General features: G+C 48.8%; 1 long non-coding RNA gene across 1 annotated transcript; it reads right to left on the bottom strand.

Annotated features, from left to right (window-relative positions):
* Positions 1-40,234: 40,234 nt before the first annotated feature.
* Positions 40,235-111,827, bottom strand: LOC147082732 (uncharacterized). The gene is made up of 2 exons (XR_015076231.1): positions 111,741-111,827; positions 40,235-40,656 (listed from the first exon to the last, which is right to left on the bottom strand). It is a non-coding gene; the product is annotated as an uncharacterized LOC147082732 (long non-coding RNA).
* Between the last annotated feature and the right edge of the window lie 32,352 nt (positions 111,828-144,179).

Genomic DNA, 144,179 nt, shown 5'->3' with positions numbered 1-144,179 from the left:
TAGATAGACTGAGTGAGTGGGCAGTAAGGTGGTAGATGGAGTATAATGTGGGGAAATGTGGTTATTCACTTTGGTAGGAAGAATAGAAAAACAGAATCTTTTTTAAATGGTGAGAAACTTTCAAATGTTGGTGTTCAGAGAGATTTGGGTGTCCTCGTGCAAGAAACACAGAAAGCTAGCATGCAGGTACAGCAAGCAATAAGGAAGGCAAATGGCATGTTGGCCTTTATTGCAAGGGGGTTGGAGTATAAGAGTAAGGAAGTCTTGCTCCAATTGTACAGGGCCTTGGTGAGACCACACCTGGAGTACTGGGCACAGTTCTGGTCTCCTTATCTAAGGAAGGATATACTTGCCTTGGAGGCGGTGCAACGAAGGTTCACTAGATTGATTCTTGGGATGAGAGAGCTGTCCTATGATGAGAGATTGTGTAGAATGGGCCGATACTCTCTGGAGTTTAGAAGAATGAGAGGTGATCTCATTGAAACATACACGATTCTGAAGGGGATTGACAGGGTAGATGCTGAGAGGTTGTTTCCCCTGGCTGGAGTGTCTAGAACTAGGGGTCACAGTCTCAGGATAAGGGGTCGGCCATTTAAGACCGAGATGAGAAGGAATTTCTTCACTCAGAGGGTGGTGAATCTCTGGAATTCTCTGCCCCAGAGGGCTGTGAGTGCTGAGTCTTTGAGTATATTCAAGGCTGAGATCGATAGATTGTTGGACTCTAGGGGAATCAAGGGATATGGAGATCGGGCGGGAAAGTGGAGTTGAGGTCGATGATCAGCCATGATCTTATTGAATGACGGAGCAGGCTCGAGGGGCCGTATGGCCTACTCCTGCTCCTATTTCTTATATTCTTATGGACTTTCAAAAGGCATTTGATAAAGTACCACACAGGAGACCTACTCGGAAAAGAGAAGCACATGGTATTAAAGGGCTGATGGTAATTTGGGTATATAATTGGCTGAGGGATAGGAGACAGTGAGCAGTGCTGAGGGATGTTTTTCTGACTGGAGGGAAGTATGCAGTGGGGTCCCCCAGGGGTCGGGATTAGGACCATTGCTTTTCTTGTTATATATAACTGACCTGGACTTGGGTATAGGTGAACAAGTTTGAAGTTTACAGATGATACAAAACTTGGCAACGTAGTAAATAGTGAGCATAGTAGTAGCAGACTTCAGAAGGACAGAGACAGACTGTGAAATGAGCAGACACAAGGCAGATGAAATTAAATGAGGATAAGTGTGAAGTGATGCACTTTGGGAGAAACAACAGGGAGAGGCCGTATAATCTAAATGGGACTATTTTGAGGGGGTGCAAGAGCAGAGGGACCTGGGGGTCCATATTCACAAATCTTAGAAAGTGCCGCGGCAAGTTGGTGAGGTGGTTCAGAAAGTGTGTGGGATACTTGGCTTTGTAAATAGGGCCATTGAATACAAAAACAAGGAAGTTACACTAAACCTTTACAGATCACTAGTTAGGCCTCGGCTGGAGTATTGTGTACAGTTCTGGGCACCACACTTTAGGAAGGATGTCAAGGCCTTGGAGAGGGTACAGAGGAGGTTGACCAAGATGGTACCAGGGATGAGGGACTTCAGTTATGTGGAGAGATTGGAGAAGCTGGGATTGTTCTCCTTGGAGCAGAAGGTTAAGAGGAGACCTAATAGAGGTGTTCAAAATTACGAGGGGTTTTGATCGAGCATCATAGGAACAAACTGTTCACTCTGGCAAGTGGGTCGGTAACCAGAGGTCTCAGATTTAAAATAGTTGCAAAAAGAACTAGAGGGGAATGAGGAGAATTGTTTTCACACAGAGGGTCGTTCAGATCTGGAACGCACCATCTGAAAGGATGCTGGAATCAGGTTGCACAGGAACTTTCAAACAGTGATTGGACATGTCCTTGAAGAGGACTAGTTTGCAGAGTTCTGGGGATAAAGCTAGGGTTTGGGACTAAATTGGACAGCTCTTTCAAAGAGCCGGCACAGACAGGATGGGCCGAATCACCTCCTTCTGTGCTGTTAGATTCGATGATCAGTGTGAACACGCTGGTGTCTCTTAAGGCTCGTAGAGCTTTTAAAGCTCTTCCCAGTCAGAACATTTAAAGGGTCTCTCGTCAGTGTGAACTCGCTGGTGTGCCAGCAGGTTGGATGACTGAGTGAATCCCTTCCCACACACGGAGCAGGTGAATGGTCTCTCTCCAGTGTGTAGGTGTTGGTGTCTCTTCAGCTCCCTGGAGCTTTTAAAGATCTTCCCACAGTCAGAACATTTAAAGGGTCTCTCATCAGTGTGAGCTCGCTGGTGTTGCTTCAGATCCCCGGAGCTTTTAAAGCTCTTCCCACAGTCAGAACATTTAAACGGCCTCTCATCAGTGTGAGCTCGCTGGTGTTGCTTCAGATACTGGGGGCTTTTAAAGCTCTTCCCACAGTTAGGACACTGAAATGGTCTCTCATCTTTGTGAACAAACTGGTGTTCCTTCAGTTCCCTGGCACTTTTAAAGCTCTTCCCACAGTCAGAGCATTGACATGGTCTCTCATCAGTGTGAACAAGCTGGTGTGCCTTCAGTTCCCCGGGGCTTTTAAAGCTCTTCCCACAGTCAGAACATTGAAATGGTCTCTCATCAGTGTGAACAAGTTGGTGTCTCTTCAGCTCCCCGGAGCTTTTAAAGCTCTTCCCACAGTCAGAACACTGAAATGGTCTCTCCCCAGTGTGAACTCGCTGGTGTATTTGCAGGTGGGATGAACAAACAAATCCCTTTCCACACACGGAGCAGGTGAACGGACTGTCCCTGGTGCTACTGCGCCGTTGAACTTCCAACATAGACGGGGAACTGAATCCCTTCCCACCGTCCCCACCTTTACCCGGTTTCTCCCCGGTGTGATGGTGTATGTGTCTCGCCAGGTCAGGCGATCGGCTGAATCCGCGTCCACACACCGAACATGTGTGCGGTTTGTCATCGCTGCAATCGCTGCTTTCTCCTTCCATGTGCAAAGGCCGATGATATTCAGGTCCTGATGAATCCAGCGACTCTGTCAGATGTTGACGTAATGTTTGGTCTGAGCTTCCCGCCTGTAACTGCTCCACTTCTATAACCCTGTAAATTGAGATCAGAAAAGGATCAGAGGCAAACTGTTGTTTAATTTTCCCCTTTCCGAACCTAGGGGCAGTGAAGCTGATTTTCAGGCTCCAGCTGCTGCACAGGTTGGTTGAAAATATCAGCAGTAATGGCGGCTGCAATACCCACAAGCTGCAGAAAGCGCTCTGTTGACGCCGAGTCCCGCACATGCGCCTCATGGCCCCCGCGCTCTCCCTCCTGCTCCACAATCGCCCGTCCCAATCGGTCCACAATGCGCATGATCAGCACAAAAAACCCCGCGGTTGGAACATCGGGCACGCATGCGGAGCCGCAACATCTGGTACGCGTGCGCGGCTCAGGTGGGGACGAGTCGATGTTTCGCCTCAGCCGCCAAGGAGGTGCGCATGTGCAGGACGACCCAACATTCCTCCTGTCAGCAGTCACTCCCTCGTTTCTTTAATAAAAACAGAAAATGCTGGAAATACTCAGCAGGTCAGGCAGCATCTGTGGAGAGAGAAACAGAGTTAACATTTCAGGTCAATGACCTTTCGTCAGAACTGCTTGTTCTTTAGTGTCATCCAGTGGCTCAGTGGGTCGCACTCTCGCCTCTGAGGCACAAAGTTGTGGGTTCAAGTCCCACTCCAGAAACTTGAACATTGAATGGCGGAGCAGGCTCGAGGGGCCAAATGGCCTACTCCTGCTCCTATCTTCTGTGTTTCTATGTAAGTTTAGGGACCCTCCATGTTGACTTTGTCCGATCCTGTCACTGTTTTCCAAGTGCTCTGCTATTACATCCTTTAAAATGGACTCTAGCATTTTCCCCACTACCGATGTCAGGCTTACCGGTCTATAATTCCCCATTTTCTCTCTACCACCCTTTTTGAATAGTGGGGTAACATTAGCTACCTGCCAATCCATGGGTACTGTTCCAGAGTCTATCGAATTTTGGAAGATGACCAGCAATGCATCTACTATTTCTAGGGCCACTTCCTTAAGTACCCTAGGATGTAGATTATCAGGCCCTGGGGATTTATCGGCCCTCAATCCCATCAATTTCCCTAACACCATTTCCTTACAGATACTAATTTCATTCAGTTCCTCCCTTTCATTAGACCCTATGTTCCCTGACATCTCTGGGAGGTTATTTGTGTCCTCCTTTGTGAAGACAGAACCAAAATATGTATTTAAGACCAGGACCAGTGCAAGATAGATTAAGGCGATAATTAGTACAACTAAATCAGGAGGTACAAGCAGTAAATAAAGAAGTGAGGAACCAACAACAGTTTAAAGATCTAGAAAGGAAGAATGCTGGACTTAAACCAGACGAGTTGCCCAGAATAGGTCAACAAGTAATGACGCAAGTTATCGGAAGAAAGGGAATGGGGCCCGTTGGATGGGGCCATGTACTGTATTAATGACAAGTGATACGTGTGTTTGTCTACAGGAACCGATGGGTATGCAATGGAAGCAATGGACCCAGGTGAAACCATTTAACACTAAAGACCCCCATTCTACCCGCTCCTCTAGGGGAAAGAGCTCGGAAGACGACCAGACCTCTGTTTAAATTACAGATAAACATGGATCCAGTCGACCCTTTATATCAGAGGGTCCGTCTCGGGGAGAAGAAGCTCTCCCGGTTTACCCTTACACCCGAGAACTCATTTTTAATGTGGAAACAAGTCACCCTCGGTTCCGCCTGAGAAAGAAGAAGATATAATTGGAGTAAGACTTCTTTACTCCTGTACTCAAATCCTCTTGTAATGAAGGCCAGCATACCATTTGCCTTCTTAACTGCCTTTCACGACCACCGGACGTCCCAAAGCGCTTTACAGCCAATGAAGTACTTTAGAAGTGTAGTCACTGTTGTAATATGGGAAACGTGGCAGCTAATTTGCGCACAGCAAGCTCCCACAAACAGCAACGTGATAATGACCAGATAATCTGTTTTTTCATCATGTTGATTGAGGGATAAATATTGGGCTCAAAACACCGGGGATAACTTCTTCAAAATAGCACCACGGGATCTTTTACATCCACCTGAGGGGGCAGACGGGGGCCTCGGTTTAACATCTCATCCGTAGGATGGCACCTCCGACAGTGCGGCGCTCCCTCAGTACTGCCCCTCCGACAATGTGGCACTCCCTCAGTACTGCCCCGCCGACAGTGCGGCGCTCCCTCAGTACTGCGCTCCCTCAGTACTGCCCCTCCGACAGTGCGGCGCTCCCTCAGTACTGCCCATCCGACAGTGCGGCACTCCCTCAGTACTGCCACTCTGACTGTGTGGCGCTCCCTCAGTACTGCCCCCCCGACAGTGCGGCGCTCCCTCAGTACTGCCCCGCCTACAGTGCGGCGCTCCCTCAGTACTGCCCCTCCGACAGTGCGGCGCTCCCTCAGTACTGCCCCTCCGACAGTGCGGCGCTCCCTCAGCACTGCCCCTCCGACAGTGCAGGGCTCCCTCTGTGCTGCCCCTCCGACAGTGCAGCGCTCCCTCAGTACTGACGCTCCGACAGTGCGGCGCTCCCTCAGTACTGCTCCCCCGACAGTGCGGCGCTCCCTCAGTACTGCCCTTCCGACAGTGCGGCGCTCCCTCAGTCCTGCCCCTCCGACAGTGCGGCGCTCCCTCAGTACTGCCCCTCCGACAGTGCGGCGCTCCCTCAGTACTGCCCCTCTGACAGTGCGGCGCTCCCTCAGCACTGCCCCTCCGACAGTGCAGGGCTCCCCCTGTGCTGCCCCTCCGACAGTGCAGCGCTCCCTCAGTCCTGACCCTCCGACAGTGCGGCGCTCCCTCAGTACTGCTCCCCCGACAGTGTGGCGCTCCCTCAGTACTGCCCCTCCGACAGTGTGGCGCTCCCTCAGTACTGCCCCTCCGACAGTGCGGCGCTCCCTCAGTACTGTCCCTCCGACAGTGCGGCGCTCCCTCAGTACTGCCCCTCCGACAGTGCGGCGCTCCTTCAGTACTGTCCCTCCGACAGTGCGGCGCTCCATCGCTAACTGCCCCTCCGACAGTGCGGCGCTCCCTCGGTTCTGCCCCTCCGTCAGTGCGGCGCTCCCTCAGTACTGTCCCTCCGACAGTGCGGCGCTTCCTCAGTACTGCCCCTCCCACAGTGCGGCGCTCCCTCAGTACTGCCCCTCCGACAGTGCGGCGCTCCCTCAGTACTGCCCCTCCCACAGTGCGGCACTCCCTCAGTACTGCCCCTCCGACAGTGCGGCGCTCCCTCAGCACTGCCCCTCCGACAGTGCGGCGCTCCCTCAGTACTGCCCCTCCGACAGTGCTGCGCTCCCTCAGCACTGCCCCTCCCACAGTGCGGCGCTTCCTCAGCACTGCCCCTCCCACAGTGCGGCGCTCCCTCAGCACTGCCCCTCCGACAGTGCGGCGCTCCCTCAGCACTGCCCCTCCGACAGTGCGGCGCTCCCTCAGCACTGCCCCTCCGACAGTGCGGCGCTCCCTCAGCACTGCCCCTCCGACAGTGCGGCGCTCCCGCAGTACTGCACCTCCCACAGTGCCTCGCTTTATGTGCTCACGTCCCTGGAGCGGCCCCTTTTTTGCAGAGTGACCAAGGCTGTCTGTAGGAAACAATTGTGCATTTGAAAGCAGCTTGTATTGTGAAGCTGGTGCCCCTTTGCCAGGCCCGCTGCCTGCGGCCCCTCTCCCAGATTCCAGCCCCAGCTCTGTGCTGACTGAGCTGCTCTCACCTGGGGACAGCGCGTCACAATCGGCCCCAGCGCACCTGAGCTGGAGAGGAGGCCCCGCCCCCTTGCCGCGCCGCCATTGCTTGGAGGACCAGGCCGCCCAGTTCAGTCCTCCCAGCTCAGCCCTCTTCCTATTGGTCAGCGCTCCCGTCAGTCACAATCACATTTGTTCCGGCTTACTCCGCCACCGCGCGCGGTTCAATCGCTCCGTTCGGCGTCCGTGGAGTTCCCGCCCGCCCGACTCTCAGGTTTGTTTTTTCTTGTATTTTACTTTATAATCTCGTTCTCCGCTCCCACCTCACCTCGATTTAAATCGATTCCCCAACACTACTTTACCCCGGCCGCTGATTCCGCCGCTTCCCCAGGCCCGGCCTTCCGTCTGCTCCCCGGAGGCCCCGCGCAGGCGCACTGGCTGGGGAAGGGAGGGTGATTGACAGGTGACGATTGATAGACGCGCCTGCCCGCGCTGTGATTGGTGCAGGGGAAGGCAGGTGGGCGTGTCCGGCCCCCGGGCTTACGTGGGGGGGTCAAAGGCTGGCTGAAGCGCATGCGCAGCCCGCCTCGCACCGTTGGGAAGCTTTTCAAATATTTTTTTTTGCGAAACAAATTGAAAACACTCATTAATTCCCCCAACCTCCTCCCCTCTAAAGTGCGATTATTATTATTTTTGTTTTTCCTCACTTGTGTGGGGTGTCTTTTTTTTACCTTGCGGTGGCGTGCGCCGATCCAACCGACCCCTGGGCGTTGCGTGCTGGCGTCAGCGCGTAATCGGAGGGGGGCTTGATTGACGCGAGGCGCCCGCCAATCAGGAGCGCGGAAAAAGCTGGGAGGACCGGGCGGGCTGACGGTCCTCCAACCAATGGCGGCGCGGGAGGGAGGGGGGCGGGACCTCGGTGGGCCGCAGACCGCTTTCCTGCTTTCATTGTCTGCAGGAGCTGTTAAAGGGAAGGGGAGGAGGGGGTGGGGAAAAAAACCCAGCTTGTGAGTGTTTATTCCTTTGCATTACCTTTATTGCAAGGCTGTTCATCAACTGCACTCATTTAAAAATAAGTGAACCTTTTCTCTTTTTGACTTTTATCCAGAACAAAGAGCCCTGGTGCTGTGAACATTTTGGTGGGCAGCCACTTTTCAAGGGACAAAGACCAGCATTCTTCCTCCTCTCTCTCTCTCCCTCTCTTGTGAGTATTTGTGGTGGCTGAGAGGGTGGTGGGGTGAGTCAAAGGGGACTGCGGCCCCTTTTCAACAAAACAAATTGCTTGGCCATTTAAAGGGGAATGGGTGCCCCCCAGGTATTTAAAGGGGCAGTGCCTCTCTCTTTCTGTATCATGTAAGAGCAGGGAGGTTCTGCTTGAACTGTACAAAAACACCAGTTAGGGCACCGCGTGCAGTTCTGGCCGTCCCCATTGCAGGAAAGATGTGACTGCTCGAGACGGGAGATTTTCGAGGATGTTGCCAGGACTAGAGAATTTCAGCTACAAGGAAAGATTGAATACATGAATACATAGACGATAGGAGCGGGAGTAGGCCATTCGGCCCCTTGAGCCTGTTCCCCCATTCAATGGGATCATGGCTGATCATCCAAATTCAGTGCCCTGTCCCTGCCTCCTCCCCATATCCCTTTAGCCTTAAGAACTATATAAGTACAGGAGTAAAGAAGTCTTACTCCAATTATATAGGGCCTTGGTGAGACCACACCTGGAGTACTGTGTACAATTTTGGTCTCCTTACCTAAGGAAGGATATACTTGCCATAGAGGGAGTGCAATGAAGGTTCACGAGATTGATTCCTGGGATGGCGGGACTGTCGTATGAGAAGAGATGGAGTAAACTAGGCCTGTATTCTCTTGAATTCAGAAGAATGAGAGGGGATCTCATTGAAACTTATAAAATTCTAACAGGTCTGGACAGACTAGATGCAGGAAGGATGTTCCCGATGGTCGGGGAGTCCAGAACCAGGGGTCACAGTCTAAGGATAAGGGGTAAGCCATTTAGGACAGAAATGAGGAGGAATTTCTTCACCCAGAGAGTGGTGAACCTGTGGAATTCTCTACCACAGAAGGCAGTAGAGGCCAATTCATTAAATATATTCAAGAAGGAGTTAGATATATTTCTTAAGGCTAAAGGGATCAAGGGATATGGGGAGAAGGCAGGGACAGGGTACTGAGTTTGGATGATCAGCCATGATCTCATTGAATGGTGGAGCAGGCTCGAGGGGCCGAATGGCCTACTCCTGCTCCTATCTTCTATGTTTCTATGTCTTAAAGGAGGATAGCGAGGCGGAGAGGTTCAGGGAGGGAATTCCAGAGCTTAGGGCCGAGGCAACAGAAGACACGGCCACTGATGGTTGAGCGATTATAATCAGGAATGCTCAAGAGGGCAGAATGGGAGGATCGCAGATGTCTCAGGGTTGGGGGGGGGGGAGGTTGTTTTCTTTGGAACCGAGGAGGCTGAGGGGAGACCTGATTGAGGTGTATAAAATTCTGAGGGGCCTAGATAGGAAAGACCTATTTCCTTGGCAGAGAGGTCCACAATTAGGGGGCAAAAATTTAAAGTAATTGGTCGGAGGTTTGTTGAGGAGAAATGTTTTCACCCAGTGGGTGGTGGGGGTCTGGAACTCCCTGCCTGACAGGGTGGTACAGGCAGAAACTCTCATCACATTTTAAAAAGTACTTGGATGTGCACTTCAAGTGCTGTAACCTACAAGGCCACGGACCAAGTGCTGGAAAGTGGGATTAGTGTGGATAGCACTTAATCGGCCGGCACAGACAAGATGGGCCAAATGGCCTCCTTCCGTGTCATTATTTTTCTGTGATTCTATCGCGGGGGGCGGGTGGTTGTGAGGCTGAAGGGAATAACTAAGATAGGGAGGGGCGAGGCCGTGGAGGGATTTGAAAACAAGGATGAGAATTTTGAAATCGAAGCATTGCTTAACCGGGAGCCAATGTAGGTCAGCGAGCACAGGGGTGATGGGTGAACGGGACTTGACGTTGAGTTACGACACGGGTAGTTTTGGATCACCTCAAGTTTACATAGGGTAGAATGTGGGAGGCCAGCCAGGAGTGCGTTGGAATAGTCGAGTTAAGAGGTAACAAAGGCCCGGGTGAGGGTTTCAGCAGCGGATGAGCTGAGGCAAGGGTGGAGACGGGCGATGTAACCAAGGTGGAAATAGGCGGTCTTTGTTATGCTGTGGATATGCGGTCGGAAGCTCATTTCAGGGTCAGAGATGACACCAAGGTTGTGAACAGTGTGGTTCACCCTCAGAGAGATGTTAGCGAGAGGGATTGAGTCAGTGGCTAGGGAACGGAGTTTGTGGCAGGGACTGAAAACAATTGCTTTAGTCTTCCCAATATTTAATTGGAGAAAGTTTCTGCTCACCCAGAACTGGATTAGAGATCGTGGAGGGGTCGTGAGAAGTGGTGGTGAGGTAGAGCTGGGTGTCGTCAGCGTACATGTGGAAACTGATGCTGTGTTTTCAGATGATGTCACCAAGGGGCAGCATTTAGATGAGAAATAGGAGGGGCCCAAGGATAGATCCTTGGGGGACACCAGAGGTAACGATGTGGGAGCGGGAAGAGAAGCCGTTGCAGGTGATTCTGTGTCTACGATTAGATAGATAAGAATGGAACCAGGCGAGTGCAGTCCCACCCAGCTGGACGACGGTCGAGAGGCGTTGGAGAAGGATGGAGTGGTCAACCGTGTCAAAGGCTGCAGACAAGTCAGGAAGGACGAGGAGGGATAGTTTACCTTTGTCACAGTCACAAAGGATGTCATTTGATGAGACTTTGCTGAGACTTGATTTGACTTCAGGGCCAAGTCAGTGAGGTGGATTGGGCTGTTTCTGGCCCACTGGTTATTGTCGGCACGGCTAGACACCAGTGGGACCGGCTCTACCCTGTTTGTTCTTTGAGGCAAAATAAGCCAAAAAAAAATCCTGCTTCCCCCCTTACCCTTTCTACACTCCTTTTACAGGGTTTTAGAAGTGGAGCATTTACAGACAGGAAGCTCAAACCAAACATCACCTCAAGGTCTGAGGGTTAGACGATTCCTCAGGACCTGATTCAGTCGCTCCTCCAATCTGCTGGCACACCCGTGAGTTCACACTGGGGAGAGAACTTCTAAATGTACTGAAAGAGCTTCAAAATCTACAAATACCTGAAGCATCACCAGTGGCCACACACTGGGGGAAACCCGGGCCCCGTGTGTGGGAAGGGATTCACTCAGCCATCCGCTCCGATGATACACCAGCAAGTTCACACGAGGGAGGGACCTTTACCCTCCATGCTGCTGAGACACCAGCTTGTCAACACCGAAGAGGGACCGTTGACCTGCTCCGTGTTTTTGAAGCAATTCTCTCATTCTGCCACCCTCCTGAGACACCAGCTTGTTCACAGTGATGAGAGACCGATTAAATGTTCTGACTGTGGGAAGAGATTTAAAAGGTCCCAGGATCTGAAGAGACACCAGCTGGAGAGAGCAGGAGGGATTCTGTTCACCTGCTTCCTGTGTGGGAAGAGATTCACTCGGTCCTCGAATCTGCTGGCACACCAGCGAGTTCACACTGGGGAGAGGCCGGTGAAACATTCCGACTGTGGGAAAAGCTTTCAACTGTCCCAGGAGCTGAAGGGACACCAGCTGGAGAGAGCAGGAAAGACGCCGTTCACCTGCTCCGTGTGTGGGAAGGGATTCACTCGACCATCCCACCTGGTGAGACACCAGCAAGTTCACACTGGGGAGAGACCATTCACCTGCTCCGTGTGTGGGAAGGGATTCACTCAGTCATCCGACCTGTTGAGACACCAGCAAGTTCACACTGATGAGAGACCATTTAAATGTTCTGACTGTGGGAAGAGCTTTAAAACCTCTGGGGATCTGAACGGACACCAGCGAGTTCACTCCGATGAGAGACCGTTTACATGTTCTGTCTGTGGGATGAGCTTTAAAAGCTCCAGGAATCTGAACGGACACCAGCGAGTTCACACTGGGGAGAGACCGTTCACCTGCTCCGTGTGTGGGAAGGGATTCACTCGGTCATCCCACCTGCTGAGCCATCAACAAGTTCACACTGATGAGAAACCGTTCACCTGCTCCGTGTGTGGGAAAGGATTCACTCGGTCATCGGACCTACTGAGCCATCAACAAGTTCACACTGATGAGAAACTGTTCACCTGCTCCATGTGTGGGAAAGGATTCACTCGGTCATCGGACCTACTGAGACACCAGCGAGTTCACACTGTTCTGTAGCACAGGGCCCTGGAGACAGCTGGGGTGACATGAACGTGGAATGGATGAATGTTTTATAAATTCTTGTACTGCTGTTTAATCTTTAAGACTGTTGTGCTGATGATTTCCTTGATTTGACTGTTCATGGTGTTCCATAGAATGTACAGCACAGAAACAGGCCATTTGGCCCAACTGGTCCATGCCAGTGTTTATGCCCCACACCCACCCTACTTCAATTAACCCGATCAACATCTCCTCCCATTCCTTTCTCCCTCATGTGGCTTCCCCATAAATCCATCTATGCTGTTCACCTCAACCACTCCCTGTGGTAGCAAGTTCCCCATTCTCACCATTTTGGTAAAAAAGTTTCTCCTGAATTCACTCCTGTATTTATTAGTGACTATTTTAAGTTTGTGGCCTCATAAACATAGAAACATAGAAGATAGGAGCAGGAGTAGGCCATTCTGCCCCTGGGGCCTGCTCCGCCATTCAATGAGATCATGGCTGATCATCCAAATTCAGTACCCTGTCCCTGCCTTCTCCCCATATCCCTTTAGCCTTAATAAATATATCTAACTCCTTCTTGAATATATTTAATGAATTGGCCTCCACTGCCTTCTGTGGTGGAGAATTCCACAGGTTCACCACTCTCTGGGTGAAGAAATTCCTCCTCATCTCTGTCCTAAATGGATTACCCGTTATCTTTAGACTGTGACCCCTGGTTCTGGACTCCCCGACCATCGGGAACATCCTTCCTGCATCCAGTCTGTCCAGTCCTGTTAGAATTTTATAAATTTCAATGAGATCCCCTCTCATTCTTCTAAACTCCAGCGAGTACAAGCCCAATCGTCATTCCTGCCATCCCAGGTATCAGTCTGGTGAATCTTCGCTGCACTCCCTCCACGGCAAGAACATCCTTCCTCAGATAAGGTGACCGAAACTGCACACAATACTCAAGGTGTGGTCTCACCAAGGCCCTGTACAACTGCAGCAATATAAATATGATGAGATTCTGTTAAGCTGACCAGTATTTTGTTGTACTTTGTCTTTTTCTGATGAATTAAACATTACTGAGCCCTTGTACGCGTGTTATGGGATGACTTTTTTTATTTGTTCATGGGATGTGAGCGTCGCTGGCAAGGCCAGCATTTATTGCCCACCCTAATTGCCCTTGAGAAGGTGGTGGTGAGCCGCCGCCTTGAACCGCTGCTGTCCGTGTGGTGAAGGTACTCTTACAGTGCTGTCAGGGAGGGAGTTCCAGGACTTTGACCCAGTGACGATGAAGGAATGGCAATATACTTCCAAGTTAGAATGGTGTTTGACTTGGAGTTGGTGGTCATAGAGTCATAGAGTTATACAGCACAGAAAGAGGCCCTTCGGCCCATCGTGTCCACGCCGGCCATCAAGCCCTGTCTATTCTAATCCCATTTTCCAGCACTTTGTCTGTAGCCTTGTATGCTATGGCGTTTCAAGTGCTCATCTAAATGCTTCTTGAATGCTGTGAGGGTTCCTGCCTCTACCACCCTTTCAGGCAGTGAGTTCCAGATTCCAACCACCCTCTGGGGAAAAAAGTTTTTCCTCAAATCCCCTCTAAACCTCCTGCCCCTTACCTTGAAACTATGCCCCCTGGTTATTGACCCCTCTACTAAGGGGAAAAGTTCCTTTCTATCTACCCTATCTATGCCCCTCATAATTTTGTACACCTCAATCAGGTCGCCCCTCAGCCTTCCCTGCTCTAAGGAAAACAACCCCAGCCTGTCCAGTCTCTCCTCATAGCTGAAGCGCTCCAGCCCAGGTAACATCCTGGTGAATCTCCTGTGCACCCTCTCCAATGCAATCACATCCTTCCTATAGTGTGGCGACCAGAACTGCACACAGTATTCCAGCTGTGGCCTAACTAGCGTTTTGTACAGCTCCATCATAACCTCCCTGCTCTTATATTCTATGCCTCGGCTAATGAAGGCAAGTATCCCATAAGCCTTTTTAACTACCTTTTCTGCCTGTCCTGCTGCCTTCAGGGATCTATGTATTCTATCAGGTGTTCCCATGCGCCTGCTGTCCTTGTCCTTCCAGGTAGAAGAGGTCGTCGGTTTGGGAGGTGCTGCCGAAGAAGCCTTGGCGAGTTGCTGCTGTACATCTTGTAGATGGTACACACTGCAGCCACGGTACACCAGTGGTAGAGGGAGTGAATGTTTAAGGTGGTGGATGGGATGCCATCACACTCCTGAATTGTGCCTTGTAGATGGTGGAAAGTCTTTGGGGAGTCAGGAGGTGAGACACTCGCCGCAGAATACCTAGCCTGTGACCTGCTCTTGTAACCACAGTATTTATGTGGCTGGTCCAGTTAAGTTTCTGGTCAATGGTGACCCCCAGGATGTTGATGGTGGGGGATTCAGTGATGGGAATGCCGTTGAATGTCAAGGGGCGGTGATTAGACGCTCGCTTGTCGGAGATAGTCATTGCCTGGCCCTTGTGTGGTGCGAATGTTACCTGCCACTTATCAGCCCAAGCCTGAATGTTGTCCAGGTCTTGTTGCATGCGGGCATGGACGGTTTCATTATCTGAGGAGTTGCAAATGGAACTGAACACTGTGCAGTCATCAGCGAACATTCCTACTTCTGACCTTATGTTGGAGGGAAGGTCATTGATGAAGCAGTTGAAGATGGTTGGGCCGAGGACACTGCCCTGAGGAACTCCTGCAGCGATGTCCTGGGGCGGTGATGATTGACCTCCAACCACCAAGATCATCTTCCTTTGTGCTCGGTCTGACTCCAGTCAGTGGAGAGTTTCCCCCCGATTCATTAGCATTGAGGTAATAGTGAGAGTAATAGAAATAGAGAAGATAGGAGCAGGAGTTGGTCATTCGGCCCCTCGAGCCTGCTCCACCATTTAATGAGATCATGGCTGATCATCCAAATTCAGAACCCCGTCCCTGCCTTCTCCCCATATCCCTTGATCACTTTAGCCTTAAGAAATATATCTAACTCCTTCTTGAATATATTTAATGAATTGGCCTCCACTGCCTTCTGTAGTAGAGAATTCCACAGGTTCACCACTCTCTGGGTGAAGAAATTCCTCCTCATCTCCGTCCTAAATGGCTTACCCCTAATCCTTAGACTGTGATCCCTGGTTCTGGACTCCCAGCCATCGGGAACATCCTTCCTGCATCTGGTCTGTCTAGTCCTGTTAGAATTTTATAAGTTTCAATGGGACCCCCTCTCATTCTTCTAAACTCCAGCAAGTATAAGCCCAATCGACCCAATCTCTCCCCATACGTCATTCCTGCCATCCCAGGTATCAGTCTGGTGAATCTTCGCTGCACTTCCTCCATGGCAAGAACATCCTTCCTCAGATAAGGTGACCAAAACTGCACACAATGCTCAAGGTGTGGTCTCACCAAGGCCCTGTACAACTGCAGCAAGACATCCCTGCTCCTGTACTCGAATCCTCTCACTACGAAGGCCAACATACCATTTGCCTTCTTAACCGCCTGCTGCACCTGCATGCTTACCTTCAGCGACTGGTGCACAAGGACACCCAGGTCTCGTTGCACTTCCCCTTCTCCCAATCTATTGCCATTCAGATAATAATCTGCCTTCCTGTTTTTGCCACCAAAGTGGATAACCTTGCATTTATCCACATTATACTGCATCTGCCATGCATCTGCCCAATCACCCAACCTGTCCAAATCATGCTGGAGTTTCTCAGCATCCTCCTCACAGCACACACGCCCACCCAGCTTTGTGTCGTCTGCAAACTTGGAGATATTACATCTAGTTCCCTCGTCTAGATCATTAATATATATTGTGAATAGCTGGGGTTCAAGGACCGATCCCTGCGGTACCCCACTAGTCACTGCCTGCCACTCGGAAAAAGATCCGTTTATTCAAACTCTCCCCATATCCCTTGATCCCTTTAATCCCATGGTAGTTTTCTAAGGGCCAATGAATTTTGTCCCGGATTATTGTCTCTAAAAGTTTCCCCACCACCGACGTTAGGCTGACTGGCCTGTAGTTGCCGGGTTTATCCCTCTCCCCTATTTTAAACAGGGCTGTAACATTTGCAATCCTCCAGTCCTCTGGCACCACCCCCATGTCCAAGGAGGATTGGAAGATTGTGGCCGGAGCCTCCGCAATTTTCACCCCTACTTCCCTCAGTAACCGAGGACAAATCCCATCCGGACCGGGCGACTTTTCTACTTTGAGGACTGCCAACCTTTGAAGTCCCTCCTCTTTATCTATTTGTATCCTATCCAGTATCGCTCCGGCCTCCTCCTTTACTGCTACATTGGCAGCATCCTGTTCTCCAGTGAAGACAGATGCAAAGTTCCCATTTAGTCCCTCAGCCCAGCCCTCTGCCTCCACAAGACAATCTCCCTTTAGGTCCCCAATCAGCCCCTCCCTTCCTTTGACTGCCCTTTTACTAGTTAAGTGTTTATAAAAGACTTTTGGGTTCCCTTTTATGTTCGCTGCTAATCTGTTCTCATACTCTCTCTTTGCCCCTCTTATTCCATTGTTTAGATCTCCTCTGTACTTTCTATATTCAGCATGATTCCCCACTGTATTATCAACCTTACATTTGTCATAAACCTCCTTTTTCTCTCTCATTTTAACCTCTATCTTTAGTCATCCAGGGAGCTCTAGCTTTGGATGCCCTTCCTTTCCCCCTCATAGGAATGTGTCTGCTCTGTACCTGATGGGCCTTCAATAACCACAAAACTAGAAGTTATAGACTTAAACAAGATGGCTTTTAATCACTAAGATCAGAGCTAACATCTCAACACGCTGACTGGTTCACAGGAATGAGTCATACAGATCCTGGGATCTTTATGTAAGAGAAGTCAGGGGCGGAGCCAAGAGCCAAGACCTGGAACCTCCCAGGTTAGTCGGGAAAGAGGAAGTGAAACTATACACAGTGGGGGAGGGTAATATACATGAGTGCAAAACGAATACAGGATCAAGACAAACAGATTTCATTACATTCACCCCTTCTATAGATTTAGTCCATCGGGGTGATGTTTCTTAAAAGTTGGTATAAGTGAGTCTGTCAGGAGGTTTTGCAGTTCTCAGTGATCGGCGCAAAGCGGGTTGGGGTGCCTCTAGGGGAGTGGATTCTGGTTCCTCCGCTGCCCGGGCCTCCGCAGTGTCTTCCAGGTTATCTGCAGTGTCCTCCAGGATAAAGTTGGGTATTGATACCTCTGGGCGTCCTGTCTCTTTGTAGTGTAGGACTTCATCGGGTAGTCTCCCATCATTCTCTCCGCTCCCCGAGGGAGCGAGGTCTTTTATGGAAACAGTGTCCTCTCGCCCGTCAGAGTATTCGATATAGGCGTACTGAGGGTTTGCATGGAGGAGCTGTACCTTTTCCACAAGGGGGTCCGTTTTATGGCCTCTCACGTGCTTCCGCAATAGTACTGTCCCCGGAGACGTCAGCCACGCGGGTAGAGATATGCCCGAGGTGGATTTCCGGGGGAAAACGAACATCTTTTCATGAGGGGTAGCGTTAGTGGCAGTACATAACAGAGACCTTATGGAGTGGAGCATGTCTGGGAGGACTTCCTGCCAGCGGGAGGTCGGAAGGCCTTTTGACTTTAAGGCTAACATGACAGCCTTCCAAACAGTAGCATTCTCCCTTTCCACTTGCCTATTACCCCAGGGGTTGTAGCTAGTGGTTCTGCTAGTGGCTATCCCCTTCGAGAGCAAGAACTGGCGCAGCTCGTCACTCATGAATGATGTCCCCCTATCGCTGTGTAAGTAGTTCGGCATGCCAAACATGCAGAATAGATTACAGAGACACTTGATGACCGTGGCACTGGTCATGTCTGGGCAGGGAATGGCGAAGGGGAAGCGGGAATATTCATCAATGATATTGAGGAAGTATACGTTACGGTCGGCAGAGGGAAGGGGTCCCTTGAAGTCCAGACTTAGGCGCTCGAATGGCCGTGTGGCTTTGATAAGGTGTGCACGGTCAGACCTGTAGAAATGAGGCTTGCATTCCGCACAGATGCGGCAGGCTCTGGTCATTGCCCTGACCTCCTCGATGGAGTGGGGCAGATTGCGGGACTTTATAAAATGGTATAGTCGGGTGACCCCTGGGTGACAGAGGTCGTTGTGGAGACCCTGTAATTTGTCCGTATGAATGCTGGCACACATTCCCCGCGATAGGGCGTTTGGGGGTTCATTAAGGGCTCCCGGCCTGTACATAATATCATAGTCGAACGTGGATAGTTCGATCCTCCACCTGAGTATTTTGTCATTCTTGATTTTCCCCCTTTGTTATTAAACATGAAAGCCACCGACCGCTGGTCGGTGAGCAGGGTGAAACGTTTGCCGGCTAGGTAGTGTCTCCAGTGCCGCACTGCCTCCACTATAGCCTGTGCCTCCTTCTCGACAGAAGAGTGCCTGATTTCAGGTCCCTGAAGGGTTCGGGAGAAGAAGGCCACAGGTCTCCCAGCCTGATTGAGGGTCGCAGCTAAGGCAAAGTCTGACGCATCACTTTTGACTTGAAAGGGAATGCATTCGTCCACTGCACACACTGCAGCCCTTTCAATGTCCTGTTTAATACTGGTGAAAGCCTCCCGAGCTTCAGCTGATAGTGGGAAGGACGTCGATTTAATGAGGGGTCGGGCCTTATCAGAGAAATTGGGCACCCATTGGGCATAATACAAAAAAAATCCCAGGCATCTTTTTAAAGCTTTGGGATTGTGTGGCAGGGGCAGTTCCTTTAGGGGGCGTAATCAGTCAGGGTCCGGTCCAATTACCCCATCTTCCACCACACAGCCGAGGATACAGAGACGGGTTGTGTTGAAGACACATTTGTCTTCGTTGTAGGTTAGATTCAGCTTTAGGGCAGTTTTAAAAAATCTCGCAAGATTTAGATCATGGTCTTGCTGGTTGTGCCCGCAGATAGTGACATTGTCCAGATAGGGGTAGGTAGTTTATTCTCATCAACCATGCGGCCCATCTCACGTTGGAAGACCGAGACCCCATTTGTTACTCCGAAGGGCACTCTGAGAAAATGGTAGAGGCGTCTGTTCACCTCGAAGGCGGTGTATGGGCGGTCCTCCGTTCTAACGGGGAGCTGGTGATACGCGGATTTGAGGTCGATAGTCGAGAAGACTCGGTATTGCGCAATCTGGTTGACCATTTCTGATATGCGGGGTAAAGGGTAGGCATCCAGCTGGGTATAAATATTAACAGTCTGGCTGTAGTCAATTACCATCCATTTCTTTTCGCTATTTTTAACTATGACTACTTGGGCACGCCATGGGCTGGTACTGCATTCAATAATGCCTTCCCGCAGGAGTCTGTCCACTTCCGCCTTGATAAAGTGTCTGTCTTCCAGACTGTACCGTCTACTTTTCGTCGCTATGGGCCTACAGTTCGGAGCGAGATTAGCGAATAAAGAGGGCGGGCTGATTTTTAAGGTTGATAGGCCACAGATTGTGAGTGGCGGCTGGGACCCGCCATATGCTAGCGTGACACTTTCGTGGTGGCACTGGAAGTCCAGGCCCAAGATTACATTAACACAGAGTTCTGGCATCACGAGGAGTTTAAAATCCTTGTAGTCCGTGCCTTTTACAGTCAGTGTTACCACACAGTAGCCCAAAATGTCCGAAGTGTGGGGCTTAGCAGCCATAGCAATTCTGCTCCATGTAGGGGTTACCGTTAATGAGTGCCACCGTACCAGGCTAGGGTGGATAAAACTCTTGGTACTCCCACAGTCAATTAAACATTTCGTTAAATTCCCGTTTACCTGTATGTCCATGATGGATTTTGTCAATGGGTATGGCCTGGATTGATCCATCGTGATCGAAGCCACTGTTGGGCCCTGGGCGGCCGTTGAGTTGGGAAAAGATGGCGGATCCCAAGATGGCGGCACGCACGAGGCGGTGACGGCGTTGGAAAACGGATTCCCCCTGCAGACTTTGCTAAAATGCCCCTTTTTCTTACATTTGAAGCATGTAGCGTCCTTCGCTGGGCATCATTGTCCGGGGTGCTTGGCCTGGCCGCAGAAGTAGCATTTCGGGCCTCGAGACATTGCCGCTGTAGTAGGACTCCTGGGTGAACTTCTGTGTGGGGACTCCGGTGGCGTAGAGCTGGTCTGAGACCTGGATGGGGAAGATGGCTGATTCCAAGATGGCGGCCCCCTCGGCGCGCACGAGGCGGTGAGGGCCGCATGGCCGGAAGAATAAGAGTCAGAGTTTTTCTGGGCCACGTCCAGCGATCACGCAGTGGCCACTGCCTTTTTTAAGTTCAGGACCTCCTTCTCCAGCAGTCTCTGCCGGATATAATTCGATTTGAGGCCCGTGATGAAGGAATCGTGGACCAATTCGTCAGAGTACGCGTTGGCCGTCACGGCCTTGCAGTTACAGTCCCGGACCAGGTCCTTTAGGCCCTGTAAGAAATCGTCCATTGATTCCTCTGGTCGCTGCCTGCGTGTAGCCAGCAGATGTCTGGCGTACACTTCGTTTACCGGCCTCTGGTATTGGGCCTTCAGGATAGTGATGGCCTCCGTGTAAGAGGTGGCATCCCGGATGAACGAATAAATCCGATGACTTACGCGAGTAGTCAGTAGACTCAGTTTATCTACCTCGCTAGCGGATGAGGCCCCCGCGAAGAGTTCGAAGCATTTGAGCCAGTGTCCAAATTGATTTGATGCTTCAGCAGAATGTGGAGCCAAGTCCAGACGCTCTGGTTTTAGGAGTCGATCCATCCTAGTATTCTTTAGTGATTAAAATTGATGGGCCTTCAATAACCACAAAACTAGAAGTTATAGACTTAAACAAGTTGGCTTTTAATCACTAAGATCAGAGCTAACATCTCAACACGCCGACTGGTTCACAGGAATGAGTCATACAAATCCTGGGATCTTTATGTAAGAGAAGTCAGGGGCGGAGCCAAGAGCCAAGACCTGGAACCTCCCAGGTTAGTCGGGAAAGAGGAAGTGAAACTATACACAGTGGGGGAGGGTAATATACATGAGTGCAAAACGAATACAGGATCAAGACGAACAGATTTCATTACAGTACCCGAACCAGCTCCTCTTTGAAGGCCTCCCATTGTTCATTTTCTGTTTTGCCTCCCAATTTTTGACTCCAATCCACCTGGGCCAGATCCCTTTTCCTCTCACTGCAGTTAGCCCTCCTCCAGTTAAAATATTTTTACGCTTGATTGTTCCTTGTCCTTTTCTATAACTATTTTAAACCTGATGATATTATGATCACTGTTCCCCTAAATACACTCCCACTGAAACACGCTCCACGCGCCCCACTTCATTCCCCAGAACTAGACCCAGCTCTGCTTCCTTCCTCATTGGGCGGGAAACACACTGATCCAGAAAGTTCTCTTGTACACATTTCAGGGATTCCTCCCCAATTTGCCCTTTACACTGTTACTATCTATATTCACATAATTGAAGTCCCCCATTATCACTACTCTTGGAGACCGATAAATCCCCAGGGCCTGATAATCGATATCCTAGGGTACTTAAGGAAGTGGCCCTAGAAATAGTAGATGCTTTGCTAATCATCTTCCAACATTCGATGGAATCTGGAACAGTTCCAATGGATTGGAGGGTAGCTAATGTAACCCCACTATTCAAAAAAGGTGGTTGAGAGAAAATGGGGAATTACAGACCTGTAAGCCTGACATCGGTCGTGGGGAAAATGCTAGTGTCCATTATAAAAGATGTAATAGCAGAACACTTGGAAAACAGTGACAGGATCAGACAAAGTCAACATGGATTTACAAAAGGTAAATCGTGCTTGACTAATCTACTGGAATTTTTTGAGGATGTAACTGGTAAAATAGATAAGGGAGAACCAGTGGATGTGGTGTATTTGGACTTTCAGAAGGTTTTTGATAAGGTCCCGCATAAGAGATTAGCGTGTAAAGTTAAGGCACGTGGGATTGGGGGCAAGGTATTGACTTGGATAGAGAACTGGTTGGCAGACAGAAGCAAAGATTTGGAATAAACGGGTCTTTTTCCGAGTGGCAGGCAGTGACTAGTGGGGTACCGCAGGGATGGGTCCTTGGACCCCAGCTATTCACAATATATATTAATGATCCAGACAAGGGAACTAGATGTAATATCTCCAAATTTGCAGACGACACAAAGCTGGGTGGGCGTGTGTGTTGTGAGGAGGATGCCGAGAAACTCCAGTATGATTTGGACAGGTTGGGTGATTGGGCAAAAGCATGGCAGATGCAATATAACGTGGATAAATGCGAGGTTATCCACTTTGGTGGCAAAAACAGGAAGGCAGATTATTATCTGAATGGCAATAGATTGGGAGAAGGGGAAGTGCAACGAGACCTGGGTGTCCTTGTGCACCAGTCGCTGAAGGTAAGCATGCAGGTGCAGCAGGCGGTTAAGAAGGGAAATGGTATGTTGACCTTCGTAGCGAGAGGGTTCGAGTACAGGAACAAGGATGTCTTGCTGCAGTTCTACAGGGCCTTGGTGAGACCACATCTTGAGTATTGTGTGCAGTTTTGGTCACCTTATCTGAGGAAGGATGTTCTTGCCATGGAAGGAATTCAGCGAAGATTCACCAGGCTGATACCTGGGATGGCAGGAATGACGTATGAGGAGAGATTGGGACGATTGGGCTTGTACTCGCTGGAGTTTGGAAGAATGAGAGGGGATCTTATTGAAACTTATAAAATTCTGACAGGACTGGACAGACTAGATGCAGGAAGGATGTTCCTGATGGTCGGGGAGTCCAGAAACAGGGGTCACAGTCTAAGGATAAGGGGTAGGCCATTTAGGACAGAAATGAGGAGGAATTTCTTCACCCAGAGAGTCGTGAACCTGTGGAATTCTCTGCCACAGAAGGCAGTAGAGGCCAATTCATTAAATATATTCAAGAAGGAGTTGGATATATTTCTTAAGGCTAAAGGGATCAAGGGGTATGGGGAGAAAGCAGGGACCGGGTACTGAATTTGGATGATCAGCCATGATCGCATTGAATGGCGGAGCAGGCTCGAGGGGCCGAATGGCCTACTCCTGCTCCTATCTTCTATGTTTCTATGTTCTTGCATCTTTCTGTAATTTGCCTGCAAATCTGCTCCTCTATCTCCTCCCCACTATTTGGTGGCCTGTAGTAAACACCCAGCAGTGTAATCGCTCCTCTATCTCCTCCCCACTATTTGGTGGCCTGTAGTAAACACCCAGCAGTGTAATCGCTCCTCTATTGTTCCTGAATTCAAACCAATCTTTGCTCCCTCGAATACATCACCCTCTCCAGCGCTGTAACAGTTTCGTTCATCAATACTGCCACCCCTTCTCTTTTTCGTTCTCTATCTTTCCTGAATACCTAGTAGCGAGGAATATTAAGATCCCAATCCTCCCCTTCTTTGAGTCTGGTCTCCTTTATTGCCCCTATATCAGAGTCCCCTGTGGCACCTTGTGCCTGCAGCTCACCAACCTTATTTACCAGGCTATGTACATTTACACACATGCACTCCAAACACATCTTAGTCTGCCTTGCTTTTGCCCCATCTGATTCCTCCTATTTCTGAACTTTTCTTTACTCTGGTGCTATTTCTCTCTCTTATATATATTATATCTATGACAGCTAGTTCTGGTCCCCCCCGACAAGTAGAAACATTTTCTCCACGTCTACTCTATCAAACCCTTTCATAATCTAATGACCTCTATCTGGTCACCCCTCAGCCTTCTCTTTTCGAGAGAAATGAGCCCCCAGCCTGTTCAGCCTTCCCTGATCGGTATATCCTCCCAGTTCTGGTGTCATTCTTGTGAATCTTTTTTGCACGTACTACTGATGTCAGGCTAACTGGCCCAGGGGTCCTTGTTTTCTCTCACCCTCCTTTCTTGAACGGCGGGGTTACATTTGATACCTTCCGATCCCCAGGGACCATTCTAGAATCTAAGGAATTCTGGAAGATCATAACCAAGACTCGAGGAGTTATTGATAAACTCCTGGAGTCTGTAATATGGGATAAAGTTAATTACAAACTCGCAGAACAAGGAGAATCGCTGTCCCTTTAACCAGCACAAATCCCTGTGTGGAGGAGAGGGGGAGATACAGTCTGTCCCAGGAACTGTCCCACAACAGAATGAGAGATCCTGTCCCTTTGATTCATGAATTTAAAAAGTCTGTATTGCAATCTGAGCCCGTGTGTTGTGAGCCAAAGTGCCTTGTGTCCAATGAGGGGAATAAAGGCCCACAGCCTCCCCTGGCCCCGGGCCCTGAACAAGGGACTGGAGAAACTCGCTGCCCTGCGGATCAGACAATCAGCCGGCGCAAGTCCCGCTCCTCAGGCTCCCCGATTAGCCGCAGGCTCGCTCCTCCAGCCCCGCCCCACTTGCTCCCTATTGGTCGGTAGCTCCCGTCAATCAGGCCCTGGGCCACGTGTCACTGGAGCGCGCTCCACCAAACTGAAGAAGCTCTGCTCGGGGCCCGGATCCGCGGACTCTCAGGTTTGGATTCCCCTTAATTCTCTCCCCTCCTCTGATCTCAATCGGATCTGGGGGAAAACTCACTTTCCCTCACTGATTGCGGCTCTTCACCAACACCAACTTTACAAAGAAAGCCCCGCGCAGCAGCCTGGAGCTCAGGGGCCCAGCGCGCAGGCGCGGGGTAGGATGATTGACAGGGGCCCAGGGTGTGTGATTAGCATGCGCGGTGCAGGCTGGGCGCCTGTGGAGCAGGAGAGGGCGGGGCCATGGGGCGCATGCGCAGGGTCAGCCACAACTCAGCGCGGTGGCCGGAGCGCTTTCTGGAGCGCGGGGGCTTGTGGGGATTGCAGCCGCCATTACTGTTGATTCTTTCAACCAACCTGTGCAGCAACTGGGGCCTGAAAATCAGCTTCTCCATCTCCGCTGTGTCTGTTCTGACGATGCCACCTTCCATACCAGTGCTTCCGCCATGTCTATAATAGCAAAATACTGCGGATGCTGGAAATCTGAAATAACAACAGAAAATGCTGGAAATACTCAGCAGGCCAGGCAGCAAACGTGGAGAGAGAAACAGAGTTAACATTTCAGGTCTGGGACCCTTCATCAGAACTGGAAAAAGCTGGAGATGTAACAGATATTAAGCAGGTGCAGAGACAGGGGGGTGGTGGGGTTAGGAGGGGAGGAAGGAATTGAAAGAACACCCTGTACTTTTGTAAGAGGCAGGAAAGATAAAATGTTGCAAATGTGAATGGCAAAAATCATACTGCATGAAAAATGGGGGCAGGGATAATTACAGCCTGCCGGACTCAACATCACGTTCAACAATTTCAGATAATTATCCCTGCCCCCATTTTTCATGCAGTATGATTTTTGCCATTCCCATTTGCAACATTTTATCTTTCCTGCCTCTTACAAAAGTACAGGATATTCTTTCTACTCCTTCCTCCCCTCCCGACCCCCCCCCTGTCTCTGCACCTGCTTAATATCTGTTACATCTCCAGCTTTTTCCAGTTCTGATGAAGGGTCCCAGACCTGAAACGTTAACTCTGTTTCTCTCTCCACGGATGCTGCCTGGCCTGCTGAGTATTTCCAGCATTTTCTGTTGCCCTCCTGTTCCGTTCTGGGCCCCGCCCCTCAGGAAGGATACACTGGCCTTGGAGGGACGCAGCACAGATTCACCAGAATGATACCGGAGCTGACAGGGTTAAATTATGAGGACAGGTTGCACAGACTGGGCTGGTAATCCCTCGAGTATAGGAGATTAAGGAGTGATCTAATTGTGGTGTTTATGATGACTAAAGGAGTTGATAGGGTCGAAAGAAACTATTTCCTCTGGTGGAGCTGTGGGGAGTCCAGAACAAGGGGGCACAACCTTAAAATTAGAGCTCGACCGTTCAGTGGTGATGTCAAGAAGCACTTCTTCACACACAGGGTAGTGGAAATCTGGATCACACTCCCACAAAAAGCTGTTGAGGCTGGGGGTCAACTGAAAATATCAAAATGGAGATTGATAGAATTTGTTGGTTATGGGTATTGAGGTTTACGGAACCAAAGCGGGTAGATGGAGTGAGATACGGATTAGCCGTGATCTGATTGAATGGTGGAATAGGCTCGAGGGGCTGAATGGCCTCATCCTGTTCCGAGGTTCCTTCTCCACCCTGTGCAGATTGTGAATCTCCATCACCTGTTGTAGAGGTGAGTAAAGGGGATTTAGTCCATCTGTGACCAGACCATAACCACAAGCCCGTCTGGGTATCACACCTATACGGTCCGTGAGGTTATTATTAGATTCACACCCAGACGTTGTGCCTTGACTTGTCGACCTATTCTATGTGATAACATGAACAGTCCACCGGCATGCTCGAGGCCTTCCGCGACCGGTGGGTACCAGAGGGACTGGCGTGCATCATCACCACCGAAAATAGAATTTTAATTTAATTTAAGTTTCCTTTAAACTTTTTTTTATGTTACAGGTTTTATTGGTTGTGCCCCTTTAAAAAGGGGGCACATGGTTGACTATTAATAGGCAATTGCCTGTGATAAGGGAAAAAAAATAACATGAACAGTCAAATCAACAGAATCATCAGCACAACAGTTTGAAAGATTAAACAATAGTACAGGAATTTATAAAACATTCATCCATTCCACGTTCATGTCACCCCAGCTGTCTGCAGGGCCCTGCGCTACAGAACAGTGTGAACTCGCTGGTGTCTCAGCAGGCGATTGGAGTATTTAAAGCTCTTCCCACAGTCAGAACATGTAAAGGTTCTCTCATCAGTGTGAACTCGCTGGTGTCTGGTCAGAACCTTGAAGCTTTTAAAACTCTTCCCACAGTCAGAACATTTAAAGGGTCTCTCCATCAGTGTGAACTCGCTGGTGTATCAGCAAGTTAGATGAATCAGTGAATCCCTTTCCACACACAGAGCAGGTGAACGCCCTCTCCCCGGTGTGAACTCGCTGGTGTCTGGTCAGAACCCTGGACCTTTTAAAACTCTTCCCACAGTCAGAACATGTAAACGGTCTCTCATCGGTGTGAACAAGCTGGTGTTCCTTCAGATCCCTGGAGCTTTCAAAGCTCTTCCCACAGTCAGAACATTGAAACGGTCTCTCATCAGTGTGAACAAGCTGGTGTCTCAGCAGGTTGGATGGATCAGTGAATCGCTTTCCACACACGGAGCAGGTGAACGACCTCTCCCCAGTGTGAATTCGCTGGTGTGGGGTCAGAGCCCAGCGGCTTTTAAAGCTCTTCCCACAGTCGGAACATGTAAACGGTCTCTCATCGGTGTGAACAAGCTGGTGTTCCTTCAGATCCCCGGAGCATTTAAAGCTCTTCCCACAGTTGGAACATTGAAATGCTCTCTCGTCAGTGTGAACTCGCTGGTGTCTGGTCAGAGCCCTGGAGCTTTTCAAGCGCTTCCCACAGTCGGAACATTTAAAGGGTCTCTCCCCAGTGTGGACAAGCTGGTGTCTCAGCAGGTGGGATGTGCAAGTGAATCCCTTCCCACACACGGAGCAGGTGAACGGACTGTCCCCGGGGTGACTGTGCGGATGAACTTCTGACGTAGACGGGCAACTGAATCCATTCCCACCATCCCCACCTTTACCTGGTTTCTCCCCGGTGTGACGGTGCATGTGTCTCGCCAGGTCAGGCGATCGGCTGAAGGCGAGTCCACACACGGAACACGTGTGCGGTTTGTCTGCACTGTGATCACTGCTCTCTCCTTCCATGTGCAAAGGCCGATGATATTCAGGTCCTGATGAATCGAGCGACTCTGTCAGATCCTGACATGATGTTTGGTCTGAACTTCCTGTCTGTAAATGCTCCACTTCTAAAACCCTGTAAAAGGAGTGTAGAAGGGGTAAGAGGGAGAATGTTGCCTCATGCCCCCCTTTCCCAGCCCAGGGGCAGTGAAGCTGATTTTCAGGCCCCAGCTGCTGCACAAGTTGGTTAGTCTACCATCAGTAGTAGGGAAAATGCTGAAGAGTCTATTATAAAGGATGCGATAACAGGACACTTAGAAAATATCAACGGGATTAGACAAAGTCAGCACGGATTTATGAAAGGGAAATCGTGTTTGACAAACCTACTGGAGCCTTTTGAGGATGTAACTGGTAGAATAGATAAGGGAGAACCGGTGGATGTGGTGTATTTGGATTTTCAGAAGGCCTTTGATAAAGTCCCACATAAGAGGTTAGTGTGCAAAATTAAGGCAATGGGATTGGGGGTAATATACTGGCATGGATTGAAAATTGGTTGACAGACAGAAACAGAGAGTAGGAAAAAATGGGTCTTTTTCGGGGTGGCAGGCGGTGACTAATGGGATACCGCAGGGATCAGTGCTTGGGCCCCAGCTATTCACAATATATATATCAATGATTTGGAAGAGGGAACCAAATGTAATATTTCCAAGTTCGCTGATGACACGAAACTAGGTGGGGTTGTGAGGAGGATGCAAAGAGGCTTCAAGGCGATTTAGACAAGTTGAGTGAGTGGGCAAATACATGGCAGATACAGTATAAAGTGGATAAATGTGAAGTTATCCACTTCAGTAGGAAAAACAGAAAGGCAGAGTATTATTTAAATGGTGATAGATTGGGAAATGTTGATGTACAGAGGGACCTGGGTGTCCTTGTACACCAGTCACTGAAAGCACACATGCAGGTGCAGCAAGCAGTTAGGAAGGCAAATGGTATGTTGGCCTTCATTGCAAGAGGATTTGGGTACAGGAGCAAGGATGTCTTACTACAGTTATACAGGACCTTGGTGAGACCACACCTGGAGTACTGTGTGCAGTTTTGGTCTCCTTACCTAAGAAAAGGATATACTTGCCATAGAGGGAGTGCAGCGAAGGCTCACCAGACTGATTCCTGGGATGGCAGGACTGTCGCATGAGGAGAGATTGGGGCGACTAGGCCTGTATTCACTAGAGTTTAGAAGAATGAGAGGGGATCTCATTGAAACGTATAAAATTCTGACAGGGCTAGACAGACTGGATGCAGGGAGGATGTCTCCCCACGCTGGGGATTCTAGAACGAGGGGTCACAGTCTCAGGATACGGGGGTAGGACATTTAGGACTGAGATGCGGAGAAATTTCTTCACTCGGAGGGTGGAGAACCTGTGGAATTCTCTACCGCAGAAGGCTGTGGAGGCCAAGTCACTGAATATATTTAAGAAGGAGATAGATAGATTTCTAGACACAAAAGGCATCAAGGGGTATGGGGAGAGAGCGGGAATATGGTATTGAGATAGAGGAACAGCCATGATCATATTGAATGGCGGAGCAGGCTCGAAGGGCCGAATGGCCTACTCCTGCTACTATTTTTCTATGTTTCTCTGCACTGCATCAAATGCAAGTATATCCTTCCCTAAATATGGAGACCAAAACTGTACGCAGTACTCCAGGTGTAAAGTTGCATCAAAACTTCCCTACTTTTATACTCCATACCCCTTACAATAAAGGCAATTCCATTTGCCTTTCTAATTACTTGCTGTACCTGCATGCTAACTTTCAGAAGTTAGCATGCAGAAGCAACAATAAGGAGGCACATTCATAGGACAGAAACATAGAAACATAGAAGATAGGAGCAGGAGTAGGCCATTCAGCCCCTCGAGCCTGCTCCACCATTCAATGAGACCATGGCTGATCATCCAAATTCAGTACCCTGTCCCTGCTTTCTCCCCATACCCCTTGATCCCTTTAGCCTTAAGAAATATATCTAACTCCTTCTTGAATATATTTAATGAATTGGCCTCTACTGCCTTCTGTGGTAGAGAATTCCACAGGTTCACCACTCCCTAGGGTGAAGAAATTCCTCCTCATCTCTGTCCTAAATGGCTTACCCCTTATCCTTAGACTGTGACCCCCTGGTTCTGGACTCCCTGACCATCGGGAACATCCTTCCTGCATCTAGTCTGTGTAGTCCTGTTAGAATGTTATAAGTTTCAATGAGATCCCTTCTCATTCTTCTAAACTCCAGCAAGTACAAGCCCAATCGACCCAATCTCTCCTCATAAGTCATTCCTGCCATCCCAGGTATCAGCCTGGTGAATCTTCGCTGCACTCCTTCCATGGCAAGAACATCCTTCCTCAGATAAGGCGACCAAAACTGCACACAATACTCAAGATGTGGTCTCACCAAGGCCCTGTACAACTGCAACAAGACATCCTTGTTCCTGTACTCAAACCCTCTCGCTACGAAGGCCAACATACCATTTGCCTTCTGAACCGCCTGCTGCACCTGCATGCTTACCTTCAGCGACTGGTGCACAAGGACACCCAGGTCTCGTTGCACTTCCCCTTCTCCCAATCTATTGCCATTCAGATAATAATCTGCCTTCCTGTTTTTGACACCAAAGTGGATAACCTCACATTTATCCACATTATATTGCATCTGCCATGCTTCTGCCCAATCACCCAACCTGTCCAAATCATACTGGAGTTTCTCGGCATCCTCCTCACAGCACACATGCCCACCCAGCTTTGTGTCGTCTGCAAACTTGGAGATATTACATCTAGTTCCCTCGTTCAGATCATTAATATATATTGTGAATAGCTGGGGTCCAAGGACCGATCCTTGCGGTACCCCACGAGTCACTGCCTGCCACTCGGAAAAAGACCCGTTTATTCCAACTCTTGGCTTTCTGTCTGCCAACCAGTTCTCTATCCAAGTCAATACCTTGCCCCCAATCCCATGTGCCTTAACTTTACACGCTGTCGAACGCCTTTTGGAAATCCATATACACCACGTTAACCGCATTACCCTCATCAACCCTCTCTGTTACCTCATCAAAAAGCTCAATCAGAATCAGAGCGGCCGGGCCCGGCGGACGTGCGGCCAGAGCCCCGGCACCAGGAAACCCAGGGTGCAGTGCCTCCCCCATCCGAGCCGCCGCTGCCCGGTTTCTTCAGCCTGTTCCACCGAGTCCGACTCAGGACAAAGGACAGGAGCCAGGTTCCCAGAATGGCCCACGGCCCCGGGGAGCATGCGCACTCTCAGCGGGGAAATCAGCGTGTTGGATAGAGCGGTTTCTGGGGCGCGGGGAATTGTGGGTGCTGCGGCCACCATTAGTCAGCGGCTGTCGGGAAGAGTTTTATTGCAGGTGACGGAAGTCGGTCCCTGGCCTCCTGTGTAGGTCTTTTTGTTGCAGCAGTTTGAGCTGGAGTGGAGATGGAGGAGAAGCTGCTGGGGTTTTGATGGAATCTGGAACCGTACCCATGGATTGGAGGGTAGCTAATGTTACCCCACTATTCAAAAAAGGTGGTAGAGAGAAAATGGGGAAGCCTGACATCGATAGTGGGGAAAATGCTAGAGTCCATTAAAAATATGTAATAACAGAGCACTTGGGAAACAGTGATAGGATCGGACAAAGTCAACATGGATTTACAGAAGGTAAATCGTGATTGAGTAATCTACTGGAATTTTTTGAGGATGTAACTGGTAAAATACCTGACGAAGGAGCAGCGCTCCGAAAGCTTGTGATTTCAAATAAAGCTGTTGGACCATAACCTGGTGTTGTGTGACTTCTTACATTAGTAATTGGACTTTCAGAAGGCTTTCGATAAGGTCCCACATAAGAGATTAGCGTGTAAAGTTAAGGCACATGGGATTGGGGGGCAAGGTATTGACTTGGATAGAGAACTGGTTGGCAGACAGGAAGCAAAGAGTTGGAATAAACGGGTTGTTTTCCGAGTGGCAGGCAATGACTAGTGGGGTACTGCAGGGATTGGTCCTTGGACCTCAGCTATTCACAATATATATTAATGATGATCTAGACAAGGGAACTAGATGTAACATCTCCAAATTTGCAGACAACACAAAGCTGGGTGGGCGTGTGTGCTGTGAGGAGGATGCCGAGAAACTCCTGTATGATTTGGACAGGTTGGGTGATTGGACAGAAGCATGGCAGATGCAATACAATGTGGATAAATGTGAGGTTATCCATTTTGGTGTCAAAAACAGGAAGGCAGATTATCATCTGAATGGCAATAGATTGGGAGAAGGGGAAGTGCAATGAGACCTGGGTGCCCTTGTGCACCAGTCGCTGAAGGTATGCATTCAGGTGCAGCAGGCGGTTAAGGCAGCAAATGGTATGTTGGCCTTCATAGCGAGAGGGTTTGAGTACAGGAACAAGGATGTCTTTCTGCAGTTGTGCAGGGCCTTGGTGAGACCACATCTTGAGTATTGTGTGCAGTTTTGGTCACCTTATCTGAGGAAGGATGTTCTTGCCATGGAAGGAGTCCAGCCAAGATTCACCAGGCTGATACCTGGGATGGCAGGAATGATGTATGAGGAGAGATTGGGTCGATTGGGCTTGTACTCGCTGGAGTTTAGAAGAATGAGAGGGAATCTCATTGAAACATCCACTGGTTCTCCCTTATCTATTTTACCAGTTACACCCTCAAAAAATTCCAGTAGATTAATCAAGCACGATTTACTTTTTGTAAATCCATGTTGACTTTGTCCGATCCTGTCACTGTTTTCCAAGTGCTCTGCTATTACATCTTTTATAATGGACTCTAGCATTTTCCCCACTACCGACGTCAGGCTTACCGTTCTGTAATTCCCCGTTTTCTCTCTACCACCGTTTTTGAACAGTGAGGTAACATTAGCTACCCTCCAATCCATGGGTACTGTTCCAGAGTCTATCGAATTTTGGAAGATGACCAGCAATGCATCTACTATTTCTTGGGCCACTTCCTTAAGTATTCTAGGATGTAGATTATCTTCTATGTTTCTATGTATTCAATCTTTCCTTGTAGCTGAAGTTCTCCAGTCCTGGCAACATCCTCGTAAATCTCCCATCTCGAGCAGTCACATATTTCCTGCAATGGGGCGAGCAGAACTGCACGCAGCACTCTAGCCCGTGGCCCAACTGCTGTTTTGTACAGTTCAAGCAGAACCTCCCTGCTCTTACATGATACAGAAAGAAAGAGGCACTACCCCTTTAAATACCTGGGGGGCACCCATTCCCCTTTAAATGGCCAAGCAATTGTTTTTGTTGAAAAGGGGCCGCAGTCCCCTTTGACTCACACACCCCCACACCCTCTCACCCACCACAAATACTCACAAGAGAGAGAGAGAGAGGAGGAAGAATGCTGGTCTTTGTCCCTTTAAAAGTGGCTGCTCACCAAAATGTTCACAGCACCAGGGCTCTTTGTTCTGGATAAAAGTCGAAAAGAGAAAAGGTTCACTTATTTTTAAATGAATGCAGTTGATGAATAGCCTTGCAATAAAGGTAATGCAAAGGAATAAACACTCACAAGCTGGATTTTTTCCACCTCCTCCTCCCCTTCCCTTTAACAGCTCCTGCAGACAATGAAAGCAGGAAAGCGGCCTGCAGCCCACCGAGGTCCCGCCCCCCTCCCTCCCGCGCCGCCATTGGCTGGAGGACCGTCAGCCCGCCCGGTCCTCCCAGCGTTTTCCGCGCTCCTGATTGGCGGGCGCCTCGCGTCAATCACCCACCCTCCGCTGACGCCAGCACGCAACGCCCAGGGGTCGGTTGGATCGGCGCACGGCACACAAATGAGGAAAAACAATAATAATAATAATCGCACTTTAGAGGGGAGGAGGGTTGGGGGAATTAATGAGTGTTTTCAATTTGTTTCGGAAATAAATTTTTTTTGAAAAGCTTCCCAACGGTGCGAGGCGGGCTGCGCATGTGCTTCAGCCAGCCTTTGACTCCCCCACGTGGGCCGGACACGCCCACTTCCCTTCCCCTGCACCAATCACAGCGCGGGCAGGCGCAACACGAGGGTGCCAGTGCGCCTGCGCGGGGTCTCCGGGGAGCAGACAGAAGGCCGGGGACCTGGCGGAATCAGCGGCCGGGGTAAAGTAATGTGTTGGGGAATCGATTTAAATCGAGGTGAGGCGGAGAGCGAGATTATAAAGTAAAATACGAGAAAAACCAAACCTGAGAGTCGGGCGGGCGGGACCTCCGCGGACGCCGAACGGACCGGATTGAACCGCGCGGAGTGAGCCGGAGCAATGTGATTCTGACTGACGGGAGCGCGGACCAATAGGAAGAGGGCTGAGCTGGGAGGACTGAACTGGGCGGCCTGGTCCTCCAAACAATGACGGCGCGGCAAGGGGGCGGGGCCTCCTCTCCAGCTCAGGTGCGCTGGGGCCGATTGTGACGCGCTGTCCCCAGGTGAGAGCAGCTCAGTCAGCACAGAGCTGGGGCTGGAATCTGGGAGAGGGGCCGCAGGCAGTGGGCCTGGCAAAGGGGCACAAGCTTCACAATACAAGCTGCTTTCAAATGCACAATTGTTTACTACAGACAGCCTTGGTCACTCTGCAAAAAAAACTGTTTAACAATTCATCATAACTCCCCTGCTTTAGGAGAGGCGTAGAGTGCAAAATCAAGGAAGTTATGATGAAACTGTGTAAAAGACTGGAGTCAGCTGTGGCTCAGTGGATAGCAGAGTCAGAAGGTTGTGGGTTCAAATCCCGCTCCAGGGACTTGAGCACATAAATCGAGGCTTACACTCCAGTGCGGTGCTGAGGGAGCGCCACACTGTCGGAGGGGCAGTACTGAGAGAGCGCCGCACTGTCGGAGGGGCAGTGCTGAGGGAGCGCCGCACTGTCGGAGGGGCAGTACTGAGGGAGCGCCGCACTGTCGGAGCGCCGCACTGTCGGAGGGGCAGTACTGAGGGAGCGCCGCACTGTCGGAAGGGCAGTGCTGAGGGAGCGCCGCACTGTCGGAGGGGCAGTGCTGAGGGAGCGCTGCACTGTCGGAGGGGCAGTACTGAGGGAGCGCCGCATTGTCGGGGGAAGCAATGCTGCGGGAGAGCCGCATTGTCGGAGGGGCAGTAATGAAGGAGCGCTGCAGTGTCGGAGGTGCCGTCCTACGGATGAGACGTTAAACCGAGGCCCCCGTCTGCCCCCTCAGGTGGATGTAAAAGATCCCGTGGTGCTATTTCGAAGAAGTTATCCCCGGTGTTTTGAGCCCAATATTTATCCCTCAATCAACATGACGAAAAAACATTATCTGGTCATTATCACATTGCTGTTTGTGGGAGCTTGCTGTGCGCAAATTGGCTGCCGCGTTTCCCACATTACAACAGTGACTACACTTCAAAAGTACTTAATTGGCTGTAAAGCGCTTTGGGACATCCGGTGGTCGTGAAAGGCAGTTAAGGTGGCAAATGGTATGCTGGCCTTCATTACAAGAGGATTTGAGTACAGGAGTAAAGAAGTATTACTCCAATTATATCTTCTTCTTTCTTCTTAGGCAGTCCCTCGGAACCGAGGATGACTTGCTTCCACATTAAAAATGAGTTCTCAGGTGTAAGGGTAAACCGGGAGAGCTTCTTCTCCCCAAGACGGACCCTCTGATATAAAGGGTCGACTGGATCCATGTTTATCTGTAATTTATACAGAGGTCTGGTCGTCTTCCGAGCTCTTTCCCCTAGAGGAGAGGGTAGAATGGGGGTCTTTAGTGTTAAATGGTTTCACTTGGGTCCATTGCTTCCATCGCATACCCATCGGTTCCTGTAGACAAACACACGTATCACTTGTCATTAATACAGTACATGGCCCCATCCAACGGGCCCCATTCCCTTTCTTCCGATAACTTGCGTCATTACTTGTTGACCTATTCTGGGCAACTCGTCTGGTTTAAGTCCAGCATTCTGCCTTTCTAGATCTTTAATCTGTTGTTGGTTCCTTACTTCTTTATTTAGTGCTTGTACCTCCTGATTTAGTTGTACTAAGTATCGCCTTAATCTATCTTGCACTGGTCCTGGTCTTAAACACATACTTTGGTTCTGTCTTCACAAAGGAGGACACAAATAACCTCCCAGAGATGTCGGGGAACATAGGGTCTGATGAGAGGGAGGAACTGAAAGAAATCAATATTTGTAGGGAAATGGTGTTAGGGAAATTGATGGGATTGAAGGCCGATAAATCCCCAGGGACTGATAATCTACATCCTAGGGTACTTAAGGAAGTGGCCCTAGAAATAGTAGATGCATTGCTGGTCATCTTCCAAAATTCAATGGAATCTGGAACAGTACCCATGGATTGGAGTCCATTATAAAAGATGTAATAGCAGAGCACCTGGAAGAAAGTGACCGGATCGGACAAAGTCAACATGGATTTACAAAGGGTAAATCATGCTTGACTAATCTACTGGAATTTTTTGAGGATGTAACTGGTAAAATAGAAAAGGGAGAACCAGTGGATGTGGTGTATTTGGACTTTCAAAAGGCTTTCAATAAGGTCTTGCACAAGAGATTAGCATGTAAAGTTAACGCACATGGGATTGGGGGCAAGGTATTGACTTGGATAGAGAACTGGTTGGCAGACAGGAAACAAAGAGTTGGAATAAACGGCTCTTTTTCCGAGTGGCAGGCAGTGACTAGTGGGGTACCGCAGGGATCGGACCTTGGACCCCAGCTATTCATTCACAACATATATTAATGATCTGGACGAGGGAACTAGATGTAATATCTCCAAGTTTGCAGACGACACAAAGCTGGGTGGGCGTGTGTGCTGTGAGGAGGATGCCGAGAAACTCCAGTATGATTTGAACAGGTTGGGTGATTGGGCAGAAGCATGGCAGATACAATATAACGTGGATAAATGCGAGGTTATCCACTTTGATGTCAAAAACAGGAAGGCAGATTATTATCTGAATGGCAATAGATTGGGAGAAGGGGAAGTGCAACGAGACCTGGGCGTCCTTGTGCACCAGTTGCTGAAGGTAAGCATGCAGGTGCAGCAGGTGGTTAAGAAGGCAAATGGTATGTTGGCCTTCGTAGCGAGAGGGTTTGAGTACAAGAACAATGATGTCTTGCTGCAGTTGTACAGGGCCTTGGTGAGACCACATCTTGAGTATTGTGTGCAGTTTTGGTCGCCTTATCTGAGGAAAGATGTTCTTGCCATGGAGGGAGTGCAGCGAAGATTCACCAGACTGATACTTGGGATGGCAGGAATGAAGTATGAGGAGAGATTGGGTCGATTGGACTTGTACTCGCTGGAGTTTAGAAGAATGAGAGGGGATCTCATTGAAACTTATAAAATTCTAACAGGACTGGACATACTGGATGCAGGAAGGATGTTCGCGATGGTCGGGGAGTCCAGAACCAGGGGTCACAGTCTAAAGATAAGGGGTAAGCCATTTAGGACAGAAATGAGGAGGATTTTCTTCACCCAGAGAGTGGTGAACCTGTGGAATTCACTACCACAGAGGGCGGTGGAGGCCAGTTCATTAAATATATTCAAGGAGGAGTTGGATATATTTCTTAAGGCTAAAGGGATCAAGGGATATGGGGAGAAGGCAGGGACAGGGTACCGAATTTAGATAAACAGCCATGATCTCATTGAATGGCGGAGCAGGCTCGAGGGGCCGAATGGCCTACTCCTGCTCCTATCTTCTATGTTTCTATGAACCCCAGGACCAGGCCCCTATGGGGAATAGGTATGCAGATCTAGGCGCAAAACTAGCTGCGGAAAAAATGCAACCAGGGGACGCGTTCAAAAACTAAATAAATATGGTCATGATAGTCAGTGGGGTACAGGAAGTGAATATAACGGAGCTACAAGAAAATACTAGTAAAGAGCAAAAGGAGAAATGGAGACAAGCTGGCGCGCAATTACAAGATGGAATTTGGAAATGGGGCCCACGTAACCAGGTGGTGGCACCGGAATGTTGTAGACAACAACTGATGGCGCTATACCATGGTGTAACACATACTGGCAGAAGTAACATGTTGCACCGACTGACACAGTACTGGTGGTGGCCAAAGATGGGTCGGGAAGTAGCGAAATATTGCCACCGCTGTATAATATGCGCAAGAATAATGTAGGACAGATATGTCGAGTTAGAGTAGCAAACCAACCCAGGCCCCAAGGACCCTGGGAAAACTTACAAATTGACTTTACCGGCCCCTTAGTGCAGGACCGGGGGAAGAAATATTGCCTGGTAATAATTGACCAATTTACCAGGTGGGTGGAAGCCTTTGCCACCCGAGACTGCTCTGCAAAAACAGCTGCACTAATATTGGCTACCGAGGTTATACCCCGTTGGGGAGTGCCTCTGCAAATTGACTCAGACAACGGCACTCATTTCACCAGCAAAATAATGAAAGAAATCTGTAAGCTGCTACATGTGACACAAAAATATCACATACCTTATCACCCCCAGAGCTCGGGGATGGTAGAAAGAATGAATAGGACACTGAAAAGCATGCTGACAAAAGCCATCCAAGAAACAGGGAAGGGATGGTCGGAATTATTACCCAGCATACTAATGAGGCTGCGAGCCACCCCAGGACGAACGACCGGACTGACCCCCTATGAATTAATGACAGGACGAGCTATGAGACTACCAGAGGATTTGGCTGGAGGGGTGGGAGAACCAGGACCAGTACAAGATAGATTAAGGCGATACTTAGTACAACTAAATCAGGAGGCACAAGCAGTAAATAAAGAAGTAAGGAACCAACAACAGATTAAAGATCTAGAAAGGCAGAATGCTGGACTTAAACCAGACGAGTTGCCCAGAATAGGTCAACAAGTAATGACGCAAGTTATCGGAAGAAAGGGAATGGGGCCCGTTGGATGGGGCCATGTACTGTATTAATGACAAGTGATACGTGTGTTTGTCTACAGGAACCGATGGGTATGCGATGGAAGCAATGGACCCAGGTGAAACCATTTAACACTAAAGACCCCCATTCTACCCTCTCCTCTAGGGGAAAGAGCTCGGAACACGACCAGACCTCTGTTTAAATTACAGATAAACATGGGTCCAGTCGACCCTGACCCTTTATATCAGAGGGTCTGTCTCGGGGAGAAGAAGCTCTCCCAGTTTGCCCTTACACCTGAGAACTCATTTTTAATGTGGAAGCAAGTCATCCTCGGTTCCGAGGGACTGCCTAAGAAGAAGAAGAAGATATAATTGGAGTAAGACTTCTTTACTCCTGTACTCAAATCCTCTTGTAATGAAGGCCAGCATACCATGTGCCTTCTTAACTGCCTTTCACGATCATCAGACGTCCCAAAGTGCTTTACAGCCAATGAAGTACTTTTGAAGTGTATTCACTGTTGTAATGTGGGAAATGTGGCAGCCAATTTGTGCACAGCAAGCTCCCACAAACAGCAATGTGATAATGACCAGATAATGTTTTTTCGTCATGTTGATTGAGGGATAAATATTGGGCTCAAAACACCGGGGATAACTTCTTTGAAATAGCACCACGGGATCTTTTACATCCACCTGAGGGGGCAGACAGGGGCCTCGGTTTAACGTCTCATCTGTAGGACGGCACCTCCGACAGTGCAGCGCTCCTTCATTACTGCCCCTCCGACAGTGCGGCGCTCCCTCAGTACTGCCCCTCCGATGGAGCGTCGCTCCTTCATTACTGCCCCTCCGACGGTGCGGCGGTCCCTCAGTACTGGCCCTCCAACAGTGCGGCGCTCCCTCAGTACTGCCCCTCCGACAGTGCGGTGCTCCATCAGTACTGACCCTCCGACAGTGCAACACTCCCTCAGCACCGCACTGGAGTGTCAGCCTCGCTTTATATGCTCAAGTCCCTGGAGCGGGATTTGAACCCACAACCTTCTGACTCTGCTATCCACTGAGCCACAGCTGACTCCAGTCTTTTACACAGTTTCATCATAACTTCCTTGCTTTTGCACTCTACGCCTCTCCTAAAGCAGGGGAGTTATGATGAATTGTTACAGTTTTTTTTGCAGAGTGACCCAGGCTGTGTAGGAAACAATTGTGCATTTGAAAGCAGCTTGTATTGTGAAGCTTGAGCCCCTTTGCCAGGCCCGCTGCCTGCGGCCCCTCTCCCAGACTCCAGCCCCAGCTCTGTGCTGACTGAGCTGCTCTCACCTGGGGACAGCGCGTCACAATCGGCCCCAGCTCACCGGAGCTGGAGAGGAGGCCCCGCCCCCTTGCCGCGCTGCCATTGGTTGGAGGACCAGGCCGCCCAGTTCAGTCCTCCCAGCTCAACCCTCTTCCTATTGTAGCCATGGTGTGGAGATGCCGGAGTTGGACTGGGGTGGACAAATGTAAAAGGTCACACAACACCAGGTAATAGTCCAACAGCTTTATTTGAAATCACAAGCTTTCGGAGTGCTGCTCCTTCTTCAGGTGAAGTGGAGAAATGCATAAAGACACAGCTTATATAGTCAGAGAATCATGTCAGATGTTTACAGGTAACCTTTCCAACTGCCATTAATCACACCTCGGCAGAGAGATAATCACAGCAGTCAAAGGTGTGAATGGTGTCCAAACAGGTCAGTCAGGGAAACATTACATCAAAGAACAATGAGGTGGGGTCACAAGGGGTCAAATATTGCAGATGCTGGGGTCTGTATGAAAAACAAAAAAACAGACAAAAAACATTTTTTTTTTTTTTTTTTTTTTGGCTGGAAATCACAGCAGGTCCGGCCGCATCCGTGTAGAGAGAACAAGCCAATGTCGACTCGAGTCTGGATGACCCTGCATCAGGTGGGGTTACATGTAGCGTGACATGAACCCAAGATCTCGGTTAAGGCCGTCCTCATGGGTGCGGAACTTGGCTATCAGTTTCTGCTCGACGATTTTGCGTTGTCGTGTGTCTCGAAGGCCACCTTGGAGAATGCTTACCCGAAGATCGGAGGCTGAATGTCCTTGACTGCTGAAGTGTTCCCCGACTGGGAGGGAACACTCCTGCCTGGTGATTGTTGCGCGGTGTCCGTTCATCCGTTGTCGCAGTGTCTGCATGGTCTCGCCGATGTACCATGCTCCGGGGCATCCTTTCCTGCAACGTATGAGGTAGACAACGTTGGCCGAGTCACATGAATATGTACCATGTACCTGGTGGGTGGTGTCCTCACGTGTGATGATGGTATCTGTGTTGATGATCTGGCATGTCTTGCAGAGGTTGCTGTGGCAGGGTTGTGTGGTGTCGTGGTCGCTGTTCTCCTGAAAGCTGGGTAATTTGCTGCGAACGATGGTCTGTTTGAGGTTAGGCGGCTGTTTGAAAGCGAGTACTGGAGGCGTGGGGATGGCCTTAGTGAGGTGTTCGTCGTCATCGATGACATGTTGAAGGCTGCGAAGAACATGGCGTAGTTTCTCCGCTCCGGGGAAGTACTGGACGACGAAGGGTACTCTGTTGGTTGTGTCCCGTGTTTGTCTTCTGAGGAGGTCTATGCGATTTTTCGCTGTGGCCCGTCGGAGCTGTCGATCGACGAGTCGAGCGTCATATCCCGTTCTTACAAGGGCGTCTTTCAGTGTCTGTAGGTGTCCATCGCGTTCCTCCTCGTCTGAGCAGATCCTGTGTATTCGCAGGGCTTGTCCATAGGGGATGGCTTCTTTAACGTGGTTAGGGTGGAAGCTGGAGAAGTGAAGCATCGTGAGGTTGTCCGTGGGCTTGCGGTAGAGTGAAGTGCTGAGGTGTCCGTCTTTGATGGAGATTCGTGTGTCCAGGAATGAGATTGATTCTGAGGAGTAGTCCATGGTGAGTTTGATGGTGGGATGGAACTTGTTGATGTTATCGTGTAGTCTTTTCAGTGATTCTTCGCCGTGGGTCCATAGGAAGAAAATGTACAGACACTGAAAGACGCCCTTGTAAGAACGGGATATGACGCTCGACTCGTCGATCGACAGTTCCGACGGGCCACAGCGAAAAATCGCATAGACCTCCTCAGAAGACAAACACGGGACACAACCAACAGAGTACCCTTCGTCGTCCAGTACTTCCCCGGAGCGGAGCAACTACGCCATGTTCTTCGCAGCCTTCAACATGTCATCGATGACGACGAACACCTCGCTAAGGCCATCCCCACGCCTCCAGTACTCGCTTTCAAACAGCCGCCTAACCTCAAACAGACCATCGTTCGCAGCAAATTACCCAGCTTTCAGGAGAACAGCGACCACGACACCACACAACCCTGCCACAGCAACCTCTGCAAGACATGCCAGATCATCAACACAGATACCATCATCACACGTGAGGACACCACCCACCAGGTACATGGTACATACTCATGTGACTCGGCCAACGTTGTCTACCTCATACGTTGCAGGAAAGGATGCCCCGGAGCATGGTACATCGGCGAGACCATGCAGACACTGCGACAACGGATGAACGGACACCGCACAACAATCACCAGGCAGGAGTGTTCCCTCCCAGTCGGGGAACACTTCAGCAGTCAAGGACATTCAGCCTCCGATCTTCGGGTAAGCATTCTCCAAGGCGGCCTTCGAGACACACGACAACGCAAAATCGTCGAGCAGAAACTGATAGCCAAGTTCCGCACCCATGAGGACGGCCTCAACCGAGATCTTGGGTTTATGTCACGCTACATGTAACCCCACCTGACGCAGGGTCATCCAGACTCGAGTCGACATTGGCTTGTTCTCTCTACACAGATGCGGCCGGACCTGCTGTGATTTCCAGCCAAAAAAAATGTTTTTTGTCTGTTTTTTTGTTTTTCATACAGACCCCAGCATCTGCAATATTTGACCCCTTGTGACCCCACCTCATTGTTCTTTGATGTAATGTTTCCCTGACTGACCTGTTTGGACACCATTCACACCTTTGACTGCTGTGATTATCTCTCTGCCGAGGTGTGATAAATGGCAGTTGGAAAGGTTACCTGTAAACATCTGACATGATTCTCTGACTATATAAGCTGTGTCTTTATGCATTTCTCCACTTCACCTGAAGAAGGAGTAGCGCTCCGAAAGCTTGTGATTTCAAATAAAGCTGTTGGACTATAACCTGGTGTTGTGTGACTTCTTACATTTGTCCACCCCAGTCCAACTCCGGCATCTCCACACCATGGCTACTATCGACACCACAAACTGCCGGCTCAAAGTGGAGAGGATCTCCAAGAAGATCGCGCATATTGACACAGACATCAAGTTTCTACAGAGATGCAAGAAAGCAGACAAGATCCCGAAAGGACTACAGATCATTAACCCACTCAAGTCGACCTACAACACACACTACGCTGAGAGACTCTGCCGTCGTATCTCTCGCACACTCCTCAACCATCTCGTACACCAGCTCTACAGCAGACGCCGCAACCTCGAAACCGAGATGGAGTCCATGTTCTCAGCCTGTGCTCAGGACGCAGCAGACCAGCTACGAGACACTGCCAAACAAACAAGGCAACGGAACTACGCTACCTACATGCACACCAAGAACAGGAAGCTTGAGAAACTTGGCATCACCAGCAGCAGCAACCAAGCCTCCCCCGGTACCACGGTTGAAACCACAGGGAAGTCCATCGTCAACCTGTCCGACCACACCCTTCAACCAGACGAAATTGAAGTTCTCAGCCGAGGGCTCAATTTCTGCCCCACCACCAAAATGGACCCCATCGGTCTCGCGGCAGACACAGAGGAATTCACCAGGAGAATGAGGCTCCGGGAATTCTTCCACAAATCCCAAGATGTCAGCAGCGAACCCAATGAGACAATCAATGATCCGGAACAGCAGACAGAGGGATCCGCAGTGCAGCGACCGAAGAAGAAAGAGTCAAATTGGACCCCTCCGGAGGGTCGCTGCCCTAAGCTTGACATGTATGCTCAAGCTGTCAGGAGATGCATCAACGCCAGATTCATCAGCCGCACTCACAAGACAGTCCAGAATGTCACCCGAGCACAACGCAACGCCATCCACGCTCTCAAGACCAACCGCAACATCGTCATCAAACCAGCAGACAAAGGAGGTGCCATCGTCATACAGAACAGAACGGACTATTGCAAAGAAGTATACCGACAACTGGACAACCAGGAACACTACAGACAGTTACCCGCAGATCCGACCAAAGAACACACCCGCCCACTCAACAGACTGATCAAAACCTTCGATCCAGACCTTCAAAGCATCCTACATGCTCTCATCCCACGTACTCCCCGCGTGGGAGACTTCTACTGCCTCCCAAAGATACACAAAGCCAACACACCTGGACGTCCTATCGCATCAGGCAACGGAACCCTGTGTGAGAACCTCTCTGGATATGTCGAGGGCATCCTGAAACCCATCGTACAGGGAACCCCCAGCTTCTGTCGTGACACTACAGACTTCTTACAGAAACTCAGCACCCACGGACCAGTTGAACCGGGAACACTCCTCGCCACGATGGACATCTCGGCACTCTACACCAGTATCCCCCACGATGACGGCATCGCTGCGACAGCCTCAGTACTCAACACCAACAACAGCCAATCTCCAGACGCCATCCTACAACTCATCCGCTTCATCCTTGACCACAATGTCTTCACCTTTGACAACCAGTTCTTTACCCAAACACACGGAACAGCCATGGGGACCAAATTCGCACCCCAATACGCAAACATCTTCATGCACAAGTTCGAGCAAGACTTCTTCACTGCACAGGATCTCCAACCAACGCTATACACCAGATACATCGACGACATTTTCTTCCTATGGACCCACGGCGAAGAATCACTGAAAAGACTACACGATAACATCAACAAGTTCCATCCCACCATCAAACTCACCATGGACTACTCCTCAGAATCGGTCTCATTCCTGGACACACGAATCTCCATCAAAGACGGACACCTCAGCACTTCACTCTACCGCAAGCCCACGGACAACCTCACGATGCTTCACTTCTCCAGCTTCCACCCTAACCACGTTAAAGAAGCCATCCCCTATGGACAAGCCCTGCGAATACACAGGATCTGCTCAGACGAGGAGGAACGCGATGGACACCTACAGACACTGAAAAACGCCCTTGTAAGAACGGGATATGACGCTCGACTTGTCGATCGACAGTTCCGACGGGCCACAGCGAAAAATCGCATAGACCTCCTCAGAAGACAAACACGGGACACAACCAACAGAGTACCCTTCGTCGTCCAATACTTCCCCAGAGCGGAGAAACTACGCCATGTTCTTTGCAGCCTTCAACATGTCATCGATGACGACGAACACCTCGCTAAGGCCATCCCCACGCCTCCAGTACTCGCTTTCAAACAGCCGCCTAACCTCAAACAGACCATCGTTCGCAGCAAATTACCCAGCTTTCAGGAGAACAGCGACCACGACACCACACAACCCTGCCACAGCAACCTCTGCAAGACATGCCAGATCATCAACACAGATACCATCATCACACGTGAGGACACCACCCACCAGGTACATGGTACATACTCATGTGACTCGGCCAACGTTGTCTACCTCATACGTTGCAGGAAAGGATGCCCCGGAGCATGGTACATCGGCGAGACCATGCAGACACTGCGACAACGGATGAACGGACACCGCGCAACAATCACCAGGCAGGAGTGTTCCCTCCCAGTCGGGGAACACTTCAGCAGTCAAGGACATTCAGCCTCCGATCTTCGGGTAAGCATTCTCCAAGGTGGCCTTCGAGACACACGACAACGCAAAATCGTCGAGCAGAAACTGATAGCCAAGTTCCGCACCCATGAGGACGGCCTCAACAGAGATCTTGGGTTCATGTCACGCTACATGTAACCCCACCTGATGCAGGGTCATCCAGACTCGAGTCGACATTGGCTTGTTCTCTCTACACGGATGCGGCCGGGCCTGCTGTGATTTCCAGCCAAAAAAAAAAAAAAAAAAATGTTTTTTGTCTGTTTTTTTGTTTTTCATACAGACCCCAGCATCTGCAATATTTGACCCCTTGTGACCCCACCTCATTGTTCTTTGATGTAATGTTTCCCTGACTGACCTGTTTGGACACCATTCACACCTTTGACTGCTGTGATTATCTCTCTGCCGAGGTGTGATAAATGGCAGTTGGAAAGGTTACCTGTAAACATCTGACATGATTCTCTGACTAGATAAGCTGTGTCTTTATGCATTTCTCCACTTCACCTGAAGAAGGAGCAGTGCTCCGAAAGCTTGTGATTTCAAATAAAGCTGTTGGACTATAACCTGGTGTTGTGTGACTTTTTACATTTGTCCACCCCAGTCCAACTCCGGCATCTCCACACAATAGGAAGAGGGCTGAGCTGGGAGGACTGAACTGGGCGGCCTGGTCCTCCAACCAATGGCGCCGCGGCAAGGGGGAGTCAAAGGCTGGCTGGAGCGCATGCGCAGCCCGCCTCGCAACGTTGGGAAGCTTTTCAAATATTTTTTTTTGCGAAACAAATTGAAAACACTCATTAATTCCCCCAACCTCCTCCCCTCTAAAGTGCGATTATTATTATTCTTGTTTTTCCTCATTTGTGTGGGGTGTCTTTTTTTTTACCTTGCGGTGGTGTGCGCCGATCCAACCGACCCCTTGGCGTTGCGTGCTGGCGTCAGCGCGCAATCGGAGGGGAGATGATTGACGCGAGGCGCCCGCCAATCAGGAGCGCGGAAAACGCTGGGAGGACCGGGCGGGCTGACGGTCCTCCAACCAATGGCGGCGCGGGAGGGAGGGGGGCGGGACCTCGGTGGGCTGCAGGCCGCTTTCCTGCTTTCATTGTCTGCAGGAGCTGTTAAAGGGAAGGGGAGGAGGGGGTGGAAAAAACCAAGCTTGTGAGTGTTTATTCCTTTGCATTACCTTTATTGCAAGGCTATTCATCAACTGCATTCATTTAAAAATAAGTGAACCTTTTCTCTTTTTGACTTTTATCCAGAACAAAGAGCCCTGGTGCTGTGAATATTTTGGTGGGCACCCACTTTTAAAGGGACAAAGACCAGCATTCTTCCTCCTCTTTCTCTCTCTCTCTCTCTCTCTGGTGAGTATTTGTGGCGGGTGAGAGAGGGGGGGGTGAGTCAAAGGGGACTGCGGCCCCTTTTCAACAAAAATTATTGCTTGGCCATTTAAAGGGGAATGGGTGCCCCCCCAGGTATTTAAAGGGGCAGTGCCTCTCTCTTTCTGTATCATGTAAGAGCAGGGAGGTTCTGCTTGAACTGTACAAAACACCAGTTAGGCCACCGGCTAGAGTGCTGCGTGCAGTTCTGGTCGTCCCCATTGCAGGAAAGATGTGACTGTGTGCTCGAGACGGGAGATTTTTGAGGATGTTGCCAGGACTAGAGAATTTCAGTTACAAGGAAAGATTGAATACATAGAAACATAGAAGATAGGAGCAGAAGTAGGCAATTCGGCCCCTCGAGCCTGTTCCCCCATTCAATGAGATCATGGCTGATCATCCAAATTCAGTACCCTGTCCCTGCCTCCTCCCCATATCCCTTTATCCTTAAGAAATATATAAGTACAGGAGTAAAGAAGTCCTACTCCAATTATATAGGGCCTTGGTGAGACCACACCTGGAGTACTGTGTACAATTTTGGTCTCCTTACCTAAGGAAGGATATACTTGCCATAGAGGGAGTGCAATGAAGGTTCACGAGATTGATTCCTGGGATGGCGGGACTGTCGTATGAGAAGAGATTGAGTAAACTAGGCCTGTATTCTCTTGAATTCAGAAGAATGAGAGGGGATCTCATTGAAACTTATAAAATTCTAACAGGACTAGACAGACTAGATGCAGGAAGGATGTTCCCGATGGTCGGGGAGTCCAGAACCAGGGGTCACAGTCTAAGGATAAGGGGTAAGCCATTTAGGACAGAGATGAGGAGGAATTTCTTCACCCAGAGAGTGGTGAACCTGTGGAATTCTCTACCACAGAAGGCAGTGGAGGCCAATTCATTAAATATATTCAAGAAGGAGTTGGATATATTTCTTAAGGCTAAAGGGATCAAGGGATATGGGGAGAAGGCGGGGACAGGGTACTGAGTTTGGATGATCAGCCATGATCTCATTGAATGGTGGAGCAGGCTCGATGGGCCGAATGGCCTACTCCTGCTCCTATCTTCTATGTTTCTATGTCTTAAAGGAGGATAGCGAGGCGGAGAGGTTCAGGGAGGGAATTACAGAGCTTAGGGCCGAGGCAACAGAAGACACGGCCACTGATGGTTGAGCGATTATAATCAGGAATGCTCAAGAGGGCAGAATTGGAGGAACGCAGATGTCTGGTGGGGGGGGGGGTGTTGTTTTCGTTGGAACCGAGGAGGCTGAGGGGAGACCTGATTGAGGTGTATAAAATTCTGAGGGGCCTAGAATGGAAGGACCTATTTCCCTTGGCAGAGAGGTCCACAATTAGGGGGCATAGATTTAAAGTAATTGGTCGGAAGTTTAGAGGGGAGTTGAGGAGAAATGTTTTCACCCAGTGGGTGGTGGGGGTCTGGAACTCACTGCCTGACAGGGTGGTAGAGGCAGAAACTCTCATCACATTTTAAAAGGTACTTGGATGTGCACTTGAAGTGCCGTAACCTACAAGGCTACGGACCAAGTGCTGGAAAGTGGGATTAGTGTGGATAGCACTTAATCGGCCGGCACGGACAAGATGGGCCGAATGGCCTCCTTCCGTGTCGTTATTTTTCTATGATTTTATCGCGGGTGGTTGTGAGGCTGAAGGGAATAACTAAGATAGGGAGTGGCGAGGCCATGGAGGGATTTGAAAACAAGGATGAGAATTTTGAAATCGAAGCATTGCTTAACCAGGAGCCAATGTAGGTCAGCGAGCACAGGGGTGATGGGTGAATGGGACTTGGCGTTGAGTTACGACACGGGTAGTTTTGGATCACCTCAAGTTTACATAGGGTAGAATGTGGGAGGCCAGCCAGGAGTGCGTTGGAATAGTCGAGTCTAGAGGTAACAAAGGCCCAGGTGAGGGTTTCAGCAGCGGGTGAGCTGAGGCAGGGGTGGAGACGGGCGATGTTACCGAGGTGGAAATAGGCGGTCTTTGTTATGCTGCGGATATGTGTTCGGAAGCTCATTTCAGGGTCAGATATGACACTGAGGTTGCAAATAGAGTGGTTCAGCCTCAGAGAGATGTTAGGGAGAGGGATGGATTCAGTGGCTAGGGACCGAAAACAATTCCTTTAGTCTTCCCAATATTTAATTGGAGAAAATTTCTGCTGACCCAGAACCGGATTAGACATCGTGGAGGGGTCAAGAGAAGTGGTGGTGAGGTCGACATGGGTGTCGTCAGCGTACATGTGGAAACTGACGCTGTGTTTTCAGATGATGTCACCAAGGGGCAGCATTTAGATGAGAAATAGGAGGGGCCCAAGGATAGATCCTTGGGGGACACCAGAGGTAACGATGCGGGAGCGGGAAGAGAAGCCGTTGCAGGTGATTCTGTGGCTATGATTAGATAGATAAGAATGGAACCAGGCGAGTGCAGTCCCACCCAGCTGGACGACGGTGGAGAGGCGTTGGAGAAGGATGGAGTGGTCAACCGTGTCAAAGGCTGCAGACAAGTCAGGAAGGACGAGGAGGGATAGTTTACTTTTGTCACAGTCACAAAGGATGTCATTTGATGAGACTTGATTTGACTTCAGGGCCAAATCAGTGAGGTGGATTGGGCTGTTTCTGGCCCGCTGGTTATTGTGGGCATGGCTGGACACCAGTGGGACCGGCTCTACCCTGTTGGTTCTTTGAGACAAAATTAGCCAAAAAAAACCCCTTCTTCCCCACTTACCCTTTCTACTCTCCTTTTACAGGGTTTTAGAAGTGGAGCATTTACAGACAGGAAGCTCAAACCAAACATCACGTCAAGATCTGACAGTCGCTCAATTCATCAGGACCTGATTCAGTCACTTCTCAAATCTGCTGGCACACCCGTGAGTTCACACTGGGGAGATACCTTTTAAATGTTCTGAAAGAGCTTCAAAATCTACAAATACCTGAAGCGGGGAGAAACCCGTGTCTGGGAAGGGATTCACTCAGCCATCCGCTCCAATGATACACCAGCAAGTTCACACTAGGGAGGGACCTTTAACCCGCTCCGTGTGTGGGCAGGGATTAATTGCACCCTCCGTGCTGCTGAGACACCAGCTTGTCCACACCGATGAGAGACCGTTGACCTGCTCCGTGTTTTTGAAGCGATTCTCTCATTCTGCCACCCTCCTGAGACACCAGCTTGTTCACATTAAATGTTCTGACTGTGGGAAGAGATTTAACAGGTCCCAGGATCTGAAGAGACACCAGCTGGAGAGAGCAGGAGAGATTCTGTTCACCTGCTCCGTGTGTGGGAAGAGATTCACTCGGTCCTCGAATCTGCTGGCACACCAGCGAGTTCACACTGGGGAGAGACCGGTGAAACATTCCAACTGTGGGAAAAGCTTTAAAAGGTCCCAGGAGCTGAAGGGACACCAGCTGGAGAGAGCAGGAAAGAGGCCATTCACCTGCTCCGTGTGTGGGAAGGGATTCACTCGGCCATCCCACCTACTGATACACCAGCGAGTTCATACTGATGAGAGACCATTTAAATGTTCTGACTGTGGGAAGAGCTTTAAAAGCTCCATGGAACTGAAGTTACACCAGCGAGTTCACACTGATGAGAGACCATTTAAATGTTCTGACTGTGGGAAGAGCTTTAAAAGCTCCGTGGAACTGAAGGTACACCAGCGAGTTCACACTGATGAGAGACCATTTACATGTCCTGTCTGTGGGAAGAGCTTTAAAAGCTCCACGGAACTGAAGTTACACCAGCGAGTTCACACTGATGAGAGACCATTTAAATGTTCTGACTGTGGGAAGAGCTTTAAAAGCTGCGCGGAACTGAAGGTACACCAACGAGTTCACACTGATGAGAGACCATTTACATGTTCTGTCTGTGGGAAGAGCTTTAAAAGGTCCGGTGAGCTGAAGAGACACCAGCGAGTTCACACTGGGGAGAGGCCGTTCACCTGCTCAGTGTGTGGGAAGGGAATCACTCAGTCCTCGAATCTGCTCGAACACCAGCGAGTTCACACTGGGGAGAGGCCGTTCACCTGTTCCGTGTGTGGGAAGGGATACACTCAGTCCTCGACTCTGCTCGAACACCAGCGAGTTCACACTGGGGAGAGACCGTTCACCTGCTCCGTGTGTGGGAAGAGCTTTAAAAGCTCCGCGGAACTGAAGGGACACCAGCGAGTGCACACTGATGAGAGACCATTTACATGTTCTGTCTGTGGGAAGAGCTTTAAAACCTCTGGGGAGCTGAAGGGACACCAGCGAGTTCACACTGATGAGAGACCATTTAAATGTTCTGAGTGAGGAGGACATAAAAACCTGCAAAAGGACATAGACAGGCTAAGTGAGTGGGCAGAAATTTGGCAGATGGAATACAATGTTGGAAAGTGTGAGGTTATGCACTTTGGCAGAAAAAAATCAAAGAGCAAGTTATTATCTAAATGGAGAGAAACTGCAAAGTGCTACAGTACAAAGGGATCTGGGGGTCCTGGTGCATGAAACACAGAAGGTTAGTATGCAGGTACAGCAGGTGATCAGGAAGGCCAATGGAATCTTGGCTTTTATTGCAAGGGGGATGGAGTATAAAAGCAGGGAAGTCTTGCTTTGTTATACAGGGGACTGGTGAGGCCACACCTGGAATATTGCGTACAGTTTTGGTTTCCATATTTAAGAAAAGGTATACTTGCTCTCGAGGCAGTTCAGAGAAGGTTCACTCGGTTGATTCCGGAGATGAGGGGGTTGACTTATGAGGAAAGGTTGAGTAGGTTGGGCCTCTACTCATTGGAATTCAGAAGAATGAGAGGCGACCTTATCGAAACATATAAGATTGTGAGGGGGCTTGATCAGGTGGATGCAGGGAGGATGTTTCCACTGATGGGTGAGACTAGAACGAGGGGGCATAATCTTAGAATAAGGGGCTGCCCTTTCAAAACTGAGATGAGGAGCAACTTCTTCACTCAGAGGGTAGTAAATCTATGGAATTTGCTACCTCAGAGAGCTGTGGAAGCTGCGACATTAAATAAATATAAAACGGAGATAGACAGTTTCCTAGCTGATAAGGGAATTAGGGGTTACGGGGAGCGGGCAGGGAAGTGGACGTGAGTCTAGGTTCGGATCAGCCATGATCCTATTGAATGGTGGAGCAGGCCAGAGGGGCCATATGGCCTACTCCTGCTCCTACTACTTATGTTGTAAGAGCTTTAAAAGCTCCGGGAACCTGAAGAGACACCAGCGAGCTCACATTGATCTGTAGCGCAGGGCCCTGCAGACAGCGGGGGCATCATGAACATGGAATGGATGAATGTTTTGAAATTCTTGTACTGCTGTTTAATCTTTAAGGTTGTTGTGCTGATGATTCCCTTCGATTGACTGTTCATGGTGTTACATAGAATGTACAGCACAGAAACAGGCCATTCGGCCCAACTGGTCCATGCCAGTGTTTATGCCCCACACCCACCCTACTTCAATTAACCCGATCAACATATCCTCCCATTCCTTTCTCCCTCGTGTGGCTTCCCCATAAATGCATCTGTGCTGTTCACCTCAACTACTCCCTGTGGTAGTGAGTTCCCCATTCTCACCATTCTCTGGGTAAAGACATTTCCCCTGAATTCCCTCCTGGATTTATTAGTGACTTTTATATTTATAGCCACATAAATATGATGAGATTTTGTTAAGCTGACCGGTATGTTGTTGTTCTTTGTCTTTTTCTGATGAATGCAACATTACTGAGCCCCTGTACCCGTGTTATGGGATGAAGTGCCAGACAAGTGAAGGCACAACGTCTGGGTGTGAATCTAATAATAACCTCATGGACCGTATAGGTGTGATAACCAGACGGGCTTGTGGTTATAGTCTGGTCATGGATGGACTAAATTCCCTGAATTAGCAGGAGTTCAGGAGGCGGTCAACAGACGGGTCCAAACAATCCCATTTCCTGAGCAGTAACCAAGCTTGTGTATAAGAACAGGCCACTTAAGCCGTTGTCAGTTGGAACAGACTCGAGAAGATCGCGCGTGAATCCACTGTACTTCTATTCTCCAGATTGAGGGAATTATCACCCGATCTGTGTTATGCAGCGCTCTTAATAAAGCCTGGAGAGACAATCTGTGTTCCTGTGAGCTTGATTATCTGGTATCTGAAACCCTGGGACTCCCGATCATTAGGGTCAACCTCAGTGTGTGGAAAGGGATTCCCTGGTGTATCCCACCCGCTGACACACCAGAGTGTCCACAGTGTGACTGCGGTGGGTCGATTCCACTGTTTCCGATGCCTTTAATCACATCCAGGACTGAACCATGTTAATTCAGGCAACTGGGGCTTGTTAATGTTAAAACCCCAATAACTGGGCTGGATTTTAATATTCTTTATAAATAAATCAGCTTTGTTTGAAACACACAGTCTATTGAGTCCCTGTTTCTACAATAAGCTATGGTGTGGAGATGCCGGAGTTGGACTGGGGTGGACAAATGTAAGAAGTCACACAACACCAGGTTATAGTCCAACAGCTTTATTTGAAATCACAAGCTTTCGGAGCGCTGCTCCTTCTTCAGGATGACTTGTTACATACATTCCCCGTCCTTTCAATAATTTAACTGTGAGCTGTGGTCAGTAGGTAGCACTCTTGCCTCTGAGTCCCACTCCAGAGACTTGAGCACAAAAATCTAGGCTGACACTCCAGTGCAGTGCTGAGGGAGTGCTGCACTGTCGGAGGTGCTGTCTTTCCAATGAGATGTTAAACCGAGGCCCTGTCTGCTCTCACAGTTGGACATAAATGATCCCATGGCACTATTTCGAAGAAGAGCAGGGGTGTTATCCCCAATGTCTTGGCCAATATTTATCCTTCAATCAATGTTGGTACATGGAACTCGGTTAATTAGCTTCTGAAAGGTGTTTGTGTTTAGTTCATTCGATATAGAGAAAAATGTGGTTAGTATTAGAGAGGGAGGGAGATATACAGATATCACTTAGCAACCAACCACCCTTGGATATTTTCAGAATAGAATGTTTAGATTAGAAATGTTATGTTATGATAAGAATGTCTGCAGACTAGAAGGGTTCTGCTTACCACAGCAAGGCCACGGTACTTTTACGTGCATCTAACGTTGTTGATGTATGTTGAAGAAACTGTTGACTTGTGTCTCTGGACGATGCAGTAACCAGCGACTACCACATTAGGCAATGCCAGTTCCAGTTTGATAAGAAAGCACTGTATAAATATACTCCTGACATGTAGGTGGCGGAGAGGCTTTTGGGAGTCAGGAGGTGAGCCACTGGCTGCAGAATACCCAGCCTCTGATCGTTCCTCCTGGTCAGGATTGAGCTGAATTCCTTCCTGTTGAAAAATGCTTCGTGTGACATTAGGAGTTAACCCCTTAGTAGCAGTATAAAAAATGTGAAATATTCAACTGTGGCGAAAATAATGAATGGCTGATGGGTCCTTTTTAAATGTGGAGGCTCAGATAATCAAAGTCCCAGTAACTCTTTTCCGAGGGTACAAAGGTCCTGTTTAAATAAAAGAGCTAGCATAGTGGATATGGAAGCTGGTGGGGGCGGGGGATCAATAGAAATGTTCCAGACTGAGATGGATACATGGTTGTTGGGTAAGTGTATCGAGGGATATGGAGCAAAGGGGGGGTTACTGGAGTCGAGGTACGGATCAGCCATGTTCTGATTGAATTGCAGAACGGGCATCGATGGAGCTGAAAGGCCTCCACCAGTATTCTGGGCTGGAGAACCATAATGATGGTGGGCTAAAAATAAGCCCTTTTCAATTTAATTTAAAATAAGACAATACTTTAGAAAATATGATTAAATATAAAATAAATATTCACAACCTCCGCCTTTTTACTTTAGACACACCCCTCCTCCAGCATTCATCTGTGTGAAAGGCTCAGAGGGTGCGGAATTCTTAAAGTGCATCCAGGAGAGCTTTTTGAGCCAGCATGTAGAAAGTCATACAAGAGAGGGGGTGATACTGGACCTAATTCTAGGGAATGTAGCTGGGCAAGTGGTAGAAGTGTTAGTAGGAGAGCATTTTGGTGACAGTGACCATAATTCGGTGAGATTTAAGGTAGTCATGGAAAAGGACAAAGATGGACCGGAAATAAAGGTTCTAAATTGGGGGAAGGTCGATTTTAATATGATAAGGCAGGATCTGGCCAAAGTGGACTGGGATCAGCTACTTGTAGGAAAATCCACATCAGAGCAGTGGGAGTCTTTCAGAAAGGAAAGAGAGAGAGTACAATGGCAACATGTTCCCGTAAAGGTCAAGGGTGGGACCAACAAGCCCAGGGAACCCTGGATGTCAAGGGATATACGAGAATGGATTAGGAAAAAAAGGGAGGCTTTTGGCAGATACAAAGGACTAAAAACAGTGGAAGCCCTAGAGGAGTATAGAAAGTGCAGGGGGGTACTTAAAAAAGAAATTAGGAGAGCGAAGAGGGGGCATGAAAAAACACAGGTGGGCAAAATAAAGGAAAATCTCAAGGTGTTTTATAAGTATATTAAGGGCAAGAGGATAACCAGGGAAAGAATAGGGACCAAAGTAGCAATCTGTGTGTAGAGCCAGAAGATATTGGTGGGGTTTTAAATGAATATTTTGCATCTGTGTTCACTATAGAGAAGGATGATGTCGGCATAGAAATCAGGCAGGGGGATTGTGATATACTTGAACAAATTAGTATTGAGAGGGAGGAGGTACTAACGGTTTTAGCGGGCTTAAAAGTGGATAAATCCCCAGACCCTGACGGGATAGAAACATAGAAACATAGAGATAGGAACAGGAGTAGGCCATTCGGCCCTTCGAGCCTGCTCCGCCATTCAATGAGATCATGGCTGATCTTCGTCTGAGATCTTAGCTGATCTTACCAGTTCAGTACCCCGTCCCCGCCTTTTCTCCGTAACCCTTAATCCCCTTAGCCTTCAGAAATATATCCAATTCTCTCTTGAAAATATTTATTGAATTAGCCTTCACAGCCCTCTGTGGCAGGGAATTCCACAGGCTCACCACTCTTTGAGTGAAGAAATTCTTCCTCATCTCTGTTTTAAATGATTTGCCCGCTATTTTTAGACTGTGGCCCCTGGTTCTGTGCTCCCCTGCCATTGGAAACATTCTCTCTGAATTCAGCCTGTCCAGGCCTGCCATAATTTTATATGTTTCGATGAGATCCCCTCTCAATCTTCTAAACTCCAGTGAGTACAAGCCCAAACTATTCAATCTCTCCTTGTAGGTCATTCCCGCCATTCCAGGTATCAGCCTGGTGAATCGCCGCTGCACTCTTTCCATGGCAAGAACATCCTTCCGCAGATGGGGCGACCAAAACTGTACACAATACTCCAGATGCGGTCTCACCAGCACCTTGTACAGCTGTAGTAAGGTATCCCTATTCCTATACTCGAACCCCCTTGATATGAAGGCCAACATACCATTTGCCTTCTTAATCGCCTGTTGCACCTGCATGCTCTCCTTCAGTGACTGGTGCACAAGAACACCCAGGTCCCTCTGCACTTCCCCATCTCCCAATCTATTGCCATTTAGATAATAATCTACCCTCCTGTTTTTACCCCCAAAGTGGATAACCTCGCATTTATCCACATTATAGTGCATCTGCCACGTATCCGCCCATTCCCCCAACCTGTCCAAATCGCACTGTAGCCTCCTGACATCCTCATCAGAGCCCACCCCTCCTCCTAGTTTAGTGTCGTCAGCGAATTTGGAAATATTGCATCCAATTCCCTGATCCAGATCATTTATATATATTGTGAACAGCTGGGGTCCCAGGACAGATCCTTGCGGCACCCCGCTGGTCACTGCCTGCCACTCCGAAAACGAGCCGTTTATTCCAACTCTCTGTTTTCTATCCGCCAGCCAGTTCTCTATCCACGTTAATACTTTGCCCCCAATCCCATGAGCCTTAATTTTGCATGATAATCTTTTGTGTGGAACCTTATCGAAGGCTTTCTGGAAGTCAAGGTACACCACATCCACTGGCTCTCCCCCATCTATTTTACCAGTTACTTCCTCAAAAAATTCCAGCAGATTAGTCAAACACGATTTACCCTTTGTAAATCCATGTTGACTCTGTCCGATCCTTTCCCCATTTGTCAAGTGCTCCGCTATTTTATCCTTAATAATGGACTCTAGCATTTTGCCCACAACCGATGTAAGGCTTACTGGTCTATAATTCCCTGCTTTCTCTCTACCCCCCTTTTTAAATATTGGGGTAACATTAGCTACCCTCCAATCCACGGGTACTGTTCCCGAGTCAATGGAGTTCCGGAAGATGATCCTTAGAGCATCTGCTATCTCCAGGGCCACCTCCTTAAGTACCCTAGGATGTAGTTTATCAGGCCCCGGGGATTTGTCGGCCTTCAGTCCCCTCAACTTACCCAACACCATATCCCTAGAGATACTAATTTCTGTCAGCTCCTCCCTCTCATTAGTCCCTATGTTTGCCGATATTCCTGGGAGGTTATTTGTGTCCTCCTTTGTGAATACAGAACCAAAGTATGAGTTTAATTGGTCTGCCATTTCCTTATTCTCCATTATATATTCTCCCGAATCGGACTGCAAGGGACCGACTTGGGATTTTACCAGTCTTTTCCTCCTGATATACCGATAAAAGCTTTTGCAGTCTGTCTTTATGTTTGCTGCAAGTTTACTTTCGTATTCTATTTTCCCCTTCCTGATTAATCCCTTTGTCCTCTTTTGCTGTATCCTGTACTGCCCCCAATCTTCCGGTCTGGTGCTTTTTTTTGCCAGTTGATATGCCCTTTTTTTTGATTTTATGCTGTCCCTAATTTCCCTCGTTATCCACGGTTGAGCCACCTTTTTAGGTTTATTTTTATGCCAAACCGGTATAAACATGTTCTGGAATTCTTCCATTCTATCTTTGAATGCTTGCCATTGTCTATCCACTGTCAATCCCCCCAGAAACACCACCCAATCAATCTTACCCAATTCCCGTCTCATACCCTCGTAATTCCCTTTATTTAAGTTCTGGACCTTAGTCTCTGATTCAATTTCCTCACTCTCCATCTCGACTGAGAGCTCGATCATATTATGATCGCTCTGACCCAAGGGGCCTCGTACAAGAAGATTGTTGATAAGTCCCTTCTCATTGCACAATACCCAGTCTAAAATGGCCTGATCTCGAGTCGGCTCCTCGACATATTGGTCCAGATAACCGTCCCGAAAACATTCCAGGAATTCCTCCTCCTCAGAATTTTTACTAATTTGGGTAGTCCAATCAATATGTAAATTAAAGTCACCCATGATGACAGCTGTGCTCTTATCGCACGCTTCTCTAATTTCCCTTTTTATGCCTTCCCTCACCTCCATATTACTATTTGGAGGCCTATATATCACACCCACTAACGTTTTCCTCCCCTTGCTATTTCTCATTTCTACCCATACAGATTCCGTTTCATCCGAGTTAATATCCTTCCTTTCCATTGCATTAATCCCCTCCTTTACCAGCAATGCTACCCCACCTCCCCTACCTTTTTGCCGATCCTTCCTAAATATTGTATATCCCTGGATGTTAAGTTCCCAGCCTTGCCCACCCTGCAGCCACGTTTCTGTAATCCCAATCAAATCATACTTGTTTACCTCTATTTCCACAACTAATTCATCCACCTTGTTCCTAATGCTTCTAGCATTAAGATACAAAGCCTTCAGGCTTGCTTTTTTCACACTCTCATTATGAATTAGTTTGGCCCTTTGTGTTTCTCTCCTTTGCTTATTGCTTCTCACCTTTCTACCATCTATTTCTGACTTCATATGACTTCCCTCTTTTCCACTATCTAGGTTCCCATCCCCCTGCCAAATTAGTTTAAATCCTCCCGAACCGCCCTAGAAAATATTACCCCGAGGACATCGGCTCCCTCACAGTTCAGGTGTAGACCGTCCCCTTGGTACAGGTCACTCCTCCCCAAGAACTGGTTCCAATGCCTCAAGAATTTAAATCCCTCTCCCTTGCACCACTGCTCAAGCCACGTATTTAGCTTATCTATCTTACTCTCTCTAAACTTATTAGCTCGTGGCACTGGTAGCAATCCAGAGATTACTACCTTTGAGGTCCTACTTTTCAATTTAGCTCCTAACTCCCTAAATTCAGCTTGTAGGACCTCCTCCCTCTTTTTACCTACATCGTTGGTACCTACATGTACCACGACAACTGGCTGATCCCCCTCCCCCTTCAGAATGCTCTGCACCCGCTCCGAGACATCCTTGACCCTTGCACCAGGGAGGCAACATACCATCTTGGAGTCTCGGTCTCGGCCACAGAAACTCCTATCTATCCCCCTTACAATTGAATCCCCTATCACTATAGCCCTATCCCTCTTTTTCCCGCCCTTCTGTGCAGCAGAGCCAGTCATGGTGCCCTGAACCTGGCTGCTGGTGCCTTCCCCTGATAAGTCATCTCCCCCAACAGTACCCAAAACGGTAAACCTGTTTTGGAGGGAGATGACCGCAGGTGACTCCTGCACTACCTTCCTGCCTTTACCCTGCCTTTTGGTCACCCATTTACTGTCTGAGCTAGCCTTTACCTGCGGTGTGACCAACTCACTGAATGTGCTATCCACAACATCCTCAGCATCGCGTATGCTCCAGAGTGAGTCCATTCGCAGCTCCAGCGCCGCCATGCGGTCTGCTAGGAGCTGCAGCTGGACACACTTCCTGCACACATAGTTGTCAGGGACAGTGTCCCTGATTTCCCACATGGCACAGGAGGAGCATGACACGGGTCTGAGCTGCCCTTCCATGACTTAACCCTTACAATACCCTTTTATTTACTACGATTTAGCTTAATTATTGAATTCTACTTAGAATAAGTTTGTGAAAGTACTCACCAACCAGTCACCTACCTGTTTTCTGGTGTTGTATTTTCACTGCCGCCTCCTGTCCTGGAACCTTTTCCACCTATGTTAGGCTCCTGAAATAAAATAAATTGAACCTACCTTTTCAACTTCCCCTAACCCCTAAAAGGTTAGAGGAGGTGGAAGGGTGGGAGACACTACACTGTAGTGTTTCGGGTTTAGCAACAGCTCCACCTATATAAGAGTTACTGGCCTCCTGCTCTCCCGACTGCACCAGCTGTGAAAGAAAAAGCCCGCGAAAGGTGAGCTTTTAAACTCACCAGTTACTGGCCTCCTGCTCTCCCGACTGCCCCAGCAGTTACTGGCCTCCTGCTCTCCCGACTGCACCAGCTGTGAAAGAAAAAGCCCGCGAAAGGTGAGCTTTTAAACTCACCAGTTACTGGCCTCCTGCTCTCCCGACTGCCCCAGCAGTTACTGGCCTCCTGCTCTCCTGACTGCCCCAGCAGTTACTGGCCTCCTGCTCTCCCGACTGCCCCAGCTGTGGTCTCGGGCCTCGCCTCTCTCCGGTTTTTATACCGGCTCTGAATCACTGCTCCCGACTGGTCTCGGGCCTCGCTGGTCGCCGGGTTTTCTCCCGAGCTCCTCCTCGCTGCTCCCGCTGGTCCCGACTGGTCTCGGGCCTCGCCTCTCTCCGGTTTTTATACCGGCTCTGAATCACTGCTCCCGACTGGTCTCGGGCCTCGCCTCTCTCCGGTTTTTATACCGGCTCTGAATCACTGCTCCCGACTGGTCTCGGGCCTCGCTGGTCGCCGGGTTTTCTCCCGAGCTCCTCCTCGCTGCTCCCGCTGGTCCCGACTGGTCTCGGGCCTCGCCTCTCTCCGGTTTTTATACCGGCTCTGAATCACTGCTCCCGACTGGTCTCGGGCCTCGCCTCTCTCCGGTTTTTATACCGGCTCTGAATCACTGCTCCCGACTGGTCTCGGGCCTCGCTGGTCGCCGGGTTTTCTCCCGAGCTCCTCCTCGCTGCTCCCGCTGGTCCCGACTGGTCTCGGGCCTCGCCTCTCTCCGGTTTTTATACCGGATGTATCCCAGGCTGCTGTGTGAGGCAAGGGAGGAGATCGCAGGGGCTCTGACACAAATTTTCAGAACCTCTCTGGCTACAGGGGAGGCGCCAGAGGACTGGAGAACAGCTAACGTAGTACCATTATTCAACAAGGGTAGTAGGGATAAACCTGGGAATTACTGGCCAGTGAGCCGAACATCAGTGGTAGGGAAATTATTGGAAAAAATTCTGTGGGACTCCACTTGGAGAGGCAAGGATTAATCAAGGATAGTCAGCATGGCTTTGTCAGGGGGAGATCATGTCTAACCAATTTGATTGAATTTTTCGAGGGGGTGACTAGGTGTGTGGATGAGGGTAGTGCAGTTGATGTAGTCTACATGGACTTCAGTAAGGCTTTTGACAAAGTCCCACATGGGAGATTGGTCAAGAAGGTAAGAGCCCATGGGATCAAGGGCAATTTGGCACATTGGATCCAAAATTGGCTTAGTGGCAGGAAGCAGAGGGTGATGGTCGAAGGTTGTTTTTGTGACTGGAAGCCTGTGTCCAGTGGTGTACCGCAGGGATCAGTGCTGGGTCCTTTGCTGTTTGTAGTGTACATTAATGATTTAGATATCAATGTAGGAGGTATGATCAGTAAGTTTGCAGATGACACAAAAATTGGTGGATTGGTAAATAGCGAGGAGGGAAGCCTCAGGCTACAGGACGATATAGACGGGTTGGTCAGATGGGCAGAACAGTAGCAAATGGAATTTAACCCTGAAAAGTGTGAGATGATGCATTTTGGGAGGACTAACAAGGCAAGGGAATACACAATGAATGGTAGGACCCTAGGAAGGACAGAGGATCAGAGGGACCTTGGTGACCATGTACATAGATCCCTGAGAGCAGCAGGACAGGTAGATAAGGTGGATAAAAAGGCATATGGGATACTTGCCTTCCTTAGCCGAGGCATAGAATATAAGAGCAGGGAAGTTATGATGAAGGTGTACAAAATGCTAGTTAGGCCACAGCTGGAATACTGTGTGCAGTTCTGGTCGCCACAATATAGGAAGGATGTGAAATAACAACAGAAAATGCTGGAAAAACTCAGCAGGTCAGGCAACATCCGTGGAGAGAAATTTGAGTTGACGTTTCGGGTCGAACCCTTCTTCAAAACTGGAAAGAAAAGAAACAAGATCGAAGGCAGGGCTGCGATCGGACAAAAGAATAAAAGAAACAAAAGAAGTAAAAGAGATTAGAAGCTAGACGAGATGGTAATAGGCTGAGATTAGGTGTAAAGTGTACTGGCAGGTGTGAGAGAGAAACAAAAGGAAAGGGGGCGGGGGGGAAAGGAGTGGAAAAATTACAAGAAAAAATGAAATGGGGGCCAAGCTTATGATCTGAAATTGTTGAACTCGATATTGAGTCCGGAAGGCTGCAGACTGCCTAATCGGAAGATGAGGTGCTGTTCCTCGAGTTTACATTGAGCTTCCGTGGAACAATACAAGAGGCCAAGGACGGTGAGGTCCGAGTGGGAATGGAGCGGTGAATTAAGGTGACAGGCGACCGGAAGCTCGGGGTCCCCCTTACGGACTGAACGGAGGTGTTCCACAAAGCGGTCGCCCAATCTGCGTTTGGTCTCCCCAATGTAGAGGAGACCGCATCGTGAGCAGCGAATACAGTATACTAGATTGCAAGAAGTACAAGTAAATCGCTGTTTCACCTGGAAGGGGTGTTTGGGGCCCTGGACAGTGGGAAGGGGGGAGGTATAGGGGCAGGTGTTACATCTCCTGCGCTTGCACGGGAAGGTGCCAGGTGAAGGAGAAGGGCTGTTTGGGGTGATAGAGGAGTGGACTAGGGTGTCTCGGAGGGAGCAGTCCCTGCGGAATGCTGAAAGGGGAGGGGAGGGGAAGATACGTTTGGTGGTGGGATCACTTTGGAGGTAGCGGAAATGCCGGAGGATGATCCGTTGAATGTGGAGGCTGGTGGGGTGAAAGGTGAGGACAAGGGGAACCCTATCGTGGTTCCGGGAGGGAGGGGCAGGGGTGAGGGCAGAAGTGCGGGAGGTAGAACTGACACGGTCGAGGGCAGTGTCAACCACGGTAGAGGGGAATCCTCGGTTGCGGAAAAAGGAAGACATGTCTGAAGCACTGGTGTGGAAGGTGGCATCATCGGAGCAGATACGGCGGAGACGGAGAAACTGGGAGAATGGAATAGAGTCCTTACAGGAAGCGGGGTGGGAGGAAGTGTAGTCCAGGTAGGAAGGATGTGATTGCATTGGAGAGAGTGCAGAGGAGATTCACCAGGGTGTTACCTGGGCTGGAGCGCTTCAGCTATGAGGAGAGACTGGACAGGCTGGGGTTATTTTCCTTGGAGCAGAGAAGGCTGAGGGGGGACCTGATTGAGGTGTACAAAATTATGAGGGGCATAGATAGGGTAGATAGAAAGGAACTTTTCCCCTTAGTAGAGGGGTCAATAACCAGGGGGCATAGATTCAAGGTAGGGGGCAGGAGATTTAGAGGGGATTTGAGGAAAAACTTTTTCACCCAGAGGGTGGTTGGAATCTGGAACTCACTGCCTGAAAGGGTAGTAGAGGCAGGAACCCTCACAACATTCAAGAAGCATTTAGATGAGCACTTGAAATGCCATAGCATACAAGGCTACGGACCAAGTGCTGGAAAATGGGATTAGAATATTGATGCGCTATCAATTCTAATGAGAGGCTGAGCAGAGTTCAGAACGACAGGCTTTTATTAACTACTGAATTGCACTTCAGACAGATCAGGACTATGCCTCTAGTGGATGACCGAATGCCTGGAGCTGCCATGCGGCCGTCCTTATACTCGGTAGCCGAGGGCGGAGTCAGCTGAGGCATAGTCAGACATAACAGTTAAACAAGAGTGAACGACAACAACAACAACAACAACAAGTGAACACAGTGAACTACAGTGGTTTACCACATTCACCCCTCGTTTAAAATTAAGTCCGGCGGGGTGAAGTGTATCAAAAGTTCGAGTAGGCGAGTCTGTCGGGCGGCCTCGTTTGCCGTCGAGATCTTCGTGGCGACGGTTGCGATGTTACAGCTTCCAACGACGCGTCTTGAGCGGGGTCGGGCACCGGTGTATCGTCCCCTTTGGTGTTGGGTGGGCGAGTGGACTCCGGCTGGTCCTGGGGTCGCGGCATGCCGTCTACTGGGGTGGAATGGATAGGGGTGAGAATTTGGTCTACTGAATTTTGGGCCGTGTCGAAGGGGGTCGTGGTGGAGGGCAATGGTGACGGGTCAGTGGACCCCGAGGGTGCCAGATCTCTGATGGAGACTGTATCCTCCCGCCCGTCCGAGTATGCCACGTAGGCGTACTGGGGGTTGGCATGGAGGAGGTGAACCTTCTCTACAGGGGAGCCGTTTTGTGGGACCTTACATGCTTCCTCAGCAGGACGGGCCCTGGGGACGTCAGCCAGTGTGGTAGTGAGGTACCGGATGTGGACCTCCGGGGAAAAACGAACATTCGCTCATGGGGGGTGGCGTTGGTGGCTGTACACAGCAGTGACCGGATGGAGTGGAGCGCATCAGGTAGGACATCCTGCCAACGGGAGGTCGGAAGGCCCCTAGATTTTAAGGCTAGGAGGGCCGCCTTCCAAACCGTCGCGTTTTCTCTTTCAACCTGTCCGTTCCCCCGGGGGTTGTAGCTGGTGGTCCGGCTTGAGGCAATGCCTCTCATGAGCAGGTACTGACGGAGTTCATCGCTCATGAAGGACGAGCCCCGGTCGCTATGAATATAGCTGGGAAAACCGAACAGAGTAAAGAGGTTGTGCAGGCATTTAATGACCGTAGCGGTGGTCGTGTCCGGGCAGGGGATGGCGAAAGGGAAACGGGAGTACTCATCAACTATGTTGAGGAAGTACACATTACGGTCAGAGGAGGGGAGGGGCCCTTTAAAGTCGACACTCAGGTGCTCAAAAGGGCGGGTGGCCTTGATCAGGTTTGCTCTGTCAGGCGTATAGAAGCGCGGCTTGCACTCTGCACAGACTGGGCAGCTCCTGGTCATGGTCCTGACCTCCTCGATGGAGTAAGGCAGGTTGCGGCCTTTAATGAAATGGAAGAACCTGGTGACCCCCGGGTGGCAGAGGTCGTTGTGGAGGCCCCGTAGTCTATCGATCTGCGCGGTGGCGCATGTGCCTCGCGATAGAGCATCTGAGGGTTCGTTGAGTTTCCCGGGCCGGTACAAGATGTCGTAATTGTAGGTGGAAAGTTCAATTCTCCACCTCAAAATCTTGTCATTTTTGATTTTGCCCCTCTGCTTGTTGTTGAACATGAAAGCGACTGAACGTTGGTCAGTAAGCAGGGTAAATCGTTTTCCAGCCAGGTAGTGCCGCCAGTGGTGCACCGCCTCCACAATGGCCTGGGCCTCCTTTTCCACAGAGGAGTGTCTGAGTTCGGAGCCCTGGAGGGTTCGTGAAAAGAAGGCCACGGGTCTTCCCGCCTGGTTAAGGGTAGCGGCCAGGGCAAAGTCAGATACATCGCTCTCCACCTGGAAGGGGATGGACTCGTCTACCGAGTGCATGGTGGCCTTGGCAATGTCGTCTTTTATACGGTGAAAGGCTGAGCGGGCCTCCGCCGTCAGGGGGAAGGAAGTGGACTTGATAAGTGGACGGGCTTTGTCCGCAGGCAGAGCAGACCGCGTTTTTCGCCGGGCAGCACGCCCTGGGGTGTTTGGTTTGGCCACAGAAATAACATTTCTGGCTCGGGCGGGACATCGCTGCAGCAGTTGAGGCCGGGGCCCGTGGCAGCGCCGCGTCCCAAGATGGCGGCGGCTGCGGCATCCATGAGGCGGCCGCGCGGTCCGGGGAGTAGGCCTCCATGTTCCGGTGGGCTACGTCCAACGAAAGGGTGAGTGAAATCGCCTTCTTCAAGTCGAGCTTGCTACTTTCCAGCAGTCGCTGCCGTGTGAGTGTGGACCTGAGGCCCGCAACGAGGGCGTCACGGATGAGCTCCTCCGTATGTTCCGTGGCTGATACTTGCTTGCATTCGCAGGCTCGGCCGAGTTCCTTCAGCGCCCGTATGTATGCTTCTGTGGGTTCCCCGGGCTGTTGTTTGCGGGACCCCAGGAGATGTCTTGCGTAAACATAGTTGACCGGGCGTGCGTATTGCTCCTTCAAAATGTCGATAGCCCCCTGGTAGCTCGTAGCATCCCGGATAAGGGCAAAAGCTCGGTGGTTTACTTTAGAATTCAGCACCCTGAGCTTGTCGGCATCGGCGGCGACGGTCTCGCCGGATGCAGCCAGAAAGGACTCAAAACAGTTCAGCCAGTGCGAGAACTTAGCAGTCGAGTCCGGTTCTTGCGGGTCGAGTTCCAGGCACTTGATCTTAAGTATCTGCAGCATCGTTATTATTATTATTATTTTTTTTTATTTTTTTTTCAGTAGTTAATAAAATTGATGCGCTATCAATTCTAATGAGAGGCTGAGCAGAGTTCAGAACGACAGGCTTTTATTAACTACTGAATTGCACTTCAGACAGATCAGGACTATGCCTCTAGTGGATGACCGAATGCCTGGAGCTGCCATGCGGCCGTCCTTATACTCGGTAGCCGAGGGCGGAGTCAGCTGAGGCATAGTCAGACATAACAGTTAAACAAGAGTGAACGACAACAACAACAACAACAAGTGAACACAGTGAACTACAGTGGTTTACCACAAATAGACAGGGCTTGATGGCCGGCGACACGATGGGCCGAAGGGCCTCTTTCTGTGCTGTATAACTCTATGACTAACTCTGAGCCGAAGTTCCTCGAGCTGCAGACACTTCTGGTCGCCACACTTTAGGAAGGATGTGAAGGCCCTTGAGAGGGTGCAGAGGAGATTTACCAGAATGGTTCCGGGGATGGGGGATCTTAGCTACAAGGACAGGTTGGAGAAGCTGGATTTGTTTTCATTAGGGCAAAGGAGGTTGAGGTGTGGTTTGATAGAGGTGTACAAGATTATGACGGGTTTGGTTAGGCTAGACGGGGAAAGGCTGTTCCCACTAGTTGATGGTACAAGGACTAGGGGAAACAGATTTAAGGTTTTGGGCAAGAGATACAGGGGGGACGTGAGGAAAAACTTTTTAACGCAGCGAGTGATGAGGACCTGGAACTCGCTGCTGACGGAAGTGGTGGAAGCGGAGACACTCAATGTTTTCAAGGGGAGACTGGATAGGCACTTGAGGGAAATAAACTTGCAGGGCTACGGGGATAGAGCGGGGGAGTGGGACTGACTGGATTGCTCTACAGAGAGCCGGCACGGACTCGATGGGCCGAATGGCCTCCTTCTGTGCCTCTATGACTCTATGTGGTTGCTGTGGATCACACTGGGGTCCACCAGCTCCCACATGCTACAGCTGCAACACATCACCTGCCCGGCCATCTCTATTGTATTTTATTTAACTAATTAGGTTTTCAAGTTTTGAAATAACCAATTGTCTATTAATAGTTTTTAATCTAAGTAATAACCTTGTTTAATTTATTACATTTAGCTATATGCTTTAGATCTTTACTGTAACTTAGCCCACAGTCCTAATTAAACCCTAGTTGTTTATATTTTTTCACATATCAAGCAGCCCCTCTTACCCCCACCTCATCGAATTCGCTCACTCACCCAATTCCCGAGTTAAGCACTCTGTAGAAGCCGTACTCCGTAGAACTGGACTCCATGCTACTTACCTCCCAAACATTTCTCCTTCCACACTCAAAAGGCCGATGAATTTCAGGTCCTGATGAATGGAGTGACTCTCTGAGATCTTGATGTGAAGTTTGGTTTGAGTTTCCCCGTCTGTCAATCCTGCCCTTCTCACAGCCGGTGAAAGGAGTTTCCAAAAGCCATCACTGAGAGTCCAGGACAGAAATGGACAACATTCTCCCCCAGCAACAATTCTCTTGTCCTCACCCAATCACGTTCCCTTAGCAACAAGGTATTGAAACTTCTTTTATACATTCTCGCAAAATATTACACACAGGTGTCTTCAACCAATCTCGCTCCCCCAGCAACAACTCCCCGGTCCTCACAGGATACTAGATTGGTAACATAAAATGATACGGAACCTTCCAGAACTTTGGGCACTTTTTAATGGTTAATTACAAAATGGGCAGTTTTGCAGCTACCAATTACTGTAACTCATCAATACTCACAATTCTGATTCATCGACATTGCATTATAGAATAGTAGAATTACATTAATACATCCAAAGGGCTTCCAGCAAATAGTTTGCAGAAGGCTGCACCACTGAATAAATGTGAAATATTTAGTGTTTCCCACATTCAATAACTGTTAATTTTATTTTGCCTCATTTGAACACATTAATCTGACTGGCTGAAGGGCACTGATGTAATTTGATTGGAGGCCTTCTATCAATTATCTTGCCTACCCTCAATCTGGCAAGAAACTACTTAAAAATGTCGACTATTCCTCAATTCAATTAATGTGAAGCACAATGGTTTTAATGGGAACAGACACAAACAGTTAATTCCTGCCCCTTGCCCACCACAACAGCACTTAGACATACTATGGGGAATCCTCATGGGACAAAGATGGAAGCTTTGTGAATTTAACACAAAATGAGGGCAGTGAATGTTGTAAAGCCTAAGGGGGAATTACAGTTTGTGTCCCGAGCTCAGCCGCCCCGTCTTAAGCTGAGTTTGTTTAGTCTTGTTTCTTATTTACAAGTTCACTTCTTACAATACATTCTTTAATTCTTTATGTTGCTGCTTTAAGCTATATAATTTTCACCCTAACAGATATGCACTTGAAGTGCCGTAACCTACAAGGCTACGGACCAAGTGCTGGAAAGTGGGATTAGGGAGGATAGCTCTTTGTCGGCCGGCACGGACAAGATGGGCCGAATGGCCTCCTTCTGTGCTGTAAATTTCTATGATTATATGATTCATTGATCATCCCATTCCCAAGCTGACTCTGTGTTAACACCTGAGACGAGCCGTCCCACGTAGGGTGACTCCCTCAACCTGTTCTCCCGGTTACAGAACCAGTTTGTCTCTCTCAGGAATGCCCAAGCCTCTGTTGTCTGGGCACCAACTCACTCGTGACCTCACATGTTGCCAACAAGTCTGCTGCCTGAGCAGTTTGCAGTGTTATTAGGTCTGTGGGTCTCTTAGCAACCACCTCCCTTATCGAGGCAAAGGGCTCATCTCCTGACTTTGGGTGTTATCATTCCAAACTTCAGCATTCTCTGTCTTTTAGCTTCAATCTGTCTGTGTCCACCCAGTGACAACACTGAGCTCCTCCCTCCAACCACTGACACTCGCCCTCTTGCTGAGAAAGAAAGGCTTGCATTTATATAGCACCTTTCACAACCTCAGGATGTCTCAGAGCACTTTACAGCCAATGAAGTACTTCTGAAGTGTAGTCACTGTTGTAATGTAGGAAACGCGGCAGCCAATTGGTGCACAGCAAGCTCCCACAAACAACAATGTGACAATGACCAGATAATCTATTTCAGTGATGTTGATTGAGGGATAAATATTGGCCCCAGGACACCGGGGAGAACTCCCCTGCTCTTCTTCAATGTAGTGCCATGGGATCTTTTACGTCCACCTGAAAGAGCAGACGGGGGCCTCGGTTTAACATCTCATCCGAAAGACGGCACCTCTGACAGTGCAGCACTCTCTCAGTACTGGAGTGTCAGCCTAGATTTTTATGGTCAAGTCTCTGGACTGGGACTTGAACCCACGACCTTCTGACTCCGAGGTGAGAGTGCTGCCCACTGAGCTAAAGTGCCTGGAGCTAAGCCAGCTGGGATACTTGACATAGGATTACATCGGATATACGGCACAGAAACAGGCCATTCGGCCCAACCAGTCCATGCCGGTGTTTATGCTCCACTCGAGCCTCCTCCCGTCTTTCCTCATCTAAATCTATCAGCATAACCCTCGATTCCCTTCTCCCTCATATGCTTGTCTAGCCTCCCCTTAAATGCATCGATACTATTCGCTTCAACCACTCCCTGTGGCAGCGAGTTCCACATTCTCACCACTCTTTGGGTGAAGAGGTTCCTTCTGAATTCCCTATTGGATTTCTTGGTGACTATCTTATATCGATGGCCTCTAGTTATGCTCTTCCCCACAAGTGGAAACATTCTCTCTGTATCCACGCTATCAACATTTTTCATAATTTTAAAGACCTCTATTAGGTCACCCCTCAGTCTTCTGTTTTCAAGAGAAAAGAGACCCAGCCTGTTCATCCTTTCCTGATATGTATACCCTCGCATTTCTGGTATCATCCTTGTAAATCTTCTCTGCACCCTCTCCAGTGCCTCTATATCCTTTTTATAATATGGCGACCAGAACTGTACGCAGTACTCCAAGTGTGGTCTAACCAAGGTTCGATACAGGTTTAGCATAACTTCACTACTTTTCAATTCTATACCTCTAGAAATAAATCCTAGTGCTTGGTTTGCTTTTTTTATGGCCTTGCTAACCTGTGTCGCAACTTTTAGTAATTTGTGTATTTGTACTCCGAGATCCCTTTGTTCCTCTACCCCACCTAGACTCGCACCCTCCAAGTGATAATTGACCTCCCCATTCTTCCTACCAAAATGTAATACCTCACATTTATCTGTTCAGCCTTGGTCAGTCTGCAAAAACTCTGAAATGTTTAATAATGAAATCAGGGAGTCAAAAAGCTCAGGTGAGGCAGTTTAAAAAGACAGTCCCTGACCAGAGATTGCTGGATGCTGACACTCGTTGCTCACGAGGATAGAATGTCCCATTCCCCAGGCACGGACATCCAGCACCTCGATCACAGCAAAAATTCACAAAACAGCGGCAATATAACTTGGAGCAGAGACGGTTAAGTGGAGCTGTAATCGAGGTGCTCAAAATTACCAGGGGTTTTGATCGAGCAAACAAGCAGAAGCTGTTGTCACTGGCAGGAGGGTCGGTAACGAGAGGACACAGATTTCAGATCATTGGCAAAAGAATTGAGCGAGGAAATGAGGAGACTTTTTTTACACAGCGAATTGTGATGATCTGGAATTCACTGCCTGAATGGGAGGTGGAAGCAGATCCAAAAGTAACTTTCAAAAGGGAATTGGATATATACTAAAAGCAGAAATTTGCAGGGCTGTGGGGAAAGAGCAGGGCAGTGGGACTAATTGCATCGCTCTTTCAGAGAGCCAGCAGCAGCACGATGGGCAGAAAGGCATCCTACTGTGCTCTATGATTCTATAACATCAGCTTCTCTCTGCTCACCAGTACTGAGAGAACAGGGAATAATCTTTAAATCCAGCCCAGTTATTGGGGGCTCTTAACATTAACAAGCCCCAGTTGCCTGAATTAACATGGTTCAGTCCTGGATGTGATTAAAGGCATCGGAAACAGTGGAATCGACCCACCGCAGTCACACTGTGGACACTCTGGTGTGTCAGCGGGTGGGATACACCAGGGAATCCCTTTCCACACACTGAGGTTGACTCCAATGATCGGGAGTCCCAGGGTTTCGGATACCAGATAATCAAGCTCACAAGAACACAAATTGTCTCTCCAGGCTTTATTAAGAGCGCTGCATAACACAGATCGGGTGATAATTCCCTCAATCTGGAGAATAGAAGTACAGTGGATTCACGCGCGATCTTCTCGAGTCTGTTCCAACTGACAACGGCTTAAGTGGCCTGTTCTTATACACAAGCTTGGTTACCGCTCAGGAAATGGGATTGTTTGGACCCGTCTGTTGACCGCCTCCTGAACTCCTGCTAATTCAGGGAATTTAGTCCATCTGTGACCAGACTATAACCACAAGACCATCTGGTTATCACACCTATACGGTCCATGAGGTTATTAATAGATTCACACCCAGACGTTGTACCTTCACTTGTCTGGCACTTCATCCCATAACACGGGTACAGGGGCTCAGTAATGTTTCATTCATCAGAAAAAGACAAAGTACAACAACATACTGGTCAACTTAACAGAATCTCATCATATTTATGTGGCTATAAATATAAAAGTCACTAATAAATCCAGGAGGGAATTCAGAAGAATTTTTTTTACCCAGAGAATGGTGAGAATGGGGAACTCGCTACCACAGGGAGTAGTTGAGGTGAACAGCACAGATGGATTTATGGGGAAGCCACACAAGGGAGAAAGGAATGGGAGGAGATGTTGATCGGGTTAATTGAAGTAGGGTGGGTGTGGGGCATAAACACCGGCATGGACCAGTTGGGCCGAATGGCCTGTTTCTGTGCTGTACATTCTATGTAACACCATCGAAGGATAAGGGGTAAGCCATTTAGGACTGAAATGAGGAGGAATTTCTTCACCCAGAGAGTGGTGAACCTGTCGAATTCTCTACCACAGAAGGCAGTAGAGGCCAATTCATTAAATATATTCAAGAAGGAGTTAGATATATTTCTTAAGGCTAAAGGGATCAAGGGGTATGGGGAGAAACCAGGGACCGGGTACTGAATTTGGATGATCAGCCATGATCTCATTGAATGGCGGAGCAGTCTCGAGGGGCCGAATGGCCTCCTCCTGCTCCTGTCTTCTATGTTTCTATGAACAGTGAAACAAAGGGAATCATCAGCACAACAATCTTAAAGATTAAACAGCAGTACAAGAAATTATAAAACATTCATCCATTCCATGTTCATGTCACCCCAGCTGTCTCCAGGGCCCTGCGCTACAGAACAGTGTGAACTCACTGGTGTTTCAGCAGATTCGAGGACCAAGTGAATCCCTTCCCACACACAGAGCAGGTGAATGGTCTCTCCCCAGTGTGAACTCGCTGGTGTCCGTTCAGATTCCTGGAGCTTTTAAAGCTCATCCCACAGACAGAACATGTAAATGGTCTCTCATCGGAGTGAACTCGCTGGTGTTGCTTCAGATCTTCAGACGTTTTAAAGCTCATCCCACAGACAGAACATTTAAATAGTCTCTCATCAGTGTGATATCGCTGGTGTGTCAGTAGGTGGGATGACCGAGTGAATCCCTTCCCACACACGGAGCAGGTGAATGGCCTCTTTCCTGCTTTCTCCAGCTGGTGTCCCTTCAGCTCCTGGGACATTTGAAAGCTTTTCCCACAGTCGGAATGTTTCACCGGCCTCTCCCCAGTGTGAACACGCTGGTGTGCCAGTAGATTCGAGGACCGAGTGAATCTCTTCCCACACACGGAGCAGGTGAACTGCCTCTCCCCAGTGTGAACTCGCTGGTGTCCATTCAGATTCCTGGAGCTTTTAAAGCTCTTCCCACAGACAGAACATGTAAATGGTCTCTGATCGGAGTGAACTCGCCGGTGTTGCTTCAGATCTTCAGAGGTTTTAAAGCTCATCCCACAGACAGAACATTTAAATGGTCTCTCATCAGTGTGAACTCGTTGGTGTTGCTTCAGATCCTCAGAGGTTGTAAAGCTCTTCCCACAGGCAGAACAGTTAAATGGTCTCTCATCAGTGTGATATCGCTGGTGTGTCAGCAGTTGGGAAGACCGAGTGAATCCCTTCCCACACACGGAGCAGATGAACGGCCTCTCCCCAGTGTGAACTCGCTGGTGTCCGTTCAGATTCCTGGAGCTTTTAAAGCTCATCCCACAGACAGAACATTTAAATGGTCTCTGATCGGAGTGAACGCGCTGGTGTCCATTCAGATTCCTGGAGCTTTTAAAGCTCATCCCACAGACAGAACATTTAAATGGTCTCTCATCAGTGTGATATCGCTGGTGTGGCAGTAGGTGGGATGACCAAGTGAATCCCTTCCCACACACGGAGCAGGTGAATGGCCTCTTTCCTGCTCTCTCCAGCTGGTGTCCCTTCACCTCCTGGGACATTTGAAAGCTTTTCCCACAGTCGGAATGTTTCACCGGCCTCTCCCCAGTGTGAACTCAGTGGTGTGCCAGCACATTCAAGGACCGAGTGAATCTCTTCCCACACACAGAGCAGGTGAATGGTCTCTCCCCAATGCGAACTCGCTGGTGTCCGTTCAGATTCCTGGACCTTTTAAAGCTCATCCCACAGACAGAACATTTAAATGGTCTCTCATCAGTGTGAACTCACTGGTGTGTCAGTAGGTGGGATGACTGAGTGAATCCCTTCACACACACGGAGCAGGTGAATGGCCTCTCACCAGTGTGAACTCGCTGGTGTGCCAGCAGATTCGAGGACTGAGTGACTCTCTTCCCACAGACTGAGCAGGTGAACAGAATCTCTCCTGCTCTCTCCAGCTGGTGTCCCTTCAGATCCTGGGACCTTTTAAATCTCTTTCCACAATCAGAACATTTAATCGGTCTCTCATCACTGTGAACAAACTGGTGTCTCAGGAGGGTGGCAGAATGAGAGAATCGCTTCAAAAACACGGAGCAGGTCAACGGTCTCACATCGGTGTGGACAAGCTGGTGTCTCAGCAGCACGGAGGGTGCAATTAATCCCTTCCCACACACGAAGTGGGTTAAAGGTCTCTCCCTAGTGTGAATTTGCTGGTGTATCATCGGAGCGGATGACTGAGTTAATCCCTTCCACACACGGGGCCAGTGAATGGCCTCTCCCCAGTGAGTAGCCACTGGTGTCTCTTTGGGTACTTGTAGATTTTGAAGCTCTTCCCGCACTCAGAACATTTAAAAGGTCTCTCATCAGTGTGAACTCTCTGGGGTGCCAGCAGATTGGAGGAGCGACTGAATCAGGTCCTGAGGAATCGAGCGACTCTGTCTGTTCTTGACGTGATGTTTGGTCTGAGCTTCCTGTCTGTAAATGCTCCACTTCTAAAACCCTGTAAAAGGAGTGTAGATAAAATTCAATACAGAAAAGTGTGAGCTGATACATTTTGCTAGGATGTGGAGAGAAAATACCTGCTAAATGGTACAATTTTAAAGTGGGTGCTACAAGGGAGCTTGTGCTCAATTCTTTAAAGGTGGCAGGACAGGTTAACAAAGCAGTTAATAAAGCTCATGGGGTCCTGGGCTTTATAAATAGAGGCAGAGAGTACAAAAGCCAGGAAGTTATGCTAAACCTTTATAAAACACGAGTTCAGCCCCAGGGCAATATTGTGTCCAATTCTGGGCAGCACACTTTAGGAAGGATGTGAAGGCTTTGGAGAGGGTGCAGAGATATTTACTAGAATGGTTCCAGGGATGAGGGATGACAGTTCCGTGGATAGACTGGAGAAGCTGGGGTTGTTCTCCTGGGAGCAGAGAAGGCCAAGATGAGATTTGATAGGCGGTAAAAATCATGAAGGGTTTAAATAGTAAATAAAGAGAAACTGTTTCCAATGGCGGAAGGTCCAATCACAAGAGGGCACGGATTGAAGGTGATTGGTCAAAGAACCAGAGGCGACGGGAGGAAAAACTTCTTATGGAACGGGCGCCCGGCCCGCACCGCGCATGCTCAGCACACACCCTGGGCCCCTGTCAATCATCCTCCCCTGCGCGCTGGGCCCCTGAGCTCCAGGCTGCCGCGCGGGGCTTTCTTTGTAAAGTCGGTGTTGGTTAAGAGCTGCAATCAGTGAGGGAAACATAGAAGATAGGAGAAGGAGTAGGCCATTTGGCCCCTCAAGCATGCTCCGCCATTTAATGAGATCATGGCTGATCATCCAAATTCAGTACCCTGTCCCTGCCGACTCCCCATATCGCTTTAGCCTTAAGAAATATATCTAACTCCTTCTTGAATTTATTTAATGAATTAGCCTCCACTGCCTTCTGCGGTAGTGAATTCCACAGGTTCACCACTCTCTGGGTGAAGAAATTCCTCCTCATCTCTGTCCTAAATGGATTACCCCATATCCTTAGACTGTGACCCCTGGTTCTGGACTCCCCGACCATCGGGAACATCCTTCCTGCTTCTAGTCTGTCTAGTCCTGTTAGAATTTTATAAGTTTCAATGAGCTCCCCTCTCATTCTTCTAAACTCCAGCTAGTATAAGTCCAATCGACCCAATCTCTCCTCATACGTCATTCCTGCCATCCCAGGTATTAGTCTGGTGAATCTTCGCTGCACTCCCTCCATGGCAAGAACATCCTTCCTCAGATAAGGTGACCAAAACTGCACACATTACTCAAGATGTGGTCTCACCAAGGCCCTGTACAACTACAGCAAGACATCCTTGTTCCTGTACTCAAACCCTCTCGCTGCGAAGGCCAACATACCATTTGCCTTCTTAACCGCCTGCTGCACCTGCATGCTTACCTTCAGCGACTGGTGCACAAGGACAGCCAGGTCTCGTTGCACTTCCCCTTCTCCCAATCTATTGCTGTTCAGATAATAATCTGCCTTCCTGTTTTTGCCACTGAAGTGGATAACCTCGCATTTATCCACATTATACTGCATCTGCCATGTTTCTGCCCAATCACCCAACCTGTCCAAATCATACTGGAGTTTTGCGGCATCCTCCTCACAGCACACTCGCCCACCCAGCTTTGTGTCGTCTGCAAACTTGGAGATATTACATCTAGTTCCCTCGTCCAGATCATTAATATATATTGTGAATAGCTGGGGTCCAAGGACCGATCCCTGCGGTACCCCACTCGTCACTGCCCGCCACTCGGAAAAAGACCCGTTTCTTCCAACTCTTGGCTTTCTGTCTGCCAACCAGTTCTCTATCCAAGTCTATGGGCCAGAAATTCCAGAACGGGGCTTGCAGCGCGTGCAAGCCCCGTATTTGCACTTACCCCGCGCTCCTGCCGATCAGCTTCTGGGACGCCTGAACTTGGAGAAATTGAAAGCACATTCCCGGGCAGCGTATGACGTCACACCGCCCAGGAGTGCAGCCAGCGCGGACCCAGGAGCGTGCAGTGTAAGTGAGACACGCCCCTTGAGGTCTCAGTTTCACTGGACACGCCCCCAATGTTTCTGTCAAGCTGCTTTGCTTTTTTACATGCAAAGCAGCAGTTTAAATAGGTTTTTGGAAGTTTTTTGAAGATTTTGGTAACTTTTATAAACTTTTTTAAATGTTTACATTATTTTGAGTAATCTGAAGTAGTTTTAAAGAGAATTAAAGCAATTTAAAGACTTTTAAAAGCCCTAAAAGAATTTTTTAAATTCCATTTATTTATTTAGCAATGTCGTCGTCATACGTGTCTTCACACTGTTCCCTTTGGGGAACTGTATGAAGTGGTGGAAGGATTTATGGCCGTGATTAACGCTCATTCCGTGACTGTAACCATCTTTGAACCAGCCATTAGGGCGGTTAGTCCTATGGCGGGAGGGTTTTACGGGCTCCCACAAGCTATACAAGGAGGGGGGGCCACCCACACCCACGGACGCAAATATCCCACTGGATGTCAACCCAGAATTTAGAGCCGGAGCTCCGACTCCACTTGCCGGGACTGTCTGGAGCGGGGTTCGAAACCCTACCCTGATCTGGCCCAGCGGCGGGGATCCTACCGCTATGACAAACGCCCAATCCGATTAGCTACGTGAAATGGCAGCATAGGGCTCCAGTCACGGGGAGGGAAAAGGCGCAAGAAACGTATGGGTGTCACCTTTTGTGCGGAGTGGGCCTTTTGCGTAGCAGTAAGCATCCCCGCCGTTGGGCCAGAAGGAGTAGGGTTTTGAACCCCACTCCAGACAGTCCCGGCAAGTGGAGTCGGAGCTCCAACTTTAAATTCTGGGTGGACATCCAGCGGGATACTTGCGTCCGTGGGTGTTGGTGGCCCCCCCCCCCTCAGATGGGTTGTGGGAGCCCGTAAAACCCTCCCGCCATAGGACTAACCACCCTAATGGCTGGTTCAAAGATGGTTACGGTCACGGAATGAGCGTTAATCACGGCCATAAATCCTTCCACCACTTCATACAGTTCCCCAAAGGGAACAGTGTGAGGATACGTGCGATGATAACCTCTTGCGCAATGCACCTCCTTGGACCCTCAGTCGCAGATGCGAGGGGGCAAGTCGTGCAAGTGTTAAATTTTTTATTTTATTGACATGTAAAATGTTGGCCCAATAATTCCCTTCCAAATGCGCTAGTACGGTCGGGGTACTTACGCATCTGGCCGGATGAAATGCCGGTTTTCAGCATGCACAGTGCATGTGGGGAAAACCGGCATTTCCTGTCCTCCGAACGAAGGGGTTCAGAGGCAGAACGCGTGCAACTGCACAGGCAGCGCGTGCGCAGTATAATTCGCCGCTTTCATTAATGCTTTCAGTGAGGTCCAGTCATTACAACTTACACATGAAAAAAGCATGGGTACAGTTGCTACAGAGGCTGCGGAGGAAGATATTTCTTATCGTGGAGCTTCTGAAAGTATGTATGTCTGTATATATTCCTTTGCGTGTTATGTATATATTCCTTTACTTATGTGTATGAATGTATTATTTAATTATGACTTTCAGAGAAAGTAACTTATTGGAAAATCATAATTAAAAACATACATTCATAGTAAAAGGAATATAAAAAATACATACATATACGTAAAGGAATATATGTGGACATACATACATAACTCATTCTCACATTCCATTCACACAGCCACAATTGCTCCTTCTACCTACCGTTCTGAAAACACTTTAAAAAAAAAAAAAAAAAAATTTAACTTTAAAACTTACTTAAAATTTCTTAAAATAACTTCCCTCCCTTTCCCAAACAAAAATATTGCATTTCAAAAGCTCCACGATAAAATATATCTTCCTCCGCAGCCAATGAGCCACTTTACACTTGCTTTTTTTCAGTGTAACTTCTAAGGACTTAACCTCACGGATTTCATGAATGAAATCCACGAAGTTCACTGCGCAAGCGCTGCCTGTGCAGTCGCACGCGCTCGAGGTCTGGAAATGCCGGCGTTCCCCGCATGCGCTGTTCATGCTGAACGCCGGCATTTCAAACGGCCAGAAGCGTGAGTAAGCCGACCGCACTCACGCTTCTGGCCTGGAATTTCTGGCCCAATACCTTGCCCCAATCCCATGTGCCTTAACTTTACACACTGTCGAACGCCTTTTGGAAATCCATGTACACCACGTTAACCGTATTGACCTCATCAACCCTCTCTGTTACCTCATCAAAAACCTCAATCAGAATCAGAGCGGCTTAGCCCGGCGGACTTGCGGCCAGGGCCCCGGCACCAGGAAATCCAGGGTGCAGCGCCTTCCCCATCCGAGCCGCCGCTTCCCGGTTTTTTCAGCTGGCTCCACCGAGTCCGACTCGGGACAAAGGACAGGAGCCAGGCTCCCAGAATGGCCCGCAGCCCCGGGAGCATGCGCACTCGCAGCGGGGAAATCAGCACGTTCGATAGAGCAGTTTCTGGGGCGCGGGGAATTGTGGGTACTGCGGCCGCCATTAGTCAGCGGCTGTCAGGAAGAGTTTTATTGCAGGTGATGGAAGTCGGTCCCTGGCCGCCTGTGTAGGTCCTTTTGTTGCAGCAGTTTGAGCTGGAGTGGAGATGGAGGAGAAGCTGCTGGGTTTTCGATGGAATCTGGAACAGTACCCATGGATCGGAGGGTAGCTAATGTTACCCCATTATTCAAAAAAGGTGGTAGAGAGAAAACGGGGAATTACAGACCGGTAACCCTGACATCGGTAGTGGGGAAAATGCTAGAGTCCATTATAAAAGATGTAATAGCAGAGCACTTGGAAAACAGTGCCAGGATTGGACAAAGTCAACATGGATTTACAAAAGGTAAATCGTGCTTGACTAATCTACTGGAATTTTTTGAGGATGTAACTAGTAAAATAGATAAGGGTGAACCAGTGGATGTGGTCTATTTGGACTTTCAGAAGGCTTTTGATAAGGTCCCACGTAAGAGATTAGCATGTAAAGTTAAGGCACATGGGATTGGGGGGTAAGGTATTGACTTGGATAGAGAACTGGTTGGCAGATAGAAAGCCAAGAGTTGGAATAAACGGGTCTTTTTCCGAGTGGCAGGCAGTGACTAGTGGGGTACCGCAGGGATTGGTCCTTGGACCCCAGCTATTCACAATATATATTAATGATCTAGACAAGGGAACTAGATGTAATATCTCCAAATTTGCAGACGACACAAAGCTGGGTGGGCGTATGTGCTGTGAGGAGGTTGCCGAGAAACTCCAGTATGATTTGGACAGGTTGGGTGATTGGGCAGAAGCATGGCAGATGCAATATTATGTGGATAAATGTGAGGTTATTCACTTTGGTGTCAACAACAGGAAGGCAGATTATTATCTGAATGGCAATAGATTGGGAGAAGGGGAAGTGCAACGAGACCTGGGTGTCCTTGTGCACCAGTCACTGAAGGTAAGCATGCAGGTGAGGTGAGAGTGACTGCCCTTGACATGAAGGCAGCATTTGATCGAGTATGGCATCAAGGAGCCCTAGCAAAACTGAAGTCAATGGGAATCAAGGGGAAAACTCTCCATTGGTTGGAATCATACCTAGCACAAAGGAAGTTGGCTGTGGTTGTTGGAGGTCATTCATCTCAATCACATGACATCACTGCAGGAGTTCCTCAGGGCAGTGTCCTAGGCCTAACCATCTTCAGCTGTTTCATCAATGACCTTCCCTCCATCATAAGGTCAGAAGTGGGGATGTTCGCTGATGATTGCACACTGTTCAGCACCATTCGAGACTCGTCAGATACTGACGCAGTCCGTGTCCATATGCAGCAAGACCTGGACAACATTCAGACTTGGGCTGACAAGTGGCAAGTAACATTTGCACCACACAAGTGCCAGGCAATGACCATCTCCAACAAGCGAGACTCTAACCATCTCCCCTTGACATTCAATGGCATTACCATCGCTGAATCCCCCACCATCAACATCCTGGGGGTTACCACTGATCAGAAACTGAACTGGACCAGCCATATAAATACTGTGGCTACAAGAGCAGGCCAGAGGCTGGGAATTCTGCAGCGAGTGTCTCACCTCCTGACTCCCCAAAGCCTTTCCACCATCTACAAGGCACAAGTCAGGAGTGTGATGGAATACTCTCCACTTGCCTGGATGAGTGCAGCTCCAACAACACTCAAGAAGATCGACACCGTTTGATTGGCACTCCATCCACCACCGTCAACATTCACTCCCTCCACCACCGGCGCACTGTGGCTGCAGTGTGTACCATTTACAAGATGCACTGCAGCAACTCGCCAAAGCTCCTTCAACAGCACCTTCCAAACCCGCGACCTCTACCACTTAGAAGGACAAGGGCAGCAGATGCATGGGAACATCACCACCTACAAGTTCCCCTCCAAGCCACACACCATCATGACTTGGACCTGTATCGCCGTTCCTTCACTGTCGCTGGGCCAAAATCCTGGAACTCCCTTCCTAACAGCATTGTGGGTGTACCTACACCATATGGACTGCAGCGGTTCAAGGCGGCAGCTAACCACCATCTTCTCAAGGGCAATTAGGGATGGGCACTAAATGCAGGCCGAGCCAGCCAGCGACGCCCAGATCCCATCAATGAATTTTAAAAAAGGTGCAGCGGGCAGTTAAGAAGGCAAATGGTATGTTGGCCTTCATAGCGAGAGGGTTTGAGTATAGGAACAAGGATGTCTTGCTACAGTTGTGCAGGGCCTTGGTGAGACCACATTTTGAGTATTGTGTGCAGTTTTGGTCACCTTATCTGAGGAAGGATATGCCATGGAAGGAGTCCAGCCAAGATTCACCAGGCTGATACCTGGGATGGCAGCAATGATGTATGAGGAGAGATTGGGTCGATTGGGCTTGTACTCGCTGGAGTTTAGAAGAATGAGAAGGGATCTCATTGAAACTTATAAAATTCTGGCAGGACTGGACACACTAGATGCAGGGAGGATATTCCCGATGGTCGGCGAATCCAGAACCAGGGGTCACAGTCTAAGGATAGGGGTAGGCCTTTTAGGACAGAAATGAGGAGGAATTTCTTCACCCAGAGAGTGGTGAACCTGTGGAATTCTCTACCACAGAAGGCAGTAGAGGCCAATTCATTAAATATATTCAAGAAGGAGTTGGATATATTTCTTAAGGCTAAAGAGATCAAGGGGTATGGGGAGAAAGCAGGGACCCGGTACTGAACTTTGATGATCAGTCATTATCGCATTGAATGGTGGAGCAGGATCGAGGGGCCAAATGGCCTACACCTGCTCCAATATCTATGTTTGTATCTCTTATGTGGGACCTTATCAAAAGCCTTTTGAAAGTCCAAATACACCACATCCACTGGTTCGCCCTTATCTATTTTACCAGTTACATCCTCAAAATTCCAGTAGATTAGTCAAGCCCGATTTACCTTTTGTAAATCCTTGTTGACTTTGTCCGATCCAGTCACTGTTTTCCAAGTGCTCTGCTATTACATCTTTTATAATGGACTCTAGCATTTCCCCCACTACCGATGTCGGTCTGTAATTCCCCGTTTTCTCTCTACCACCTTTTTTGAACAGTGGGGTAACATTAGCTACCCGCCAATCCATGGGTACTGTTCCAGAGTCTATCGAATTTTGGAAGATGACCAGCAATGCATCTACTATTTCTAGGGCCACTTCTTTAAGTACCCCAGGATGTAGATTATCTTCTATGTTTCTATGTATTCAATCTTTCCTTGTAGCTGAAATTCTCTAGTCCTGGCAACATCCTCGTAAATCGCCTGTCTCGAGCAGTCACATCTTTCCTGCAATGGGGCGAGCAGAACTGCACGCAACACTCTAGCCGGTGGCCTAACTGGTGTTTTGTACAGTTCAAGCAGAACCTCCCTGCTCTTACATGATACAGAAAGAGGCACTGCCCCTTTAAATACCTGGGGGGGCACCCATTCCCCTTTAAATGGCTAAGCAATTGTTTTTGTTGAAAAGGGCCCGCAGTCCCCTTTGACTCAGCCCCCACCCTCTCACCCACCACAAATACTCACAAGAGAGAGAGAGAGAGAGGAGGAAGAATGCTGGTCTTTGTCCCTTTAAAAGTGGCTGCCCACCAAAATGTTCACAGCACCAGGGCTCTTTGTTCTGGATGAAAAGAGAAAAGGTTCACTTATTTTTAAATGAATGCAGTTGATGAATAGCCTTGCAATAAAGGTAATGCAAAGGAATAAACACTCACAAGCTGGGTTTTTCCTCCCCTTCCCTTTAACAGCTCCTGCAGACAATGAAAGCAGGAAAGCGGCCTGCAGCCCACCGAGGTCCCGCCCCTCTCCCTTCCGCGCCGCCATTGGTTGGAGGACCGTCAGCCCGCCCGGTCCTCCCAGCGTGTTCCGCGTTCCTGATTGGTGGGCGCCTCGCGTCAATCACACCCGCCTCCGATTACGCGCTGACGCCAGCACGCAACGCCCAGGGGTCGGTTGGATCGGCGCACGCCACCGCAAGGTTAAAAAAAAGAAACCCCACACAAATGAGGAGAAACAAAAATAATAATAACCGCACTTTAGAGGGGAGGAGGTTGGAGGAATTAATGAGTGTTTTCAATTTCTTTCGGAAAAAAAAATATTTGAAAAGCTTCCCAACGGGGCCAGGCGGGCTGCGCATGCGCTCCAGCCATCCTTTGCCTCCCCCACGTGGGCCCGGGGGCCGGACACGCCCACTTGCCTTCCCCTGCACCAATCACAGCGCGGGCAGGCGCTTCTATCAATCGTCACCTGTCAATCACCCTCCCTTCCCCTGCCAGTGCGCCTGCGCGGGGCCTCCGGGGAGCAGCGGGAAGGCCGGGCCCGGGGAAGAGGCGGAATCAGCGGCCGGGGTAAAGTCAAGTGTTGGGGAATCGATTTAAATCGAGGTGAGGGGGGAGCGGAGAGCGAGATTATAAAGTAAAATACGAGAAAATCAAACCTGAGAGTCGGGCGGGGTGGCGGAGTGAGCCGGAGCAATGTGATTCTGACTGACGGGAGCCCTGACCAATAGGAAGAGGGCTGAGGTGGGAGGACTGAACTGGGCGGCCTGGTCCTCCAACCAATGGCGGCGCGGCTAGGGGGCGGGGCCTCCTCTCCAGCTCAGGTGCGCTGGGGCCGATTGTGACGCGCTGTCCCCAGGTGAGAGCAGCTCAGTCAGCACAGAGCTGGGGCTGGAATCTGGGAGAGGGGCCGCAGGCAGCGGGCCTGGCAAAGGGGCACAAGCTTCACAATACAAGCTGCTTTCAAATGCACAATTGTTTCCTACAGGCAGCCTTGGTCACTCTGCAAAAAAAACTGTTTAACAATTCATCATAACTCCCCTGCTTTAGGAGAGGCGTAGAGTGCAAAAGCAAGGAAGTTATGATGAAACTGTGTAAAAGACTGGAGTCAGCTGTGGCTCAGTGGATAGCAGAGTCAGAAGGTTGTGGGTTCAAATCCCGCTCCAGGGACTTGAGCACATAAAGCGAGGCTGACACTCCAGTGCGGTGCTGAGGGAGCGCCGCACTGTCGGAGGGGCAGTACTGAGGGAGCGCCGCACTGTCGGAGGGGCAGTACTGAGGGAGCGCCGCACTGTCGGAGGGGCAGTACTGAGGGAGCGCCGCACTGTCAGAGGGGCAGTACTGAGGGAGTGCCGCACTGTCGGAGGGGCACTGCTGAGGGAGCACTGCACTGTCAGAGGGGCAGTGTCATAGAGTGACAGAGTTATACAGCACAGAAAGAGGCCCTTCAGCCCATCGCGTCCGTGCCGGCCATCAAGCCCTGTCTAATCTAATCCCGTTTTCCAGCACTTGGTCCCTAGCCTTGTATGCTATGGTGTTTCAAGTGCTCATCCAAATGCTTCTTGAATGTTGTGAGGGTTCCTGCCTCTACCACCCTTTCAGGCAGTGAGTTCCAGATTCCAACCACCTTCTTGGTGAAAAAGTTCTTCCTGAAATCCCCTCTAAACCTCCTGCCCCTGACCTTGAATCTATGCCCCCTTGTTATTGACCCCTCTACTAAGGGAAAAAGTTCCTTTCTATCTACCCTATCTATGCCCCTCATAATTTTGTACACCTCAATCAGGTCCCCCCTCAGCCTTCTCTGCTCCAAGGAAAACAACCCCAGCCTGTCCAGTCTTTCTTCATAGCTGAAGCGCTCTAGCCCAGGTAACATCCTGGTGAATCTCCTCTGCACCCTCTCCAAAGCAATCACATCCTTCCTATAGTGTGGCGACCAGAACTGCACACAGTATTCCAGCTGTGGCCTTACCAGCGTTTTGTACAGCTCCATCATAACCTCCCTGCTCTTATATTCTATGCCTCGGCTAATGAAGGCAAGTATCCCATATGCCTTTTTAACCACCTTATCCACCTGTTCTGCTGCCTTCAGGGATCTGAGTGCATGCACACCAAGGTCCCTCTGATCCTCTGTCTTTCCTAGGGTCTTACCATTCATTGTGTATTCCCTTGCCTTGTTAGTCCCTCCAAAATGCATCACCTCACACTTTTCAGGGTTAAATTCCATTAGCCACTGTTCCGCCCATCTGACCAACCCATCTATATCGTCCTGCAGACTGAGGCTACCCTCCTCGCTATTTACCATCCCACCAATTTTCGTGTCATCTGCGAACTTACTGATTATACCTTTTACATTCATATCCAAATCATTAATGTAGACCACAAACAGCAAGGGACCCAGCACCGATCCCTGCGGTACCCCACTGGACACAGGCTTCCAGTCACAGGGAGCTGAGGGAGCGCTGCACTGTTGGAGGGGCAGTACTGAGGGAGCTCCGCACTGTCGGAGGGGCAGTACTGAGGGAGCGCCGCACTGTCGGAGGGGCAGTACTGAGGGAGCTCCGCACTGTCGGAGGGGCAGTACTGAGGGAGCGCCGCACTGTCGGAGGGGCAGTACTGAGGGAGCGCCGCACTGTCGGCGGGGCAGTACTGAGGGAACACTGCACTGTCGGTGGGGCAGAACTGAGGGAGTGCCGCACTGTCGGAGGGGCAGTACTGAGGGAGCGACACACTGTCGGAGGGGCAGTACTGAGGGAGTGCCGCACTGTCGGAGGGGCAGTGGATGTGGCGTATTTGGATTTTCAAAAGGCTTTCGATAAGGTCCCGCATAAGATATTAGCGTGTAAAGTTAAGGCACATGGGATTGGTAGCAAGGTATTGACTTGGATAGAGAACTGGTTGGCAGACAGGAAGCAAAGAGTTGGAATAAACGGCTCTTTTTCCGAGTGGCAGGCTGTGACTAGTGGGGTACCGCAGGGATCGGTCCTTGGACCCCAGCTATCACAATATATATTAATGATATGGATGAGGGAACTAGATGTAATATCTCCAAGTTTGCAGACGACACAAAGCTGGGTGGGCATGTGTGCTGTGAGGAGGATGCCGAGAAACTCCAGTATGATTTGGACAGGTTGGGTGATTGGGCAGAAGCATGGCAGATGCAATATAACGTGGATAAATGCGAGGTCATCCACTTTGGTGTCAAAAACAGGAAGGCAGATTATTATCTGAATGGCAATAGATTGGGAGAAGGGGAATTGCAACGAGACTTGGGCGTCCTTGTGCACCGGTCGCTGAAGGTAAGCATGCAGGTGCAGCAGGCGGTGAAGAAGGCAAATGGTATGTTGGCTTCGTAGCGAGAGGGTTTGAGTACAAGAACAAGGATGTCTTGCTGCAGTTGTACACGGCCTTGGTGAGACCACATCTTGAGTATTGTATGCAGTTTTGGTCGCCTTTTCTGAGGAAGGATGTTCTTGCCATGGAAGGAGTGCAGCGAAGATTCACCAGACTGATACCTGGGATGGCAGGAATGACGTATGAGGAGAGATTGGGTCGTTTGGGCTTATACTCGCTGGAGTTTAGAAGAATGAGAGGGGATCTCATTGAAACTTATAAAATTCTAACAGGACTGGACAGACTGGATGCAGGAAGGATGTTCCCGATGGTGGGGGAGTCCAGAACCAGGGGACACAGTCTAAAGATAAGGGGTAAGCCATTTAGGACAGAGATGAGGAGGAATTTCTTCACCCAGAGAGTGGTGAACCTGTGGAATTCAGTCACACCAAGCTCGCACAGATAACAGTGTGATAATGACCAGACAATCTGTATTGGTGATGTTGGGTGAGCGATAAATATTGCCCCAGGACACAGGGAGAACTCCCCCTGCCCTTTTTAGGTTTTTAAACTGTCATTCAAGTTTCCCTCCCTCTATTGTGAAGGGCGGGTATCCGCTGGGATACAGTCCCACAGTCACTGGTTGCCTTCTAGTGCCCCTCCGAGTGACCCTCCAAGTGACCAATGTGTGAGGGTGTGCAGTGATTGTTGGCAGCCTATTCAACCTTGGGGGCATCACAGACAAAATCAAGCCCCCTTTGCAGACTCGGCCTTTGCTGCCAGGGTGACTGGACAGTGATCAGTAGCAGGAGCCCAGGGCGCTGAGACTAACTGCAGTCTCCCCAACTGCATCCCAGGCCGGGATCAGCTGAGCTCCCTCACAGTGTGCAGCTGGAATGTGCAACCTATCCTGGGGAGCGAGGGAAAGGGAGGTCAAGGGTCAGCACCGAATGTCCGTCAACCTTGACCCCCAGACTCCCTCACTCATAGAAATTTACAGCAGAGAAGGAGGCCATTCGGCCCATCTTGTCCGTGCCGGCCGACAAAGAGCTATCCACCCTAATCCCACTTTCCAGCACTTGGTCCGTAGCCTTGTAAGTTCCGGCACTTCAAGGGCATATCCAAGTACTTTTAAAATGTGATGAGGGTCTCTGCCTCTACCACCCTTTCAGGCAGTGAGTTCCAGACCCCCACCACCCTCTGGGTGAAAACATTTCTCCTCAAATCCCCTCTAAACTTCCGACCAATTACTTTAAATCTGTGCCCCCTGGTTATTGACCCTTCTGCTAAGGGAAATAGGTCCTTCCTATCGACTCTATCTAGGCCCCTCATAATTTTATACACCTCAATTAAGTCTCCCCTCAGCCTCCTCTGCTGCAAAGAAAACAACCCCAGCCTATCCAATCTTTCCTCATAGCTAAAATTCTCTAGTCCAGGCAATATCCTCGTAAATCTCCTCTGCACCCTCTCTAGTGCAATCACATCCTTCCTGTAATGTGGTGACCAGAACTACACGCAGTGTTCTAGCTGCAGCCTAACTAGTGTTTTATACAGTTCAAGCATAACCTCCCTGCTCTTATATTCTATGCCTCGACTAATAAAGGCAAGTAACCTGTGTGCCTTCTTAACCACCTTATCTACCTGTCCTGCTACCTTCAGGGATCTGTGGACATGCACTCCAAGGTCCCTCTGATCCTCTGCACTTCTCACTGTCCTACCATTTATAGTGTATTTCCTTGCCTTGTTAGCCCTCCCCAAATGCATTACCTCACACTTCTCCAGATTGAATTCCATTTGCCACTGTTCTGCCCACCTGACCAGTCCATTGATATCTTCCTGCAGTCTGCAGCTTTCTTCTTCATTATCAACCACACGGCCAATTTTTGCATCATCTGCAAACTTCTTAATCATACTTCCTACATTCAAGCCCAAATCATTGATATGGACCACACAGAAAACCAAGTTGTGCATGATGTCATGACGCCTGCACCTTTTATGACATCAAGACGTCCAAGTGCGCCTCACTAGCCACCCGCCCACTGCTCCAGTGATCTCTCTCCCTATTGGTCGGCGGACACATCAATCCCGCCCGCTGCCCACAGTCACGTGCACCTGAGGTGCTCTCCGGCTCTGCCCAAGTGAATTCGCTCCATTCGTTGCCTGCGGAGCCCTCGGAGACTCAGGCTTGGATTCCCCTTTATTCTCTCCCCTCCTCTGATCTCAATCAGATCTGGGGGAAAACTTACTTTCCCTCACTGATTGCGGCTCTTCACCAACACCGACTTTACAAAGAAAGCCCCGCGCGGCAGCCTGGAGCTCGGGCCCAGCGCACAGGCGCGGGGGAGGATGATTGACAGGGACCCAGGGTGTGTGCTGAGCATGCGCGGTGCAGGCCGGGCGCCTGTGGAGCAGGAGAGGGCGGGCCATGGGGCGCATGCGTGGGGTCAGTCACAACTCAGTGCGGCGGCCGGAGCGCTTTCTGGAGCGCGGGGGCTTGTGGGTATTGTAGCCGCCATTACTGTTGATCCTTTCAACCAACCTGTGCAGCAGCTGGGGCCTGAAAATCAGCTTCACTGCCCCTGGGCTGGAAAAGGGGGACATGAGTACAGGTACCGTACCATCGTGGTTATGTTACTGGACTAGTTCTCCAGAGGCCTGGACTAGTGATCTGGAGAATTGAGTTCAAGTGAAAACTATATCTAACTCCTTCTTGAATATATTTAACAATTCATTAAATATATTCAAGAAGGACTTAGATATATTTCTTAAGGCTAAAGGGATCAAGGGATATGGGGAGAAGGCAGGGACAGGGTACTGAATTTGGATGATCAGCCATGATCTCATTGAATGGCGGAGCAGGCTCGAGGGGCCGAATGGCCTACTCCAGCTCCTATCTTCTAAGTTTCCATGTAATCCCAGCACGGCAGCTGCAGAACTTAAATTCAGTTAATTAAATAAATCTGGAATTAAAAGGCTAGTAATGGTGACCATGAAACCGTCGTTAAAAACCCATCTGGTTCACTAATCTGACTGTCTTAGATGTGACTTCAGACTCTCAGCAATGTGGTTGTCTCTTCACTGCCCTCTGAAGTGACCTAACAAGCCCCTCAGTTGTACCAAACCACTGTAAAGAAGTGTAACCGCACTGTGGGAGCACCTTCACCACACGGACTGCAGCGGTTCAAGGCGGTGGCTCGCCACCACCTTCTCAAGGGCAACTAGAGATGGGCAATAAATGCTGGTGTTGCCAGCGACGCCCACATCCCGTGAAGGCTAAAGGGATCAATAGAATGGCGGAGCAGGCTCGAGGGGCAGAATGGCCGACTCCTGCTCCTATCTTTTATGTTTCTATGAATGATTATATTAAAAAAATGGAGACCACGTTCTCCCTCTTACCCCTTTCTACACTCCTTTCACAGGGTTTTAGAAGTGGAGCCTTTACAGACAGGAGGCTGAGACCTAACATCACATCAAGATCTGACAGAGTTACAGGATTCCTCAGGACCTGATGCAATCGGTCCTCCAATCTGCTGGCACATCAGTGAACCAGAGTTCACACTGATGAGAGACCTTTTAAATGTTCTGAGTGTGGGAAGAGCTTCAAGATCTACAAGCACCTGAAGCGACACCAGTGGCTACAGATTGGGGAGAGCCCGTTCACCGGCCCCGTGTTCCAGAAGGGATTCACTCAGCCATCCGCTCCGATGATACACCAGCAAGATCACACGAGGGAGAGACCTTTAACCCGCTCCGTGTGTGGGCAGGGATTAATTGCACCCTCCGTGCTGCTGAGACACCAGCTTGTCCACACCGATGAGAGACCTTTAACCCACTCCGTGTGTGGGATGGGATTAATTGCACCCTCCGTGCTGCTGAGACACCAGCTTGTCGACACCGATGTGAGACCGTTGACCTGCTCCGTGTTTTTGAAGCGATTCTCTCATTCTGCCACCCTCCTGAGACACCAGCTTGTTTACAGTGATGAGAGACCAGTTAAATGTTCTGACTGTGGGAAGAGATTTAAAAGGTCCCAGGATCTGAAGAGACACCAGCTGGAGAGAGCAGGAGAGATTCTGTTCACCTGCTTCGTGTGTGCGAAGAGATTTACTCGGTCCTCGAATCTGCTGGCACACCAGCGAGTTCACACTGGGGAGAGACCGGTGAAGCACTCTGACTGTGGGAAAAGCTTTAAAAGGTCCCAGGAGCTGAAGGGTCACCAGCTGGAGAGAGCAGGAAAGAGGCCGTTCACCTGCTCCGTGTGTGGGAAGGGATTCACTCAGTCATCCAACCTACTGACACACCAGCGAGTTCACACCGGGGAGAGACCATTTACATGTTCTGCCTGTGGGAAGAGCTTTAAAAGCTCCACGGAACTGACGTTACACCAGCGAGTACACACTGATGAGAGACCATTTACATGTCCTGCCTGTGGGAAGAGTTTTAAAAGCTCTGGGGATCTGAACGGACACCAGCAAGTTCACACTGATGAGAGACCATTTACATGTTCTGCCTGTGGGAAGAGCTTTAAAACCTCTCGGGATCTGAAGCAACACCAGCTTGTTCACAGTGATGCGAGACCATTTAAATGTTCTGCCTGTGGGAAGAGCTTTAAAACCTCTGGGGATCTGAAGCAACACCAGCAAGTTCACTCCGATCAGAGACCATTTACATGTTCTGTCTGTGGGATGAGCTTTACAAGCTCCAGGAATCTGAACGGACACCAGCGAGTTCACACTGGGAAGAGGCCATTCACCTGCTCCGTGTGTGGGAAGGGATTCACTCTGTCATCGCACCTGTTGACACACCAGCGGGTTCACACTGATGAGAGCCCATTCACCTGCTCCGTGTGTGGGAAGGGATTCACTCTGTCAGCCAACCTGTTCAGACACCAGCAAGTTCACACTGATGAGAGACCATTTAACTGTTCTGACTGTGGGAAGAGCTTTAAAAGCTCCGGGAATCTGAAGCAACACCAGCTTGTTCACAGTGATGCGAGACCATTTAAATGTTCTGTCTGTGGTAAGAGCTTTAAAATCTCTGGGGATCTGAAGCAACACCAGCAAGTTCACTCCGATCAGAGACCATTTACATGTTCTGTCTGTGGGATGAGCTTTACAAGCTCCAGGAATCTGAACGGACACCAGCGAGTTCACACTGGGAAGAGGCCATTCACCTGCTCCGTGTGTGGGAAGGGATTCACTCTGTCATCGCACCTGTTGACACACCAGCGGGTTCACACTGATGAGAGCCCATTCACCTGCTCCGTGTGTGGGAAGGGATTCACTCTGTCAGCCAACCTGTTCAGACACCAGCAAGTTCACACTGATGAGAGACCATTTAACTGTTCTGACTGTGGGAAGAGCTTTAAAAGCTCCGGGAATCTGAAGCAACACCAGCTTGTTCACAGTGATGCGAGACCATTTAAATGTTCTGTCTGTGGTAAGAGCTTTAAAATCTCTGGGGATCTGAAGCAACACCAGCAAGTTCACTCCGATCAGAGACCATTTACATGTTCTGTCTGTGGGATGAGCTTTACAAGCTCCAGGAATCTGAACGGACACCAGCGAGTTCACACTGGGAAGAGGCCATTCACCTGCTCCGTGTGTGGGAAGGGATTCACTCTGTCAGCCAACCTGTTGAGACACCAGCAAGTTCACACTGATGAGAGACCATTTAACTGTTCTGACTGTGGGAAGAGCTTTAAAACCTCTGGGGATCTGAAGCAACACCAGCAAGTTCACTCCGATCAGAGACCATTTACATGTTCTGTCTGTGGGATGAGCTTTAAAAGCTCCGGGAATCTGAAGGGACACCAGCGAGTTCACACTGATCTGTAGTGCAGGGCCCTGTAGTAAGCTGGGGCGACATGAACATGGAATGGATGAATGTTTTATAAATCTTGTACTGCTGTTTAATATTTAAGACTGTTGTGCTGATGATTCCCTTCGATTGACTGTTCATGGTGTTCCATGGAATGTACAGCACAGAAACAGGCCATTCGACCCAACTGGTCCATGTCAGTGTTTATGCCCCACACCCACCCTACTTCAATTAACCCGATCAACACATCCTCCCATTCCTTTCTCCCTTGTGTGGCTTCCCGTTAAATGCATCTGTGCTGTTCACCGCAACTACTCCTTGTGGTAACAAGTTCCCCATTCTACCACTCTCTGTGTAAAGATTTTTCTCCTGAATTCACTACTGGATTTCTTAGTGCCTTTTATATTTATAGCCACATAAATATGATGAGATTCTGTTAAGCTGACCAGTATGTTGTACTTTGTCTTTTTCTGATGAATGAAACATTACTGAGCCCCTGTACCCGTGTTATGGGATGAAGTGCCAGACAAGTGAAGGCACAACGTCTGGGTGTGAATCGAATAATAACCTCATGGACCGTATAGGTGTGATAACTGGACGGGCTTGTGGTTATAGTCTGGTCACAGATGGACTAAATTCCCTGAATTAGCAGGAGTTCAGGAGGCGGTCAACAGACGGGTCCAAACAATCCCATTTCCTGAGCAGTAACCAAGCTTGTGTATAAGAACAGGCCACTTAAGCCGTTGTCAGTTGGAACAGACTCGAGAAGATCGCGCGTGAATCCACTGTACTTCTATTCTCCAGATTGAGGGAATTATCACCCGATCTGTGTTATGCAGCGCTCTTAATAAAGTCTGGAGACACAATTTGTGTTCTTGTGAGCTTGATTATCTGGTATCCGAAACCCTGGGACTCCCGATCATTAGAGACAACCTCAGTGTGTGGAAAGGGATTCCCTGGTGTATCCCACCCGCTGACACACCAGAGTGTCCACAGTGTGACTGCGGTGGGTCGATTCCACTGTTTCCGATGCCTTTAATCACAGGCATGTGCGGCCCAGTTAAAGGGACATCGACCGTCACATCCTCTTCCCTCGGAGTATTGGTGTCAGTTAAAGAGTCTGCGATCTTTTTGTCTTCTCCTTTGTAACTAAAGGGACAATGTGTCTCCTTCCCTCAGCGTAACACCTCGATATTTAAAGGGACATTGTCTCTCTGTATTCATAGAATCACAGAATAGCACAGAAGGAGGCCATTCGGCCCATCGAGTCTGTGCCGGCTCTTTCGAAGAGCAATCCAGTTAGTCCCACTCCTCCGCTCTTTCCCTATATCCCTGCAATTTATTTCAGTTCAAGTATTTATCCCGTCCCCTTTTGAAGGCTCCTGTTGAATCTGCTTCCACCGCCCTATCAGGCAGCGCGTTCCCCATCACAACAACTCGCTGTGGGAAAAAAAGTTTCCTCAGGTCACCTCTGGTTCTTTTGCCAATCACCTTAAATCTGTGTCCTCTGGTTACCGACCCTTCCTCCACTGGAAACAGTTTCTCCTTATTTATCCAAATTATTCATGATTTTTAACACCTCTATCAAATCTCCCCTTAACCTTCTCTGCTCCAAGGAGAACAACCCCAGCTTCTCCAGTCTCTCCACATAACTGAAGTCCCTCATCCCCGGTACCATTCTAGTAAATCGCCCCATAACCTTCTCTGCTCCAAGGAGAACAACCCCAGCTTCTCCCGTCTCTCCACATAACTGAAGTCCCTCATCCCCGGTACCATTCTAGTAAATCTCCCCTTAACCTTCTCTGCTCCAAGGAGAACAACCCCAGCTTCTCCAGTCTCTCCACATAACTGAAGTCCCTCATCCCCGGTACCATTCTAGTAAATTTCCCCTTAACTTTCTCTGCTCCAAGGAGAACAACCCCAGCTTCTCCAGTCTCTCCACATAACTGAAGTCCCTCATCACTGGTACCATTCTAGTAAATCTCCCCTTAACCTTCTCTGCTCCAAGGAGAACAACCCCAGCTTCTCTAGTCTCTCCACATAACTGAAGTCCCTCATCCCTGGTACCATTCCAGTAAATCTCCCCTTAACCTTCTCTGCTCCAAGGAGAACAACCCCAGCTTCTCCAGTCTCTCCACATAACTGAAGTCCCTCATCCCTGGTACCATTCTAGTAAATCTCCCCTTAACCTTCTCTGCTCCAAGGAGAACAATCCCAGCTTCTCCTGTCTCTCCACATAACTGAAGTCCCTCATCCCCGGTACCATTCTGGTCAATCTCCCCTTAACCTTCTCTGCTCCAAGGAGAACAATCCCAGCTTCTCCTGTCTCTCCACATAACTGAAGTCCCTCATCCCTGGTACCATTCCAGTAAATCTCCTCTGCACCCTCTCCAAGGCCTTGACATCCTTCCTAAAGTGTGGTGCCCTGAATTGAACACAATACTCCAGCTGAGGCCTAACCAGTGTTTTATAAAGGCTTAGCATAACCTGCTTGCTTTTGTACTCTATTCCTCTATTAATAAAGTCAAGGATCCTGTATGCTTTTTAACAGCCTTCTCAACTTGTCCTGCCACCTTCTAAGATTTGTGTACATACACCCCGAGGCCTCTCTGTTCCTGCACCCTCTTTAAAACTGGACCATTTAGTTTTATTGCCTCTCCTCATTCTTCCTACCAAAATGTATCACTTCACACTCCTGTGTTAAATTTCATCTCACGTTTCTGCCCATTTCACCAGTCTGTCTGTGTCCTCCTGAAGTCTGTTACTATCCTCACTGTTTACGACATTTCCAAGTTTCATGTCCTCTGCAAACTTTGAAATTGAGCCCTGTACACCCAAGTCCCGGTCATTAATATGGATCAAAAAGAGCAGTGGTCCTAATTGCGAGCCCTGGGGATCCCCACTGAATCCCTCCCTCCAGTCTGAAACACAGCCGTTCCCCACTACTCTCTGCCTTCTGTCCCTGAGCCCATTCTAGATCCATGCTGTCACTGTCCCTTTAATCCCATGGACTAAGGCCAACAAGTCTATTATGTGGGACTTTGTCAAACGCCTTTTGAGAGTCCATATACACAACATCAACCGCTCTACCCTCAACCCTCTCCGTTACTTCATCAAAGAACTCCATCAAGTTAGTCAGACATGATTTGCCTTTAACAAACTGACTTTCAGTTACTAGCCCAGACTTTTCTAAGGGCCAATGAATTTTGTCCCGGATTATTGTCTCTAAAAGTTTCCCCACCACCGACGTTAGGCTGACTGGCCTGTAGTTGCCGGGTTTATCCCTCTCCCCTATTTTAAACAGGGCTGTAACATTTGCAATCCTCCTGTCCTCTGGCACCACCCCCATGTCCAAGGAGGATTGGAAGATTGTGGCCGGAGCCTCCGCAATTTTCACCCCTACTTCCCCCAGTAACCGAGGACAAATCCCATCCGGACCGGGCGACTTTTCTACTTTGAGGACTGCCAACCGTTGAAGTCCCTCCTCTTTATCTATTTGTATCCTATCCAGTATCGCTCCGGCCTCCTCCTTTACTGCTACATTGGCAGCATCCTCTTCTCCAGTGAAGACAGATGCAAAGCTCTCATTTAGTCCCTCAGCCCAGCCCTCTGCCTCCACAAGACAATCTCCCTTTAGGTCCCCAATCAGCCCCGCCCTTTCTTTGACTGCCCTTTTACTAGTTAAGTCTTTATAAAAGACTTTTGGGTTCCCTTTTATGTTAGCTGCTAATCTGTTCTCAGACTCTCTCTTTGCCCCTCTTATTCCATTGTTTAGATCTCCTCTGTACTTTCTATATTCAGCATGATTCCCCACTGTATTAGCAACCTTACATTTGTCATAAACCTCCTCTTTCTCTCTCACTTTAACCTCTATCTTTAGTCATCCAGGGAGCTCTAGCTTTGGATGCCCTTCCTTTCCCCCTCATAGGAATGTGTCTGCTCTGTACCCGAACCAGCTCCTCTTTGAAGGCCTCCCATTGGTCATTTTCTGTTTTGCCTCCCAATTTTTGACTCCAATCCACTTGGGCCAGATCCCTTTTCCTCTCACTGCAGTTAGCCCTCCTCTAGTTAAGTATTTTTACGCTTGATTGTTCTTTGTCCTTTTCTATAACTATTCTAAACCTGATGATATTATGATCACTGTTCCCCCAATACTCTCCCACTGAAACACGCTCCACGCGCCCCACTTCATTCCCCAGAACTAGATCCAGCTCTGCTTCCTTCCTCCTTGGGCTGGAAACACACTGATCCAGAAAGTTCTCTTGTACACATTTCAGGGATTCCTCCCCAATTTGCCCTTTACACTGTTACTATCTATATTCACATAATTTAAGTCCCCCATTATCACTACTCTGTAATTCTTGCATCTTTCTGTAATTTGCCTGCAAATCTGCTCCTCTATCTCCTGTAAGGGGTTTTCTCTCCGAGATCACAGAGGTCTCTCTCTCTCTCTCTCTCGCACAGTAAAACCTTGAGTGGTTCGACCCACTCGCCCCTTAGGTTCTAGACACTGGACTTAGGTGCAGGAACTACAATGCAGAGAATACTCGATAGACCAAGTTTAATGAAACGAAATGAAATTTTATTGCATAAGGAAAAACAAATCAAATGCAAGCAAATAAGAGGGTACACGGGAGGGAAAAACAAATCATAACAATACAGTACTAGCTAAAATAGGTACAGGCATATTATACCTTACAACAGTCATCATGAAATGGGGAAACACGGAACATCGAGGGACAACAACTCATGTTAATTATACCCAAAATGACCACCCCCTTTAACCTATCTAGATCCGATTTATGAAGGGCCAGAAACATGCTCACCAATCCAACTAGGAATTGCAAGGTTTTGAAAACAGGTCTGCATTTTGATCCTTTCAGGCGTCCTGTCTCCACGTGGTCGTTGGGCTGTGGGAGCAGCGGGCTGCTCAGGCTGATGGCTCCTCTACTTCAGCAAGACGAGCGGACCCTCATCTTGTTCACAGCTCGTTTTTCTCTGTGCTCCAGCCCACGATGTGGTGGGGCGTTTCGTCCTCTTCTTCTCCTCGACTTTCTCCTCGTTTTGCTGTGGCCCCGGGGTTTTTGGTCGATGATCTCCCAACGAATACCCCGGAGGCCGAACGCAAACTTGAACCACCTTCTCGACTCGGGAATGGCCGAGGCGTTCCCGCTACCGGCTTCTGTCTCTGGCTACGAGGTTTTAGCGTGCTCGTCTTCCAGAAGCATCTACAAGCTTCCTCCTAGATTTTCGATGGATCCCCAATGTCATCGGCTATCTGAGCACTCAATTCTTCAACCAGCAGTCCTGTCTTGCCCCGGGATCCCCAATTATACTTCTCAATCGAGGCCTTATCTCCCGCCTAGATCAAGGTTAGTCTTTGTTTAACTTTTGGCGGGCTTATAGCACAGCGGGGTAGTTATTATATTTAAACTGCTTTTGGGATGGCCTGTGATGGCCATCTCTGGTCTAGAATGACCTGGTAATGTTTTAATGTTTTCTTGATGTCTTTAACGGGTCCTTGATGCGTTCTTTATGAATATGGAACTGTCCCCCTTTGTCTGGGTAAACATTTAGATGGCCTTTATCTACAGGCCGATCTGACTGGATCTGCATCCAATCTTTATGTATGTGTTAAAGTCTGGTTTCGTTTTCTCAGAAACGGCTTCCAGAACTTACTGTGGGTTGAATCCACAAAGGCTGTCTGGGGAACTGTAGGAACCATTTTAAAGTGTCCCAATAAGTCGGTCACGGGGTCTGGCGGCCATTTTATGTGTCCCTTTTCTGGGCTTCTTTTAAAACAGTCTTTTAAAATCAAGGCCTCTTCTGCCAGAGGACCCTTATAGTACAATATTAATTTTGCGAATTCTACACTCCTTCCCACTATTTGGTGGCCTGTAGTAAACACCCAGCAGTGTAATCGCTCCTCTATCTCCTCCCCACTATTTGGTGGCCTGTAGTAAACACCCAGCAGTGTAATCGCTCCTCTATCTCCTCCCCACTATTTGGTGGCCTGTAGTAAACACCCAGCAGTGTAATCGCTCCTCGATTGTTCCTGAATTCAAACCTGCCTTTGCTCCCTCGACTACATCACCCTCTCCAGTGCTGTAATAGTTTAGTTGATCAATACTGCCACCCCTGCTCTTTTTCCTTCCCTATCTTTCCTGAATACCTTGTAACGAGGAATATTAAGATCCTAATCCTCCCTCTTTGAGTCTGGTCTCTGTTATTGCCCCTATATCAGAGTCCCCTGTGGCACCTTGTGCCTGCAGCTCACCAACCTTATTTACCAGGCTATGTACATTTACACACATGCACTCCAAACCCATCTTAGTCTGCCTTGCTATTGCCCCGTCTGATTCCTCCTATTTCTGAGCTTTTCTTTACTCTGGTGCTATTTCTCGCTCTTATACATTATTATATCTATGACAGCTAGTTCTGGTCTCCCCCGACAAGTAGAAACATTTTCTCCACGTCTATCCTATCAAACCCTTTCATAATCTTGATGACCTCTATCTGGTCACCCCTCGGCCTTCTCTTTTCCAGAGAAATGAGTCCCCAGCCTGTTCAGCCTTTCCTGATCGGTATATCCTCCCAGTTCTGGTGTCATTCTTGTGAATCTTTTTTGCACCTACTACTGATGTCAGGCTAACTGGCCCAGGGGTCCTTGTTTTCTCTCGCCCTCCTTGCTTGAATGGCGGGGTTCCATTTGCCACCTTCCGATCCCTGGGCACCGTTCTAGAATCTAAGGAATTCTGGAAGATCAAAACCAAGACTTGAGGTGTTATTGGTAAACTCCTGGAGTCTGTAATATGGGATAAAGTTAATTACAAACTCACAGAACAAGGAGAATCGCTGTCTCTTTAACCAGCACAAATCCCTGTGTGGAGGAGAGGGGGAGATACAGTCTGTCCCAGGAACTGTCGCACAACAGAATGAGAGACCCTGTCCCTTTGATTCATGAATTTAAAAAGTCTGTATTGCAATCTGAGCCCGTGTGTTGTGAGCCAAAGAGCCTTGTGTCCAATGAGGGGAATAAAGGCCCACAGCCTCCCCTGGCCCCGGGCCCTGAACAAGGGACTGGAGAAACTCGCTGCCCTGTGGATCAGACAATCAGCCGGCGCAAGTCCCGCCCCTCAGGCTCCCCGATTGGTTGGAGGACCCGCCGCAGGCTCGCTCCTCCAGCCCCACCCCGCTCGCACCCTATTGGTCGGAAGCTCCCATCAATCAGGCCCTGGGCCTGGGTCACATGTCACTGGAGCGTGCTCCACCAAATTGAAGAAGCTCCGCTCGGGGCCCGGATCCGCGGACTCTCAGGTTTGGATTCCCCTTTATTCTCTCCCCTCCTCTGATCTCAATCGGATCTGGGGGAAAACTCACTTTCCCTCACTGATTGCGGCTCTTCACCAACACCGACTTTACAAAGAAAGCCCCGTGTGGCAGCCTGGAGCTCAGGGGCCCAGCGCGCAGGAGGATGATTGACAGGGTCGCAGGGTGTGTGCTGAGCATGCGCGGTGCAGGCCGGGCACCTGTGGAGCAGGACAGGGTGGGGCCATGGGGCGCATGCGCAGGGTCAGCCACAACTCAGCACGGCGGCCGGAGCGCTTTCTGGAGCGCGGGGGCTTGTTTGCAGCCACCATTACTGTTGATTCTTTCAACCAACCTGTGCAGCAACAGGGGCCTGAAAATCAGCTTCTCCATCTCCGCTGTGTCTGTTCTGACGATGCCACCTTCCATACCAGTGCTTCCGACATGTCTATAATAGCAAAATACAGCGGATGCTGGAAATCTGAAATAACAACAGAAAATGCTGGAAATACTCAGCAGGCCAGGCAGCATCCGTGGAGAGAGAAACAGAGTTAACGTTTCAGGTCTGGGACCCTTCATCAGAACTGGAAGAAGCTGGAGATGTAACAGATATTAAGCAGGTGCAGAGACGGGGCGGGGGGGGGCGGTTGTGTTAGGAGGGGAGGAAGGATTTGAAAGAACATCCTGTACTTTTGTAAGAGGCAGGAAAGATAAAATGTTGCAAATGGGAATGGCAAAAATCATACTGCATGAAAAATGGGGGCAGGGATTATTACAGCCTGCCGGACTCAACATTGAGTTCAACAATTTCAGATAATTATCCCTGCCCCCATTTTTCATGCAGTATGATTTTTGCCATTCCCATTTGCAACATTTTATCTTTCCTGCCTCTTACAAAAGTACAGGATGTGCTTTCAATTCCTTCCTCCCCTCCTAAACCCCCCCCCTGTCTCTGCACCTGTTTAATATCTGTTACATCTCCAGATTTTTCCAGTTCTGACGAAGGGTCCCAGACCTGAAACGTTAACTCTGTTTCTCTCCCCACGGATGCTGCCTGGCCTGCTGAGTATTTCCAGCATTTTCTGTTGCCCTCCTGTTCCGTACTGGGCCCCGCCCCTCAGGAAGGATACACTGGCCTTGGAGGGACGCAGCACAGATTCACCAGAATGATACCGGAGCTGATAGGGTTAAATTACGAGGACAGGTTGCCCAGACTGGGCTGGTATTCCCTCGAGTATAGGAGATTAAGGAGTGATCTAATTGTGGTGTTCAAGATGACTAAAGGAGTTGATAGGGTCGAGAGAGAGAAACTATTTCCTCTGGTGGAGCTGTGGGGAGTCCAGAACAAGGGGGCACAACCTTAAAATTAGAGCTCGACCATTCAGGGGTGATGTCAAGAAGCACTTCTTCACACACAGGGTCGTGGAAATCTGGATCACACTCCCACTAAAAGCTGTTGAGGCTGGGGGTCAACTGAAAATATCAAAATGGAGAATGATAGAATTTTCTTGATTATGGGTATTGAGGCTTATGGAACCAAGGCGAGTAGATGGAGTGAGATACGGATTCGCCGTGATCTGATTGAATGGCGGAATAGGCTCGAGGGGCAGAGTGGCCTCGTCCTGTTCCGAGGTTCCTTCCCCACCCTGTGCAGATTGTGAATCTCCATCACCTGTTGTAGAGGTGAGTAAAGGGGATTTAGTCCATCTGTGACCAGACTATAACCACAAGCCCGTCTGGGTATCACACCTATACGGTCCGTGAGGATATTATTAGATTCACACCCAGACGTTGTGCCTTTACTCGTCGACCTATTCTATGTGATAACATGAACAATCCACCAGCACGCTCGAGGCCTTCCACGACTGGTGGGTACCGGAGGGACTGGCGTGCATCACCACCGAAAATAGAATTTTAATTTCATTTGTTAAGTTCCCTTTAAACTTTTTTTTGTTATGTTACAGGTTTTATTGGTTGTGCCCCTTTAAAAAGGGGGCACATGGTTGACTTTTAATAGGCAATTGCCTGTGATAAGGGAAAAAAAATAACATGAACAGTCAAATCAACGGAATCATCAGCACAACAGTTAGAAAGATTAAACAATAGTACAGGAATTTATAAAACATTCATCCATTCCACGTTCATGTCACCCCAGCTGTCTGCAGGGCCCTGCACTACAGAACAGTGTGAACTTGCTGGTGTCTCAGCAGGTGATTGGAGTATTTAAAGCTCTTCCCACAGTCAGAACATGTAAACGCTCGCTCATCAGTGTGAACAAGCTGGTGTCTCAGCAGTTTATTGGAGTATTTAAAGCTCTTCCCACAGTCAGAACATTTAAAGGGTCTCTCATCAGTGTGAACTCGCTGGTGTATCAGCAAGTTAGATGAATCAGTGAATCCCTTTCCACACACAGAGCAGGGAAATGGCCTCTCCCCAGTGTGAACTCGCTGGTGTCTGGTCAGAACCTTGGAGCTTTTAAAACTCTTCCCACAGTCAGAACATTTAAAGGGTCTCTCATCAGTGTGAACTCGCTGGTGTATCAGCAAGTTAGATGAATCAGTGAATCCCTTTCCACACACAGAGCAGGTGAACGGCCTCTCCCCGGTGTGAACTCGCTGGTGTCTGGTCAGAACCCTGGACCTTTTAAAACTCTTCCCACAGTCGGAACATGTAAACGGTCTCTCATCGGTGTGAACAAGCTGGTGTTCCTTCAGATCCCCGGAGCTTTTAAAGCTCTTCCCACAGTCAGAACATTGAAACGGTCTCTCATCAGTGTGAACAAGCTGGTGTCTCAGTAGGTTGGATGGATCAGTGAATCCCTTTCCACACACGGAGCAGGTGAACGGCCTCTCCCCAGTGTGAATTCGCTGGTGTGTGGTCAGAGCCCAGCGGCTTTTAAAGCTCTTCCCACAGTCAGAACATGTAAACGGTCTCTCATCGGTGTGAACAAGCTGGTGTTCCTTCAGATCCCCGGAGCATTTAAAGCTCTTCCCACAGTTGGAACATTGAAATGCTCTCTCGTCAGTGTGAACTTGCTGGTGTCTGGTCAGAGCCCTGGAGCTTTTCAAGCTCTTCCCACAGTCGGAACATTTAAAGGGTCTCTCCCCAGTGTGGACAAGCTGGTGTCTCAGCAGGTGGGATGTGCAAGTGAATCCCTTCCCACACACGGAGCAGGTGAACGGACTGTCCCCGGGGTGACTGTGCGGATGAACTTCTGACGTAGACGGGCAACTGAATCCATTCACACCATCCCCACCTTTACCCGGTTTCTCCCCGGTGTGACGGTGCATGTGTCTCGCCAGGTCAGGCGATCGGCTGAAGGCGAGTCCACACACGGAACACGTGTGCGGTTTGTCTGCGCTGTGATCGCTGCTCTCTCCTTCCATGTGCAAAGGCCGATGATATTCAGGTCCTGATGAATTGAGCGACTCTGTCAGATCTTGACGTGATGTTTGGTTTGAGCTTCCTGTCTGTAAATGCTCCACTTCTAAAACCCTGTAAAAGGAGTGTAGAAAGGGGTAAGAGGGAGAATGTTGCCTCATGCCCCCCTTTCCCAGCCCAGGGGCAGTGAAGCTGATTTTCAGGCCCCAGCTGCTGCACAAGTTGGTTAGTCTACCATCAGTAGTAGGGAAAATGCTAAAGAGTCTATTATAAAGGATGTGATAACAGGACACTTAGAAAATATCAACAGGATTAGACAAAGTCAGCACAGATTTATGAAAGGGAAATCGTGTTTGACAAACCTACAGGAGCCTTTTGTGGACGTAACTGGTAGAATAGATAAGGGAGAACCGGTGGATGTGGTGTATTTGGATTTTCAGAAGGCCTTTGATAAAGTCCCACATAAGAGGTTAGTGTGCAAAATTAAGGCAATGGGATTGGGGGTAATATACTGGCATGGATTGAAAATTGGTTGACAGACAGAAACAGAGAGTAGGAATAAATGGATCTTTTTCAGGGTGGCAGGCGGTGACTAGTGGGGTACCGCAGGGATCAGTGCTTGGGCCCCAGCTATTCACAATATATATATCAATGATTTGGATGAGGGAACCAAATGTAATATTTCCAAGTTCGCTGATGACACGAAACTAGGTGGGATTGTGAGTTGTGAGGAGGATGCAAAGAGGCTTCAAGGCGATTTAGACAAGTTGAGTGAGTGAGCAAATACATGACAGATGCAGTATAATGTGGATAAATGTGAAGTTATCCACTTCAGTAGGAAAAACAGAAAGGCAGAGTATTATTTAAATGGTGATAGATTGGGAAATGTTGATGTACAGAGGGACCTGGGTGTCCTTGTACACCAGTCACTGAAAGCAAACATGCAGGTGCAGCAGGCAGTTAGGAAGGCAAGTGGTATGTTGGCCTTCATTGCAAGAGGATTTGAGTACAAGAGCAAGGATGTCTTACTACAGTTATACAGGGCCTTGGTGAGACCACACCTGGGGTACTGTGTGCAGTTTTGGTCTACTTACCTAAGAAAGGATATACTTGCCATAGAGGGAGTGCAGCGAAGGTTCACCAGACTGATTCCTGGGATGGCGGGACTGTCGTATGAGGAGAGATTGGGTCGACTAGGCCTGTATTTACTAGAGTTTAGAAGAATAAGAGGGGATCTCATTGAAACGTATAAAATTCTGACAAGACTAGACAGACAGGATGTTTCCCCTGGCTGGGGGGTCTAGAACGAGGGGTCACAGTCTCAGGATATGGGGTAGGACATTTAGGACTGAGGTGCGGAGAAATTTCTTCACTCGGAGGGTGGTGAACCTGTGGAATTCTCTCCCACAGAAGGCTGTGGAGGCCAAGTCACTGAATATATTTAAGAAGGAGATAGATAGATTTCTAGGCACAAAAGGCATCAAGGGGTATGGGGAGAGCAGGAATATGGTATTGAGATAGAGGATCGGCCCTGATCATATTGAATGGCAGAGCAGGCTCGAAGGGCCGAATGGCTGACTCCTGCTACTATTTTTCTATGTTTCTCTGCACTGCATCTAATGCAAATATATCCTTCCCTAAATATGGAGACCAAAACTGTACGCAGTACTCCACGTGTGGTCTCACCAGCGCCCTGTAAAGTTGCATCAAAACTTCCCCACTCCATATCCCTTGCAATAAAGGCAATTCCATTTGCCTTCCTAATTGCTTGCTGTACCTGCATGCTAACTTTCAGAGGTTAGCATGCAGAAGCAACAATAAGGAGGCACATTCATAGGACAGAAACATAGAAACATAGAAGATAGGAGCAGGAGTAGGCCATTCGGCCCCTCGAGCCTGCTCCAGAATTCAATGAGACCATGGCTGATCATCCAATTTCAGTACCCTGTCCCTGCTTTCTCCCCATACCCCTTGATCCCTTTAGCCTTAAGAAATATATTTAACTCCTTCTTGAATATATTTAATGAATTGGCCTCTACTGCCTTCTGTGGCAGAGAATTCCACAGGTTCACCACTCTCTGGGTGAAGAAATTCCTCCTCATCTCTGTCCTAAATGGCTTACCCCTTATCCTTAGACAGTGACCCCAGGTTCTGGACTCCCTGACCATCGGGAATATCCTTCCTGCATCTAGTCTGTGTAGTCCTGTTAGAATTTTATAAGTTTCAATGAGATCCCCTCTCATTCTTCTAAACTCCAGCAAGTACAAGCCCAATCGACCCAATCTCTGCTCATACGTCATTCCTGCCATCCCAGGTACTAGCCTGGTGAATCTTCGCTGCACTCCTTCCATGGCAAGAACATCCTTCCTCAGGTAAGGCGGCCAAAACTGCACACAATACTCAAGATGTGGTCTCACCAAGGCCCTGTACAACTGCAGCGAGACATCCTTGTTCCTGTACTCAAACCCTCTCGCTACAAAGGCCAACATACCATTTGCCTTCTTAACCGCCTGCTGCACCTGCATGCTTACCTTCAGCGACTGGTGCACAAGGACACCCAGGTCTCGTTGCACTTCCCCTTCTCCCAATCTATTACCATTCAGATAATAATCTGCCTTCCTGTTTTTGACACCAAAGTGGATAACCTCGCATTTATCCACGTTATATTGCATCTGCCATGCTTCTGCCCAATCACCCAACCTGTCCAAATCATACTGGAGTTTCTCAGCATCCTCCTCACAGCACACACGCCCACCCAGCTTTGTGTTGTCTGCAAACTTGGAGATATTACATCTAGTTCCCTTGTCTAGATCATTAATATAGACTGTGAATAGCTGGGTTCCAAGGACCGATCCCTGCGGTACCCCACTAGTCACTGCCTGCCACTCGGAAAAAGACCCGTTTCTTCCAACTCTTGGCTTTCTGTCTGCCAACCAGTTCTCTATCCAAGTCAATACCTTGCCCCCAATCCCATGTGCCTTACCTTTACACGCTGTCGAACGCCTTTTGGAAATCCATGTACTCCACGTTAACCTCATTGCCCTCATCAACCTTCTGTTACCTCATCAAAAACCTCAATCAGAATCAGAGCGGCCGGGCCCGGCGGACGTGCGGCCAGAGCCCCGGCACCAGGAAACCCAGGGTGCAGCGCCTCCCCCATTCGAGCCGCCGCTTCCCGGTTTATTCAGCCGGTTCCACCAAGTCCGACTCAGGACAAATGACAGGAGCCAGGCTCCCAGAATGGCCCGTGGCCCCGGGGAGCATGCGCACTCTCAGCAGGGAAATCAGCACGTTGGATAGAGCGGTTTCTGGGGCGCGGGGAATTGTGGGTGCTGCGGCCACCATTAGTCAGCGGCTGTGGGGAAGAGTTTTATTGCAGGTGACGGAAGTCGGTCCCTGGCAGCCTGTGTAGGTCTTTTTGTTGCAGCAGTTTGAGCTGAAGTGGAGATGGAGGAGAAGCTGCTGGGTTTTCGATGGAATCTGGAACAGTACCCATGGATTGGAGGGTAGCTAATGTTACCCCACTATTCAAAAAACGTGGTAGAGAGAAAACGGGGAATTACAGACCGGTAAGCCTGACATCGGTAGTGGGGAAATGCTAGAGTCCATTATAAAAGATGTAATAGCAGAGCACTTGGAAAACAGTGACAGGATCGGACAAATTCAACATGGATTTGCAAAAGGTAAATCGTGCTTGACTAATCTACTGGAATTTTTTGAGGATGTAACTAGTAAAATAGATAAGGGCGAACCAGTGGATGTGGTGTATTTAGACTTTCAGAAGGCTTTCGATAAGGTCCCACATAAGAGATTAGCGTGTAAAGTTAAGGCACATGGGATTGGGGGGCAAGGTATTGACTTGGATAGAGAACTGGTTGGCAGATAGAAAGGAAATAGTTGGAATAAACGGGTCTTTTTCCGAGTGGCAGGCAGTGACTAGTGGGGTACCGCAGGGATCGGTCCTTGGACCCCAGCTATTCACAATATATATTCATGATCTAGACAAGGGAACTAGATGTAATATCTCCAAATTTGCAGACGACACAAAGCTGGGTGGGCGTGTGTGCTGTGAGGAGGATGCCGAGAAACGACAGGATGATTTGGACAGGTTGGATGATTGGGCAGAAGCATGGCAGATGCAATATAATGTGGATAAATGCGAGGTTATTCACTTTGGTGTCAAAAACAGGAAGGCAGATTATCTGAATGGCAATAGATTGGGAGAAGGGGAAGTGCAACGAGACCTGGGTGTCCTTGTGCACCAGTCGCTGAAGGTAAGCATGCAGCTGCAGCAGGCTGTTAAGAAGGCAAATGGTATGTTGGCCTTCATAGCGAGAGGGTTTGAGTACAGGAACAAGGATGTCTTGCTGCAGTTGTGCAGGGCCTTGGTGAAACCACATCTTGAGTATTGTGTGTAGTTTTGGTCGCCTTATCTGAGGAAGGATGTTCTTGCCATGGAAGGAGTCCAGCCAAGATTCACCAGGCTGATACCTGGGATGGCAGGAATGACGTATGAGGAGAGATTGGGTCGATTGGGCTTGTACTCGCTGGAGTTTAGAAGAATGAGAGGGAATCTGATTGAAACTTATAAAATTCTGGCAGGGCTGGACACACTAGATGCAGGGAGGATGTTCCTGATGGTCGGAGAGTCCAGAACCAGGGGTCATAGTCTAAGGATAAGGGGTAGGCCTTTTAGGACAGAAATGAGGAGGAATTTCTTCACCCAGAGAGTGGTGAACCTGTGGAATTCTCTACCACAGAAGACAGTGTAGGCCAATTCATTAAATATATTCAAGAAGGAGTTGGATATATTTCTTAAGGCTAAAGAGATCAAGGGGTATGGGGAGAAAGCAGGGACCGGGTACTGAACTTGGATGATCAGCTATGATCGCATTGAATGGCGGAGCAGGCTCGAGGCGCCAAATGACCTACTCTTGCTCCTATCGTCTATGTTTCTATCTCTTATGCGGGACCTTATCGAAAGCCTTTTGAAAGTCCAAATACACCACATCCACTGGTTCTCCCTTATCTATTTTACCAGTTACATCCTCAAAAAATTCCAGTAGATTAGTCAAGCATGATTTACCTTTAGTAAATCCACGTTGACTTTGTCCGATCCGATCACTGTTTTCCAAGTGCTCTGCTATTACGTCTTTTATAATGGCCTCTAGCATTTCCCCCACTACCGATGTCAGGCTTACCGGTCTGTAATTCCCCGTTTTCTCTCTACCACCTTTTTTGAACAGTGGGGTAACATTAGCTACCCTCCAATCCATGGGTACTGTTCCAGAGTCTATCGAATTTTGGAAGATGACCAGCAATGCATCTACTATTTCTAGGGCCACTTCCTCGAGTACCCTCGGATGTAGATTATCTTCTATGTTTCTATGTATTCAATCTTTCCTTGTAGCTGAAATTCTCTAGTCCTGGCAACAACCTCGTACGTCTCCTGTCTCGAGCAGTCACATCTTTCCTGCAATGGGGCGAGCAGAACTGCACGCAGCACTCTAGCCGGTGGCCTAACTGGTGTTTTGTACAGTTCAAGCAGAACCTCCCTGCTCTTACATGATACAGAAAGAAAGAGGCACTGCCCCTTTAAATACCTGGGGGGCACCCACAGAATCACAGAAACTCCACAGTGCAGATAGAGGCCATTTCGGCCCATCGAGCCTGCACCGACACATATCCCACCCTATCCCTGTAACCCCACGTATTTAATCCCCCTAACACTAAGGCTCAATTTATCATAGCCAATCAACCTAACCCGCACATCTTTGGACTGTGGGAGGAAACCGGAGCACCCGGAGAAAACCCACGCAAACACGGGGAGAATGTACAAACTCCACACAGACAGTCGCCTGAGGCCGGATTCGAACCCGGGTCTCTGGCGCTGTGAGGCAACAGTGCTAACCACTATACCACCATTCCCCTTTAAATGGCCAAGCAATTGTTTTTGTTGAAAAGGGGCCGCAGTCCCCTTTGACTCACCCCCCCCCTCCTCTCACCCACCACAAATACTCACAAGAGAGAGAGGAGGAAGAATGCTGGTCTTTGTTCCTTTAAAAGTGGCTGCCCACCAAAATGTTCACAGCACCAGGGCTCTTTAGAGTCATAGAGTTTTACAGCACAGAAAGAGGCCCTTCGGCCCATCGTGTCTGCGCCGCCCATCCATCCCTGTCCAGTCTAATCCCATTTTCCAGCATTTGGTCCATAGCCTTGTATGCAATGGCATTTCAAGTGCTCATCCAAATGCTTCTTGAATGTTGTGAGGGTTCCTGCCTCCACCACCCTTTCAGGCATTGAGTTCCACATTCCAACCACCCTCTGGGTGAAAAAGTTCCTCCTCAAATCCCCTCTAAATCTCCTGCCCCTTACCCTGAATCTATGCCCCCTTGTTATTGACCCCCCCACTAAGGGGAAAAGTTCCTCTTTATCTACCCTATCTATGCCCCTCATTATTTTGTACACCTCAATCAGGTCCCCCCTCAGCCTTCTCTGCTCCAAGGAAAACAACTCCAGCCTGTCCAGCCTCTCTTCATAGCTGAGGCGCTCCATCCCAGGTAACATCCTGGTGAATCTTCTCTGCACCCTCTCCAAAGCAATCACATCCTTCCTATAGTGAGGCGACCAGAACTGCACACAGTACTCCAGCTGTGGCCTCACCAGCGTTTTGTACAGCTCCATCATAACCTCCCTGCTCTTATATTCTATGCCTCGGCTAATGAAGGCAAGTATCCCATATGCCTTTTTAACCACCTTATCTACCTGCTCCGCTGCCTTCAGGGATCTATGTACATGTACACCAAGGTCCCTCTGACCCTCTGTACTTCCTAGGGTCCTACCACTCATTGTGTATTCCCTTGCCTTATTTGTCCGTCCAAAATGCATCACCTCGCACTTTTCAGGGTTAAATTCCATTTGCCACTTTTCCGCCCATCTGACCAACCCGTTTATATCGTCCTGTAGCCGGAGGCTTTCCTCCTCGCAATTTACCACCCCACCAATTTTCGTGTCATCTGCGAACTTACTGATCATACTTTTTACATTCTCATCCAAATCATTTATGTAGATCACAAACAATAAGGGACCCAGCACCGATCCCTGAGGTACCCCACTGGACACAGGCTTCCAGTCACAAAAGCAACCTTCGACCATCACCCTCTGCCTCCTGCCACTCAGCCAGTTTAGGATCCAACGCGCCAAGGCACCCTGGATCCCATGGGCTCTTACCTTCTTGACCAGTCTCCTATGCGGGACTTTGTCAAAAGCTTTACTGAAGTCCATGTAAACCACATCCACAGCATTTCCCTCATCCACCCCACTAGTCACCCCCTCGAAAAATTCGATCAGATTTGTTAGACATGATTTACCCTTGACAAAGCCATGCTGACTATCCCCGATTAATCCTTGCCTCTCCAAGTGGAGATTAATTTTGTCCCTCAGAATTTTTTCCAATAATTTCCCCACCACAGATGTTAGACTCACTGGCCTGTAATTCCCTGGTTTATCCCTGCTACTCTTCTTGAATAATGGTACTACGTTAGCTGTTCTCCAGTCCTCTGGTACATCCCCTGTGGCCAGAGAGGTTCTGAAAATTAGTGTCAGAGCCCCTGCAATCTCCTCCCTTGCCTCCCACAGCAGCCTGGGATACATCTCGTCCGGGCCTGGGGATTTATCCACTTTTTGGCCCGCTAAAACCGCTACCACCTCCTTCCTCTCGATGCTAATATGTTCAAGTATGTCACAGTCCCCTTGCCCGATTTCTATGTCTGCATCGTCTTTCTCCATAGTGAACACAGATGCAAAAAATTCATTTAAAACCCCGCCTACATCCTCTGGCTCTACACACAGATTGCCACTTTGGTCCCTAATGGGCCCTACCCTTTCCCTGGTTATCCTCTTGCCCTTAATATACTTATAAAACATCTTAGGATTTTCCTTTATTTTGCTCGCCAGTGTTATTTCATGGCCCCTCCTCGCCCTCCTAATTTCTTTTTTAAGTATGCCCCTGCACTTTTTATACTCCTCTAGGGCTTCTTCTGTCTTTAGTCTTTTGTAACTGCCTTTTATTTCTAATGCATTTTTGTATATCCCTTGTCATCCAAGGTTCCCTTTGTTTGCTGGTCCCACCCTTGACCTTTACAGGAACATGTTGGCGTTGTACTCTCTCTATTTCCCTTCTGAAAGTCTCCCACTGTTTTGATGTGGATTTTCCTATAAGCAGCTGCTCCCAGTCCACTTTGGCCAGATCCTGCCTTATCATATTAAAATCGGCCTTACCCCAATTTAGAACCCTTATTTCCGGGCCGTCTTTGTCTTTTTCCATGACCACCTTAAATCTCACCGAATTATGGTCACTGTCGCCAAAATGCTCTCCTACTGACACTTCCACCACTTGCCCGGCTACATTCCCCAGAATTATGTCCAGTACCGCCCCCTCTCTTGTAGGACTTTCTACATGTTGGCTCAAAAAGCTCTCCTGGATGCACTTTAAGAATTCTGCACCCTCTAAGCCTTTCACACTCTGACTGTCCCAATTTATATTGGGGAAGTTGAAATCCCCCACTATTATTACCCTATTATTTTCGCACTTCTCTGAGATTTGCCTACATATCTGTTCCTCTATCTCCCCCTGACTGTTTGGGGGCCTATAGTACACTCCCAGCAAAGTGCTTGCCCCCTTTTTGTTTTTAAGTTCTACCCATATGGCCTCATTAGAGGAACCCGCTAATATATCATCCCTCCTTACAGCAGTAATTGACTCCTTAATTAATATTGCAACACCTCTTTGTTCTGGATAAAAGTCAAAGAGAGAAAAGGTTCACTTATTTTTAAATGAATGCAGTTGATGAATAGCCTTGCAATAAAGGTAATGTAAAGGAATAAACACTCACAAGCTGGGTTTTTTCCACCCCGTCCTCTTCCCTTTAACAGCTCCTGCAGACAATGAAAGCAGGAAAGCGGCCTGCAGCCCACCGAGGTCCCGCCCCCTCCCCCTCCGCCATTGGTTGGCGGACCATCAGCCCGCCCGGTCCTCCCAGCGTTTTCCGCGCTCCTGATTGACGCGAGGCGCCCGCCAATCACACCCCCTCCGATTACGCGCTGACGCCAGCACGCAACGCCCAGGGGTCGGTTGGATCGGCGCACGCCACCGCAAGGTAAAAAAAAGACACCGCACACAAATGAGGAAAAACAATAATAATAATAATCGCACTTTAGAGGGGAGGAGATTGGGGGAATTAATGAGTGTTTTCAATTTGTTTCGGAAAAAAACATTTTTGAAAAGCTTCTCAACGGTGCGAGGCTGCCAGTGCGCCTGCGCGGGGCCTCCGGGGAGCAGACGGAATCAGCGGCCGGGGTAAAGTCATCTGTTGGGGAATCGATTTAAATCGAGGTGAGGGGGGAGCGGAGAGCGAGATTATAAAGTAAAATACGAGAAAAACCAAACCTGAGAGTCGGGCGGGACCTCCGCGGACGCCGAACGGAGCGGATTGATCCGCGCGGGGTGGCGGAGTGAGCCGGAACAATGTGATTCTGACTGACGGGAGCGCTGACCAATAGGACGAGGGCTGAGCTGGGAGGACTGAACTGGGCGGCCTGGTCCTCCAACCAATGGCGGCGCGGCAAGGGGGCGGGGCCTCCTCTCCAGCTCAGGTGCGCTGGGGCCGATTGTGACGCGCTGTCCCCAGGTGAGAGCAGCTCAGTCAGCACAGAGCTGGGGCTGGAATCTGGGAGAGGGGCCGCAGGCAGCGGGCCTGGCAAAGGGGCACAAGCTTCACAATACAAGCTGCTTTCAAATGCACAATTGTTTCCTACACACAGCCTTGGTCACTCTGCAAAAAAAACTGTTTAACAATTCATCATAACTTCCCTGCTTTAGGAGAGGGGTAGAGTGCAAAAGCAAGGAAGTTATGATGAAACTGTGTAAAAGACTGGAGTCAGCTGTGGCTCAGTGGATAGCAGAGTCAGAAGGTTGTGGGTTCAAATCCCGCTCCAGGGACTTGAGTATATAAAGCGAGGTTGACACTCCAGTGCGGTGCTGAGGGAGTGCCGCACTGTCGGAGGGGCAGTACTGAGGGAGCGCCGCACTGTCGGAGGGGCAGTACTGAGGGAGCGCCGCACTGTCGGAGGGGCAGTACCGAGGGAGCGCCGCACTGTCGGAGGGGCAGTACCGAGGGAGCGCCGCACTGTCGGAGGAGCAGTACTGAGGGAGCGCCGCACTGTCGGAGGGGCAGTACTGAGGGAGCCCCGCACTGTTGGAGGGGCAGTACCGAGGGAGCGCCGCACTGTCGAAGGGACAGTACCGAGGGAGCGCCGCACTTTCGGAGGGGCAGTACTGAGGGAGCGCCGCACTGTTGGAGGGGCAGTACTGAGGGAGTGCCGCACTTTCGGAGGGGCAGTACTGAGGGAGCGCCGCACTGTCGGAGAGGCAATGCTGAGGGAGCGCCGCACTGTTGGAGGGGCAGTACTGAGGGAGAGCCGCACTGTCGGAGGGGCAGTACTGAGGGAGCGCCGCACTGTCGGAGGTGCCGTCCTACGGATGAGAAGTTAAACCGAGGCCCCCGTCTGCCCCCTCAGGTGGATGTAAAAGATCCTGTGGTGCTATTTCGAAGAAGTTATCCCCGGTGTTTTGAGCCCAATATTTATCCCTCAATCAACATGACGAAAAAAGATTATCTGGTCATTATCACATTACTGTTTGTGGGAGCTTGCTGTGCGCAAATTGGCTGCCGCGTTTCCCACATTACAACAGTGACTACACTTCAAAAGTACTTCATTGGCTGTAAAGCGCTTTGGGACGTCCGGTGGTCGTGAAAGGCAGTTAAAAAGGCAAATGGTATGCTGGCCTTCATTACAAGAGGATTTGAGTACAGGAGTAAAGAAGTCTTACTCCAATTATATCTTCTGCTTTCTGCTTAGGCAGTCCCTCGGAACCGAGGATGACTTGCTTCCACATTAAAAATTAGTTCTCAGGTGTAAGGGTAAACCGGGAGAGCTTCTTCTCCCCGAGACGGACCCTCTGATATAAAGGGTCGACTGGATCCATGTTTATCTGTAATTTAAACAGAGGTCTGGTCGTCTTCCGAGCTCTTTCCCCTAGAGGAGAGGGTAGAATGGGGGTCTTTAGTGTTAAATGGTTTCACCTGGGTCCATTGCTTCCATCGCATACCCATCGGTTCCTGTAGACAAACACACGTATCACTTGTCATTAATACAGTACATGGCCCCATCCAACGGGCCCCATTCCCTTTCTTCCGATAACTTGCGTCATTACTTGTTGACCTATTCTGGGCAACTCGTCTGGTTTAAGTCCAGCATTCTGCCTTTCTAGATCTTTAATCTGTTGTTGGTTCCTTACTTCTTTATTTAGTGCTTGTACCTCCTGATTTAGTTGTACTAAGTATCGCCTTAATCTATCTTGCACTGGTCCTGGTCTTAAACACATACTTTAGTTCTGTCTTCACAAAGGAGGACACAAATAACCTCCCAGAGATGTCGGGGGAACATAGGGTCTAATGAAAGGGAGGAACTGAATGAAATTAGTATCTGTAGGGAAATGGTGTTAGGGAAATTGATGGGATTGAAGGCTGATAAATCCCCAGGGCCTGATAATCTACATCCTAGGGTACTTAAGGAAGTGGCCCTAGAAATAGTAGATGCATTGCTGGTCATCTTCCAAAATTCGATAGACTCTGGAACAGTACCCATGCATTGGCAGGTAGCTAATGTTACCCCACTATTCAAAAAGGGTGGTAGAGAGAAAATGGGGAATTATAGACCGGTAAGCCTGACATCGGTAGTGGGGAAAATGCTAGAGTCCATTTTAAAGGATGTAATAGCAGAGCACTTGGAAAACAGTGACAGGATCGGACAAAGTCAACATGGAGGGTCCCTAAACTTACATAGAAACATAGAAGATAGGAGCAGGAGTAGGCCATTTGGCCCCTCGAGCCTGCTCCGCCATTCAATGTTCAAGTTTCTGGAGTGGGACTTGAACCCACAACCATGTGCCTCAGAGGCGAGAGTGCTACCCACTGAGTCACTGGCTGACACTAAAGAACAAGCAGTTCTGACGAAAGGTCATTGACCTGAAACGTTAACTCTGTTTCTCTCTCCACAGATGCTGCCTGACCTGCTGAGTATTTCCAGCATTTTCTGTTTTTATTAAAGAACCGAGGGAGTGATTGCTGACAGGAGGAATGTTGGGTCGTCCTGCACATGCGCACCTCCCTGGCGGCTGAGGCGAAACACCGACTCGCCCCCCACCTGAGCTGCTCACGCGTACCAGATGTTGCAGCTCCGCATGCGCGCCCGATGTTCCAACCGCGGGGTTTTGTGCGCTGAGCATGCGCGTTGTGGACCGATCGGGACGGGCGATTGTGGAGCAGGAGGGAGAGCGTGGGGGCCATGAGCACATGCGCGGGACTCGGAGTCAACAGAGTGCTTTCTGGAGCGTGGGGGCTTGTGAGTATTACAGCCGCCATTACTGCTGATCCTTTCAACCAACCTGTGCAGCAGCTGGAGCCTGAAAATCAGCTTCACTGCCCCTAGGTTCAGAAAGGGGAAAATTAAACGACAGTTTGCCTCTGATCCTTTTCTGATCTCAATTTACAGGGTTATAGAAGTGGAGCAGTTACAGGCGGGAAGCTCAGACCAAACATTACGTCAACATCTGACAGAGTCGCTGGATTCATCAGGACCTGAATATCATCGGCCTTTGCACATGGAAGGAGAAAGCAGCGATCGCAGCGATGACAAACCGCACATGTGTTCGGTGTGTGGACGCGGATTCAGCCGATCGCCTGACCTGGCGAGACACATACACCGTCACACCGGGGAGAAACCGGGTAAAGGTGGGGATGGTGGGAAGGGATTCAGTTCCTCGTCTACATTGGAAGTTCAACGGCGCAGTCACACCAGGGACAGTCCGTTCACCTGCTCCGTGTGTGGAAAGGGATTTGTTTGTTCATCCCACCTGCAAACACACCAGCGAGTTCACACTGGAGAGAGACCATTTCAGTGTTCTGACTGTGGGAAGAGCTTTAAAAGCTCCGGGCAGCTGAAGAGACACCAGCTTGTTCACACTGATGAGAGACCATTTCAATGTTCTGACTGTGGGAAGAGCTTTAAAAGCCCCGGGGAACTGAAGGAACACCAGCTTGTTCACACTGATGAGAGACCATTTCAGTGTTCTGACTGTGGGAAGAGCTTTAAAAGCTCCGGGGAGCTGAAGGGACACCAGCTTGTTCACACTGATGAGAGACCGTTTCAGTGTCCTAACTGTGGGAAGAGCTTTAAAAGCCCCGGGGAACTAAAGCAACACCAACTTGTCCACACTGATGAGAGACCATTTCAGTGTCCTAACTGTGGGAAGAGCTTTAAAATCCCCCGGGAGCTCAAGCTACACCAACTTGTTCACACTGATGAGAGGCCGTTTAAATGTTCTAACTGTGGGAAGAGCTTTAAAAGCTCCGGGAATCTGAAGGGACACCAGCTTGTTCACACTGATGAGAGACCATTCACCTGCTCCGAATGTGGGAAGGGATTCACTCAGTCATCCAACCTCCTGTCACACCAGCGAGTTCACACTGGGGAGAGACCGTTCACCTGCTCCATGTGTGGGAAGGGATTCACTCATTCATCCAACCTCCTGTCACACCAGCGAGTTCACACTGGGGAGAGACCGTTCACCTGCTCCATGTGTGGGAAGGGATTCACTCTGTCATCCATCCTCCTGTCACACCAGCTTGTTCACACTGACGAGAGACCCTTTAAATGTTCTGACTGTGGGAAGAGCTTTAAATGCTCCCGGGAGCTGAAGAAACACCAGCGTGTTCACACTGACAAGAGACCCTTTAAATGTTCTGACTGTGGGAAGGGCTTTAAAAGCTCCGGGGATCTGAAGGAACACCAGCGAGTTCACACTGACGAGAGACCGTTTCAGTGTTCTGACTGTGGGAAGAGCTTTAAAAGCTCCGGGGATCTGAAGGAACACCAGCGGGTTCACACTGACGAGAGACCGTTTCAGTGTCCTTACTGTGGGAAGAGCTTTAAAGGCTCCAAGGATCTGAAGGAACACCAGCGAGTTCACACTGACGAGAGACCCTTTAAATGTTCTGACTGTGGGAAGAGCTTTAAAAGCTCTACGAGCCTTAAGAGACACCAGCGTGTTCACACTGATCATCGAATCTAACAGCACAGAAGGTGGTGATTCGGCTCATCCTGTCTGTGCCGGCTCTTTGAAAGAGCTGTCCAATTTAGTCCCAAACCCCAGCTTTATCCCCAGAACTCTGCAAACTAGTCCTCTTCAAGTACATGTACAGTTACCGTTTGAAAGTTCCTGTGGAACCTGATTCCAGCATCCTTTCAGATGGTGCGTTCCAGATCTTAACAACCCTCTGTGTGAAAACAATTCTCCTCATTCCCCTCTAGTTCTTTTAGCAACTATTTTAAAGCTGTGACCTTTGGTTACCGACCCACTTGCCAGAGTGAACAGTTTCTCCCTACTTGCTCGATCAAAACCCCTCATTATTTTGAACACCTCTATTAGGTCTCCTCTTAACCTTCTCTGCTCTAAGGGGAACAATCCCAGCTTCTCCAATCTCTCCACATAACTGAAGTCCCTCATCCCTGTTACCATCCTGGTCAACCTCCTCTGTACCCTCTCCAAGGCCTTGACATCCTTCCTAAAGTGTGGTGCCCAGAACTGTACACAAGACTCCAGCTGAGGCCAAAACCCTGCAGCTGTACAAAACCCTGGTTAGACCACACCTGGAGCACTGTGAGCAGTTCTGGGCATCACAGCCTGGGAAGGATATATTGGCCTTGGAGGGAGTGCAGCGTAGGTTTACCAGAATGATACCCGGACTCCAAGGGTTAAGTTACGAGGAGAGATTGTACAAATTAGAGTTGTAGTCCCTAGAATTTAGAATGTTAAGGGGTGATCTGATCGAAGTTTTCAGGATATTAAGGGGAACAGATAGTTTCTCTCTACCCTATTTCTGCTGGTTGGGCAGTCTAGGACTGGGGGCATAGTCTGAAAATAGAGCCAGACCTTTCAGGAATGAAATTAGGAAACACTTCTACACACAAAGGGTGGTAGAAGTTTGGAACTCTCTTCCGCAAACGGCAATTGATGTTAGATCAATTGTTAATTTCAAATCTGAGATTGATAGCTTTTTGTTACCCAAAGGTATTAAGGGATATGGGCCAAAGGCGGGTGTATGGAGTTAGATCACAGATCAGCCATGATCTCATTGAATGGCGGAACAGGCTCGAGGGGCTGAATGGCCTCCTCCTGTCCTATGTTCCTAACTAGTGATTTGTAAAGGTTTAGTGTAACTTCCTTGTTTTTGTTTTCAATGGCACTATTTACAAAGCCAAGTATCCCATACACTTTCTGAACCGCCTCACCAACTTGCCGCGGCACTTTCTAAGATTTGTGAATATGGACCCCCAGGTCCCTCTGCTCTTGCACCCCCTCAAAATAGTCCCAGTTAGATTATACGGCCTCTCCCTGTTGTTTCTCCCAAAGTGCATCACTTCACACTTATCCTCATTTAATTCCATCTGCCTTGTGTCTGCTCATTTCACAGTCTGTCTCTGTCCTTCTGAAGTCTGCTACTACTATGCTCACTATTTACTACGTTGCCAAGTTTTGTATCATCTGTAAATTTCTAACTTGTACACCTATACCCAAGTCCAGGTCAGTTATATATAACAAGAAAAGCAATGGTCCTAATCCCGACCCCTGGGGAACCCACTGCATACTTCCCTCCAGTCAGAAAAACATCCCTCAGCACTGCTCACTGTCTCCTATCCCTCAGCCAATTATATACCCAAATTACCATCAGCCCTTTAATACCAAGTGCTTCTATTCTGCAAATAAGACTTTTATGTGGTACTTTATCAAATGCCTTTTGAAAGTCCATATATATATAACATCTACTGCATTACTTTCATCAACCCTCTGTTCATCAAAGAACTCAATCAAGTTAGTCAGACATGATTTACCTTTAACAAATCCATACTGGCTGTCCCTTATTAACCCATGCTTCTCCAAGTGAGAATTAATTTTGTCCTTGACAATGGTCTCTAGTCGTTCACCCACCACTGACATTAGACTGATCGGCCTGTAGTTACCAGGTTTATCCTTCTCCCCTTTTTTAAACAGGGGTGTAACATTTGCAATCCTCCAGTCTTCTGGCACCACTCCCATATATCTGAGGGAGATTGAAAGATTGTGGTCAGAGCTTCTGCTATCTCCACCCTAGCTTCCCTCAGCAATCTAGGATGCATCGCATCTGGACCGGGTGACTTGTTAACCTCGAGTGATGACAACCTATTTAGCACCTCCTTTCTATCCATTTTTATCCAATTTCTCTATTCCCCCCTCCTCTACTGCGACATTAACTTCATCCTCTTCTTTTGTGGAGACAGATGCAAAGTACTCATTCAGTACCTGAGCCCCGCCCTCTCCCTCCGTATGATCATAATACAGTCAAGCAGAGTCAGCCTGGTTTTATGAAAGGGAAATCATGTTGACAAATTTGCTGGAGTTCTTTGAGGATGTACCGAGCAGGCTGGATAAAGGAGAACCAGCGGATGTGCATTTGGATTTCCAGAGGGCATTCGATAAGGTGCCACATAAAGGGTTACTGCACAAGATAAGAGCTCATGGGGTTGGGGGTAATATATTAGCATGGATAGAGGATTGGCTAACTAACAGAAAACAGAGAGTCGGGATAAATGGGTCAAATGCAGGAAGGATGTTCTCGATGGCGGGGGAGTCCAGAACCAGGGGTCACAGTCTAAGGATAGGGGGTAAGCCATTTAGGACAGAGATGAGGAGGAATTTCTTCACCCAGAGAGTGGTGAACCTGTGGAATTCTCTACCACAGAGGGCAGTGGAGGCCAATTAATTAAATATATTCAAGAAGGAGTTAGATATATTTCTTAAGGCTAAAGGGATCAAGGGATATGGGGAGAAGGCAGGGACAGGGTACTGAAATTGGATGATCAGCCATGATCGCATTAAATGGCAGAGCAGGCTCGAGGGGCCGAATGGCCTACTCCTGCTCCTATCTTCTATGTTTCTATGTATTTTCAGGTTGGCAAACTGTAAGAAAAATAAAAAAGCAAATTATTATTTAAATAGAGAGAGATTACAAAATGCTGCAGTACAGAGGGACCTGGGGGTCCTTGTTCATGAAACACAAAAAGTTAGCATGCAGGTATAGCAAGTAATCAGGAAGGCAAATGAAATGTTGGCCTTTATTGCAAGGGGGCTGGAGTATAAAAGCAGGGAAGTCCGGCTACAACTGTACAGGGTATTGGTGAGACCACACCTGGAGTACTGCGTACAGTTTTGGTCTCCTTATTTAAGGAGGGATGTACTTGCATTGGAGGCAGTTCAGAGAAGGTTCACGAGGTTAATTCCAGAGATGAGGGGGTTGTCTTATGAGGAAAGGTTGAGCAGGTTGGGCCTATACTCATTGGAGTTTAGAAGAATGAGAGGTGATTTTATTGAAACATATAAGATACTGAGGGGGCTCGACAGGGTAGATGCTGAGAGGATGTTTCCCCTCGTGGGGAAATCTAGAACTCGGGGGCACAGTTTCAGAATAAAGGGTCGCCCTTTTAGAACTGAGATGAGGAGGAATTTCTTCTCTCAGAGGGTCGTAAATCTGTGGGATTCTCTGCCCCAGAGAGCTGTGGAGGCTGGGTCATTAAATACATTTAAGGTGGAGATAGACAGGTTTTGGAACAATAAGGGAGTGATGGGTTATGGGGAGTGTTGAGTCTGTGTTTCCAAATGTAGTTATGCTGAATAACTGGACACAGACTACAGAAATAATTAAACAGGTCTTTAGTAATTGAGGGTCAGGGCTGAACTGGAATACACTTTGCTCCACAGGGTTTATATACCGGTGTGGTCACCACCGGTACTACAATGTACAGGAGCCATCAAAAAGTAGTCCATCACCTTAAGGTATCCTCTTAAGGTGGTACAGGTTACATACACTACAATTCCTCCCCTTTTAGCTTAACAGTGTACACCCCAATTTAAACATTACATGGATAACATATATACAACTTTCACACAAAACTGTTCAAAGATTCAGTCTCTGAGGAGGCCTCCTGATCCGGGCCGGATAACGCCTTTCAGGGGTCTCTGGTTCTCGTTGCTGGGGTGACTCATCCATTTGATCTCCTATGGATTGAACATCATCATGTACATTCGAGTCTGAGGTAGATGCTACAGGCTCAATAACTTCTTCAACTGGTGTCTCTGCCGTAGACATGGGGTCGACCCTTGTTCTCGATTCCAGAAGTTGGTCAGCATGACGTCATATTACGTTCTCTCCAACGTCTACCGTGTACATCAAGGGTCCTTGTCAGGCACGAATTGTTCCGGATTGCCATTTATCATTCCTATAGTCCCTGGCCAACACTGGTTGTCCTATTTCGAAACTCCGAGTGGCCTTGTTATTTACGTGCTGGAATTGCTTGTTTTCAACTTCCCTACGCACATTGGGTTTTAACAAATCCAACCGGGATCGCAACCTCCTTATAGAACATTATGGCAGGGCTTTGATTTGTCACTGCATGCGTGGCGTTTTGATATGCCATCAGGAAATTGTCCACCTTGTGTTGTAGTGGAATATGGCCTTCGCTCATGGCCTTTATCGCCTTTTTGAACGTTTGTACAAATCTCTCGGCCAACCCATTTGTAGCCGGATGACATGGGGCAGATGTATAGTGTTTCACCCCATTCTTTTTCATGAATTTCTGGAATTCTTCTGACACGAACTGTGGTCCGTTGTCTGAACATATTTGTTCCGGCAACCCATTCCTTGCAAATATGGTTCTTAGAACTGCGATCGTCTTTTCAGAGGTAGTGGTCGACATCTTAATCACTTCTGGCCATTTAGAATGTGCGTCTACTGCTATCAAAAACATGGAATCCATGAATGGACCTGCAAAGTCAATATGCACACGTTGCCATGGGGTTGAAGGCCATTCCCACGGATGCAGCGGTGCAATTGGAGGTGCGTTTTGAACTTTTTGGCACCCTGAGCAGCTTTTAGTCAGATCCTCTATTTGTCGATACCTGGCCACCACACATAAGCCCTAGCAAGGCTTTTCATCTTGACTCCCCCCAGATGACCTTCATGCAATTCCTTCAGAACTCTCTCCCTTAATTTAGGAGGAATAATCACCCTTGTTCCATACATCAATGTTCCTTGACAGACGGACAGCTGTTCTCGTCTGGCTGAGAATGCTGGTAACAGTGGGTCGCCATGTGCTGGCCATCCCTTCACTGTCAAATCGTAGACCCGAGACAGTGTCGGGTCCTTTCGGGTCTTTCAATACCCGCATTGGTGACTGGTAAGCATTCGATGATGGTCGAGTGAAATATCTCGACAGGGTCAACTGCCGGTGCCTCTTCCGCTGTAGGTAGTGGCAGGCGCGACAGCCCATCAGCATTACCATGTTGCTTTGTACCTTTGAATTCAATATCATATTGATGTGCCCCTAGGAAAAGGGACCATCTCTGAAGCCTCTGCACCGTCATAACCGGAACACCCTTCTTAGGGTTAAAAATGGAAACCAACGGCTGGTGATCTGTCAGCAGCGTAAACTTTTGGCCTTGCAGGTAATGGTTAAATTTCTTAACTCCCCACACGAGGCTGAGAGCCTCCCTATCTATCTGAGCATAGTTGCGCTCTGCGGAGGTCAATGATCTGGATGCGAACGCGACTGGCCTTTCCAAGCCATTTGGAAACTTATGTGAGAGCACTGCCCCGATACCATATGGAGAAGCATCACAAGCTAAGCGAATAGGCAGCATTGGGTTAAAGTGAGCCAACACTTCCTTAGAGGTGATCAGTGCCTTGCTTTTTTGAAAAGCCCGCTTACAATCATCGCTCCACTTCCATGGTATTCCCATTTGCAAAAGAGTGTTCAGCGGGTGTAACACCGTGGATAAATTTGGAAGAAACTTGTAATAGTTAACCAACCCAAGGAACGACCTCAACTGGGATACATTTTCCGGAGCGGGAGCTTTCACAACAGCTTCGATCTTGTCAGGTGACTTATGGAGCTCCTCCTGGTCAATGACGTGGCCACAGTACGAGATTCGCTTTTGAAAGAACTCACATTTCTGGCGATTAACTCTGAGCCCATATCCTTTCAATCTGGTGAGCACCTGCTCCAAATTCGCGAGGTGATCCTTATCATCATCTCCTGTAATCAGAATGTCGTCCAGGTAGCATTGTGTGCCTGGAATTCCCTGCAATACCTGCTCCATGGCCCTTTGCCAAATCGCTGGAGCCGATGCCACTCCAAAAAACAGTCTATTATACCGATATAAGCCCTTATGTGTGTTGATCGTGAGATACTGGTGTGACGCTTCATCAACTTCCATCTGTAGGTACGCCTGCGCCAGGTCTATCTTGGTGAAGTGTTTCCCGCCAGACAGCGAAGCGAAGATATCTTCAATCCGCGGAAGCGGATATTGCACCGTGTGAAGAACCGGATTAACAGTGATCTTGAAATCGCCACGGATGCGAACCTTCCCAGGTTCCCCCGGCTTGTTGCTCAACGAACGCTTCATGACAGGAACAATGGGTGTAGCCCACTCACTCCAGTCCACCTTTGACAGTACTCCTGAACATTCTAGCCCTTCCAGCTCTGCTTCCACAGCAGGTCATATCGCATAAGGTACCGGTCTGGCTTTGAAAAATTTTGGGTTTGCATGTTCTTCAACCTTGATGTTTGCCATAATTCCTTTCAGTGTTCCCAGTCCCTGTTGGAACACCTCCTTAGCATCGTCCAATATTTTGGACAGTCGTTTAGGTTTGACGTCGTCCTCTTTACAGGAATCTACAGTCAGTGCTTGTATGGAATGCCAGTCCACATTTATTCTCCGGATCCATTCCCGTCCCAGTAGTGGCGGACCTCCATCAGGTAACACATACAAGTCCATTTCCTGACTTTCTTTACCATTGTAGACCACATTTACTTTTATCTTTCCGATGGGGTATACTATTTGCCCCGTGTATGTTTTCAATACAATCTCCGTATCCCTCAGGGGAATGTGCGAGAATAACCTTTTGTAATCTTGCTTATTCATGACCGTCAATGCCGATCCAGTGTCCAATTCCATCTTCACTTGGACTCCTGCTATCCGAAGCATGACCCAGATAGTTTGGTGGTCTGCTGTGTTACCCACATTAAGTATTTTTAGACAACCCAGTTCCTTACTGCTGGAGTCTGAATCCATCTTCTGTTCATCCGAACTGTTCTCTGTCACCTTGTGTACTTTTTTGTACTTCTCCTGCGGCGACTTTTTGCTGCTGGTCTTCTTTCCTGACCGGCATACTCTCGCTATGTGACCAAGTTTGCCACATTGCCTGCATTCTTTATCTTTGAACCAGCACTGGTTCTGGTCATGCGTTGTCCTTCCGCAACGATAGCACTTTACTGCGCCCAATGCCATTTCATTGGTGCTGAATTCCAATGGCCTTTGCTGTATCTCTGCAGCGCCTCGTGCTGCTGCCTCGTGCGATGCTGCAATGCTGAAAGCTTTGTCCAGCGTAAGATCCTTTTCCTCTAGCAGTCGCTTCTGGGTTCCTTCCCTTAGGAGCCCACACACAAACTTATCTCTCAGTGCGTCTGCTAGTCCTGTACCGAACTGACAGTACTTTGATAACTTGCGCAGTTCGATTAAGAATTCAGCGTTGCTTTCCTCTTTAAGTTGAATTCTTTTGTAGAATTTAAATCGTTCCGCTATCAGCAGCGGCGTGGGGTTTAAATGCTCTTGCAGGATAGTAACAATATCCGTGAAACTCTTTCCTACCGGTTTATCTGGCGTTACAAGGTTCCTTAATAACCCGTATGTCTTCGCACCCATCGAGTTTAATAGGGTTAGTGCTTTCTTATCCTCCGGTACCTCATTCGTTGTACAGTAAACTTCGACGCGTTCCACATCCGTTTTTGGCATCCTTGTTGAGTTTCCTTTCCTTCGGATATGATTATTATTTTATTTTATTTTTTTCAAAATGGCGGCTTCCCGCGCTTGGCGGCTTTTCCCGCGCTTGTCTTCTTCCCCCGCCGACTCAAAATGGCGATTACCGCGCTGTTGCCGTTCTCGCCTCCCAGCGGTCCTTTATTTTCCCCTACGCTGCTGCTCTTGTTCCCCGCCGCTCCCGCGGTCCTTGTGGACATAAACGCTTTTCTGGCTGCTGCGCATCTCTGCCCCGATTGCAGTCCGGCCCCTGACACCGGCTGCGGTCGTGTTCTCCACCCTTTTCGTCGTTTCCCTCCCCTTCTCTTACTGACAACTCGGCCGACTTCCCCCCCCCCCCGTGCCGCTCGATCGGGCTCACCCGCCGCTGTCGTCGAAGGGATGTTCACTGATGTTTGACTTCGTGGCCAGAAACCAACCCGGGTTCCCGATTGCCTCCCGTGCTATGCAGTGCCCAGCAGGATGTTGAGGGTGGATGTCCTTGATCGACGCCCGTTTCAGAGGCGAAGCTTCCTTTGATGCAACTGCCGCTAGGTAAGATCAGACTCGTCGCCACTGTTGAGTCTGTGTTTCCAAATGTAGTTATGCTGAATAACTGGACACAGACTACAGAAATAATTAAACAGGTCTTTAGTAATTGAGGGTCAGGGCTGAACTGGAATACACTTTGCTCCACAGGCTTTATATACCGGTGTGGTCACCACCGGTACTACAATGTACAGGAGCCATCAAAAAGTAGTCCATCACCTTAAGGTAGCCTCTTAAGGTGGTACAGGTTACATACACTACAGGGAGCGGGCAGGGAAATGGAGCTGAACCCAAGATCAGATCAGCCATGATCTCATTAAATGGCGGAGCAGGCTCGAGGGGCCAGATGGCCAACTCCTGATCTTATTTCTTATGTTCTTATGATGAGATCCTATTTGGTCGCTAATCGGCCCCACCATTCCTTTAACTATCCTTTTACTTTTCATGTGTTTATAGAAGATTTTTTCCCTTTTATGTTACCCCCTAATCTTTTCTCATATTCTCTTTGCCCTTCTTATATCCTGTTTCAATTTCCCCCGCACTCTCTGTATTCTGCCTGGTTTTTGACTCTATTCTGTACCTGACATTTGTCGTAAACCTCCTTTTTCTATTTTATTCTAACCTCTATATCCTTTGTCATCGGGAGCTCCAGCTTTGGATGGCCCATCTTTCCTCCTTATGCTTGGTTTGTACCCGAACTATCTCAGCCTTGAAGGCCTGCCATTGGTCTTTCACTGTTTTCCTGGACAATCTTTGTTTCCAGTCCACCTGTGCTCGATCCCTTCTCAAATCACTGAAATTGGCTCTCTTCCAGTTGGGTATTTTCACCGTTGATTTTATTTTGTCCCTTTCCATAACTACTTTAAACCTAATGATATTGTGATCACTGTTAACCAGATCCCTCCTGCCCCAGAACCGATGAGAGACCCTTTAAATGATCTGACTGTGCAAAGAGGTTTCAGAGTTCATCCCACCTGCTGAGTCACCAGCCTGTTCACACAGATCCTCAAAAAAGGAAGAAGTTTTAGAAAGGCTGGCGGCACTAAAAGTTCGCAGCCATCTCAGAGCAGTGTCCCTTTAATTACAATCTCGCAAAACAAGGAGAATTACTGTCCCTTTAACTCCCACAAATCCCTGTGTGGAGGAGAGGGGAGATACAGTCTGTCCCAGTAACTGTCGCAGAACAGAATTAGCGACCCTGTCCCATAAGGGCTTGACCCTCCCCCACTCCCTGCTTTTCCTCAAGTGTCTCATCCTTAAAATTCTCATCCTTGTTTTCAAATCCCTCCGTGGCCTCGCCCCTCCCTATCTGGAATCTCTTCCAGCCCCGACAACCTTCCGAGATAGTTGCGCTTCTCTAATTCCGCCCTCTTGAGCATCCCCGATTTTAATCGCTCCACCATTGGTGGCCGTGCCTTCAGCTGCCTGGGCCCTAAGCTCTGGAATTCCTTCCCTAAACCTCTCCATCTCTCTACCTCTCTCTCCTTCTTTAAGATGCTCCTTAAAACCTACTTCTTTGACCAAGGTTTTGGTCATCTGCCCGAATATCGCTTTATGTGGCTCAGTGTCAGATTTTGTTTTATAACCCTCCTGTGAAGAGCCTTGGGACATTTCACTACATTAAAGGCGCTTTATAAATACAAGTGGTTGTTGTTGTTTCCTGAAACTAATAACTAATCCCCCAGAGGGAAAAAACTTGTACTTTTACACCCAAATATTAATAAGTTTGTGCCACAGAAGCACGAGGTTTATCTGCTTTTATTCATGAATTTAAAAAGTCTGTATTGCAATCTGAGCCCGTGTGTTGTGAGCCAAAGAGCCTTGTGTCCAATGAGGGGAATAAAGGCCCACAGCCTCCCCTGGCCCCGGGCCCTGAACAAGGGACTGGAGAAACTTGCTGCCCTGCGGATCAGACAATCAGCCGGCGCAAGTCCCACCCCTCAGGCTCCCCGATTGGTTGGAGGACCCGCAGCCGGCTCGCTCCTCCAACGCCGCCCCACTCGCTCCCTATTGGTCGGAAGCTCCCGTCAATCAGACCCTGGGCCCGGGTCACGTGTCCCTCACAAAGAAAGCCCCGCGCGGTCGCCGGGCGGAGCTGCTGGTCGGTGGGAGCGAGGTCGGGAGATTAATAAACTGTGGGTAGGCCGCGCCGCAGGGTTTATAAAGTTAGAAAACGGCCTCAGGCCTGAATGAGATCCAGCAGCCCGGTCTATGTTCCACCGGACGGCAGCTGTGAGGCTTTTCTCAGTAACAGGCCCGGGTTAGGTGCCGCCATCTTGGTGAAGGAAAGACAGACCGGTTCCACCTGCAGCATGGTGCATGCGTGGCCATCTTGGTACAGGAACAAAGAGTGGGCGGGGCTTCAGGGTCCCTGTGACCAGGCAAGACAATCATTGACTCGTTCATTTTATTCTCACTCTGCGTGTAGAACTGAACCCAACCAGAGTAGAGGGAGGAGGAAAACTGGGAGTGGAGGAAAGAAATGTTGGAGATGGTGCAATGGGTTTGGACTTCAGCACAGGGAGGAGGGAGAGTGTGTGGGACGGGGATTTACAGCTTTGGGGTTAAAATGTGTTATTTTGGTCATATTTCTAGGTTTGCCATTTTCTGCCCACAGGGCAATCACAGTGCACTGACCAACACCTCAGCTTGTCAGAATAGGGCAGGTGGAACTGAGCCAGAGGCAGCTCTGGGACTTCATCTTCTGAGCATTGGGTTGGGAAAGAAGAATTCCATTGTTTATTGGGCCCTGGGCGAGCACTGCCCTCCCTCCCACAATTTTAATATTTTGATGCATCTGTCTATTTATATACTAGGAATGTTTTAATTGCTTTCACAGCAAAATGCATTTATTATTAAATCTTCACAGAAGGCAACTGTGGTAACAATTGAATAAAACTCAGAGAGTTGTCGGGATCTGGAACGCTCGACCTGAAAAGGTCATGAGCTGATTCCATCAATGGTTTTAAAAGGGAGTTGGGCGGGTACTTGAGGATGAGGATCTTACAGGGTTACGGACAACAAGCAGGGATGTGGGACTAAGCACGAGTGCTCTTTCTAAGAGCCAGCACAGGCACGATGGGCCGAATGGCCTCCTTCGCGCTGTACTTTTCAATGATTCTATGAAAACTAACAGAACCAAACAAAGAAATGATCTTCCTTGGTTATTGATCATTTCACTAAATTTCAACAGAGCTCTCTATACACCAACAACTTACCTTTATATAGAGCTTTTAAAACATCTCAAGGCACTTTACAGTAGGGTAATAAGACAACCATCGACACACATATTTTGTTTGTGGTCCAGTGCACTGACACAAAGTTCCTTCACAACTGTAACAATTTTATTGCGGTTGCTGTGAAGGCTGCGCTCACTCTGCTCGTACACCTGGTCTCCAAAGGAGGCAAAACAGGACTAATGCTGCCGAGCTCAGCTCTTTTTGATCAGAAAATATCAACTGTTTTGCCTCGCCAGGAAATGCACAAAAGAGGCAGCAGTGCTGATTGGCTGCCCAGGAAAGTCCTATTTAGATTAAACTCCTTCACCCAGAGGGTGCTGAGAATGTGGAACTTGCTGCCACAGGGAGTAGTTGAGGCGAAGAGCATGGATGTATTTAAGGGGAAGCTGGATAAACACATGGGAGAAAGGAATAGAAGGAGATGCTGATAGGGTGAGATGAAGAGAGATGGGAGGAGGCTCGTGTGGAGCATAAACACCACATGGACCAGTTGGGCCGATTGGCCTGTTTCTGTGCTGTACAATCTGTGTAATTCTATGTAATAAGAGAGGAGAGAATGTTCCATAGAAACTAGAATTATCTGTTCTGAATTTTAATCCTGAACTTACAGTGATGTCTTTTGTAAACTGCTTTTACAGGGAATATCGTCGGCCTTTGAATGTGGAAGGAGAAATGTTTGCCTGTTCTGTCTGTGGGAAAAGATTTCAAAGATCGGTGTGACTGGAAAAGCACCGAGACACACACCCAAGTGAGAGTGTTCCAGTGTACTGACTGTGGAAAGAGCTTTAACCAGTTACACAGTCTGAAAAAACATCTCACCGTTCACAGCGGGGAGAAACCGTACACGTGTTGTGTGTGTGGATGAGGCTTCAACCGATTGTCCAACCTGGAGAGACACAAGGACACCCACACCACGGAGAAACTGTGGAAATGTGGGGACTGAGGGAAGGGATTTAGCTCCCCGTCCCAGCTGGAAACTCATCGTGCAGTCACACCGGGGAGAGGCCGTTCACCTGCTCCGAGTGTGGGAAGGGATTTAGTCAGTCATCCCACCTTCTGACACACCAGCGACTTCACACTGAGGAGAGACCATTCAGTTGCTCTCACTGTGGGAAGAGCTCCAGGCAATCATCTCACATCATTGAGCACCAGTGCATTCACACTGGGGAGAGACCGTTCACCTGCCCTGTGTGTGAGAAGGGATTCACTAATTCATCCACCCTGCTGATACACCAGCACATTCACACTGCAGAGAGGCCGTTCACCTGCCCCATGTGTGAGAAGGGATTCACTAATTCCTCTGACCTTCTGAGACACCAGCGCATTCACACTGGGGAGAGGCCAGTCACCTGCTCAGTGTGTGGGAAGGGATTCAATCAGTCATCCAACCTGCTGACACACCAGCGAGCTCACACTGGGGTGAGGTCGTTCACTTGCTCCGTGTGTGGGAAGAGATTCAATCAGTCATCCAACCTGCTGGCACACCAGCGAGTTCATACCGGGGAGAGGCCATTCACCTGCTCAGTGTGTGAGAAGGGATTCAATCAGTCATCCAACCTGCTGAGACACCAGCAAGTTCACAAGTGACTGCAGAGGTTTGATTCTGCTGTTATTGCTGCTGTTAATCACATCCAGGACTGAACCATGTTCATTCTGACAGTTGGGGTTTGTTTCTGCTGATGTTAATAACCCCTATAACTGGGCTGGATTTTAATATTCTGGATATATAGCTGATTGAGTTGTTGGGGCTGCAGAGTCCCTTTAAGTACTGCTGTCTGATCTTTCCCCTTAATTTCTGATGCGTGTTCCTGAAATATTTTACAATAAAATTATGAACTTTTACTTCAATCGTATATTAATCTTTGCTGTAAAATCTACAATTCATTGTCTGAAAGATTCCATTGATTATCATCTCCAATTAGAAAGTGCTGATTAATCCTCACTGACAACTCTTACTGACTTACACATTACACACAGTGGCACCTCCATTATCCACCAGAAAGAAGGGGAATGGGAATTGGTGGAGAATCGAGAGTCCCCAAATGTTGCCCCTCCCGTGTGGTACAGCAATCCCCTCGGCACGGGAATGGAGACAAGTCCAGTTATAGTGACGGGATGAGTTAAAGGTATTTACTCAGACAGGCAGAAGGTGGGAAGTGGTGTTCCACGGAGATTGGTGCTGGGACCACTGTTGTTCACCATTTTCATGAATGATTTGGACTTGGGAATCAGAAGTACAATTTCAAAATTTGCTGATGACACTAAATTGGGGGGTGTAGTTAACACTGAGGAAGACGGCGATAGCATCCTTGTAGAATTATTCAGTTGTGTTCAGTAAATAGCACCATCTGTTAATTTGCTTTGACTGATCACATCACTATATAGTTATGTGAAAAACAAATCATTAAAAGCTCCCAATTTCAGAATTGTTAGATTCAAACTCAACCACTTCCAAGTACAATCTAACATTTCAAAAATTGTAATGGATGTAGGCAAGATAATGGCCCAGAAATTAGGCTCGGGGGCTTGCCGCGCGTGCAAGCCCCCGATGAGCATTTACCCGGCGCACCTACCATTCGGCTCCCGGGACGCTTGCAATTCCTGTTTTCAGTTGATTACTCCCGGGCAGCGTCTGACGTCATGCCACCCAGGAGTGCAGCCAGCGCGAAGCCTCGAGCGCGGAGTCTAAGTTAGACACGCCCCTTGAGGTCTCCTTAACATAGGCCACGCCCCCAATTTTTAACACAAGCTGCAAAGCAATTCTACATGCAGAGCAGCATTTTAAAGACATTTTTTGTATTTTTATTAATCTTTAGGTAACTTTTATAAAGATTTAAATACTTTTAAATTATTTTGAAGAATGTAAAGTAGTTTTAAACAGAATTAAAGCGTAGTTATTTTGATGAGCCGGCTGGGATCACGTGGGCACTGGGCAACCAATGGGAGGTTGCAAAAGTTCATTCATGAGTTTGATAGTAAGAACTGTCAAACTCATGAAAACTCAGGGCGCCCAAAACAGCACTTAAACTAATAAAAGTTTTTAAAAATCCCACTAAATAAATGAACTATGAATAAATGTAAAAAAAACTATTTTAAACAATTAATCAAATTTAAAAAAAAATATTTTTTTAACAAATAGGGTCTAAAAATACACTTACCTTACTGTAAATTCTTTAAAAATAATAAACCTGTGGAAAAAAAATTCTAAATTGTATTAATAGACCACTTACCTGTAAAACTAAGTACTTACGTCTGGTATTTTCAAGCGTAAAAACCGGAGGCCTTTACGCACGGGCAACTCTTTACAAAAAAGGAAATTCAGCGTGCACGCGCTGCCTGATACGCCGTACGCGTTCCACCTCTTAACCCCTTGGTTCAGAGGACAGGAAATGCCGGTTTTCAGCGCATGCATTGTGCATCCTGAAAACCAGCACTTCCATCGGGCCCACGCGTGAGTACACCGTCCGTACTCACACGTTGGGACCGGAATTACTGGCCCATTAGGGCTGTTGTCTAACACAATCCAAACACAGTGACACACAGACAGATGGGCAGGTGTAGCTTCACAGCGAATCCTTTCAAGCCTCACTAAAAAGTGGCAGACTGGCAATCCATTGTTCACTAATGGAGTTGTGATCTTTGTAAATTAAGAAATGGAAATGTGTCAAAGAGTTGATTAACAGAGTGTGGCATCATCTTCCTTTGATTTCTATTTCTGACACCAGGCAACAGAAAAAGGTCATTACAACACAACATAAACAGACTCTTCAGGTGTGAGACATCAGACTTCAGAACAACACATTTGCCAGCTCTGGCCACAAACCTCAGTACAGTCAACCTTTCAGCAGCTGCAGCCCTGATTAAATAACTAGTAGTTTAACATGTCTAGTAGAACTTCTGTATCAAAATAGAAGAAATGTATTTGTGACACACACACAATTAATAATTAAATCACAATGTGATTGTGAGGATTGATTATCGCCTCTTGATACCTTCCGTGTCCACCGGTCAAGGAAGGTATCAAGTGAACCGGTGGACACAGCCTGCTCCCTCTCCACGGCCACCCGGGCACGGACAAGACCGCGGGAGAGAGGCAGGCAGCCAGAGTGACCCCCCCATGGGCCCCACCCATCCTGGACCTACAAATTGCTGTTTTCACCAGGCGCAAGAGCAGGTCCAGAAGATCCTCCGACTTACCCACCCCCACTCCGCACCGGGCGGCCAAAGATTAGGAGCGTGGGGCTAAAGTGTAACCAAGAGTTGAGGAGCAGCCCCTTCAGGGAACTACACAGGGGCTGCAACCTCTCACACTGAATATATACACGGCCCATGGACTCCTCTAGGCCGCAGAAAACACATCTGACCTTGGAGTCCGGAAAGGAGCTTAAACTGTTGCACACGACAGCTCCCTGCAACAGTCTCCACCCCAGAGCCCCAATGGTGCTGGGAAGGACTCCCGCATAGAGAGCCCTCCATTGGGGACCCTCGCCTCCGTCAGACAGCAAGATGACCCACCAGTCTGATCGAGATTGGGCAATAAACAAAATTAATCAATAAATGACACAGAAACCCGAGTCCCCGGGTCTTCAGCCCTGGTGTGAAGTACGCTGGCCACTAATTTTCCATTACTAACTCGCACCTCAGGCCCCGCCCAGTCTGGTTTAATTACTAAATGTTTTCTAACTCGGGTTCAGGCCTGTCATTTTGAGGGAAACAAGGCCTCATTTATTGGTGTGTCCCACCCGAGCGGCTGTTAATGGCTTTAATAAACTGGCAGCAAGGTTGTTTTTAAAGGTGGAAAGTGGTGAAAAATGCCACTAGCGATGCCTCAAAACTCATGGACAGATAAATCAACTTCATCAGCGCCCCTGCCACAGGACTCAATATCCACCCCCTCCACCACAGGTGCACTGTGTCTGCAGCATGTACGGTCTACAAGATGACCACGGTCAGGCCGTGTGGAGTCAAGGGCCAGGCAGCAGAATGGATGGAAAGATCGCTACATACTTCCCTTAACTCCAACCCTCTGATTTCTGTTTTGTAGCCATCTTTCCATCCATTCTGCTGCCTGGCCCTTCACTCCACACGGCCTGACCTGGGTCATCTTGTCGATCTTACATACTGTTATGGATAGCAAGCTGGTCACAAAACAGAAAAGAGAGAGTAGGGGTTGGGAGCAGCTACTCAGGCTGGCAAAAGGTGGGAAGTGGTGTTCCACAGGGATCGGTGCTGGGATCACTGTTGTTCACCATTTACAGAAACGATTTGGACACGTGAATCAGAAGAACAATTTCAAACTTTGTCGATGAGACCAAATTGGGAGGTAGAGTTAATACTGAGGAAGACAAAATGCAAGAAGATATTAATAAATTTCAGAATGGGCATGTAATTGACAAATGAATTTCACTATAGGTCAGTGTGAGGTGGTGTTAATGAATTTCACTATAGATCAGTGTGAGGTGGTGTGTTAATGAATTTCACTATAGATCAGTGTGAGGTGGTGTGTTAATGAATGTCACTATAGATCAGTGTGAAGTGGTGTTAATGAGTTTCACTGTAGATCAGTGCGAGGTGGTGTGTTTTGGTGGGAATAAGGAGGCCACACACTACTTGGACAAGGGGGTAAAAGTGGGTTGCTTTGTGCCTCCTGTGATATTCAGCAGGTTAGCGGTGGCGGTAGACGGTAGCGCCCCGCGGCACTGCACCGCTGGCAATGACATCATCGCCATGCGCAGCACCCCGGCTGCAACCTTGGGTTGCTACCCCTGACCTATCGCCGGACGATATGCCCAACAGGGTCAGGGGTCGTTCCTGCAGCCGTGGCGGCGCCACTTAAAGGGCAGGTGTCGGGTGGCAACTTTTTATTTTGGCTGACTGCCAGCACCTGCCCCCTTCCCCGTTCTTCTTCGGGGGTGTCGGCTGCGATCGCTCAGCCCAGCGTTCCTCTTGATCCGACACCCCGTTCCCCGGTGGTCCAGCAGGGCCCTGGTGTGTGCAGTGCTAGACCCCTCCCCTTTAATAAGGGAGGGCGGTCTGCTATGACGCGGTGCTATGTGCCGATGGGCGTGGCGCTGTTGCACGAAGCACCATGAAATTCACTGGTAGTGCCTCAAGAGGGAGGGGAGCGCTTCCAGTAGCACCCCATCTCCTGCTTGGGTTGCTACCGCTGAATTTAATGCACGGGGCGCTGACTTTTTTGGAGGGCTAAAATTAGCCCCGGCGACGTTAGCGACCCAAAGGGGGCATCACCAAATTTTTCCCCCAAGAGTCTAAATGGGCTGGAGGAGCAGAGGGTTCCCGGGATACAGATACACAAATCACTAAAAGTAGCGACACACAGGTTAATAAGGCCATTAAAAAAATAGCACTGGGGGTACATTCCTAAAGGAGCCTTCTGTTCCATGCCTAGGAGCTCTGAACCATGGCAGAGAGCGGCTGGGACACGTTTCTCACACGCCTCGAGATTAACCCGCACGGCAACTTTGCTGTCAGTGAAGAGAGACAAGAAAGACCAAAGTGCCGTTTGCCCCTCTTAGTGTGGCCCTGAAGGACTGTGTCCAGGCTGGAGTTCTGTTCCCGCCGTACGATCCTCCCCCAGATTGTCCTTTGAGCTCCAGCCAGGTGATGCTAAACACTCCGGTGGGAAAGAAGAAAATCTATAACAATGTGTTTAAAACAAAGTTGATTTATTTGACATTTATCCAGAATATTAAACTCCAGCCCAGTTGCCGGAGTTATTAATATCAGCAGAAACAATCCCCAACTGTCAGAATGAACATGGTTCAGTCCTGGATGTGATTAACAGCAGCAACAACAGAATCCAACCCCTGCAATCAATTGTGAACTCGTTGGTGTGTCAGCAGGTGGGAGGACTGAGTGAATCCCTTCCCACACTCAGAGCAGGTGAACGGCCTCTCCCCAGTGTGAGTGCGCTGGTGTACAGTGAGTTCAGATGATCGCCTGAACCCAGTCCAGCAGTGCGAGCACCTGAACGGTCTCTCCCCAGTGTGAACACGTTGATGGCGTAACAGTTCCCTGAAACCTTTATAGCACTTCCCACAGTCCAAGCAGTTAAAAGGTCTCTCATCAGTGTGAACTCGCTGGTGTGTCAGCAGGTGGGATGAATTAGTGAATCCCTTCCCACACTCAGAGCAGGTGAACGGCCTCTCCCCGGTGTGAACACGCTGGTGTCTCAGTAGGTGAGATGAATTAGTGAATCCCTTCCCACACGCAGAGCAGGTGAACGGCCTCTCCCCGGTGTGGACACACTGGTGTGTCTGAAGGTCAGATGACTCAGTGAATCCCTTCCCACATTCAGAGCAGGTGAACGGCCTCTCCCCGGTGTGAGTACGCTTGTGTCTCGATAGGCCAGAAGATCGGCTGAAGCCTCGTCCACACACAGAACACGTGTACGGTTTCTCCCCGTTGTGAACGGTGCTTTTTTCTTCCATGTTCAGAGGCCGGTGATATTCAGATCCGATGAGTCGAGTGACTCTGTCAGATCTTGAAGTGATGTTTGGTTTGAGCTTACCGTTTGTAAATCCTCGCCTTCCAGTGCCCTGTAAAATTAATTTAAAACAGGGAGCGTGAGAGACAACCCACAAGAAAACAAAGGCAGGTTGTGAAATTGAGCTCAATGAATCTGGTCAATTGTGGGGCCGGCAGTAGAAAAAAGTGACCATGAAAGCTGCCAGATTGTCATAAAAACCCAACTGGTTCACTGATGTCCTTCAGGGAAGGGAATCCGCCACCTGGTCTGGGCCTACACAAGACTCTGGCCTCTATGGGAGGAGAGAGAGAGCGAGAGAGAGAGAGGTGGAAGGGGGAGGGGGCGAAGGAAAGGAACTTTATACATCTGCAACTCGACCAGAACTTTGATAGAACCTCCAAAACCCACAACCTCCACCACCTAGAAGGACAAGGGCAGCTGTTGTATGGGAGCACCATCACCTCCAAGTTCCCCGCCAAGTCACACGTCATCCTGACTCAGATATATTCATCGTTGCTGGATCATAATCCTGGAACTCCTTACCGAACAATATTGTGGGAATACCTTCACCACACGGACTGCAGTAGTTCAAGAAGGTGACTCACCACCCCCTTCTCAACGGGAAACTGGGGATTGGCAATATTTGCTGCTCTTGCGAGCGACTCCCACATCCCAAGAATGAATTAAAACAAATCTGTAGATGTAAACTGGATTAGAAGCCTGTACAGAAATACTTGTTCCTAAAACAATACTCTTTTACATTGTACGGACAGTGTCTGTGTAACAACCTAATCTCCCCTAGAATCCACCTCCCTTGACAGTCTCACATTGGAAATTGTTGGGTCCTCCTGGGCTCAGAAGTACTGGGGGTTAAACACAGCAGCTTCTCCTCCATCTCCACTCCAGCTCAAACTGAAACATAGAAACACAGAAGATAGGAGCAGGAGTAGGCCATTCGGCCCCTTGAGCCTGCTCCACCATTCAATGCGATCATGGCTGATCATCCAAGTTCAGTACCCGGTACCTGCTTTCTCCCCATACCCCTTGATCCCTTTAGCCTTAAGAAATATATCCAACTCCTTCTTGAATATATTTAATGTATTGGCCTCTACTGCCTTCTGTGGTAGAGAATTCCACAGGTTCACCACTCTCTGGGTGAAGAAATCCCTCCTCATTTCTGTCCTAAATGGCCTACCCCTTATCCTTAGACTGTGACCCCTGGTTCTGGACTCCCCAACCATCGGGAACATCCTTCCTGCATCTAGTCTGTCCAGCCCTGTCAGAATTTTATAAGTTTCAATGAGATCCCCTCTCATTCTTCTAAACTCCAGTGAGTACAAGCCCAATTGTCCCAATCTCTCCTCATACGTCATTCCTGCCACCCCAGGTATCAGCCTGGTGAACCTTCGCTGAACTCCTTCCACGGCAAGAACATCCTTCCTCAGATAAGGCGACCAAAACTGCACACAATACTCAAGATGTGGTCTCACCAAGGCCCTGTACAACTGCAGCAAGACATCCTTGTTCCTGTACTCAAACCCTCTCGCTATGAAGGCCAACATACCATTTGACTTCTGATGCGCTATCAATTCTAATAAAAGGCTGAGCAGAGTTCAGAACGACAGGCTTTTATTAACTACTGAATTGCACTTCAGACAGATCAGGACTATGCCTCTAGTGGACGACCGAATGCCAGAGAGCTGCCATGCGGCCGTCCTTATACCGGGTAGCCAAGGGCGGAGTCAGCTGAGGCATAGTCAGGCATAACAGTGAAACAAGAGTGAACGACAACAACAACAACAATAGTGAACACAGTGAACGACAGTGGTTTACCACACCTTCTTAACCGCCTACTGCACCTGCATGCTTACCTTCAGCGACTGGTGCACAAGGACACCCAGGCCTCGTTTCACTTCCCCTTCTCCCAATCTATTGCCATTCAGATAATAATCTGCCTTCCTGTTTTGGCCACCAAAGTGGATAACCTCACATTTATCCACATTATATTGCATCTGCCATGCTTCTGCCCAATCACCCAACCTGTCCAAATCATCCTGTAGTTTCTCGGCATCCTCCTCACAGCACACACGCCCACCCAGCTTTGTGTCGTCTGCAAATTTGGAGACATTACATCTAGTTCCCTTGTCTAGATCATTAATATATATTGTGAATAGCTGGGGTCCAAGGACCGATCCCTGCGGTACCCCACTAGTCACTGCCTGCCACTTGGAAAAAGACCCGTTTATTCCAACTCTTTGCTTTCTGTCTGCCAACCAGTTCTCTATCCAAGCCAATACCTTGCCCCCAATCCCAGGTGCCTTAACTTTACACGCTAATCTCTTATGTGGGACCTTATCGAAAGCCTTCTGAAAGTCCAAATACACCACATCCACTGGTCCTCCCTTATCTATTTTCCCAGTTACATCTTCAACAATGAAGCAACAAAAAGCCCTCCACAGGCGGCCAGGGACCTACCTTCCGTCAGCCTGAAATAAAACTCTTCCCGACAGCCGCTGACTAATGGCGGCCGCAGCACCCACAATACCCCGTGCCCCAGAAAGCGCTCTATCCAATGCGCTGATTTCCCCGCTGAGAGTGCGCATGCTCCCCGGGGCCGCGGGCCATTCTGGGAGCCTGGCTCCTGTCCTTTTCCCGATTCAGACTCGGTGGAACCGGCTGAAGAAACCGGGAAGCGGCGGCTCGGATGGGGGAGGCGCTGCACCCTGGGTTTCCTGGTGCCGGGGCCCTGTCCGCACGTCCACCGGGCCCGGCCGCTCTGATTCTAATTGAGTTTTTTGATGAGGTAACAGAGAGGGTTGATGAGGGCAATGCGGTTAACGTGGTGCACATGGATTTCCAAAAGGCGTTCGACAAGTGCCACATAATAGGCTTGCCAGCAACGTTGAAGCCCATGGAATAAAAGGGACAGTGGCAACATGGATACAAAATTGGCAAAGTGACAGGAAACAGAGAGCAGTGGTGAATGGTTGTTTTTCGGACTGGAGGAAGGTACACAGTGGTGTTCCCAAGGGATCGGTACTAGGGCCACTGCTTTACTTGATATATATTAATAACTTAGACTTGGGTGTACAGGGCACAATTTCAAAATCTGCAGATGACAGAAAACGTGGAAGTAAAGTGAACAGTGAGGAGGAGAGTGATAGACTTCAAGAAGACATAGACAGGCTGGTGGAATGGGTGGACACGTGGGAGGTGAAATTTAATGCAGAAAAGTGCAAAGTGATACATTTTGGTAGGAAGAACCAAGTGAGGCAATATAAACTAAAGAGTACAATTCTAAAGCGGGTGCATGAACAGAGAGACCTGGGGGTATGTGTGCACAAATCATTGAAGGTGGCAGGGCAGGTTGAGAAAGCGGTTAAAAAAGCATACGGGATCTTGGACATTATAAATAAAGGCAGAGTCCAAAAACAAGGAAGTTATGATGAACCTTTATAAAACACTGGTTCGGCCTCAACTGGAGTATTGTGTCCAATTCTGGGCACCGCACTTTATGAACGATGTGAAGGCCTCAGAGAGGGTGCAGAAAAGATTTACAAGAATGGTTCCAGGGATAAGGGATGAGGGACTTCAGTTATGTGGATAGACTCGAGAAGCTGGGGTGGTTCTCCTTACAGCAGAGAAGGTAGAGAGGAGATTTGATAGAGGTGTTCAAAATCATGATGGGTCTGGACAGAGTGGAAACTGTTCCCATTGGCGGTAGGGTCGAGAACCAGAGGACACAGATTTAAGGTGATTGGCAGAAGAACCAAAGGCGACATGAGGAAAAAAAATTTGATGCAGCGAGTGGTTAGGATCTGGAATGCACTGCCTGAAAGGGTGGTGGAGGCAGATTCAATCACCGCTTTCAAAAGGGAATTGGATAAGTACCTGAATGAAAAAGAATTGCAGGGTTACGGGGAAAGGGCGGGGAGTGGGACTAGCTGAAGTGGTCTTGCAGAGAGCTGGCACGGGCTCGACGGGCTGAATGGCCTCCTTCTGTGCTGTAACCATTTTATGATTCTATAAAATATTAGAAAGTTTGTTCCACAGAAGCACGAGGTTTATCTGCTTTTATTGATGAATTTAAAAAGTCTCTATTAAAACCTGAGCCTGTGTGTTGTGAGCCAAAGAGCCTTGTGTCCAATGAGGGGAATAAAGGCCCACAGCCTCCCCGGGCCCCGGGCCCTGAACAAGGGACTGGAGAAACTCGCTGCCCTGTGGATCAGACAATCAGCCGGCGCTAGTCCCGCCCCTCGGGCTCCCCAATTGGTTGGAGGACCCGCCGCCAGCTCGCTCCTCCAGCCCCGCCCCGCTCACTCCCTATTGGTCGGAAGCTCCCGTCAATCAGGCCCTGGGCTGGGTCACGTGTCCCCGAGGAGATCACGTGCTCCGTCCAACTGACGCCGCTCGGTCCGGGGCCTCGCGGACTCTCAGGTTTTTCTATTTCTCTTTATTCTCTCCCGATCCACCCCTCCCCCCACCCCGCGCGATTCTCCACCCAATCGGAGCAGAGAAAACTCACTTTGCGTCACCGATCGCGACTCTGGACCCGACACCAAGGCCTTTCCCCAGAATGCCCTGCGCCGACTCCGTCCGGCAGGATCCGAGTGCACAGGCGCAGCTCCGAGTGGGGAAGGGGGGTTGGTCTCCTCTGGGCATGCGCGGTTGTTGCCCTTGGTGACCGGGAGGGGTCGCTGTGCCGGATTCGGCCCAAACCGCCACTCCCTGTGCGCATGCGCGGACTGTCGGCTGTCAATCAACCATCAGCCAGTAGAGGTAGCTGGTGAGACAAGTGAAGAAAGAAAGACTTAGACATAGACATAGACATAAAAGATAGGAGCAGGAGTAGGCCATTCGGCCCCTTGAGCCTGCTCCGCCATTCAATGAGATCATGGCTGATCATCCAAATTCAGTACCCTGTCCCTACCTTCTCCCCATATCCCTTGATCCCTTTAGCCTTAAGAAATATATCCAACTCTTCCTTAAATATATTTAATGAACTGGCCTCCACCACCCTCTGTGGCAGAGAATTCCACAGGTTCACCACTCTCTGGGTGAAGAAATTCCTCCTCATTTCAGTCCTAAATGGCTTACCCCTTATCCTTAGATTATGACCCCTGGTTCTGGACTCCCTGGCCATCAGAAACATCCTTCCTGCATCTAGTCTATCCAGGCCTGACAGAATTTTATAGGTTTTGATGAGGTCCCCTCTCAATCTTCTGAACTCCAGTGAGTATAAGCCCAATCAAGACAATCTCTCCTCATACGTCATTCCTGCCATCCCAGGTATCAGCCCGGTGAATCTTCGCTGCACTCCTTCCATGGCAAAAACCTCCTTCCTCAGGTAAGGTGACCAAAACTGCACACAATACTCAAGGTGCGGTCTCACCAAGGCCCTGTACAACTGTAGCAAGACATCCTTGTTCCTGTACTCGAACCCTCTTGCTACGAAGGCCAACATACCATTTGCCTTCTTAACCGCCTGCTGCGCCTGCATGCTTACCTTCAGTGACTGGTGCACAAGAACACCCAGGTCTCTTTGCACTTCCCCTTCTCCCAATCTATTGCCATTCAAATAATAATCTGCCTTCCTGTTTTTGCCACCAAAGTGGATAACCTCACATTTATCCACATTATAGTGCATTTGCCATGTTTCTGCCCAGTCACCCAACCTGTCCAAATCGTACTGGAGTTTCACGACATCCTCCTCACAGCTTACCCTCCCACCCAGCTTTGTGTCATCTGCAAATTTGGAGATATTACATACAATTCCCTCGTCCAGATCATTAATATATATTGTGAACAGCTGGGGTCCTAGGACCGATCCTTGCGGTACCCCACTAGTCATTGCCTGCCACTCAGAAAATGACCCGTTTATTCCAACTCTTTGCTTTCTGTCCGCCAACCAGTTCTCTATCCAAGTCAATACCTTGCCACCAATCCCATGTGCCTTAATTTTGCATGCTAATCTCTTATGTGGGACCTTATTGAAAGCCTTCTGAAAGTCCAAATACGCCACATCCACTGGTTCTCCCTTATCTATTTTACCAGTTACATCCTCAAAAAATTCCAGTAGATTAGTCAAGCATGATTTACCTTTTGTAAATCTATGTTGACTTTCTCCGATCCTGTCACTGCTTTCCAAGTGCTCTGCTATTACATCTTTTATAATAGACTCTAGCATTTTCCCCACTACCGATGTCAGGCTTACCAGTCTATAATTCCCCACTTTTTCTCTACCACCTTTTTTGAATAGTGGGGTAACATTAGCTACCCTCCAATCCATGGGTACTGTTCCAGAGTCTATCGAGTTCTGGAAGATGACCAGCAATGCATCTACTATTTCTAGGGCCACTTCCTTAAGTACCCTGGGATGTAGATTATCAGGCCCTGGGGATTTATCGGCCTTCAGTCCCATCAATTTTCCTAACACCATTTCCCTACAGATACTGATTTCTTTCAGTTCCACCCTTTCATCAGACCCTATATTCCCCGGCATCTCTGGGAGGTTATTTGTGTCCTCCTTTGTGAAGACAGAACCAAAGTATGAATTTAGTTGGTCTGCCATTTCTTTGTTTCCCATTATAAATTCCCCTGATTCTGACTGCAAGGGACCTACGCTTGACTTCACCAATCTTTTTCTCTTCACATATCTATAAAAGCTTTTACAGTCAGTTTTTATGTTACCTGCAAGCTTACTCTCATATTCTATTTTCCCTTTCATAATTAATCCCTTTGTCCTCCTTTGTTGAATCCTAAACTGCTCCCAATCCTCAGGATTATTGCTTTTTCTGGCCAATTTAGATGTCCTCTCCTTGGATCTTATGCTATCCCTAATTTCCCTTGTTAGCCACGGTTGAGTCACCTTTTTTGTTTTATTTTTATGCCAAACTGGGATGAACAAATTCTGTAGCTCATCCATTCGGTCTTTGAATGTTTGCCATTGCCTATCCACCGTCAACCCTTTGAGTGGCATTCCCCAATCAATCCTACCCAACTCGCTCCTCAGACCATCGTAGTTTCCTTTATTTAAATTGAGGACCCTAGTCTCTGAGTCAACTACTTCATTCTCCATCTTAATGAAGAATTCGATCATATTATGATCGCTCCGACCCAAGGGGCCTCATACAACAAGATTGCTAATTAATCCTTTCTCGTTACATAATACCCAGTCTAAGATGGCCTGATTTCTATAGCGCCTTTCACCACCACCGGACGACCCAAAGTGCTTTACAGCCAATGAAGTACTTTTGAAGTGTAGTCACTGTTGTAATGTAGGAAATGCGGCAGTCAAATAGCGCACAGCAAGCTCCCACAAACAGCAATGTGATATTGACCAGATAATTTATCTTTTTGTTAACTCTGTTTCTCTCTCTACAGATGTTGCCTGGCATGCTGAGTGTTTCCAGCATTTCCTGTTGTTATTTCATATTTCCAGCATCCGCAGTATTTTGCTATTATCCTTTTGTTACATTGATTGAGGGATAAACATTGGCTGGACACCGGGGATATTTCCCCTGCTCTTTCCCACATTACAACAGTGACTACACCTCAAAAGTACTTCATTGGCTGTAAAGCACTTCAAGACGTCTGCTGGTCATGAAAGCACTATATAAATGCAAGTCTTTCTTTCTCAAAATAGTGCCATGGGATCTTTTACATCCACCTGAGAGAGCAGACAGGGCCTCAGTTTAATGTCTCATCCGAAAGACGCCACCTCTGACAGTGCCTCAGTACTGCACTGGAGTGTCAGCCTGGATTTTTGTGCTCAAGTCTCTGGAGTGGGACTTGAACTCACAACCTTATGCCTCAGAGGCAAGAGTGCTACCATGGAGTCATAGATTTATACAGCACAGAAAGAGGCCCTTCGGCCCATCGTGTCCGCACTGGCCATCAAGCCCTGTCTATTCTAATCCCATTTTCCAGCACTTGGTCCGTAGCCTTGTATGCTATGGCGTTTCAAGTGCTCATCTAAATGCTTCTTGAATGTTGTGAGGGTTCCTGCCTCTACCAACCTTTCAGGCAGTGAGTTCTAGATTCCAACCACCCTCTGGGTGAAAATGTTTTCCCTCAAATCCCCTCTAATCCTCCTGCCCCTTACCTTGAATCTATGCCCCCTTGTTATTGACCCCTCTACTAAGGGGAAAAGTTCCTTTCTATCTACCCTATCTATGCCCCTCATAATTTTGTACACCTCAATCAGGTCCCCCCTCAGCCTTCTCTGCTCGAAGGAAAACAACTCCAGCCTGTCCAGTCTCTCCATAGCTGAAGTGCTCCAGCCCAGGTAACACCCTGGTGAATCTCCTCTGCACCCTCTCCAATGCAATCACATCCTTCCTATAGTGTGGCGACCAGAACTGCACACAGTATTCCAGCTGTGGCCTAACTAGCGTTTTGTACAGCTCCATCATAACCTCCCTGCTCTTGCCTTCATTAGCCAAGGCATAGAATAAAAGTATCCCATATGCCTTCTTAACCACCCTATCTAGCTGTCCTGCTGCCCTCAGGGATCTATGTACATGCACACCAAGGTCCCTCTGATCCTCTGTCCTTCCTAGGGTTCTACCATTCATTGTGTATTCCCTTGTTAGTCCT

The sequence above is a fragment of the Somniosus microcephalus genome, unplaced genomic scaffold (genome assembly GCF_052327205.1).
Source record: "Somniosus microcephalus isolate GS21.2 unplaced genomic scaffold, FLI_Smic_1.0 scaffold119, whole genome shotgun sequence".
Classification (NCBI taxonomy): Eukaryota; Metazoa; Chordata; class Chondrichthyes; order Squaliformes; family Somniosidae; genus Somniosus; species Somniosus microcephalus.
This window is presented reverse-complemented; position numbering and strand designations above follow the sequence as displayed.